Source organism: Primulina eburnea, chromosome 12 (assembly GCF_022965805.1).
Source record: "Primulina eburnea isolate SZY01 chromosome 12, ASM2296580v1, whole genome shotgun sequence".
In the NCBI taxonomy this organism is placed as follows: domain Eukaryota; kingdom Viridiplantae; phylum Streptophyta; class Magnoliopsida; order Lamiales; family Gesneriaceae; genus Primulina; species Primulina eburnea.
In genome coordinates this window covers 2,704,958-2,826,344 of record NC_133112.1, presented here as the reverse complement: position 1 = coordinate 2,826,344, position 121,387 = coordinate 2,704,958, and the positions used below count along the sequence as shown (strand labels likewise).

General features: G+C 34.4%; 14 protein-coding genes, 1 long non-coding RNA gene and 1 pseudogene across 23 annotated transcripts; 6 read left to right on the top strand and 10 right to left on the bottom strand.

Moving 5' to 3' along the window:
- Positions 1-7,498: 7,498 nt before the first annotated feature.
- LOC140807419 (sucrose transport protein-like) lies at positions 7,499-10,037 on the bottom strand. Of its 3 annotated transcripts, XR_012112692.1 has the most exons (6): positions 9,521-10,037; positions 8,464-9,249; positions 8,184-8,376; positions 8,042-8,105; positions 7,923-7,966; positions 7,795-7,824 (listed from the first exon to the last, which is right to left on the bottom strand). XR_012112692.1 is itself a non-coding variant. In XM_073164255.1 (5 exons), the coding sequence occupies exons 1-5, from the start codon at positions 9,986-9,988 to the stop codon at positions 7,645-7,647; spliced, it is 1,542 nt and encodes a 513-aa protein (XP_073020356.1). In that variant the 5' UTR covers positions 9,989-10,034; the 3' UTR covers positions 7,503-7,644. The 3 variants fall into 3 exon arrangements, 2 of the variants coding, with proteins under 2 accessions (XP_073020357.1, XP_073020356.1); XM_073164255.1 differs by lacking the exon at positions 8,184-8,376 and having other exon boundaries at positions 7,503-7,824; positions 9,521-10,034; XM_073164256.1 differs by lacking the exons at positions 8,042-8,105; positions 8,184-8,376 and having other exon boundaries at positions 7,499-7,824.
- A 9,546-nt stretch (positions 10,038-19,583) lies between these two features.
- Positions 19,584-22,225, bottom strand: LOC140808370 (protein DETOXIFICATION 54). 3 transcript variants are annotated; one of them, XM_073165473.1, is made up of 4 exons: positions 22,153-22,225; positions 21,829-21,946; positions 20,856-21,725; positions 19,595-20,216 (listed from the first exon to the last, which is right to left on the bottom strand). In XM_073165473.1, the coding sequence occupies exons 2-4, from the start codon at positions 21,880-21,882 to the stop codon at positions 19,683-19,685; spliced, it is 1,458 nt and encodes a 485-aa protein (XP_073021574.1). In that variant the 5' UTR covers positions 21,883-21,946; positions 22,153-22,225; the 3' UTR covers positions 19,595-19,682. The 3 variants fall into 3 exon arrangements, with proteins under 3 accessions (XP_073021575.1, XP_073021574.1, XP_073021573.1); XM_073165472.1 differs by having other exon boundaries at positions 19,596-20,216; positions 21,829-22,027; positions 22,153-22,222; XM_073165474.1 differs by lacking the exon at positions 22,153-22,225 and having other exon boundaries at positions 19,584-20,216; positions 21,829-21,891.
- Positions 22,226-26,005: 3,780 nt separating this feature from the next.
- On the bottom strand, positions 26,006-27,800 carry LOC140807701 (protein DMP7-like). Of its 2 annotated transcripts, none has more exons than XM_073164660.1 (2): positions 26,817-27,021; positions 26,006-26,724 (listed from the first exon to the last, which is right to left on the bottom strand). In XM_073164660.1, exons 1-2 carry the CDS (start codon positions 26,830-26,832, stop codon positions 26,042-26,044), a joined length of 699 nt encoding a protein of 232 aa, XP_073020761.1. In that variant the 5' UTR covers positions 26,833-27,021; the 3' UTR covers positions 26,006-26,041. The 2 variants fall into 2 exon arrangements, 1 of the variants encoding a protein (XP_073020761.1); XR_012112744.1 differs by lacking the exon at positions 26,817-27,021 and adding an exon at positions 27,567-27,800 and having other exon boundaries at positions 26,489-26,724.
- LOC140807699 (F-box/LRR-repeat protein 25-like) lies at positions 27,320-28,801 on the top strand. The gene is made up of 2 exons (XM_073164658.1): positions 27,320-28,340; positions 28,430-28,801. Exons 1-2 carry the CDS (start codon positions 27,336-27,338, stop codon positions 28,511-28,513), a joined length of 1,089 nt encoding a protein of 362 aa, XP_073020759.1. The 5' UTR covers positions 27,320-27,335; the 3' UTR covers positions 28,514-28,801.
- LOC140807700 (uncharacterized oxidoreductase At4g09670-like) lies at positions 28,639-29,963 on the bottom strand. The gene is made up of 2 exons (XM_073164659.1): positions 29,420-29,963; positions 28,639-29,338 (listed from the first exon to the last, which is right to left on the bottom strand). The coding sequence occupies exons 1-2, from the start codon at positions 29,879-29,881 to the stop codon at positions 28,715-28,717; spliced, it is 1,086 nt and encodes a 361-aa protein (XP_073020760.1). The 5' UTR covers positions 29,882-29,963; the 3' UTR covers positions 28,639-28,714.
- Positions 29,964-31,206: 1,243 nt separating this feature from the next.
- Positions 31,207-34,528, bottom strand: LOC140808044 (uncharacterized). The gene is made up of 3 exons (XM_073165045.1): positions 34,192-34,528; positions 32,746-33,243; positions 31,207-31,606 (listed from the first exon to the last, which is right to left on the bottom strand). The coding sequence occupies exons 1-3, from the start codon at positions 34,465-34,467 to the stop codon at positions 31,397-31,399; spliced, it is 984 nt and encodes a 327-aa protein (XP_073021146.1). The 5' UTR covers positions 34,468-34,528; the 3' UTR covers positions 31,207-31,396.
- A 1,970-nt stretch (positions 34,529-36,498) lies between these two features.
- LOC140808360 (phosphoglucan, water dikinase, chloroplastic-like) lies at positions 36,499-43,129 on the top strand. Its single transcript, XM_073165460.1, has 19 exons — positions 36,499-37,045; positions 37,281-37,899; positions 38,004-38,090; positions 38,171-38,302; positions 38,613-38,738; positions 38,825-39,003; positions 39,241-39,322; positions 39,497-39,664; positions 39,734-39,786; positions 39,955-40,163; positions 40,252-40,370; positions 40,599-40,669; positions 40,758-40,875; positions 40,963-41,049; positions 41,145-41,231; positions 41,303-41,379; positions 41,522-41,651; positions 41,730-41,844; positions 42,057-43,129. Exons 1-19 carry the CDS (start codon positions 36,825-36,827, stop codon positions 42,956-42,958), a joined length of 3,582 nt encoding a protein of 1,193 aa, XP_073021561.1. The 5' UTR covers positions 36,499-36,824; the 3' UTR covers positions 42,959-43,129.
- Positions 43,130-43,168: 39 nt separating this feature from the next.
- LOC140808361 (auxin response factor 17-like) lies at positions 43,169-46,536 on the bottom strand. 3 transcript variants are annotated; one of them, XR_012112867.1, is made up of 3 exons: positions 45,506-46,536; positions 43,714-44,455; positions 43,169-43,420 (listed from the first exon to the last, which is right to left on the bottom strand). XR_012112867.1 is itself a non-coding variant. In XM_073165462.1 (2 exons), exons 1-2 carry the CDS (start codon positions 46,469-46,471, stop codon positions 43,772-43,774), a joined length of 1,650 nt encoding a protein of 549 aa, XP_073021563.1. In that variant the 5' UTR covers positions 46,472-46,536; the 3' UTR covers positions 43,227-43,771. The 3 variants fall into 3 exon arrangements, 1 of the variants encoding a protein (XP_073021563.1); XR_012112868.1 differs by having other exon boundaries at positions 43,227-43,530; XM_073165462.1 differs by having other exon boundaries at positions 43,227-44,455.
- Positions 46,537-52,968: 6,432 nt separating this feature from the next.
- Positions 52,969-54,039, top strand: LOC140808255 (uncharacterized; annotated as a pseudogene).
- Positions 54,040-54,666: 627 nt separating this feature from the next.
- On the bottom strand, positions 54,667-58,926 carry LOC140807141 (uncharacterized). 2 transcript variants are annotated; one of them, XM_073163853.1, is made up of 7 exons: positions 58,606-58,926; positions 58,041-58,530; positions 57,188-57,909; positions 57,014-57,103; positions 56,265-56,300; positions 55,518-56,168; positions 54,667-55,022 (listed from the first exon to the last, which is right to left on the bottom strand). In XM_073163853.1, exons 2-7 carry the CDS (start codon positions 58,126-58,128, stop codon positions 54,900-54,902), a joined length of 1,710 nt encoding a protein of 569 aa, XP_073019954.1. In that variant the 5' UTR covers positions 58,129-58,530; positions 58,606-58,926; the 3' UTR covers positions 54,667-54,899. The 2 variants fall into 2 exon arrangements, with proteins under 2 accessions (XP_073019954.1, XP_073019953.1); XM_073163852.1 differs by having other exon boundaries at positions 58,041-58,926.
- A 2,803-nt stretch (positions 58,927-61,729) lies between these two features.
- On the bottom strand, positions 61,730-64,467 carry LOC140808396 (uncharacterized). The gene is made up of 3 exons (XR_012112873.1): positions 64,217-64,467; positions 61,881-62,120; positions 61,730-61,746 (listed from the first exon to the last, which is right to left on the bottom strand). It is a non-coding gene; the product is annotated as an uncharacterized lncRNA (long non-coding RNA).
- Positions 64,468-77,030: 12,563 nt separating this feature from the next.
- LOC140808033 (nitrate reductase [NADH] 1-like) lies at positions 77,031-81,129 on the top strand. The gene is made up of 4 exons (XM_073165028.1): positions 77,031-78,146; positions 78,327-78,467; positions 79,210-79,442; positions 79,564-81,129. Exons 1-4 carry the CDS (start codon positions 77,120-77,122, stop codon positions 80,896-80,898), a joined length of 2,736 nt encoding a protein of 911 aa, XP_073021129.1. The 5' UTR covers positions 77,031-77,119; the 3' UTR covers positions 80,899-81,129.
- Positions 81,130-90,144: 9,015 nt separating this feature from the next.
- Positions 90,145-94,543, bottom strand: LOC140807160 (phosphatidylinositol 4-phosphate 5-kinase 1-like). The gene is made up of 8 exons (XM_073163881.1): positions 92,946-94,543; positions 92,662-92,826; positions 92,281-92,446; positions 92,055-92,165; positions 91,777-91,970; positions 91,560-91,690; positions 91,362-91,452; positions 90,145-90,842 (listed from the first exon to the last, which is right to left on the bottom strand). The coding sequence occupies exons 1-8, from the start codon at positions 94,202-94,204 to the stop codon at positions 90,533-90,535; spliced, it is 2,427 nt and encodes an 808-aa protein (XP_073019982.1). The 5' UTR covers positions 94,205-94,543; the 3' UTR covers positions 90,145-90,532.
- A 5,465-nt stretch (positions 94,544-100,008) lies between these two features.
- Positions 100,009-102,021, bottom strand: LOC140807235 (ubiquitin-related modifier 1 homolog 1). The gene is made up of 4 exons (XM_073164007.1): positions 101,880-102,021; positions 100,832-100,907; positions 100,640-100,725; positions 100,009-100,294 (listed from the first exon to the last, which is right to left on the bottom strand). Exons 1-4 carry the CDS (start codon positions 101,900-101,902, stop codon positions 100,177-100,179), a joined length of 303 nt encoding a protein of 100 aa, XP_073020108.1. The 5' UTR covers positions 101,903-102,021; the 3' UTR covers positions 100,009-100,176.
- A 158-nt stretch (positions 102,022-102,179) lies between these two features.
- Positions 102,180-103,694, top strand: LOC140807234 (multifunctional methyltransferase subunit TRM112 homolog A-like). Its single transcript, XM_073164006.1, has 2 exons — positions 102,180-102,321; positions 103,155-103,694. The coding sequence occupies exon 2, from the start codon at positions 103,216-103,218 to the stop codon at positions 103,582-103,584; it is 369 nt and encodes a 122-aa protein (XP_073020107.1). The 5' UTR covers positions 102,180-102,321; positions 103,155-103,215; the 3' UTR covers positions 103,585-103,694.
- A 5,220-nt stretch (positions 103,695-108,914) lies between these two features.
- On the top strand, positions 108,915-117,002 carry LOC140808120 (synaptonemal complex protein 1-like). Its single transcript, XM_073165146.1, has 19 exons — positions 108,915-109,425; positions 109,502-109,551; positions 110,013-110,220; positions 110,298-110,423; positions 110,552-110,650; positions 111,571-112,247; positions 112,351-112,599; positions 112,681-112,809; positions 112,901-112,969; positions 113,045-113,155; positions 113,772-113,879; positions 113,959-114,069; positions 114,140-114,226; positions 114,844-114,909; positions 115,001-115,108; positions 115,274-115,360; positions 115,455-115,517; positions 115,943-116,046; positions 116,564-117,002. Exons 1-18 carry the CDS (start codon positions 109,272-109,274, stop codon positions 116,042-116,044), a joined length of 2,604 nt encoding a protein of 867 aa, XP_073021247.1. The 5' UTR covers positions 108,915-109,271; the 3' UTR covers positions 116,045-116,046; positions 116,564-117,002.
- Positions 117,003-121,387: the final 4,385 nt, after the last annotated feature.

The following is a 121,387-nucleotide window of genomic DNA, read 5'->3' as shown; positions in this document are numbered from 1 at the left end:
GATCTCCGTTTCTTGATATTGACATTTGTTGTTGGATAATTATCATGTATCTCAATAGCTTCTGCCACAATCTTTAACACTCCATCACGTTTTTCTACTGAATTATCCAACTTGAACAAGAATGTGTGGAGGTTGGAGCTTGATTGATTTAGAAAATTTTTATATGGGTTATTTGGTAAATTCTGCATTGCAAATTTTTATTGTTAGATGCAAAATCTAAATATTCTATTTATGTAGATATAAAATCATTTGTTTGTTTTATCTTATATCTGGTCATGAATTTGAATGAAATCTTCAACCAAACATCCAACAAAAGATGTTGCAACTTTTCCAAATAATTTTATTCTTGTCGTCGCATTCCCATCTTCAATTGTGATTGTTATTTTGTACATGTAACATAAAAAAGTAAAGTAGTGATCATCTCTTTTTGTTATTGTGATCTAAAACTTGAGTTGAGTATTGGTATTTTTTATTACATTGGAATGAAGGTAATTGGATAGTTTATGCAATTGGCACAACTTGCTTTGTTGTTGATTTTTGTAGCAGCTTGGAAACAATGATCACATGCTTCATACCATGGAGTAGCTTTATTTTTTATTTCATTTATCTTGCTCCGTATCAAATAGTAGTTGTTCTATGTAAAAATAATAAGCATTTCGAATCTTGATTTACTTTGAATGTTAGTATTTAAAATTTTTAATATTTGTCATCGGCAATTTTTTTTGTTTTTGTTTTGTATCATTATAGTAACTAAAACCATTATGATTCTTAAATAGTAAATGCGGTACCTCTCTCAACATAGCTCATTTTTTTGTTATATCATCTAATGTCACTTGTTTGGCGTATGTGAGTGCCTTCGTAACCCAAAGTTCATTTAACTTATCTTGTTTTTGGTCTTCATCCAACTTACAAATTTATCATAAATAATAGTCTTTAGGCATTCATATATTATAAAAAACAAAATGTCCATAATTGCACTCCTTGCAATCAATGGGAATCGAACCCGTGACCTTGGCTCTGATACCAATTGTAGGACCGAGCGCTTGCCGCTTTAACAAAAACTATAGCTAGTAGTAATGGTGCAACTCAAACCTTTTAAACTGCAAAGCAGCTCAAGCACCACGGTTCGACCGCTCTACCGAGCAGGAACAATTATTGCACCCAACATAATAACACACAACATTATTTTTTGTATTTAACATGTTTCTTTTTTTTTTTCATCCACTATGTTTGTCTTAACTTTTTTTTTTTCAAAATTTGACGCATTTCGTAGACTATATGTATGAAAAACAAAGAAATTATATAATTCACAGAAACCATTAATTATTCTCTTCGTAGAACAGAAGACCCAAAATACGTGGGTTTGATTGATATACTCACATACTTATTTTTATATAAACAACAAGAAACATTATATAATATCAGAAAAATCAATTACCGCTAACAATACTAACCAAAACAAATAAAAAAATCATAACACAAACAACCTCGATAAGAAAAAAATGATAACTCAAAGTTTAAAAATAATTTATTTAGTACAATAACAAAAAAATTGAAGTATATACGAGCAATAAAAAACATACATCACTCTCAAATTAAATATTAACTCATATTATTCACAATTTGTATAAAATTTTCAAATAAAGAGAAGACGTCTTATTAATGTCATCATTCTATAGATATTCATTCCACTTCTTTAAAAAAAATACAAATGAAAAATGGTGCCTTGAAATCATAATAAAACCATTTAGAAAAGCAGCCGTAAAAATATAATACAAAGTCACACGATTTTTCTTAAACTTTGAAAAATATTAGACTATTGACAAAATATATCTAGCAACAACAAAGCATGCGTTAACTTGTGATATAATTAAAATTTAGAATCATGCATAATCATTGAATTAGAACAAAATTGCATGCCAAAAATCTACTGGATATTATATATTTTAATAATTTATCCATATTTTTCGTTCACCTGAAGACTCTTAGACCTACCAAATTTTGTAGTTCACCTATTATTTTCTTAATAAATAATATTACAAAAATAATATAAACAAGAACATAAAAACTCAAATTAAAATGTCTCCTATCAATCTAAGTAAAAAAAATTGATTAGAGAATATAATAATGTCGTAAAAAATTTAAATATTGATTTATAGACAGAAGTTTGAAAATACATTTGTCCAATAAATAAAAAATATTATCTCTTGATATTCTGAGACATAAGGTAAAAACGAAGAAATATTTCAATTTTTTAATATTTTCTAAGTCACTTCAAACTAAGTAATCTAAGCAAACAGAAAACATGCATTATGTGTTTAAAAATTAACAAAATATCTCAACAACAAAATTGAAAAATAACCATTTTTGTTGGATATTTGATTTTGTTTTATCTTTTCTTTGTGCAAACAAACAAATCACATAAACAATCCAAATACAATTCCATGATCAATATAAATGACATATAACAATCAAACATGTTAACGTTAAGGTAAAAAAACTCCGCTCATTGCAAGAACACAAAATGATCAAATGGTGCATATTATTTAGTAATATTTATTTAGCAGCATTTATAAAAAAATTGACTAAATAACTTAAAAACAGTGTTTGAAATCACTTACAGACAAACATTTCTCTCAATCACATATCTATATTGACGCATAAAGAGTCTGAAAATATTTTTATTCTAAATAGGAGAAAGAAATTTTGTATGACATTAATATTTATTAATAATTTATTTTTATTCAATCCGACTCATCTCTCTTTGTCTTCCTATTATTATTTGACGGCAATGTATAAATTTAAGTAATTAAATTTAAATTTAAAAGTAAATTAAAATAATAATTAGTTTTATTGAGTTAAATACACTATTAATGATCTTATTAAATTCTAAGATAAAAAAATGACTTAAATAACATCATTAACATGACAAATTGTAAAACAAAAAATAATATAATAGTAAGCTCACAAATTAAAATCATATATTTAATAGATTAATAAATAATATATTATTTAGTAATATGTATTTAGCATCATATATTGAAAATTGATTAAATAACTTAAATGTTTGCAATGAAATCACTTACATACAAACATTTTCTCTCAATCACGTATTTTGTTGATATATAAATCTAAATATATCTACATTCTAAATGGGAAAAAAATGTTTTATATGACCTTAATATTTATTAATTATTTAGTTTTATTCAATCACACTCATCTCTATTCGTCTTCATATTATTACCTTAATGTTCGTAATATTAAAAATTTATTTAAATTTATAACATTATGATAGTGATTTTATGTGAATTTGATGAAAAAGAAAATATGTATTAATGATTATTATTAAATGAAGGTAATGATATTTATGTAAATTCACAATTCACAATAGTAATATGTATTTAGCATCATATATTGAAAATTGATTAAATAACTTAAATGTTAATTTGCAATGAAATCACTCACATGCCAACATTTTTTCTCAATCACGTATTTTTGTTGATATATAAGTAATCTAAATATATCTTCATTCTAAATGTGAAAAAAATATTTTATATGACCTTAATATTTATTAATAATTTAATTTTGTTCAATCACATTCATCTCTATTCGTCTTCCCATTATTACCTTAATGTTCGTAATATTAAAAATTTATTTAAATTTATAACATTATGATAGTGATTTTCTGTGAATTTGATGAGAAAGAAAACATGTATTAATGATTATTATTAAATGAAGATAATGATATTTATGTAAATTCACAATTCACAATAGTAATATGTATTTAGCATCATATATTGAAAATTGATTAAATAACTTAAATGTTAATTTGCAACGAAATCACTTACATGCCAACATTTTCTCTCAATCACGTATTTTTGTTGATATATAAGTAATCTAAATATATCTTCATTCTAAATGTGAAAAAAATATTTTATATGACCTTAATATTTATTAATAATTTAATTTTGTTCAATCACATTCATCTCTATTCGTCTTCCCATTATTACCTTAATGTTCGTAATATTAAAAATTTATTTAAATTTATAACATTATGATAGTAATTTTCTGTGAATTTGATGAGAAAGAAAACATGTATTAATGATTATTATTAAATGAAGATAATGATATTTATGTAAATTCACAATTCACATTCATATATTTATATTAGTATTAGTATTAGTATATAGAAGATTAGTACAGATTAACAATTATTTAATTAAATTTATAACATTATGATAGTGATTTTTTGTGAATTAGTGTAGATTAACAATTTATTTAAATTTATTACATTATGATAGTGATTTTTTTTTGTGAATTTGATGTCAATGTAAATATTAAAGTAAATAATTTTAAATTTAAAAATAAAAATATATTAATGATTATTATTAAATGAATATATGAAAAACAAACAAAAAATAAACATGTATTTATGATAGTGATTTTCTTGAAAAAGTGAGTGAATGAGTGAATGAAAATAAACATGTATTTATAATAGTGATTTTCTTGAAAAAAGTGAGTGAAAGAGTAATAAATAATAATTAATCAATGGATTAATAATAATAATTAACTAATTACATAAAAGGAAGACAAAATGTTATTAGAATACAATTTTAATGGGGACAATTGAGGTTACATAAAAGGAAGACAAAATGTTATTAGAATACAATTTTAATGGGGACAATTGAGGAAATTCACAATTCAATCCATATATTTATATAGATTTATATTATATTATATTATATTTATATTATATTTATATTTATATTTATATTATATAGATATAGATATAGATAGATTAAAAATTAAAAATAAAAATATATTAATGATTATTGTTAAATGAGTAGATGAAAAAATAAATAAATAAATAAACATGTATTTATAATAGTGATTTTTTTGAAAAAGTGAGTGAAAGAGTAATAAATAATAATTAATCAATGGATTAATAATAATAATTAACTAATTACATAAAAGGAAGACAAAGTGTTATTAGAATACAATTTTAATGGGGACAATTGAGGAAATTCACAATTCAATCCATATATTTATATAGATATTAAAAATAAAAATATATTAATGATTATTGTTAAATGAGTAAATGAAAAAATAAATAAATAAATAAATAAACATATATTTATAATAGTGATTTTCTTGAAAAAGTGAGTGAAAGAGTAATAAATAATAATTAATCAATGGATTAATAATAATAATTAACTAATTACATAAAAGGAAGACAAAATGTTATTAGAATACAATTTTAATGGGGACAATTGAGGAAATGCAATGAAATCACTCACATGCCAACATTTTTTCTCAATCACGTATTTTTGTTGATATATAAGTAATCTAAATATATCTTCATTCTAAATGTGAAAAAAATATTTTATATGACCTTAATATTTATTAATAATTTAATTTTGTTCAATCACATTCATCTCTATTCGTCTTCCCATTATTACCTTAATGTTCGTAATATTAAAAATTTATTTAAATTTATAACATTATGATAGTGATTTTCTGTGAATTTGATGAGAAAGAAAACATGTATTAATGATTATTATTAAATGAAGATAATGATATTTATGTAAATTCACAATTCACAATAGTAATATGTATTTAGCATCATATATTGAAAATTGATTAAATAACTTAAATGTTAATTTGCAACGAAATCACTTACATGCCAACATTTTCTCTCAATCACGTATTTTTGTTGATATATAAGTAATCTAAATATATCTTCATTCTAAATGTGAAAAAAATATTTTATATGACCTTAATATTTATTAATAATTTAATTTTGTTCAATCACATTCATCTCTATTCGTCTTCCCATTATTACCTTAATGTTCGTAATATTAAAAATTTATTTAAATTTATAACATTATGATAGTGATTTTCTGTGAATTTGATGAGAAAGAAAACATGTATTAATGATTATTATTAAATGAAGATAATGATATTTATGTAAATTCACAATTCACATTCATATATTTATATTAGTATTAGTATTAGTATATAGAAGATTAGTACAGATTAACAATTATTTAATTAAATTTATAACATTATGATAGTGATTTTTTGTGAATTAGTGTAGATTAACAATTTATTTAAATTTATTACATTATGATAGTGATTTTTTTTTGTGAATTTGATGTCAATGTAAATATTAAAGTAAATAATTTTAAATTTAAAAATAAAAATATATTAATGATTATTATTAAATGAATATATGAAAAACAAACAAAAATAAACATGTATTTATGATAGTGATTTTCTTGAAAAAGTGAGTGAATGAGTGAATGAAAATAAACATGTATTTATAATAGTGATTTTCTTGAAAAAAGTGAGTGAAAGAGTAATAAATAATAATTAATCAATGGATTAATAATAATAATTAACTAATTACATAAAAGGAAGACAAAATGTTATTAGAATACAATTTTAATGGGGACAATTGAGGTTACATAAAAGGAAGACAAAATGTTATTAGAATACAATTTTAATGGGGACAATTGAGGAAATTCACAATTCAATCCATATATTTATATAGATTTATATTATATTATATTTATATTATATTTATATTTATATTTATATTATATAGATATAGATATAGATAGATTAAAAATTAAAAATAAAAATATATTAATGATTATTGTTAAATGAGTAGATGAAAAAATAAATAAATAAATAAACATGTATTTATAATAGTGATTTTTTTGAAAAAGTGAGTGAAAGAGTAATAAATAATAATTAATCAATGGATTAATAATAATAATTAACTAATTACATAAAAGGAAGACAAAGTGTTATTAGAATACAATTTTAATGGGGACAATTGAGGAAATTCACAATTCAATCCATATATTTATATAGATATTAAAAATAAAAATATATTAATGATTATTGTTAAATGAGTAAATGAAAAAATAAATAAATAAATAAATAAACATATATTTATAATAGTGATTTTCTTGAAAAAGTGAGTGAAAGAGTAATAAATAATAATTAATCAATGGATTAATAATAATAATTAACTAATTACATAAAAGGAAGACAAAATGTTATTAGAATACAATTTTAATGGGGACAATTGAGGAAATTCACAATTCAATCCATATATTTATATAGATATAGATAGGAAGATATTATATTATTTAACATAAATTTACTCAAACATCCTTTAAAAACCGAGTTAGAATAATTGAAAAGCCCTCTATTTTCGTTTGATTTGATTATTTGTGAGAAGGAATAGTAGCCATATATATTAATTTTTGATATAGATGCAACATAATTGGAGTGCTGTACTGAAATTTCCATTTTCCTGCTTTCACACACAAACTTGTGCAAATTTCAAATGAATCCCATCATTAATTAGTCAATAGGATATATCTAAAAAAAATCAATAGATTATTATTATATGCTTTTGAATTATGATGAAATTCCTATTCTTAAATATTTTTCAAGTCAAAGAGCTCACTGGATGCGATCACAACTTAATTAGTTAATTCTTTTGTTCAACCAAAGGCCAATTTAACTAACTAGTGATTTCATAGAAGGGATCATCTCCCCAACATTTTTTGACACAAGCCGATTGTTTTTACCCAAAAAAAAGGAGAAGAAACTTGGGACACAAAACATTCAATGAAATCCACCGGTGCACAAAGCATTGGCTGATGAAACATCAGAATATGGAGATGGAAGCATTGTCAATGCAACAATACCGCTGGCAGCGGCTGCCACCGCTCCCGCCACAAATGCCGGCAGGTTACTGCCTCCGAACATGGCATCCCACGGCCCACTTGCCACAGAAACCATCATCTGTTTCAACCAAAAAAATCAAGATTTTCATTCCCATCCACATGAAAAAGTTTAGCGCACAGTCGTTTCTCAAATAAATACTGGAATATTTTACATACCTGTGGTATGACAATTGCAAGATTTAGAACTCCCAGTGAAAGACCTAACCATGTCATTACCATAATCAGATAATGAAAAGATTGAAAAAACTCCAAGGGATAAGGTAAGCAGTGTTTACCTTGCCCTGCACCAGAATTACTGGAAAATATGGATGCCAAAGTAAATGGAATGCTGTAAGTTATCTAACAAAACAGATGATATATGTTAGGCTACAGCCTTTCTTCAAAAATTTTGGAATGTTCAGATTACTGAAACATTACCATTGGAAACACATTTGCATTTTAAGCAGCCAAATCCTATCAGGACAAAACTGATTTATGTGGCTGTTTTAACTGATATCATGTCTGCTTTCGAAAATCAAATAGACTCGCCCTAATGAACTATGGAGGTACAGGACTTTCGAATCAATGCTGAAAGTCCTAACAGACACATGCAATAATCTGCACACTAAGTCTGACATTTTGAAGCAAATTCAGTACCCAAGATTACATATCCAAAGAATACATTATAACCAAGTGACAAAGAATCAACAAAACTCACTGCTTGAGGTATCCCAAGAACAGCAAAGAGGGCCAGAGCTCCAACCCTAACACCAACCTGAGGCGGCTGCGGTGTGGCACCGGCACTCCCATTGGTGGCAACACTGCGCCTACTTGACTCGGCCAATTTAGTGATCCAAAGAGTCATTCCCAAACAGAAAGCCAACAAAAAGTTAACCCCACCCCACACCTTTTTCACCCCACCAAAAGAATGCACCAAAAATTGTACTCCCAAAGAAGTGCAACCCAATACCACAGAATTAAGCATCAGCCCCAGTGCACCAGCACGCACACCAAGATCATACAACTTCCCCTCCCCCACTTGACCACCGTACACCTCCTTCCCCATCCAATCTGTATCAAACAACAAGAAAGGGAACCAAGCAAACCAATTAAGAAACGTTACCAGTAGTAAAATCCACATGGGTCTAGGCAAGTCCTTAAGCGCACCCAATAATTCTCCAAAAACTGGAATCTTTCGTTTTTTGGCTGCCTCCGGTGATGAGATATTTGGTGTTTCCTTTTCTCGTACAATGATTAATGCTAGAGTGGTCAAACTCAACAAAAGAGCAACGGAGATGAATAAACAGCTCTTGAGATTTGCACAGTACGAGTCGCAGGCTTTGGTCTTCGAGAAAGGGAAGATTTTGTAAAGGTGGGTATATGCTCCGGCTGCGTAGCCTAGAACGTTCCCCACTGCCATGAAGAATGAGTACAGAGCATTTGCAGCGCTCATTTTGCTTGCACTTCTTCCTGATAAATCGGCCAAGAATGCCCTACAAGGACCCTGCAGAAGGAAACAAAAGACTCGGAAAAGATTTCGAGAAACAAAAACTCAGAATCATATTATTTACATAATTTTATAAGTAATTTTCTTGCGTTTTCTCATTTTGACATTCTAACCCGGTGCTGATAGAGCAGTATGCTTGAAAGTAAATCCTTATCCGCGATTTACATTACATGAACAACATCAAGAATTAAGGAAAACGATGTTGATGGGGCTTTTTTCAGCAACGACATGGAAAATTTAATTTTCTTATCGAGCATTTTTAGCTTACCTGTAACATGTTATTGGCAACGTCAAGAATCCAAAACCCCACCACAAAAACAGCAATAGCCCGTGGCTTCACAGCCTTCCCGATGTGATCACCCGCTGCATGGCCCAAATCAGCGGCGAAGCCAATGAGAAAAACGGCAACGGCAACCAGGGCTGACCCGACGGCGATGAAAGGACGGCGGCGGCCGAACCGGGAGGTACATTTATCACTGTAGTAGCCAACTATTGGCTGAACCAACATCCCCGAAATGGGTCCGCAAAGCCAAATAAAAGCGGCCCACCTATGTGGTACTCCTAAAAGCTGCACGTATGGAGTTAGAAGAGAGAGCTGCAGAGCCCACGCGAACTGCACCCCCGCCGCTATAGAGGCCACCAGAATAACTTTTTCCAGTGGCTCCGCCACTAACGACGGTTGTTGTACTTCCAACGAAGATACTCGACTGTTCTTTACTTCAGCATCAACCTCCATGTAACTGCCTTTCTCTAGTCTTTTTCCTTTGTGTGTACTTATGTAACTTAGATTTTTTATTTTTGCACGTAAACACGGCTAATCGGTACAGAAAACAAAACCAAATCATCGATTTTCTGGTGAATTGGTAATCTTGGGATAAAAATAACTCAAATCAAACATATTCAAACAAGACTATATTAATATAAATGAATCATTAAATAAATTAAATTTTGTTAGTTTAGGTATTTTTCTTGTAGGGAGTATTTTTTTTTTATTTTGTTTTTAGTTTCTATTATATTATCAGTGGGTTTTGTGACAGTATAAATATATTGAAAATTTATTTGTCGTTTATTTTAGTTCAAATAAATATAATTATAATTCTTGGAGTTTAGGTTTTTTTTTTAATAAATTTCAAAATTATGTAACTTTCTTAAATATTTTAATTTTTTTTAACTTGTAAATATTTAATCAACTATCAAATAAAATATTCACTCAATTTATGTCAAATGTCAATCGTTGTTTTTTTTTTTTCAAATTATAATATATCATTCCATTAAATAATTTACTCTCAAACTCAAAACTTAAAATTAATTGTCAAAATTGGACCAAACCGAAATTCATGGTTTAAATTGGTTTAGGAGTATGTCTCTTGTGAGACGGTCTCACGAATCTTTATCTATGAGACTGATCAATCCTATCGATATTCACAATAAAAAGTAATATTATTAACAAATTAATATTTTTTCATGGATGACTCACATAAAAGATCCGTCTCATAAAATACAACATGTGAGACCGTCTCATACAAGTTTTTACATTGGTTTGGTTATAAAAATATAGACAAAAACTTGAGACGGTTGTATTTTCTGAGACAGATCTCTTATTTGGGTCATCCATGAAAAAATAGTACTTTTTATGCTAAGAGTATTACTTTTTATTGTGAATATCGATATGATTGTTGACCCGTCTCACAGATAAATATTTTTGAAATCGTCTCACAAGATGCCTATTCAAAAATATGTTGTTGTTTTGAAATTATGTAAAACTGAAAACGCAAAACTTAAAATATTGACCATATTGAGTATTGGATTTCGGGGCATCTATTAATTTTGAGAAATATAAAGTTTGTTTTTCGGGTATGATCATATTATATCCTAGTTTTATTTTAAAACTATTAAACTTAGCATATCAGAATATATTCAAAATATTGAATTATATTGAATTTAAAATTAGTTTATTCTAGAAAAAATTCGATAATTAAGAGAAATGATTGAAAGAGCTAATTCCCTAATTTGAGCTGTCAAGTTTAAGCTAAAAAATTATAACGAATTTAGCTTTTATTCGATCTCTGTGTTCGAATAAATTTCACTTTCAAAAAACTCGTGCAAACATGACGCAGCTCACAATTTATATGGCACTTTTACGTATAAAGAACTGAGAAAACAGGACATCAAGAAAAATAAGAATTTGGAAATCCCTCTGAGTAAAATAATCAATACTAACAATGAATACAAATTTGCACTAGATCGAAATGCATAAAACAAGCAATTTAGTTGAAGGATCGAACAATTCAACATATATTTTCCGCCGTAAAAAACGCGTTTCTCGGCGTGAAGGAGTTGGTAACAACAAGGTCCAGACAGCAAAATACTCACTTGATGGCGATAACTTCATTTTCTGGCAATAATCATCAAAATTTCTATGCCATGAAACCAAGAATAACAAATAGTGTTACTAAAGATGGAGTCTGCAGAAACCATACCCAAAAAACGTAATAATATGCTGTCAAGTTCATGCATAACTGCATACACAGCAGAAGAAATATTGTTCCTGCAACATCAGCAGCACAGATATATAATCAACAATTAAATTCAATTACTACCACCTAGAGAATATGGTATATTGGAACATAATCTTATTGGCACTCAGTCATTCAGACATTTAGATCGGAATAATATTTTTGTTATTTCTGACATGCATAATTATTAATCTATGCTGCCTAAATGAAGATTTGAGGAGGTTGTGCATAATTTTAACGGGAAACTTGAGTTGAGGTGGAGCCAATATTATAACATAGGTTCATCGGCAAAACCATTAAATTTCATCCTATATACTACATGCATGAAGTCCTAAAGTTCTGGACTTGTAATACTTCATTTGACAAAGAATCAAGAAAACAAACCTGAGTTTGAACCGTTCCATTTCGCTGAGATCTAAAAGCTGACACGGTCTTGGCAGGATCCAGAGCAGATATGTCTCCAAGAAGAACTCTTTGAATTGTGTTGTGAATCAAACAGTGAGTTCCAGTTCTACCAATACCTGCACTGCTAAAGTAAATAAACGTCAAACATGAAAAAGATTTCCTGGAAAGTCATAATATGTAACCATAGAAGGCAGACCTGCAGTGCACAACAATCGGTCTAAGGACGAGTGGGACAACAGATGTTTTTCTGAAGATTTCACGGAGGGCGACAGTGGAATTTGGTATTCTCAAGATCAGGCCATTCAGGATATTGGATGTGCAGAACACAAAACGATGGCTCCACTGACTGCCAAATAAAACATGGCAATACATAAATCTATTTATAAGCATTTGACATTTGCTAATGTTTGGGTCAAGATCAGGTCCATCATTGACATGGAGATAGGTAAATTTATAATCAATCTAAATTAATAGATCACATTGTTAACAGATGATTTCCTCACCTCTTTGCGTTTCATCTCTAAGACATATTTAGCAATTAAAGACATTATTAACCAGATAGAGAAAAACCAAGGACTCAGATAATGCTTATACAAAAGATATACTTGTAAAAGAAGGCTTAAAACTGGAATGAAAATTCAAAACAAACTAACACATGGACCTCTAGAAAGGGAGCTCGATCAGAATTACCTTTTGGCTTAATTTTAGTGAAGGTGGTGGAAGGGTTATCATGAGGAACCAGATAAAAACAAATATGCAGAAAATACAGCAAAGAGGTTCATCATATCATGATACTGTAAGCCTGCCTATCCACACGCTGTCAAATTCTAATTTTTTTGCAATGAAAATATGAAAGCTTGCATTGATATATTTCCCGGGTGATTCTCCGTTATCTTTAAACTGCTTCAAGATAATCCTGTTATTGTCAACTGCAGCGATGAAGTTTAAAGATCATTACTATTATCGATAAAAACTAGCTGTATATCGTAAGCTGCCGAGAAATTTGCAGATTGGCATACATGGCAAGACATTGGCGTAGCGGTTCTTGCTGAGATTGGTGCTACCAAGAGCCACGGTGCATCCGTTCCTCAAGTCCAAATCATTCATCATATTTGCCTGAAACAAGCAAATTTGGTTTTTACACGTTGTGACAGAGCATAAATAGAAACCAGCCGGGGCGGACCAAGCCGGGATGTGAAGAGACACTCATTCTCTAACACAAAACTTTAACCCATGTCCTCTGAAATTCCATCTTCCTTACAAGTTAAAAAGCTACGTATGTATGAACGACAAGATATTATAAAGAAAAGCTGCTGGTGTGAATTGTGATTGCTAAAACAGAGATTTTGGAATCTCACAAACATGGAAATATATAAATATCAGAATGTGACAAATGAATATTCAGTGTCCTAAGCCAAAGAAATTTGCCTCAATATTGCATGTCACATTATCTATTCCTCGTTTTCTGTATGGAATTTTAACTGATTTTCTAATTTAATATATTTAAAAAAATTACCAGATGAATACAAACTCAATATTTGACAATAAATGTTAATATAATAGAAAATGTTGCATGAAAAGTTAGAAGACATTTTTCTTTTCTGTCATAGGACAATTAATCGATGAAGGGATTTTTCTTATTATTTTTATATAAAATGCTACAATATCTATGCGATCAGTTAAAAGATTAATTTAGGTAAACAAATTGAAAACTCGTGAAACATAAAATTTATAGACTATTGATATCATTCATTTAGATCAAAAGGAGAAGAACGAATTTGAGTGGGATATATAGGCAGTACTTAATAAAAAAAAGTTGTTTGCATCTTGGATTCTGTTAATCATGCACAAATAATCATTTTATTAGAGAATCTCTAACTCGTCTCTATTTTGGAGAAAAGTCTCCAAAATAGAGTATGGGTTGATGCTTCAACCCAACTCCAAATACAATCTTCATTGCTTTGGAGGATCACTATTTATTTAAAAATCAATATGGAGATTTCATCAAATTACTGAAATAATTTTAATGTTAAATAATTTTTTAATTTTAATTAATTTTAATGTTAAATAATGTTAAAATAATTTTAATTAAAATATTAATTAATTTTAATGTTAAATAATTTTTATACTTAGTAAATTTATTTTAATATGTTTTATTATTTTCATGAATTAAATATAAGTCTATTGTTTATAATAATCATGAAATGGAAATAATAAACAAGATAATGATCATAAAAATTAATAACATATTATTTTAAATAAATTGAGTATAATACATGTTTTATTATATTATGTTTATCGAATTAATTAAGTTCGGTTATATAATACGTTATGTAATTATATTTGTGTTTTTGAAAACAAAAAAAACAGAAATGGAATATTTTGTAATATTTTTTAGAGGATATGGGTTGGAGAATGTTTTAAAAATAGAAATCATAGATCTCTATTTTAAAGGATAGAGGATGAAAAATGTGATGAAATATAGAAAAATTGCGCATCCAATGAGTGAGTGACACCTCATCGATGCTCACAAAGATGTGCACAGTAGGTGTGCAGGATATCAAAACTATATATATATATATATATATATATATATATATATATATATATATATATATATATATTATCCACATGATACACTTTTCAATATACTTCTTGGTTGATTTTGATAACTCAACAACTCTTTGTCGTAGTTTGTTATAATATACATATTATAACCATTTTTGTATACGCAGCAAGTATATGATCGTCTTTAACATTTATTATGTTATTTAAAATCCTCATCTGGGATCTGACATGCTAGTAGTTTACTTCCCTATCAGGACGTTTTTTCGGTTTTCTACATTGTTTTTATCCAATAATCTTATTTTCCAAATATTTACTTAATTGTTGAATGATTTTTCAGTTTTTGACAATCATCAACTATAACTCATAAGAATAAATGCTGTTTTTAGTCGTGATTGGTTTTTATTTATAACTAAAAGAATGTATAATCTATATATTCTTCAACAACATAATCAATAAATGGTGCTGTAATTTCTTCAAACATTGTGATATTTGTGATATCATTTTTATATATTTAATATCAATATTATCAACATATGGCTATAAGTTTAATAAATTTTTAACAATTATTTCTTAATCAGTGTGAGAAAAAAACTTGAAAATCTTTTCAAATGATTATATCTTAAAATTGTGTCATCGTTTAATTTCACACAATTCAGAAAAGTCATTTCGTTCGTCATTTTTAGAAGGTTTGGAACAATGATTGTGTGCATCATATCATGGGGATGATATATATAGTTTCAATCTCATAAACAAAACAAATTTTATTCTATCGAGTTTACATTTTGTTTTATAATATTTTATATATTGTGGAACGACATACAAAATTAATTATTGTATTTTAAAAATCTTGAGAAGGACACGGATAATATAATTAAGATATGTATATTAGATATCATTCAAATATATATCAAAGTATTTGTCTTATTCAATATCTCATCTAATAATCAACTATTTAGATTTAATCAGCATCTTATAATAGACAAAATTAATTTGATGAAATATTGTATAATTCAATTTGAATTTCACTATTAGGCTAAGTGAATTTATTTGGCGAGTAGTTCTCTATGTTACCATTATATATCTCATGAATTAGTTTGTTAGCCACTTTAACTAAAAAAATAGACAAAAACAACCTCTTAGCCACCTCGAAATCTATCGAGATCTAATATTGGAAGAAATAAAATACAACCGGCTCAATATCCCAATTTACTAAAAATACACAAAATTGATCTATTGTGTCCCCAAAGCTTTAGAATTGAATTTTTTCTTTTTGTTTATTCTTTGAGAAATATTGATATTTTATATGGCATCAATATGTTGCAAACTATGAAGTAGCAAGATAATCACTATATAACCCTTAAAGGTTTACACATACAATTTTCCAATTTCTTCTTCATTGTGCTGCTTTGAAATTTAAATATGAATCATTCTTGTTCTTAATATTTTGCTTTAAATACACCTTCAAATATATATGTATATGTTTCAGGTCACTTAGTTAGAACTAATTTCAAATATCTAAAAAAAAATATGTTTGAATTATATCATACAGAAATAGGAACATAGTAGTACGCAACATTATTTTTTTTAACATGTTTTTTTTTCATCCACTATGTTTGTCATAAATTTTTTGTTCAAAATTTGATTCATTTCTTAACTACATGTATGAAGAACCAATAAATTATATAATTCACAAAAATCATATATTACCCTCTTCGTAGAACATAAGATCCAAAATATCTGGCTTTGATTGGTGTACTCTCATACATATTTTCAAATAAACAACAGGACAAATAATAGAATATCAGAAAAATCAATTGCCGCCAACAATACTAAACAAAATGAATTTAAAAAATTCATGACACAAACAACCTCCATAAAAATATGATAACTCAAAGTTCAAAAATAATTTATTTAATACAATAACAAAGAAATTGAAGTATATACGAGCAACAAAAAGCATAAATATTTAATAACTCATATTATTCAAAAAAAAAATTGATAAATTTTTCATTTTTTTTTAAAATAAAATGAAGACGTCTTATTAATGTCATGGTTTCATAAATATTTTACTTTTTAAAAAAACACACAATGGAAAAAATGGTGCCTCAAAATCATCATGAAAAATCCTTTATAAAACCTTAAGAATTAAAAATATAATATGAAGTCACACAATTTTCCTTAAATCAAAGAAAATATTAGACCGTTGACAAAATATATTTGCAACAACAAAACATACGTTGACGTGTTATACAATAAAAATTTAGAATCATGCATAATCATTTAATTAGAACTAAATCGTATGCCAAAAATTTACTTGATATTATCTCTTTTAACAATTTATCCATGTTTGTCGTCCACCAGAAAACTCATAGATCAACTAATTTTTTTAGTCCACCTATTAATTTCACAATAAATAATACTAAAAATTAATATAATCAAGCATATAAAAACTGAAATTCAAATATCTTCAATCAATTTAAATAAAAAAAATTTGAATAGAGAATATAATAATATTGTAAAAATTTTGAATACTTATTTATAGACAAAAGTCTGGAAATACATTTGTCTCAATAAATAAAAATATATTATCTCTTTATATTCTAATATATAAGCTAAAAACGAATAAACATTTCATCATTTTTAATATTTTCTAAGCCGCTTCAAACTAAATAATTTAAGCAAACTAAAAACATGCATTATGTGTTTAAGAAGAATTAACAAAATATCTCAAGAAAAAAAAATTAAAATAATCATTTTTGTGGGATATATGATTTTTTTATTTTTTTTTCGGTAATAAACAAATCACATAAGGAATCCAAACACAACATGATCAATACAAACGACATATAACACCAAAACATGTAATGTTATGTTAAAAAACTTATCTCTTGCAAGAACACAAAATGATCAAATGAAACATATTATTTAGTAATATTTATTTAGCAGCATATATAAAAAAAATTGACTAAATAGCTTAAAAACAGTGTTTGAAAGACTTATATACAAACATTTCTCTCAATCATGTATCACTATTGACACATAAAGAGTTTGAAAATATCTTTATTTTAAATAGGAGAAAGAAGTTTTATATACGCTTATATATTATTCAATTCGACTCATCTCCTTTCATCTTCCAATCATTACCTATCATCCATATGGTAGGTATTTTGCGTGAATTTGAAGGAAATGTATACTGATGCCCCGATATGTTCCGGGACATTGATAGGGCCCGGGATCTCTCGGGTCGTGTGGCATGCCCATGAACGGCGCCCGGGTCAGGGCAGAATATTTTCAAAGTTGAATATGGCAGCAAACACTCATATCCTGGGTCATGGGTCGCCTAAGACGTGACGCCCAAGTTCTGACAAGACTACCCGGGAAGTTTTCTCCTCTGTCACCTCGATACGGGGGGAGCATTTAATGGCGTTAACTTAATAGATCACATGTCCAGCCGACCTATCCCTGGTTAATATTAATGGTTGACAGGACAGACGAGATAGGGCTAGCATATGATTTGACATGTCAGAATAATAGGATACAATCAGCCACCCTACTATAATTAATGCACACACACAAAAAACGAGGTCATCATTGCTTCCTCTACTATAAATACCAGGTTTTTATCCGCATTTATGATCTACTCAGACATTCATTGACATTTAATACTCTCATTTATTACACATCAATTATCACATCAATCACTGGGCTACATTGGTTTTCTTGCTTGAGTACTCTGCTGACTTAAGCATCGGAGTGGTCACGCCGGACACCCCTCCGACGCCCATTCACGAGTTCCTTTCCTTGTTTACAGGTTACAGCTGAAGCCATATTGCAGATATATATCTTCATCACAGATATAGTCCTTGCTCAGTTTCCTTCATTATAAATTTTTGATAGTTTACCCGGCAGAGTTCCCGACCCGACTCGACCATTTCGCTCGGGTGGCATCATATACATTTAGTAATTAAAATTAAATTTAAAAGTAAACTAAAATAAATGTTAGTAATATTAGTAATTTTTTCAAATGCATAACATTATGATAAATTTATAAGTAAAATCAAAATAATAATTAATTTGATTGAGTTAAGTACACTATTAATTATGATATTAAATTAACAGGAAAAATGGTTTAAAGAACCTCATGAACATGACAAAATATAAAACAAATAAAAGAGTAAAAAAAACTTACAAATGAAAGTTAAGTACATTATTAATTAACATATTAAACTAACATAAAAAATTAATTAAAAATTATAAAATAGTAAAAAATTAAGCTCACAGTTCAAACTCATATATTTATAAAGTAACCAATAGATATCCAAGATTAAAGATGGAAATAGCCAAGGTAGACCCACACTGATCTTCTGCTACAATATCTTGCTTTTACGCGTCGGCAAACGAGTGTAGTCTGAATAAAAATTGATGGTGGCTGAGAATAATAATGTTTCCTTTTCTTTCTGCAAAAAAATATGCATGGATGACACTAAATATTGCAGTGCATGCAACTGTACTGAACCAAGCACGTATATCTCTTTATAGTTGCAGAATGCAACGTTTCTGTCCTATTTTATTTTTATATATATTCGGACTGACTTGTCACCCCACACCAACTAAAGCCAATTAACAATTCAACCCCATTCACTACCCTTTTCCCTTCGCCACTATAGGCACTTCATTGTGTCGGGTTTTTTTTTATTATTATTTTTCTTCTTTTCTTTATTTTGAATTATATAATAAATTTTCTTTTCAAATGGAAAAGCAATTTGATCCGTCAGAAAATTCCTTCAAACGTCTGCCGTATATTATATCCATTCTTTAAAATAAATAGAAAACCGATGGTATCGATCATCACAATTTGATGCTCAAACACACATGCTCCATAACTTAAAATTCCAAGCATTTTAAATTAGATTCCCGTTTCACTATAGCTACACAATTACATCATGCATCAATCTCCAAAACTAGTAATCCCTTCTCTTCATTAATATTGTTGCCCTCGATCTCTAAGCCGCTAAGTTTTGAGGCATTCAAAGACTCGATTTCCCAATCTGTGCAACTAAACACAACATATAATATCGAAATAGCACATGCGGCTTGCGCAACGAGTAAGCCAGACCACAGCCCGCTGAACCCAATGTCGAGCCAGAAGGCTAACACGACTGCCACAGGTGTGCCGACAAAGTAGAATGAGACGAGATTGATTCGTGCACCCACGGATGGCCTAGCCGCGCCACGCAGGATGCCACAGCCAGTAGTCTGAGGGCAGTTTCCGAGCTCACATAAGCCGATGACAGGCAAAACTGAGGCAACTAGAGCTTTTAGCATTTCATCTTTTGTAAAGAGTCCACCCCATTTCTCCTTAAACATGGTTGTCCATATCACATTGATGAATCCAATAGCAAATGCACAAGCCAATGCAACCACAGCAGCCAACTTGGCCTTGTATGGCCTCCCTGCTCCGAGCTCATTGCCAACCTTAAAATAGGATCATCAGTTGATGAAATAATTTAATTATTGAACAGCTAAGTAACTACCACGCATAGTTTGATGCTCTCAAGGAATTCAAGTCGGTGTTAACTCGTGTCAACAACTAAGAAACACATACACATCAAGTACGAATATGTAACAGGAACAAAAGAGTGGCCAGTGGAGATGAAATGTGCTAAGTTGAGTAGAATTATGGTTGATGAGATACTCAAGTCGGGTATTATCCCCACCGAAATGGCTAATTTTTGGATCATGCTTTCTCCCTGACCTTTTCTTGCAGAGTGAATGGTCCCGCAATGGTTTAAGCTTGCGGTAAGCTTGACCCTCGTGTAAGTTCAGTCATGGTCATTTGATCTAAACTGAAGGCCAATAATGCCCTCAGCAGAGAACGGACTCAACCATATCATGCAGTTTTAGATGCCAATGTGCATGACCAATGGATTACTAAGGTAAGTAAAGGGAACCAAATTAAACTATACAGTCAGAAAAAGTATCAAGAAAGAGCAAAACACCCAAATAATCAGAAAATTTGGTCGCAAAAAACCATAGAATCAACATTTGATTATCGATTTTATAGATTTCGACAATACAAATATATCCTCGTCATATATTTTTTGTAACAAGTACCCTTGCTGAAACGCAGCCCGCCAATGCCATAGGAACGTTGTACATAAGGCTGGTTGTCTGAATAATAATCCCAGTGGCAGCAACCGCAAGCTTAGGATCCGGTAAGTACCCGGCCAACACAGTCACAATCTCGTACCACCACCACTCCAAACAAATCCCAATACAACTAGGCACTGCCAGCTTAAGAAGAGACGCAACACCTCCACAAGCCGCACCAATTCTCTCCCATTTCCACTCCCACCTTGTATAAGCAACAACGTAGCCCATCATCAACACCATCATGTGCAGATTTGTGATCACAGAGGCCATTGCCACACCCGGAACACCGAACCTCAAAACGACAACAAGCACATAATTCAATGGTATATGAAACATCACAGCCAATAAAGTGCACCACATTTGGGGCTTTGTCACCCCCTGTGATCTTAAATATACTCTTAAAGGTTGTAAAAAAGTGTTTGTCAAAAGGTCAGGGAGTGAGTAAACACAGTATGTCGCAGCCATTGAGGTTATATCTTTATCTTGGCCAATAAAAAGCATGATGGATTCAAGATTAATCCAAAGAAGACTAATGGGAATTATTGCCAAGAAAAGTATGAAGATCATGCGGTGGAGAGAGAGTGAAAGAAGGTCCCAGTTTTTGCTGCCGTAGGCTTGGCTACACACAGGCTCGAGCCCAGATGCAAGGCCTACTAAAACTGAGTAGCCAGTTATGTTTGTGAAGCCTATAGAAAGGGCACCACCGGCTAACTCTAGGCTCCCAATTCTGCCCAAAAACAAAACTGAAACCACTGCTCTAACATACACTAAACAGTTCATTGCTGTTATAGGAAGTGCCATCGACCATAGTTCCTTCAACTCCTCCACTACCTTTTCAAGAAAATCACCGAAAAATATGCAACATAACTTAGATTAAGCTTTAAATGCATTTAAACCAATATAAAAAGTGGAGGGATAGTCCTGAAAAGGGTACCTGGGAGGAGGAAGGTAATTTGTGGGAGTAAAAGTCTGAACTTTTTTCAGCCATTCTAGCAAAAGATGAGAATTAATCAAGCTTTTCTTTCAACTATTTAACGACGGCATGTGATAATCTGCAAATAAGGCAGGTCTTGATTACAAGAGCTAAAATAATTCCGGAAGCACAAAAAGTTGCCTTTCGGAGACTCGAGGAACTGCAAAACAAGAAATTTTATCCATTTCGTGATTTTTTCTGTAAGCTTTAGAAAACTGTTGCATAATTAGTAACCATGTAAAGGACAAGAGGAAAAGGAGATAATAGATTTTCTCATCAAACCACCTTTTGTTTCTTCTTAAATTCAAGATTCTTGTTTCTGAAAGGAGAAAATAACACATACGAGCATAAGCGCGCGCGCACATACATATGTATGAAAAAGATACCATACACGAGCATAAGTACACATATATACCATCAAATATTATTTCTTCGTCACTTATACACATATTAAAATATATATTAAAAAATAAAGAGAAATGTATATAAAAAAGCATCTAATGCTTTGAATAATATAAACTCTATTCTTAGTATTTGAACTAAAATATGGGTGATATATGACAAATAATTGATTGAATTATTGGTGTTAGATCAAAAAAATTAAATAATTAAATGGTAATCAAATTTAAAAACTAAAATCCAAAACAAGTACAGTTTCGTTTCGCTAATAATTTCATTTTAATCTCTGGTTTCAGTTTACAAGTGGGATTTGTAAAACCGAAAAAGGACAGCTAATGGCGGCGACTGTGACTGGGCTTTTATGGGGAGCTCTGCAACTGAAGCAGAAAGAAGGGACACGTCAGAGAAAAAAACAAGAGAAAAAAAAGACAGTAAAAAGGTGAAAAACATATAAGGATTTTTACTCTCTTTCTTGAAATGGTGATTGTTTCTTTCATTTTTCTTGTTTTTTTCTGACATCAAATATCTGCAGTTATGATTTTGTTTTATAATCATATCGTATCCATAATTGAAAAACTTTCATAATTTTCTTTTAAAATTTTAAAAAAAATCCATAACCCACGGTTGAAGTTCGTATAGTTTTTAAAATAATATTTTAAAAATGAAAAACTTTTCAAATCGGGCTCAAGTCTATTTTTCAGTTTTCTTGACTTTTGAAAATAACAATTCATGTATATATAATCGATGAAATTTCATTTAAATTGTATATACAGGAAACAAGTAACACAAATATTCAAATTTGTTGCAATAATTTCATAATATACTCACAACTACATAATAAGAGTATATTGAACAAGGAGTGAGTCTCATGTGAGACCGTCTTACGGATCATAATCTGTGAGACGAGTCAACCCTAACCATATTCACAATAAAAAGTAATACTCTTAGCATCAAAAATAATATTTTTTCATGGGTGACCTAAATAAAAGATCCGTCTCATAAGTACGACATGTGAGACCGTGTTTTTGCCTTGAACAAGAATGGTAAAGGCCAATTATGTGGTTGCTTTTTAAACTAATAGATTGGACGTGGATAGCATTTATATCGAATCCATCAATAAATAATTGAATGGGCATATACTTCACATTTGTACTTGGAATCACTTTTACTTTGAAAAGATGGTGACTTGGTTAGTAGGTTAACCGTGCATTTGTTTTGATGTACAAAAATTTGTGTGAGATGATTTCATAAATTATATTTTGTGAGACAGAACTCTTATTTAGGTCATTCATAAAAATATTATTTTTTATGTTAAGAGTATCACTTTTTATTGTGAATATCGATAGAGTTGATATGTCTCACAGATAAAGATTCGTGAGATATTCTCACAAAAGACATATTCGTCTGGACGAAACATATGCTAAATAACGGGGGGCTTACGTTAAATATGCTTACAAATTATTATTAAATTGAAGAAATTGTCAAATCATATGTCTTAAGGCTTCAATAGCTGGAAATAGTGTATTATCTTATTACCACTCAGCTTTTAATCAATCATTTGGTATTTTTTTGTATAGATATCTTTTTGAATATCGATATAAAAGTATTACCTTATAAAAATAAATTATAAATATTTTAATATATAATTGAAAATTTCTTGTATAAACATATATGTATTATCCACATAAACGACAAATATATTTAATAAAAACATACAATTATTTTTTTTAAAAAAAATACACTGAACATATATGAAAATTGAAAGTTATAACAAAATAATTAAAAATATTTTCAAGTAGGAAATCCGTGCATAGGACCACTGCTGTATACTATATTTATTTAATATTATAATTCATTTATATTAATGTAGTTTGTTCATGAAAAAAAATGAACTATTGAAAAGTATATGTCTTTTTTTTTTTTTTTTTTTGAATTCCTAAACTAAGGGGTGGGGATCGAACCCATGTCATTTGCATGGGGATTACAAATGAGAATCATTAGGCCACTGCCCTGTCTCGAAAAGTATATGTCTTTTTCATGCCACTAGCATTATTCCCGCTCATATTAGGTTTACTTTTTATTTTTAACAATTATTTGGTGAACGTGTCAGCTAGGTCATCTCCAAAGCTACACCAAACTGATGCAGCTTAAATATCTCCAATGGATTGCGCTATTTTGACCCTGCGCCGGTTTTCCTTTTTCTTTTTAAATAAAATTTTTAATTTTTTTATTTATATTTATTATAAATATTTGTATTTAAATTATAAATATTATTTAAATAATAGTATAATATTTATTTTATTAGTTTAATAATTAGATATTTAATCATAAAAATTATAAGAATAATAATTGTTGATTGTTAAAATATTTATTTTAATTATTAATATTTAAAAACTAATTTGTTTTTATGATTTTTAATTAACATAATTTATTACAAATAAAAAAAATTAATAAAATAATACAATTGATAATTAAATTGAAAAAGATAATTTAAATACAAATTTTTATTATATTTGAAGTTGTATCTGTATCGTGTTTGAATTGTATTCATATTTTTCAATATAAATAATTTTCGTATATTAATTCATATTATATATGAATTAATTTATGTTATATAATTAAATTATAACTTTAAATATTATTATTTGAATTTATTAATAATAAACATTAGTCATAATTAAAAATATATTAAATAAAATATAATAATTAATATATGTAAAATAAAAGAAATATTTCAAGAATATTCTTTTTGGTGCAAGATTTGAAGTAAATGAATTGAAGATTTTTGTTGTATTTGGTGCAGAAATCGCACTATTTATTGTAAAATTTACACTAAAATAGATTTTATGGTTAGAAATGACCTTATAACTTTATTTATTAAAAAAGAGTTTAAGTTTTGGACAATCACGCTTATCCGTGTAAATATTAGAAAAATAAATTTTTCCCCCATTAATTTTAATTTTTTCACGAGTACGTTTATCGACTCTACCAACTATATATTGTTAATCAACTGAGTAGGTCTCATGTGAGACCGTCTCACGGATCTTATTCTGTGAGACGGGTCAACCCTACTCACGGAAAATTTAGGATCCAATCCCAGCAAGCGTCACTAATTCAGACAAGGGTTTCAAAATTACACTGGGCCTGAAAATCACAAATAAGACAGTTAGAAGGTGGTCAGGAGGTTGTCCTGGCATAGTCCCTCTGACGTTCACGTCAGAGACTGAAGACATATGAGGGGAGCAGCTAAGGGTGCTGCTGAAAACAATATGGTGAATGAATCAACCGAAAACTTAAACTTGATATTTATAGGAGAATACCTGGACCCGTAATGGCCTGTCTTCCACTTGGGCTAGAGATGGGCCAGAGATAATGAGCTCATCCATATGGTATCACTCTTTGCATAAAAAGTAATACTTTTTCATAGATGATCCAAATAAGAGATCCGTTTCACTAATACGATCCGTGAGACCGTCTCACACAATTTTTTCCCTAATCAACTCCATAATGAGTAGCGTTTTATCAACTTCGCTCCTCCAAATAATCTCGATTTTTCCCCCACGAAGATAAAAGGCTAAAATAATTTTTGGATTTTTTTTAAAATTAAAGATGAATGTGATATCAAAAGATTTTGATGTTGTATCGAAAAATTCTTCGACTTACTATATATTATATATCAATAAAATCAAAATAATTGAAAATTAAAAATTAACTTATTAAAATTAAAATTTAATGGATCAACAAAAATATTTTTACATAATTTTACGACAGGTCATCAATTTATTCCATACAAAGCATCACTCTGCAGTAAGAAGGGATACCCGATCCCTCTTCTCCTAGAAGGAAACAACGAAAAAAGCACACTTGTTACGAATCCAACAACCAAGGGGACAATGTTAACAAATTTCCTCGGCAAGGCCAAATGGTAGCAGCTCAGAACATCGCTATGGAACAATGCAAATGCAAGAAAAGCAAACGGAGCAAGCGTGGCATGGAACATATCTCCCCATCTCAGCCTGAAATCTGATGGCACACACGGCCTTATATGCCCACCACCGAACGTTCTTATCCCACCAAATGTTGCCACCCCGTAGTACAACCTCCCTGTGGCCGAACGAAAACTGTCGGTGAAGGAGAAGAAAACACAGGAAGCTGCTGAAAAGGCTAAGAAAAAGCCCATTAACCACCTGTCCAAGGTGGTGCATTTACCATCATTGGTCAGAAGTGGGGCGAAAATGGTGAAGGCGAGGATGGTGGCGGTTGGTAGGAGGACGTTGAGTCGTGCAGTACCACTCAAGATTGTGTTGATAATGCGTATGCATCTGTAATTATCTGCATCAACTTCTTGATCATCTGTTGCTGCTGCGTAACAATCACTCTCGTATTGATTGTCTTGTATGTAGCAATAGTAGTAGTTCTCATCTGCTGACGCGTCGATCGGGTTCTGAATGAAGTTGTCTACCGACATATTGAATTTGATTAATTAGCCTGAAGTTTCTATGAACTTGGAAATTGATGATAATCTTTTTTGAGGATACAGTTGTTATTACAAGATAGAACACACATCTGAGGAGAATCAATTCCTTGCTCTTCATTATGTTCTTGTTCTTTAGTTTAATGTAAGAAAGGTATCTTTGAGGCGGCACCAACCCAGCAAGGAGCGCGGATAACAAAAGGAATAACATTTAAAAACAGTAACGTGAACATGCATTAGAAGCTTATATTTTGTTGAGGATGACTGGTTTATAAAACTTTAACTGAACACTACAGAAATAAAATGTTAAACAATTTTACTTACTGCTCAAATCCAACCGTATCAATAAGTTAAATGACTCATCACCTCTTTCCTTTAAACTCGATCTGATTTTTTACTGATTCAAGTCCGAAGGTTTTATAGCAAGAGATTCTCAAAATCCAATATTTCCTGAACTCTTGCTTCTACATACAGGAAACGTGATTCCCATTCGGGAACACTGGTGAGAAAATAAATATCCAATTGCGAAGCACCATATCGATCAAATCACTAGCTTCATCTTTACAAGTTCATATAAAAAAAACCCAGATCAGAGATGGAGCATCATGTAAAGGGAGTAACAAAAAAGCAAGAAAAATTCGATCTTGATGGATTCAGTTGTCTACCGGACTGCATTTTGAGTCATATATTCTCTTTTCTTGACACAAAATCCGCCATTAGAACATCACTTCTGTCCAAACGCTTTAAACTAGTTTGGACCCTTTCACCATCTCTCAACTTTGAGTTTTCAGGATTTAGCCAAATAAAATATCTGAAATACACTTACCATGTTATGACAGAAGAGGAGCAAGCCAGTGTTGAATCTTTCAAGTCTTGTGTTTATAATGTGTTGAAACAGAGGGAACACACAACTCTCACAAAGTTCCACCTTTCGTTGCCTGAGGATGCCGGGTCCACGTTCATCGAGGACTGTGCTTTTTACGCGGCGCAACATAACGTGCAGGACCTAACAATCTATGGATTTACAGAACTCAAGCCCGCCACGTTGCCAAGATTGTTGCTCACCTCTTCGTCATTGATAAGTTTACACCTGCACAATGCTTATGGACGTGGTATAGAGCTGCCAAAATCTGTTATTTTGCCCAACTTAAAGGTTCTGCACCTCGACAAATTCAAGTTCTCGGTTAAGAAATACGACGGGTGGTTATCCACAGGGTGTCCAAATCTTGAAACTTTGATTCTGAGCAAGTGTTGGATCAACCCTGGAGATAAGTTCGCGGATTTGGATTTGAATTTGCCGAATCTTAAGAACTTGGAGATCGAGTACTGGAGTTGTGTTTGGGATAGCTTGGATGATTGTATGATCAATGTGATGGCTCCTAGGCTTAGTTTGTTTAAGTTTGCGGGTCATCTTGTGAGAGTGAATTTTAAGGAGGGGTTGCCTTGTTTGGATGTATTGTGCATCGACTTGTTCTGCCCTTCTCTAAACCTTTGCACAGTGGTACATAAATGCCGAGAGCTAAACGGGGAATATTTACTTCATCTTTTCCACCAAATATGTGTTGTTAAATTCCTTTCTCTGTCGCCTGACACAATCGAGGTATGTTAATTGACAAATTCGGTCTTGGATGCATATAATACGAAGCTTCAGTATTGTAATTTTTTAACGCGTGTTGCTATTTTGATTAGGTTATATCGAGAATGCCCGAGTTTGGACAAGTCGTGCATCATGCCATGTTTGAGAAGTTGAGGATCACAGAATCCACATCTTGAGAAAGAGAGTTATTTCGAAGCTTGGATGGGTTTGTGGTAGTAGAATGAGTTACTTGGTATCAAATAATTTGTAGCATACAATTATAAAGTCGAAATTACAGTTCGTACAAAAGCAAAACATATGATGAGATAAAATGTCGCTCATTTATTCAGATTCGATTATATATATTTCCACATAATTTTGGAAGTTCTTAGACTTTTTCATGATATTGCAACCTCAACAATCTGGTGACCTCTGTCAATGGAAACCTTAACGGCATCCAGAACAAGCTGTGTCTTCCTACTAAGGATAGGCCATATCTTCTCTGGCTTCGCGCCGTCAAATTTGATACAACTCACCAGCCTAGAGAACTCATTCACCATTAGAGTTTCCTGAGGAAGCTCTGTCATAACTAAATGCTCGTTTGGTTTTGGACCAAATCCTCTCTGGAGCTCAAAAACTTCAGATTTCTCAGCGGTATAAAACGAAGCCCTGTTCTCCTCAAATGGGAGAACAAAGTCGTTAAAGTACAAATTCCCATTTGTGCCGATCGCCGTTAAATCCGTTGTCAAGTTGGCCAAGAAAGAGCAATGAAAGGTGGCTTCTTTCCCATCTTGCCATTGCAGAGAGGCTGTGCACGCTACAATGACGCCTGCGCTGTTGAAAATGGTGGTGGGCATTGCAAGAACGGATTTTGGGAGCTCGAAATCAGCTGCCCACAAGATTGACCTGATGCAGTACCACCCTGTGTCACCAAGAGCACCAAGAGAATCGAGTTCCGGCTTCACACGAATGTTATCCACAAGAAAATCGTCCTTCGCTTTAAATGTAAAGCAGCTATGCACCTGCACAATAGCGAGACAAGAATCAACTCAATCTCGATGAGGAAAAACCAAAGTGACAGTTTTGAATTTGAATGAACATACGAATTTGAGTTGACCAAACAAGGACGGATCCGACAAAAACTCCTTAATCTTAGCTGTTCTGGGATGATGCATCCACATGGTCCCGTCCATGATCTGCACCCCATTGGATTCGCACTCCTCGAGTATCAAGTCAAGTTCTTCAACATTCAGCGCGACTGGCTTCTCCAACAGTAGGTGCTTCTTGGCGCGGGCAGCTCGGACCGCCCACTCGGCATGCATGCTGGTGGGGAGCGGCAGGTACACCACGTCCACTTCTGGGTCATCCAAGACAGCATCGTACGAGCCGTACGCCTTCACTGATTCCGGAAATCCGTTTTCTTTAGCGAATTTAATAGCTTTTTCGATGGAGCGGCTGGCCACTGCGTACAGGGTAGAATTGGGAGAGAGGATAATTGCACGGGAAACTTTTCGGGCTATCTCAGCGCATCCCAGGATTCCGAATTTGATCGGAGGTGGAGCCATTTTGGATTTAGGAGGAAGGTTTCGAGTGCATTATACATATAGAGAGAGAGAGAGCTTTAATTGTTAGAAGACAGCCAAACAAAACTGAATTTGATCTTCTCCCGTCAAAGTCGTTTCGATCATGGTCGTAAGCAAAGGCAGAATGGAATTTTTCTTTTCCCAAAATTACTTCTTTTTTTTTTTTTTTTTGAAATTTCTCATGTAATATGTTCGTGTACTAGAGCACTATTTTCTCCCAATTTTAAGGTCTAGTTACCAATCATCAACATATTAAGCATTTAATTTTCATGGTATCGAATTATGCAGATTGGTAGAAAATTAAGGACACTTGAAGTTCTTATGGATTCAATGCATTGTAATTGCAAAACATCTTCTCCGTCATACTTCAAATTTTAGATCGCTCGAGAAACAAGAATTTGATATTTTTTTATTATGAATGAAAAAATAATTACAAGTGAAATCCTGTTCACGTACGTGGTTAGACATGATGAAATTATAGTTCCCTCCCTCAACATCTATGGTATGTTCTAGTCATGAACTCGAATCGAAACAATAAGAACATGAAAGATTTTATAAGTTCAATCTTGTAAGTATTTCTAAGAAATATTTGATTCATGATAGAGAAATGCAGTGGCCTTCATCATGAATGGTGACCCTAGCTCAGATTACAAGTTCTTGGTTTAAAATCAAGTGGACTAAAGAACAACAAGCCGACCATTATTAAGCCACCTGCTTTGTTCAGATGTTAACTTATGCTGCTTTTGATTGGTATCGACTCTCAACATGGATGGATTAGCTCGAGTCGAACGAGTAGCTATTCGAATCCCGCTTAAATTACTCAACTAACTGATATCTAATTCGTTAACATTTCCATGTGTTTTGAAGGATGGCAATGTTGTCTTGGTCATGACAAGAGACATACCATTTCATGGTGTAATAGCTAACTTGCACGCATGTATGTGTTAGGTGAGAGGGCCCTTCATTAATGTTGACTAGAAAATTGGAAATACATTTTGTCAACAAAATAAAATTGTCAAACTTGGTTTGTGCCGACAGAAAAGAAAATTGTTTACATTATTCTTACGGAAGATTGCACCTATAAACAAGTGCATCTTTTGTATTGTAAAATCATCCCAAAAAGGGACTAAAATAAGAGAAAGCAAAGTGTTGTGTTATCTTGTGTGAGTTAGAAAAAATATTTTCTCGATTATACTTGAGTTTAGAATATGAGATATTTAATGTATTATTGTATATACTTGTTGTAATACTTTTCTCTTGTCATAAATATTTGCAGTAACTCCGTAGACGTAACATATTTAAAGTAAACCACATAAATTTTTGTGTTCTTGCTAATTATTTTACTACTCAATTTTCTGGTACTATATTATCATCATGGTCGTAATCGTTTTGATGTAATTACCCAACAGTATGCCACTAAACCAGGAGCAGGGATCTTTCCCTGGTACCTCTGCAAGCTAGAGGAAAAGAGAATATACTAGCTGTGATTTGAGTAAATTATGGGTTTTCGAGACCAACAACTGAGGGTGGCTGCGCAGATAATCTCTCTTGCACTGCAGGAGGTTTCCTTATACCAGGTCCGGATGAAACCTTAACCATGGCAGGTCTTAGTAGGCGGTCTCCAAGAAGGAACCCGCGACGGAATTCTTGGATTACAATTCCTTCCTTGAATTCGTGTGATTCGTCGCGATCAATAGCCTCATGCATCTATACACAGTTGAAATTTTGATTTAGATAAAGGAAACCAAATGCAAGATACTTCTACACATAAATCTAAAAGCAAATTGAATCAAGAGATATCCAGTGTACTCATGAAACAGAGTCGCGAAGCCTGGAGTTGACCTCGGGGTTTATTGCCACTAATATGCGGCAACAACATCACTAGTTCTGATGTCTCATGAGCTTAGATTAACTGGTGCCAAGTATAGAAAGGCACGTTGGTAGCTGCTAATTGGTAAAAATAACAGTTTCAGGCAATGTGAGCAATAAGACCAATTAGCCTTGGACTTACGAAGAAACAGTGCAGTAATATGCGGCAACAACATGACAAGTTCTGATGTCTCATGAGCTTAGATTAACTGGTGCCAAGTATAGAAAGGCACATTGGTAACTGCTAATTGGTAAAAATAACAGTTTCAGGCCATGTGAGCAATAAGACCAATTAGCCTTTGACAATCCATATTATTCTCTAACTAATTAACTTTATTAGAACCCTAGCATAGTTTTAGTACTTATTGAAAACCTACAAAAAGAAGGCACTACCGTCTTAGCCTTAGTTTTGTTTTCAAAAACCAAAAGACAAATCCTTCTCACTTGGGAAACTCGACTGATGTTTAAGAATGATAGTCATTCTGAAGTGTCAATATAGAAATAAACTTGTCTGGGACAATAGCATTAACTTAAACCAATGAAGAAATGAGTAGACAGTGCTTCCATCAGCAAAATTGTGCCCAACTGGCAAACGAGAAACATAGAAGTGCTTTCAGCAGCAAATTGGATATTCTTAATTTCATCACTGGTTTCAACATGAAGGCCAAGTAATCTAATATATACTAAATAAGTCTTGACAATATCACAGATTGACGACATACACATAATGCGGAAATGTAACCCTGGCAGCCCAAATTTATTTTATATATATTTGGGTTTTTTTAGTTTACTTCTTTTGACAGGTAATTTCTACAGGATTTGCAGACAAATCCTGAAGCCAATTATATACTTTAAAAAAACACCAAACCTTCAAACTTTTTTGCTGTCCATAGACAAACCAACTCATGAATATCACAAAATAAAGTACACAAAACATCGTCAGAAAGAAAAGAAAACGACGGGTACTTTAGTCTTACCGAGGGATCAAATGGCTTCCCCACAGTTGGAACAGCAGTGACACGCAAGCTCCTCATAATTTCCACAAACTGCTTGTATATGCCCTGGTAACTAGTATCAATTTTCTTTTCTCTCTCAGTCTCTAGTTTTATCTGTTGCTTGGCTCTCTCAAAACTATCAACCATGGGCAACAAACTCTCAATCACTTCTCCTTGGGCATTACTCTTAACTGTTAATCTTTCATTTTCTGCCCTTTTTCTATAATTATCAAAATCTGCTTGCAAACGCATGTATTTTTCCTTTCCCGACAATATCTCTGCAGACAAAGCTGAAATTCTCTCCACCAGCTCTTTATTTTCTTTATCCACCTTGAATAACATATCTTCAATTTCGTAAATAGACTTTTCATCACCCACTGAAACGGCTTCCTTGTATGCCTTGATAAGGGACCTCAGAGTGGACAGACCGTTGTTGTCTTCTTGGAAATCATTGGAACTAGACGTATCTTTGCCATTTGTCTGAAAGTTCGAGTTGGATATAATAAAAATAATGAGAGCCCTAAAATCATTCAAAAACTAGTTTCGTAGAAAGTCTCAATATAACAAATACAGTTTCAATAAATACCAAGTAAAAATGCCTTTTGCAACAAGATTTAAAGCTACACGACAACACCTATCAAAATTTCACAAAACATTTTTGATGATAGAAGTTAAAAACACGCTGATTCAGTTTTAAGGCTACTGCATAACTATCTTTTCCAACTACCAGTTGCATCTTAGTTTTTTAAGTTGCCGTGGAATATATGACTAGCAATTCCTGTTTATATAAGTTCATGTAATGCTCTTCCCTTGTAACTGCCCCCACTCTTACAACAAACAGAGTCACACAGGGGCAGACCAGGCAGGGGGGAAGGGATCGATCCCTCCCCTTAGTTTGCCCCTCCTCTGCCCTAATCTTGGGTCCACCCCTGCAGTCACCCGTAGTTTTTTTGGCCAGAGAACCACTAACTAACATAACTTTATCCTCTTATACCCAAGTTCAGTGGTCCCCAATAATTTGGGCCAGAACAGAGCTTTTCCTTCCGGTTAGCTTACAACAGGCCTAAGTGGTAATCAAACAAAGATGCAAGTGACACCCCTGCAGTCACCCGTAGTTTTTTCAATACTCCAACCACCATTTAAAATTTTACATAGGTACTTCCGCAGCTTTATCTAACCAAAAAGCCAAAAATCTTCTGAAACCTCTAACATTTTCCGACAACAAAACGAGGTTCCATTATCCACAAAATCCCTTTTTAACTTTCCTCAATTTACCAAATAACTAAATTCGAAAACTTTTAAAATCCCAAAATTAATAAACAAAAGAAATAACAGAAGCGTATCCAGTTAGACCAACACAATTCGATTGCACAACTCACAAAACCTTCAGAAGTCTGCGTGCGTCAGCTAGAAAGGCAAAGCAAGTACCTGGTAGGGGTGAGACTCTTGCTGGGCTGAAACAGAAGGCTTGAAAAAAGAGCGCCTTCTAGTCTCAAGCTCAATAATCTTTGAATACCCCCTTTTTTCATTCGAATTCAGTGTGGAAAACAATGAAAAACAATTTCTTGAAATGGGATTTCCTGAAAAAATAAGTTGCTGATCCCGTTGAAGACACAAAAACTTTGTGGGTCTGGAAAAATGAAGAGAGAATCGGTGATGCGTGTTCAGGGAGAATGTGGTATGGAGAGAAGCCGAAGTTGCCATTGATTTTCTTGTTTCAATAGAGTTGAGAGACTTTTAAGAGGCAGAGAGCGTAAACGTTTCACCATATGTTCTTATATGAAAAGAAGATATATATTATAAATAATTTCATTATTTTTTTTTTGAGAAATTATTTTCGTTCCTATAAAAAAATAGTCTTCTCTCGGGTCAGATATCAGATCTCGCGCTCGGGCGATAACCTCTCGTTATTTCTTAAAGCTGATGAAGGAAAATGAAAGAAAAGTAATAGTAATCTCGTTCTTATCATATTTCTCGATATTGTCAGTTTCGCGCTCGGGCGATAACATCTCACGCGAGACCTTTTGTCCCTGAATGCAATATGTGCCGCACTCGGACGGTAAAATATCGCACTCGGACGCTAGCGAGGTGTTCTGTCCAACATCCTAGGTTCATCCACATGAGCAAAAGTGATCGACATGAAAGTTGTAGATCTATGTCTTGGCTTTCATTTACTAATTAAATAAACAATTGTTTAAAAAATAAAAAAATGTTCAAATAAATATTAAATTATGAAAATTAATTATAAAATATATTATAAATATTTTTTCGTACATACAATATAAAAAAATGTAGACAATATTTATTAACTATATTTTTTTAAAAAAAATTAAAAATTTTTGAGTCAACTCGGGTCAACCTGGGTTGACCAGAACCCAAGCCAACCCGATCATTTTTCCGGGTTAGATATCGGGTTCAACTGATTTGACCTGAACCCAAAACCCCAAACTCAAATTTGATTTTTTTCGGGTTGAACCATGTCGAATTGATGGGTCGTAATATTGACACCCCTAATTTTGCTAGTAAGTCACTCGTGAGTAGATGTTGCTCAGAATTATTCGATTGTTGAAATCATTATTTAATTGGTCGGATCCGTTATCTTGCCCGAACCATATTTTATGATTAAAAATTAGATTATCACAATTAAAAAAATAGAAGAAAAACAACAAATTTTTATTTTCATAATTGCTGAAATTATTATTTGAATTCCACATCAATCTGAATCTGAAGAGTTAAAAAATGAATTAAACAAAAAACCAAATTCACGGGTCGGATTCGAACCATTTAAATTCATGAAATGGGCTATTTCGTATCGTCCATATAATGATACATGGGCTATTAGGCCCAATAATCAGGAGGTGAGCATTAAATTTAGATAAATACAGAAGTATTGGGCCGGTAATAATTGAGATTTGAGCCCATGAAGACTATTTTAACAATTCATCCATTTAATTTCGAATATTATTATCCCAAATTCTCTCTGCATTTAATGACCGGGGAAATATGTGTGTTAATTCTTAAAGCGGGAAATTTGGGTTCAGTCCCCAGCCGTCATTTTTTTTTGTGTTCAGTCCCTAGGTACTTTTTTAGTACCACATTTCCATATGAAGTGTACCACATTTCCACATGAAGTGTACCACATTTTGTATGACATAGTACCACAATTTTGTGGGTAGGAAGTGAAGCCAAAGAAATTTTTTGATTGGGGATTTTTCAATAACTTCCCCTTCTTAAAGCACATATAGTGAGGAAACCAATTCTTTACAGGAAAAATGCTATAATTTCTTCCTATGCTTCAACATTATAGTTCTTGTTTTAAATACATAGAACATCGAAACCTAAGATCTAACTCGACTCACATGCTTCCATTTTTGTGATTATTATATGGAAAAATTCGATCTTAGCATAACATATGATCACTGAATATGAGCATCACCCTTATGTTATGATGTTATGAACGAAATTTTTCGATAAAATCATCACATAAACTCTCAATTAAAATCTTTATGCTCCTCAATTTTACACTCACTTGAAAATTTAAAATAATCTAATATAAGTGAGCAGATATCAACTAAAATAATCCAAAATATAAAGAAATGAGAGATATTAAAGTGCATTATTTATTTACAAATATCTTGATGGCTCCTGTGGGAAGGCAGGGAGGGATGAGAAAGAAAGGCCAAGAAAACAAGGGAAAAAATCCAATAGGAAAAAAAAGAATAATAAATAAAAAATCACGTTAAGGAAAACTATCTCAAGCTCTAAAAATCTAGTCTTGAACTTTTTTTTATTAAAAAGGAAAAAAATCATAGTCTGATCTTTCAAGCAAAGCCTCGATTCTTGTACAAGTTCCCAGGTTCATTCATGGGAATGGAGGTTCACATGTACTAGTACTACGTTGATTATCAATATCAGCAAAAGTTTTCCTCCCTCCACGTGTTCGCCCATAAATTTTTCCGCTTCCCAATTCAATCAAGATTACAAATTCAGTCATTACTCATATTTATATATACAGCTAAAGGTTGCAGATTTCTTGAAATTTATGTTGTTTAACTGCGGAAATGGAATGTTCTGGTGTGTTGCACAGCAAATTTTGTTCTTTTTCTCGAAATATTGCCTCATTAGATAGATTACCTCAGAATTGTTCTTCCATTAAATTTCTTCGTCAGAAACCTTCAAGTTTCCTGCCGTTTAGAAGAAATTTTCGCTCATTCTCTGTCAGACCCATCAACAGGAATTTTCTTAAACCGTTTGTCTCCGCTGTTTCTTCAGTTGAAACCAGGTAAAGTTTTTTCCCTTTCTTGTCACTAATTGTGTGTACCTATATGCAGTAGGAAATATGTATTGAATCTGAGAACAAGGCGAGCCTTATTTCCGTCATGCCCCTGAAACTCAGACTCGTGATCGAAACTAAAGCAAAAGAAAAGTTGTTAAAAGTGCTATTTTTATAACAATGTATTTTTAGTTCTGTCAAAACTCGAGCTGGTCACATTTTTTTTCATCTTTTGTTGGTTTAGTGATGAAATGAAGAGGGGAAATGAAAAGAAAAAACAGCTTAAAAAGTCTGGTGGTAACAAAGTTAAGCTAAAAGTTAGGCTAGACCATCAAGTTGAATTTGGGGAACATGTTGCGATTTTGGGATCTGCCAAAGAATTAGGATTTTGGACGAAGATGGTGATGATGGACTGGACGGAAAATGGTTGGGTTTGTGATTTGGAACTAAAGATCAATGAAGAGCCCCTTGAATATAAGTTTGTGATAGCAGGAAAGGATAAAGACTTGATTTGGGAAACCGGTAATAACCGTACTCTAAAGCTGCCAGAGAGGGGAAGTTTCAGTATAAATTGTAAGTGGGACTCGACTAACGAGCAAGTAGAAGTGCTACCGTTGGAGGAGGAATATGAAGGAGTTTTGGAGGAGGAAAATGAAAATGGAAATGTTATCCGTGATGCACTAGAAGAGGTGGTTACCCCCAGTTCATTTGTGGAGCAATGGCAAGGTAAGGATGTTTCATTTGTGCGTTCAAAAGATCATTTTGATGCAGAAAGGAAGAGAAACTGGGACATATCGGGGCTACAAGGGGTTCCTTTGAAGTTGTTGGAAGGTGATCAGCATGCTCGGAACTGGTGGCGTAAGGTATTTTGAGCCTCTTAAAGCTTGTGAAACCTCTACTGAAGTCTCATTTGGCCAATTTGTAGTTTCTTGTTACGACTATTATTTTCTGCATTTCTTATTTTCAGCTTGAGGTCATACGGGAGCTCGTGGTTGAGAATATTGAGAATGGAAAGCGCTTGGAGGCTCTCATATATTCAGCAATTTATCTAAAGGTTTTATTAATTTTCGTATTTAGTTTGGTTCTCTGAGACGACTAGCTGTACACTTACTTGATCATATCGTTTTTATGCAGTGGATAAACACTGGTCAAATTGCTTGCTTTGAAGATGGTGGTCATCACCGGCCAAACAGGCATGCTGAGATTTCAAAACTTATTTTTCGCGAATTGGAAAGAATTTCTGCCAGAAAAGATACTTCACCTCAGGTTTCCTCTTTGTAATTTTAGTAGCAATTTAACTTAAACTCCATCAGATTCGTTGAAATAGTTTAATTAGTTTGGAACCACCATGGCTGTGATATTATATAGTTTAAATACAAAAGTAATCCTACTGTCTTAACTAATATAGATTGTTATCATTATCTTTTGTCAGTTTTGCATGATATTTGTTGTTTCATATATGAGGATAACTTAATATTATATAGCTAACTCATTATACACTTTCATTTTTTCTTTGGATTTTATTTTATTTTGTCATTGTTTATCCAGATGGATTTGATGCTTTTATTTTACACAGGAAACACTTGTTATCCGCAAGATTCATCCTTGTCTGCCGTCTTTTAAGGCAGAGTTCACCGCATCAGTTCCCTTGACTAGAATAAGGGATATTGCTCATAGGAATGATATCCCACACGATCTTAAGGTTATTCACTGGAAATGCTCTTTTAATCTTTTTTTTATCATGCGTGGAAAATTTGAGTTGCTGACATAATAAAATAAACATTTCAGCAAGAAATTAAGCACACAATACAAAACAAGCTTCACAGAAATGCTGGTCCCGAAGATTTAGTAGCCACAGAAGCAATGCTTGCAAGAATTACCAAGAGACCTGGAGAATATAGTGAATCATTCATTGAGCAATTCAAGATATTTCATCGAGAACTTAAAGATTTTTTCAATGCTGGAAAGTAAGACCCGTTTCATTTTATAAATCACAGCCTATATCAGTAAAGAAGTGCCATATCTGACATTGTTCGTTCTGAGTTTTGCATTGAATTATTCAGATTCAAAATTAATTTTTTTTTAAAGCTGGTCTTTATTTTTTTGAATAAATGTTATCATGTGTATATACAATATAATATCCGTGTTTCTTGGATAGTAGACTTTTAGGTTAACCATCTTTTGATGTTTTCACGTTAATGAAGTCTTGAGGAACAGCTGGAATCAATAAGAGATTCATTGGATCAGAGCTCGGAAACTTTACCTTTGTTTCTAGAGTCAAAAAAGGTATTTCTTTTCAGCGGTGGATTATAATATTGTAGTTTGATAGTTCCCTGGAACTAAAGATGTGTTAAATGTGTTAGACGAAACTTATTTAAGCGTCTCAATATTAACATCTTTCGATACATTGCTTTGGGTATGTGTTCATTCACACCTCAAATATTAGATATTATTTTTCAGGTTTTGGATAATATGGATGGAAGTGATAATATGGCAGAAAATGGATGGATAAGTGTGTTGATGAAAATGATTCAAGCTGTGAATAATCTTCGCAAAGAAATTATAAAGGGTCTTGAAAGTGGTCTTCGAAACGATGCTCCTGATGCTGCAATAGCAATGCGCCAAAAGGCAAATTTTACTTAGCTATTTCTCCATAATATCCAAATGTGTGTTAATATATGTGTTCGCACATTGCAGTGGCGTCTTTGTGAGATTGGACTCGAAGACTATGCCTTTATTCTTGTTAGCAGGTAGACCACTGCATTTTTACAAAAATATCAAGAATATTAGTTTAGAATAATTATTACTGTCCATCTGATATTATGTATACATATTTTGTTTTGCAAGATGTGATTAAAATATGGTCTTTTGGTGGTCTATGACAATCAAATTCTTTCTATTTCGAATGGACTGTATAGATTTCTAAATGCACTTGAAGCTAGGGGAGGAGCCATTTGGCTTGCGGATAACATAGAGCAGAATAAAGCTGATTCTTGGACCGATCCAATTGATGCTCTAGTCATCAGTATCCATCAGGTTGGCTTATCTGGCTGGAAGCCTGAAGAATGCATTGCCATCGGAAATGAACTTCAGGCATGGCAAAAGAAACTCCTTTTGGAAAACGAAGGTATCTTGTTTCTTCATAAAACTCGTAAAATTTGTTGTTTTTGACCATACCCATTTTTTCTACCATCTATTTTGTTAACCGTAAAAAGGCATTGAGGATGGGAAGAGAATATGGGGATTGAGGCTTAAAGCTACACTAGATAGAGCTAAAAGATTAACAGAAGAATATTCCGAGGAACTTCTTAATTTATTCCCTCGAAATGTGCAGGTAGATGAACATTTTAGCATCTCGTGAGCAATAATAATTCATGTTTGTTCTTATTTAATAATTAATAATTCTTCATAATTCATGTGAATATATATGTATGTTTTGATGCGGTGAACGTGAATCTAATATCAAATATATTCCTGGTTTCAAATCTTCAACCATTGCCTGCCTTCTTAATTTCGGGTTCGCGATAGAAGAACCTGAATCTATGACTCTTGGTTCTTGCAGATACTTGGAAAAGCTTTAGGGATTCCTGAATATACAGTGAGGACATATGCGGAAGCTGAAATTCGTGCAGGGTACAATTATCAAACTGAGTGCAGTTTAACATAAACCCATCCTCTAAAAGGAACCCTACTCAGGTGTCTAATTTTCAATGTAAAACAGCGTGATATTTCAGGTTTCGAAATTCTGCACTCTTCTTTTGAAGGCTGTAAGAAAGGTTCTTGGTTCTGAGGGCTGGGATATTCTTGTTCCTGGATATGCTTTCGGAACTCTCGTCCAGGTACTATCTCGTGCCTGAAAAGTCACTTGAGAGTATACGTGCACATGTGATTGTTAGGACCTTACATGTCACTAAACTGCATCTCAGTTGGAGAACATTGAACCAGGATCAGTTCCTTCGACTATAACAGGACCGGTTATTCTTATGGTTAACAAAGCTGATGGAGATGAAGAGGTATATTAATTGTTAAGAAAACAAATATCAAGATGATATTCGGATAGATTTCAGTCACATTTAAGATTAAGTTTTGCTGGCGACCAACTTGATAGGTAACATCTGCTGGGGTAAATGTTACTGGAGTCATACTGATGCAGGAGCTGCCTCATCTCTCTCATCTTGGTGTTCGGGCTCGACAGGTAAGTGGACCATAGGAATTTTGAATTTTTTCCATGAAAAATGGCACCCAAAGTTGGTTCTTTAACTGCAGGAAAAGGTTGTATTTGTGACCTGTGAGGATGATGAGAAAGTTGCATATATCAAAACACTGGATGGAAAATTTGTCGAGTAATATTTTTTGTTATATTCCAAGAGAATTTTAATCTTTGCGGGACAACTTAATATATTTTGGGTCGGCCCACGGCCTTAGACTATCTTTTTCTGTTGTGTTTTGTTTTTTCTCCAAAGCTTTATGCGCTTTGTATTTCAGGTTAGAGGCATCAACAACTGGTGTCACTTTGACCCCATCTTTATCAGATAGCAGAAATGGCAACATCACATTGGAAAAACAAACATCCACTGCTGATAATAGTCACTCATCGCGAGTAATCAAGTTCTATGTAAGCCATTACGTCTAATTTGCTGCAACAGTTGTCTGGATGTTTTAACCAACTTTGAGAAAACTTTTTGTCTTTCAGGGTCGACCAGCTGAAGCAGGCGTTATGCTGCTTGAAGATGCTGATCTAGAAAGCGCAGGTGGAAAAGCTACAGCTTGCAGAAGCCTAGCTTCATTAGCAGTTAGTTCAAATAAAGGTAATATAATTTGTACTTAAGAGTTGTCTGGTAGCATCTTTCGTGGTAACTATATCCGGAAGGAGCTGCATGTATCCAGTAAACAAATATTGAAATTTCATATGTAATAAGTTTCACCGCTCCAGCAGCTAAATTTCTGGGTTTGCCACCTGAACCTTGGACAACCCATTGCATCTGATAAACTAACGATGAAGTTTCCCTTTAAATTGCAGTGTACAATGAACAAGGAGTTCCGGCGTCATTTAAAGTCCCTTCTGGAGCAGTGATACCATTCGGTTCGATGGAAATGGCTCTGGAAAACAGTGGATCTATAGAGACCTACAGATCCCTTCTTGAAAGCATTGAAACTGCTAAAGTGGACAAAGAACTCGATAAACTCTGCGACGAATTACAGGAGCTTGTATCTTCTTTAAACCCTTCGAAAGCTGTCATCGACAGGTTATCACAAATATTCCGCACAACAGCACGATTAATAGTCCGTTCCAGTGCAAATGTGGAGGACTTGGCCGGAATGTCAGCTGCAGGGCTTTATGAATCCATTCCCAACGTCAGCCCTTTGAATCCAATCATATTTGGACGTGCTGTCACCCGTGTTTGGGCGTCATTGTACACACGCAGGGCAGTTCTAAGCCGCAGGGCTGCTGGTGTGCGCCAGGCTGAGGCCGTGATGGCTGTTCTGGTGCAAGAAATGTTGTCTCCGGACCTGTCTTTTGTGCTACATACTCTTAGCCCTACAGACAATGATCCTAGTCTGGTGGAGGCTGAGATTGCTCCAGGTCTCGGGGAAACTCTGGCTTCAGGTACGAGAGGAACTCCTTGGCGTCTCTCGTGCGGGAAGTTTGAAGGCGCAGTGAAGACATTGGCATTTGCCAATTTCAGCACTGAGTTGGTGGTGGGAGGCAGCGGCCCTGCTGACGGAGAAGTGATGCAGTTAACCGCAGATTACACAAAGAAACCCTTGACGGTGGACAGAGTTTATAGACAACAGCTCGGGCAGCGACTCGGTGCCATTGGTTTCTTCCTGGAGCAGAAGTTTGGTTGTCCGCAGGATGTAGAAGGTTGTTTGGTCGGAAAAGACATCTATATCGTGCAGACAAGGCCTCAACCGCGATAAAGATGATTGCATTTGGAAAGAGAAATACAAGGGCCAAGTCATACCAACATGCCACGAAGTTCGTGACCATCCATCGTTCATTATATTTTAGAATGACGGATATATAATTATATATGACAGTTGATACATGATATTAACAAATTTTACCCTCTGAAGGAGTGGTTACGAAAATTATCGATTAAAGATCACTTCACAATAAGCACTGCGATAATTTAAAGACCATCATTTCAAAATAAGCACTGCGATATAGAGATGTCTATGTTCAAATCAAGTTCGAACAAAAATGTTGGATTAAATTGCACAACTCCTTAAAATGGTAACTAAACAAAGCAATCTTTAAGGGGCAAGTCTGAAATCACGATGTTGGTAACCAAGCCTAAACATTTACAAAAGAACATAGAGAAGAATTTGCTTGTGCTGTTGAAGGGGTTAGATTTCCGGTCAAATTCCTGTTGAAAGTAACTGCAGAAATTGAAAACAAAGAACCATCAAATAAAAAACTGCGGTAATGCCAAGAACAGTTCATACGAACTGATAAGAAGCTCTTTCTTGTGAAGCGGGTAGAAAATCACCTTCAGAAAAGGAAAACAGAGATCAAGATAGCTTAGCAAGAACAAAGATCAAAGTCTGCTACGTAAGAATGCAAACCAAAAAACAAATAGATGTTTTTTATAGGTTTTCTCCACTTAACCATTACCAAGAAAATTATATTTGGAACTCTTCTAGTAGTAAAGATAAGGAATCCTTGGAGTTACCTGTACAGCTTCGAATTGCCAAAAGAGAGTTTCTAGTTGATTTAGAACGTGCTTCTTTTTAAAGCTGAGGCTTTTCAGAATTGATAATAAGGCCTACAAACACTCCGTTGCTATTCCGACTAGGAGAAGAATTTGGTTGGTTGCTGATAATACTATTTTCTTTGTATTCACCATCTGTGCGACAATCCTCATTGCTCAAACCATGTTCCGCAGGCTTGGATATCTCGATGATCTTTCCAAACAATTGAAATGAATGACCACCAATTGGACTTGAAGAAGAATTTCCCTGCTGTCCAGATGACCCAATGCCACAGAATTGATCGCTGTTCTGACTACTTGATGATAAGTTGTGTAGAGGTGAGTTTTTAATGTTCAGAGCTGCAGAGACTGGTTTCGAATTTGAATCTGCACCATTTGTAAGTAGGTTGGCGAAAGTCTGGAGGGAGTTGTCACTCTCGGAGTTGGACAAACTGGATATACTACAGTGATCTCGCCTGGCTCCCTGCATGCTAGCAGGAAAAGAAGAATGATTGAACACGGACGAGTTCGGATTCTCTGCCATTGCATTAGTTATCTCTTTCATAGGGACATAACAATTTGCCTCTCCATGATGCTGGAGGACTTTTAATTTCTTATGATAAGGAAATGGAGAATGAAGCTGTGGCAGAGGCAGAACATATTCAATTTGCCAAGGGTTCAACTTGTTCATGTTCTGCAGGGGTTGAGCATCATCCCATGTTACCTACATGAGAAAATTAAAGAACTTCAGAACAAGAGGGTGGTAGAAAGCTATTGAATGTCACGTTTTCTTGCAGTATTCACTTAAAGTACTGGGATGACTTGATGAAAACAGAATAAGAAAGAAAAAGAAAATCACCAGCAAGAAGAAACAAACGCAGACATCATCCTATGCAAGTTCGAAGTTTGAAATTCTTGGGGTTTCCAATACACTGCCAATTTATCCATTTCCCATAATGATAACTGCTAGACACATGCATTTGAGTCATCTGACAATTTCAGAACATTTTCTTGTAGTTCGAACATAAAGTCAAACTGTACGCATGACCTAAACACGTTGATTTCCGTATCCAACAAATCTTACAAAGCAAGTTTGTTGACTTTACACCTAAAATCCCTAATACAAGAGCTTGAAATTAAGCATGATTATATAGCATCTAACCAAATCAAGCACACGGCATCATTGACTCAAATATAACATAACAAATCAAACCATGTTTCAGGGCAATGCTCTAAATATCCAATCACCACCTGTCCGCCTCCATCTTCTGAACAATGAAACAAATCCAATTTATTGCAACATATATCATGCAGCAGTCCTGAATTGCATAACGTCGGCAACAGAAACACAGCCTATAAACCTTTCTTACAACCCGTTCAATACATTAAACAGTAAACTAGAGAATTTTTTTAAAGTTTTTACTTCATTAATTATAGAAGATAAGGCCTACACCAATTTTTCTTTTTACGAAAAAAAAAAACAAAACATAGAGAACATTATATCGACTGGACAGCCCATAATCAACTCGAGCCAGTACCGGACACATAAATACAACCTCCGAAATCCAACATGCATGATGTGGAACTGTCCTAAACATCAAAACAATGCTCGCTGTAGCTAACATTAAAACTTACTCAACGCACAAATAATAGAAAAAGAATCCAGAAAGGAAAAATAATAATCTACTGTTATACAATCTCATAATCAAGATAAATATCCACCCAAGAGTATCATATAAAATCAACATACATGTACAGTTGAATTGTATCATACCTGGAGCATGCGCCAGGGAGAACCACGCCACGGCCCGGCCTCCGGTGACCCGGCAGCCGTTATGGTTCCGTGATACCATGTCATCCTCGACGTATCCTCCGTCTCTACTGCCATTTTCACCTGCATTCCAGGGCTCCAGCAAATCCGCAATGCATCTTCCACCCTCTCAGCGCTCACCACAAAATCCGGCAATCCAGCCTTAGGATAATACACCACCTCGAATGCCATTCCTTTCGCCGCCTTCTCCATCGCCTCCATCACCTCATCCTTGCTACCATTGGAAGTGCTTTCGGCAGAGGTCCATGCGTTTTTGGTGCCAAATCGAACGGCTCTCCTTACTCCAATGAAGAGCTCGGCAGTGGATTCTTTCCGCATAAACACAGTGGAATCTCCCGCAACGAGGCGTTTGGCATTGACAAACTTGCTCCAACCAGTGGTTAACAAGTGGCGGCGTGGTGTGCCCCGATAGATGTGTCGAAACTCCCATGCATTGTTATTGGTGTCTTTCATCGTCAAATTTTGGACAGGGGGGTCGGCCTCGAAGTCGAGTGGTGGAAAAATCGATTCCGCGCAGTATCTCGGGACAGAAAACCCTCCGCCATTATTAGCATCCGATGGTGTCAAAATCTTCGCAAACGAGACCACGCCGTTTTGAATGTCATCGCCATGGCAATGGCGATTCGCCGCGCGTTGCACGTGGGGGTGAAGTGGCTGCAGAAGAATTTTGGCGAAGACCAGGTCGGAGATATGACTCGACAGTAAACGAGCAGATAGAACTTGGCAGAAAATCAATGGCCTTTTAAGGGGAATACCGGAATTCACGATGGCGGGAGAAGGGGAATGTTCGATATGACCTTCCGGGAAGTAGTAGACGTAGGAGTGAGGGGAGGGGATTTGTACGGATGCACCGGCAATTGCGAGCCAAACTCCGGCGTCAACCTCGGAGGCGGTGGCGTGGTTAGACATCGGCGGCGGTGGGAGGCGTGTACGTATTTGTGTATGTATAGATTACGTATGGAAAGTGGGGAGTGAAGAGGCAGAGCCAAGGGGAGAGGGGGGCAAGGGTTTGATATTTATATTGTTGCAAAAATACCCTCGTCTTTGTCTGGGAATTACGGGAATGTGTGCAAGCCCACGTCATAACTGTCTTCCAGCAAACTATATCGTCCACGCGCTTCTTCGCACTTGGGGATACACACTACCTTATTATTATTTAGCGAACAAATATATATTAAAGAATTAATGGAAATCTAAATACAATTATAGTTCAACGGAACCAAAGTTAACAAATTATATATCGATATGTTTTTTTAAAAAAAAAATTGATTTATAGTGATTTTTATATGAAGATGTGTGGAATATCTTATGGTATTGTTTATTTTTTTAAGTTTTAATAATAAGATTTTAAATTTGAGACGAATTTCTAATTTCAACTTTTTTAAAAAAAAAAAAAGGAACTCGTTGGTTAGAACAAATATTTTAACAAAAAGCGCTTGCAATGAAATTGCGATCACCCTCAAATGTTATACTAAACAGCAATAATTAACACTGTGAGAACAAAACATGTCAGTCGAATTGACAAGTAAGCCCCCACCTGCCCAGAAACATGTTTCATGTCACGTTTTTTGTCATTTTCTATTATAATATTATATATATATATATATTCACTTTTTCAAAAAAAAAAAGGTAATAAATCCGCGCAAACATATATTGTAAAGTTAATTCAATATGTTAAATTTCAATTTAAGTTGATATAAAAATTATTGCAAAAAAGGTAGACAGAGAAAAAATATTAAGATTGCGGATCAATGATTCAAATAAATAACTCTTGATATTTGAAATAATAAATAAATTGAAGAACAATACAGATTGTTTCAGCCTCTGAAGTAAAGTTCCAAATTTTGATTTACTATATTTAAAAAGTATATAAATGAATCCCATAAAAAATTATCATATACGTATTAATCAATGAGACGACACTCATCTCATCATATATGATATATGAGTGTTAAATACTTATTAACTCACTAAATCAGTAATTAAAATTAATATAATTAAAATTAATTCAAACTTTAGAAATTAGGATGCATATAAATATGTATAAACATGTAAGGCAGGCACTAAATAATTCGAAGTTTAGTTAGTATGGTCAAGATTCATGAAACTTGCGACTGGAGAATGAATGAAAAAAAGGCGGCACTTGATTTTTCTTAGTTTTGTACAAAGCAATACACAGGTAAAAGCCACTGTAACAGACTCTCACGTCTGCTTTCCTACACTTTTCTTCCGGTTTTTCCTCGTTTGTTTTTGCTTTCTCTCAATATATAATTACATGATATTTTTTATTCAATCTTTTCAGTTCGATAAAATTCGAATTAATTTCTCTTTCACCCTAATTGATAATCGAGAAATAATGATATTCATCACGTAGCTCTTTCGAATTATTTTATCTATTTTAAATAAGTAAAAACTCTTTTTTTTCCTAACATGACCAACCCAAAACCCATTCGCATAATCCCAAAGATAGTCTATTAATATTCACTCAAAATGGAAAATACCAGGAGAGAAATATAAATGACATATATATAGAAAAGAAAAAAGAAGTGCTGGATAATAATATATCTTAATAGGTAAACAAGTGGGGCACAATCCTATGATTTGAAACCGAGAAATGGTTAGGTCCTGACAAATTTTCCTCTATTTCGGGCTTCTTTCATGAGTTTTGACTCTTCTCCCTTCCCCTTCCTCTGCCTATAAAATGGAAAACTTGTGTATTTTCTCCTCATTTCGCTTCTCCATGCCCCACGTTTCACGCGTATTACACGCACTGAAACCGAAAAATCACACACAGAAAGTGTCGGAGAAGATCCAAATGGGCAGCAGATATGATCATCAAAGGGTTCAGCTCCAAAAACCCATTTTCTTGCCCATCATTTGCCGCTTATCCATCAAAGACGTCGAACCAAACAACCACCACAGGCGTCGAATTCAAAAACTTGACGTACCCTCTTCCCCCAGAGTCAGTTGCATAGGCCAAGTCAAAAGCGGCAACAGGATTACCGTCCTCCCTTTCAACGTAGCAGCCCCGGCGCCCAACGCCAACCACCACAAACAGAAGTTGAAAAAACCGCGTTCCAGCGGAACCCTTCTGCTCTCAACCACCAACGGCGGCGGCGGTGCCAGAGGGGGGCTTAGCAGAAGCTGCAGAACCAGTAAAGAAGAGATGATTGTTAATAATTCAAGAAGGATAAAGTTGACTAATAGTGGATATCAAGATCGTGTGGAGGAGTTGAATATATGTGAACTTGATCCGCCGTTGCCTGTTGTGAAGAGGGTGGTGCCGCCACCAGGGGTTGGCCGCGATGAGGTGAATCTTTGGAGGAGGAGGTGTTTAAGAGGGGCGGAGCTGAAAAGCTTGCAGATTAAACAAAAACATCTGCCAAACAACAATTTTGAACCACCGCCAACGGTTTGAATTACTGAATCCATCGATTCATATCCCCGTCTCGTGTGTTATACACTTGTAACTGATCGTAAATGAATTCGAATTGTTGATTCTTTTTTCTCCATTTTGGTGGCTTTTCACACGACAATTTGAGAACGATATATGATCATGCTTCACACTTCAATGTAAAAAGAATTGAGTAGGTTGAGCTTTTTTTCTTCATTACTTATATGAAAAATTTTACTTCCAATTTTTAAAGTCGTGTCAGTTTTTAAATATTCCCACTTTTTAAAAATATATATACATAAATTATAAATCGAAGTGAATACAAACAAAGAAACACCTTTTGTTATAGTCTTACACAGAAGACAAAGCTTATGTGTCTCACGAGTCGTATTTGTTGGACATGTTTTTTATTTAGGTCATCTATGAAAAAATATTATTTTTTATGCTAAGAATATTATTTTTTATTGTGAATACTGATAGGGTTGACTCGTCTCACAGATAAAGATCCGTGAGACCGTCTCTCAAGAGACCTACTCTTTACAGAATTCAAATATTGTAAAAGCTTGGGGAGACGCAATTTATGTGTCAAGATTAACGTACAATACGAACTTCGAAAAGGGTTCAAACAATACTGATTGAAAATAACAACATAATATAAAGCATGATAGTCAAATTTATAATCGACGACTTACAACTCGTCTAACATCAAGAACTCAAGTTAGAAACGAGATATCAAGTAGTTCATGAATTGTAATAAACTTTTCCCCACCAAGAAGAAAACTCAAATCTATAAATGGTTTCCAAAAAAGTTGATCTTTTTAGTGTATCTTGAATGGGAATATAAGCGAAGACTTTAAGCAAATGCCGTGTATGGTACGAGGGATCAAACCCAACTTTTATCGACAGCCTTACACATAATTATCAGAGTGCACACGCGTCCAAGCACATGATTAAATCGTGTTTAATTTATATATTGAACTAATGGCGGGGCAGACATCTTCCTTCAAGCAGATAAAAACTCATCTTTAGACTTATATAATATAATTAAGTATTAAATCACACCCTCTAATCTTTAGTGGACATTTAACTAATTTTTTGGTAGGTCATATTCTTGACTAATAAACTAGCTAGCTAGCTATATCAAGTTAATGGTTTCGATAGTTTTATATTGTTGTAATGAAACGTTACATGAAATCTTAAATTCATATCAAATTTTTTTACACATTACTTATATAAAATAGAATGAATTTCAAAGGCTTAAATTATTAGATGAACGTCGTAATTAACATAGAACACTGTATTAACATGGAAGATGTGAAATTAAAATTTATGATTGCCTTTTAAATACATTTGAAATACATCGATTCAAATGCGCGCAATCTTAGAATAAACTAACTCTAATCCAAGTATAACATTAAATGTTCAATAATACATATTTTCATACCTACACATATATGCTTATTATTGTTTTCTTGAAAGTAAATATGTTCCAACATTTCATAATAGGAACTCCAATAAATTATAATTCACCAACATATCATGGAACATTTTTTACTTTACAAACTAAGTAAAAATGTTGTGTTTTGGATAGATCTTCCTATTAGATTTCGACTTGAATTTTTTTTACAAATTAATTTTAATCCATGATATATTTTTTAATAAAAATATATCCCTGAAACTTTAAATAAAATGGGATCAATAATTTATTAAATGACTAGAGTATTTTGGAGTTTTTTTTTAAAAAAAAAATCTCGCAATTAAACTTTTTTCATGAAAAGGGCTAGAATTGTTATTTTTTTTCAACAAAAAAAATGTTATTTGGATACGAAAATCTTTCAAAAGGATTTTGAGGTAATTTTCCCGAAGCTTTCTGATTCTGAGCAATGAAAATACAGATGTAATATGTACTACGCAGTTTTCTTTTCAAAAAACAGCTCTCAGTGCCGGGTTGGTTACATATAAAGATTCGAAAAACAGGCTAAGGGGTCCAAATCAATTTGCGTACCTGCATCAACGTCCAGGCACGGCGCGGCCGGATCTAAACATTGAGTATTACTTTTTATACCAAACAGAAACATAGACAAGTGGTGATTATGCTCCAACAGTTAAAATATGCACGTTTGTGTATGTTTAATAACGTAATTATAAAATTTTAACAATATCAGTAATTTAATTATAAAATATTAAGAAAAAAACTAAAAACTGATCAATAACAAAATTGTAATTGATTCAATTAAAGACATATAACTAAAAAAAAGCAGTACATCAATACATACCGGACAAAAAATGACATTTCACTTTTTTATATTTATATTTTTTTCAAATACTTTCTATTTAGGCTACAAATATATATTATAAAACATTCAACAATATTTTTACCTAGATTGTATCATACACATGTATCAATAAATGATATTTGAATAGATTGCCCGCATGGGCTTAGCTCAGTTGGTCAGCAGTAGTGAATCTTGGAGCAATGACCAGGGATCGAGTCTCGCAAGCGGCAGTGTGAGAGTTAAATTCCCTCCAATGAGGGGGAGCTCCTTGTGCGCGGCGTATCATAAGGTCTTGCTGCTGCTGGTTGGCTGAGTCACTATGATTTACCTCCTCTAACATTCTTGTCGGGCCGGGGGCCGGTGAAGGGCGTCTAAGGTGAGCGATTTCACCTTTGGAGCAATATTTGAATAGATTAAAAAAAATTTATTATCGATGACACATTGAAAAAGATTTGAACTGCTAAATCTAACCGACCTATAATATAGGACTTAACGAGGGAAAAGATGAGATTGATCACAACCGGAAGTTCCAAATAAATAAGTCAAATGGTTCAAGGCGTAGCATTGAAACTGCTATGATGTAAATCGCGCGTTAAACATTGCATTTATAATTTTAAGAATATTCTCGTGCTACTTTATGGATGACAAAAACTTGTGTGAGACGATCTCACAGGTCCTATTTTATGAGACAGGTCTTTTATTTGGGTAATCTATGAAAAAATATTACTTTTTAGTGTGAATATTGGTATGGTTGATTTGTCTCACAGATAAAAATTCGTGAGACCGTCTCACAAAAGACCTACTCTCCGTGGATTTAATCAACACAACATGTGATCAAACACGTCGAAAATTAGTGACATACAGTTTGATCGGGTTCATCTACAGTATGTCATCCATCATATAGTAGAGAACTGGAAAATTATATATCAAGCTTAGTTGGAATTCCAATCAGCACCATATCATGCTTAAAGTGATTAAAAGAGAGGAATCGAGAGGGAAAACATTTCCCAAATAAATGGAAAATTTAAAGTACGTACCATTTCAATATTATCAAAACATCATATTTTTCCTATTAAGTCAGAGTTTGAAATTAATATATTTTTTATTAAATTATTAAAACAGCGTAAAATTTTGATCTAAACAAAATTTGATAGCATTGTTTAAAAATTTCTCATCCTTTTCAACATTGTATAATAGATGCATTATACATATGTGCCATGCACAGTGCTACCCATTTCTTATAAATTATGCGTCCACTCAGAGTAAGAGAAGCAATAAAGCTTTCATTTTTATATATAAAGATGGAGATAATAATATTTTTAATCTTGTAACTTTATGTTTTTGACCGATTTTAGTGCGCTAACTTTCAGGTTGTTTTCATTTTAGTTTTTTTCCAACGAAATGATGACGTGATATTGAAAAATAACGATATGTTGCCAGAAATTGTTAATGTGTCCGATGTCATTTCGCCGTTCCGATGAAAAATTATCGAAAAAAATATGTAACTCGGACTTAAAATTTAAATTAAACGATGAAAAAGAAATGTAGAAGTGACAGAGTCAACGAGGAATGTTGTTTTCACACAAAAATAGAAAATAAAAAATGTCGCAGGCTATGTATTATCGATCCCCGTGAAATGACGGCTCGATGCACATGGAGCACTATATAGCATCATCCAGAAATTGGAAATATTGGTTTGAAATAATTTGATCATCAGAGGTGGGAGACAGCAGAAGCACACTAGTTCATCATTTTTGTGGTGTGCTTGTGCACTGGACCATTTGTGGGACAAAAACGCTAAATGGATTTCTCTTTACTTGTTCTTCAATCTTCGAAATGGTGCAAAGACGCGTTTTGCAAGCTCCTATAAATACCCTGTTGCTCCATGCATGTGATACAAACCATTGAAAAATTCATTCGCATGGCTAACAACCGACTTTTTAGTGTGTGTTTCTTTGTTTTATTGTGTTTAGCTATATGTTCTGCTGGTAGGATGCTCCTAGAGCCTTACGGCTATGGAGGCAATGTAGGTGGTGGAGGATATGGTGGCGGCGGAGGTTCCGGTGGAGGGTATGGTGGAGGTGGGGTTGAGCATGGTTATGAAAGTGGTGCTGGTAGTGGTGCGGGAAAAGGCTATGGGTACGGCGGTGTTGGAGAGTATGGAGGTGGTGGTGGAGGTGGCAGTGGTGGTGGCTCTGGTTATGCTACTGGGGGAGACCATGGCTCCGGGTATGGAAGTGGAGGTGGTGAAGGAGGAGGTGGAGGGTATGGAGCTGGAGGAGCACATGGCGGCGGAGGAGGTGGTGGTGGTGGGGGAGGAGGCGGAGGCGGGTGGTGGTGCTGGCGGGGCACATGGTGGTGGGTATGGTGGAGGTGAAGGAGGGGGCAGTGGAGGTGGTTATGCTGCTGGTGGAGGGTATGGCCCATATGGGGGTGGGGGAGGTCATGGTGGTGGTGGTGGGGCTGGCTATGCTGGTGGTGCCACAGGCAATGGATATGGCAGTGGTAGTGGTGCTGGAGGTGGTGCTGGAGGGTACGTTGGTGGTGGCGCGGAGAGAGCCCATGGCGGAGGATATGGAGGCAGCGAAGGCGGCGGCCATGGTGGCTATGTCCCTTGAACTTATGCTGTTTCATGGTCATTTCAAGATCCATATTAATATGAAATATAATTATGTATCAAAAAAATAATATGTGGGAATGTGATTACTACTGCTGGTTCTGTGATGGATGTTTGACTTGTATGCAATCATAAAAGTTTGTATGTTCTGTTTAATTGTTCATTAATGACACCAATATTTACTTTATAATCTCTCCTTTTGATGTGATCTGAATTGTTCTAATATGATTTTGGAAAGAATAGCTGAAAAATTATTACTTATTAGTTATGGTTAGATGTGGGCATTGATGTTGGCTTTTTCAGGTCCTTTCCGGCCCCATCTGATTGGTTTTTTGTTTCTTCTTTTTTTTTTTTGTTGATAATTAATTCAAAACTTGCACTGGAAGTAACAAATATTTGTAACTACAAAATATAAATTTACAAAAATAGCACAGAATTATTATAATTAACTAAAATAAATAGAAATGATGGCAGTGAATGAAGGTTTATGTGCTTGCTTTACAATTTACAAAATACGATGCCATCATATCAATCTATCTATGCTCTGATGAAGCTTCCATCATCACTTGATTAGTTGATTTCCATTAGGCAAATACACAATAATTTAAATTCTTTAAAATTAAAATATTGTTGAAATGTCTTCTTTTGTTCGTCATAAATAAATTAAGAATATTTTCATTTGTAAATAAATACACACATCTGAAACCCCGGAGATAGCATGAAAGTAAAATAATTAACCTTTTTTTGCCTTCACGCAAAAATTGATCGGAACGTTGTAAACCATATTTCACCTTCTTCAGCTTTCTCATGCTGCAAATATATCAAATATATGTGATAGATACCACAAGTGTAAAGTTAAAAATGGAAGCCTAGCATGGTAACCTAACTTTAAAGCACAATCCCACAAACAACTGCCTTTTTCGAGCAGCATCAATGCTAATTTATACCACTCCATTATCAGACATCCCTAAGTTAAATCATCCTACCGTGAAAAAAACAGAACCTTCAACCGGAATTGATTGGTCAGCTGCCTTGAGATGAAGTCAGGATTCAAGCTTCAGACTCAGATATGGAGGAGTTTGAGTCAGAAACAGCTATGCCAGCCGTTGCTGTGTGAAATTCTGTCAGTGTAGAACTCACGCACACTTTGGAAGATGGCCTTCTATTCATGTACTGTGAAAAAATAGAGGAAATAAGATTGCTGCGGAACAAACATAAATTGAAACAAGGCATTTTATCCATATAAACTTGAAACAGAGAACTTAATCAGATATATGGATAAAATGGTTAAATAAGACACACGGATCACATGCAGGACCACCAAAAATGTAATGAAAACCTCGGACCATTCAATCCCTTGTGGAGTACAATCTATGCTTTTACATGTATAAACTGATAAACAAGTAAAAAATGAGTAATTGCAATATCTATATCTCTTACTATAGTATTAAAGGAGCAAATAGAGCTATTAACTTGGTATCTTGGTTTTAAAACAGTTGAAAACACTCATTTCCTCTTATTAATTTGATCACAATTGAATTCAACAATCTAAAATTACTACAACACAGCATACATGTAATGTATTTAGCAAGTATATAGGTGCTCAATTGCTAGCATCTAATAGATAATAATGCAGTTACAAAACAAACTGCAAAATTAAGCACTCACCTCTTGATAAAAAGCATTGATCTCTTCCTCTGTGAGGCCTTCATCTTCTCCACCATTTTCGTCCCAACCAAGCGAACGAAGGAAAGCTGCTTCTTCTTCATCTGGACAAATTGCCCCATCACCTAACATTTTCTTCTCTCCAACATCAGAAAAATTGAAAATCTTCTCAGGAACTTCACGCCCATCACCATTGCAAATTACAGAATCATCATTCTCATACACACGAGGACTCATTGAAGTATGAACACCTTGAAATATTTCACCAGATGTCTCTGCACTCGAAGGTGAAACGGCCGTACTTGAATCTGATAGAATGGCTGGAGCTGTAATTGAGGTTTTTCTTCTCATGAGATTAAAAAATTCACTTCTGCTTTTGGCCATAGATTGGGACAGTCTCTTGTCCACAGTAGATCTAGAACCAAGTGATAATGTGGCGGTCTTGTTTTCAAGCACCGAAACCGTAGAACTGTTTCGACTCAGTGATGCAGTTGGGGTTGACGGAGATATAGCAAGCTGCCCATTAGCTGTCCTGAAATTTGAATCACAAGGACTAGATGCATCTTTTGTCCCAGTGGTGACACCACTCTCGCGTCCTGATTTAAGAACCATATACTTTCCAACATGAGATGTACTCGAAGAATCAGATTTGACCTGTCCAACATGAGGTTGAATAGAAATATGAGAAAAATAGAGCTGCAATTGGACAGCCTTTGAGGCCACATTCAACTCATGAGTTCTGATGCAAACCTTTGGTTGTTTCAATTTATCTGCGGAACTAGGAACCTGAATAATAACATTTGAAACCATCATTACTATAATGTTATCCAAACACACTGTCACATATGTGCAAGGAAGAATAAGAGACAACATCTAGAGAAAAAGGTTAATTCAGAAATTCAATGCATTGTTTATAATTCGGGTCATCTACATTTATGATGGCTGGGCCCATTCATGTCAGAAGTATGCTTAGGAGTCTCTTAAAAACTACAATTTGGTCTGCCAACTCTAAAGGACGCAACATATCGACTGATTCCATATGACCATGTTGCAATTTCTGGCTTCATTGAGGGCCCTAAGACATGGGCTAAATGATACCTAAAAAAACCATAATAAAAGAAGGTTTGAAGAGGAATTTCTATAATTATTTGGTATTTTTCCAAAAAGAACAGACAGGTACAGTAAACGCTCATTTCCAAGAAAAATCACAGATGAATGCATAGAAATGAGAAAATATGAAACTATATGATCCTCTTTTCGCAGACTGAATATGACTCTTGGGTAAAACACAGTTCCACTATCAACCCAAAAAAACAGAAAAGAAATAATAGCATAAGATAGATGCTTAATGATTCAGTCTTATAGCGATATATTACTTTATTGCAAAGGTTGGCCTGCATAGTGAATTCTAGTAACAGTGTAATACATCTTAGTTCTGTGACGTGCATAATCTCATTATTTACAAGGGCACCCCATATAATAAAATCAGTTAAATTTACCAACAGTTTAGGCATTGACGGAGTCATAGGAATCAATTGTCTAGACTGCTTGATGGCCAATTCCTCAAGCCTTTGGCTCTTATCAGGTAGCTGCAAATGTGGAATAGAATGTACACTTTACCCCCCTGGTTCCAGCCAAAACATAAAGGGATGAATAGAAAAAATTTGTAAAACCTGAGAGACATGAACTCGTGCAGGAGACTGGGACAATGCCTCAGCCATGTTAAGAGAAGCAGTGCTAGAAGCTCCTGATGCTGAAGACATAAGTGTTCCCAAGCTCTGTTGAGGAGTTGAGTGTTCCGTGCCATTATTGGTAAGACTGACTGGCACCTCCGCTAAAGCAGAAGTCCATTTCTCACCACCAAGAAACCCTGGATTGCCAATGGGTAAATTTTGAACAGCAGAACCTAATCCAGGAGACAAAATTTTCCTAACTCCAGTCACGTCATGCTTCTCCTCAATTCCAAGAGATGGAAAGTCCTTTTCAAATGTATTCTTCTGAATTCCACGAGAATTACTGCCCGCGTGATGCACGCCATAATGGTTAATACCGTTTCTTGAATCATCTGCTCTGTGAGCTAATACTTCACCAGGTTTTCTAGAAACCAATGAATGTGATTGCTTCAAGGCACTATTCTCGACTCTACTAGTTAATATACTTGCTAAGGAGTCATGATCCCAGATGTCCATGGAAAGAGATTTCTCTTTTTCTCTGTCAAAGTTCTTATCTCGGCGGCTCCTTGTGAAACTACTATATGGATGTTTACCAGAACCATTGCTACTTGAACTAAGTCTAGAATTGAATGAAGCGTTTCTATCCACAAAATCAGGCCTACCTTTCTCACTGTTGCTTCTAGAAGGCTTACCTCGTATGGAGTTCAGAGAAGAAAAAACATCTACAACAAAATTAAATAAAAAAAAAAAAAGAAGGTAAGGTCATAATTGTGCTGAGTGCTGACCATATGCAAAGAAAATGTGACTTTAATGCTTATGCACACACAGAGAGAGAATGGGATAATGAACAAACCTGAGTGGTGGGCGGAGACACCACCTCCAGCAACATTTCCAGTACTTCTCAACCATTCAGGAACTAATGTAGGTTCAGTTCTTTCCATCAGTGCCGAACATGATCTTATAACTAAAGAGAATCGAGAAGTCTCAACTAATTAAACCTCCTTTATCAACCCAAATGGTCCCTTTCCTCGATGGATACTAAAAACTAATAGAAAGACAGACTTTCACTCCTGACAAGCCAAATTAGCACGTCAAGTTTCCTAACTCATAAATGAGGATTCCCTTCCCTTAATAGCATTTTAACAACCCCTCCATGTAAAAGTTGATTAACTATCCAACAACAAAACAACAATTGAAACTCAAGAACCAAGCAGTCTTCCCTCTCTTTAAATATCACACCATCACAAACAAATGAAACACAGTAAAATGCAACCCTCTAAGTAAAATTCCCCACACCAACTAGGGTCTGCCAATTAACAACGACAAGCAAAATGCCAAGTTCCCTGTTCATAAATCATAAATGCATTAACAAACTCTTACACAATCAAAGATACGAAGGAGAAACTGAGCATCCCTACCTGAACAAAAGTAACCGAAAAGGGGGATCGAAGAGAACCCTAACCGCAACCAAAAAAAAAACCGCCAAACTGTATGTATATGAAAATTAATCAACGGTGTACACACAACTTCGATGATTTTTTATATTTTTCCAAAGAAAATGTGAAAATTAATATATTTCCTGGATGCGTAATTCGCGGTACCGGAACAAGAAAATGCAGGCGGCGAATTTGAAGAGGATCTGTGTGACAATTAGGGTAAATACGTAGAGCGAAACGTCAACAGTCTGCGTTTTCTGTGTGAAAGTGATAATAATAACAATAATTCTAACGAAACTGCAAATCTTCTGAAATAAATCTTATAACTAATTTTTATATTATGTTCTGTTTTCTTAATATCAAAAATACATTTATTTTTTTAATAAAAATTTCATTAAACTCATTTTAATAAATTTAAATCTTATTGGTCTATCACGAAAAAATTTAATATACATACACATATCAAATGTAATGAAACACTAATTTTAATTAAACAAACAAAAAAAAGCATATACCGAATTAATTTTATATTTATTATAAGAACCAACATTATTAAGATGCATCAATAAAATTTAATAAAGATATCATTAAACTCATTTTAGTAAATTTACATCTTATTTGTCTATTATATCTTAATAAATGCAAAAACTTGTGTGAGACGGTCTCACGGATCGTATTTTGTGAGAGACATATCTCTTATTTGGGTTATCAATGAAAAAATATTACTTTTTATTTTGAATATTGGTAGGATTGATCTGTCTCACAATAAAGATTCGTGAGACCGTTTCACAAGAGATTTAACCTTTAATGAAATATCTTTCAAATTCTAAAAAAAATATTTAACACAAAAAAAAAAAATTAACATGCATACACATATCGCGTGTAAAAAAACATTAATTTAAATTAAACAAAAAAAATGTAAATCAAATTAATTTTAGATTTATTATATGAACCAACATTATTAAGATGCATCAATAAAATTTTAAAAAAATTATTTTGACCAAAACTATGAAGTTATTAAATTGTTTTTAAGTCATGATTATCATTATATCATTATCATAGAAATTTTAGCTTTCAATCTCATTAGAATTTCTAAAAAACAAAAAGCAAAATTTTATTTTATATTTTAAAACAGTTAGCATTTAGAAATGATATGCTCCCAGTTCCAAGCAAGTTTAATTAATTATTGCCCGCATGGGTTTAGCTCAGTTGGTCAGCAGCAGTAAATCTTGAAGCAATGACCAAGGATCGAGTCTCGCAAGCGGCAGTGTGGGAGTTAAATTCCCTCCAATGAGGGGGAGCTCCTTGTGTGCGGCGTGACATAAGGTCTAGTTGCTGCTGGTTGGTTGAGTCACCATGATTTATCTCCTCTCACATTCCTGTCGGGCCGGAGGTGAGGGACGCCTAAGGTGAGCGATTTCACTTTTTGGAGCAAGTTTAATTAATTATTTGGGCCCTTATGGGGGTAGACTGTATAAAGCCCAGTATTAGGAAGCCCGCTTCAAAGCCTTTTTATTCTGAAGCCCAAACTAATTGGGCTTTGGTCCATATAAAACTAGATGCCAAACTTGATAATCTATATCGGTCTTCGAATCACATTACTTGCCATCTCGAACAATTGAAGAATCCAACTATAAAATGTACTTCACTTTACTTTTTAATTTAATACTAGCCACCGAAGCACACGCGTTGCGTGTGTAATGAATATATGAGGCTAATATATTTAACATTTATGATATTACAACACTATGACACTAAAACATTTTGTACTTCAATATTGAGAGTTAATAGATTTCAAAGCTTAAATAAATCTGTCAAACTTTATTTGTTACCTTAAATGATATAGGTTTTGATCATAAAGAATAATATTTTTTTGAAACCATGATATCATCTCACCTAACAAATTGTTAAAAAAAACAATTAAAGATTTATTTATATTTAAGTATTTTTTATGCATAAGTTAAACCATCTTTATTTTAGGGTTAATAAAAAAATATTCAATTTTATATAATCATACTCAAGTGCAACATAAAAATAAAAAATAAATAAAACAATCTAGTAAAGCGTTCTATAAACAAATTGATATGAAATCACAAAATGTAAACTAATGCAAAAATTTTGTTAAATGCATTGCAATTAAAATAGGAAGTGACAAACTCTTTTTATATGACAGAAAAAGAAAAATATTTTAAGTAACTGACTTTACAAAAATGAAGAATAGTAATTCTAGCAATAATAGCAGAATTAAATCATTTATGGAATACACAAACTATGTTTTGTTTTAGTTGAAATAGAAATAAAAAAATTAAATAGATAGAACAATGGAAATAATAAATTTGTAAATCCTTGCTTAGATCAAGTTTATTATTGTAATTCAAAAATCCGATTCAAAATCAGATTCTGGTGAAATATGCTACTGAGCATTTAAACAAAAAAGGATTCTTCGGTGTCGCCTATGAAACTATCCATGTTTCTCGAGTTTTACCCATGAAATACTGAAATCCCACCTGAAAAAGTCAAAACCTTAAGCTCCAAACAATGGGTTGATGCCTTTTCAATGTAAGCTTTAATCAGAAAAAAAAAAAAACAATCAAGGTACAGGACTAATAATCGATCAGCAAACATGAATACTATAGACAATGTTTCAGTAACATAATCTACGATGATAAACAAATAAACTGATCAGTTCAGGAAGACCCATAAAATAATCATTGATTACAGTTCACAACTTTAAAATAGAACATCAAATCTAGAATGGATACTAATCCACACGCACTAAACCTAGCATCCCACTAACTAAACTTCCCGCCATTAAAAGAACACATTCTTTTCCCCTTGCCCCAAGAAAATATAAACCAAGTTTCCCACATCAAAACCCAGTTAATTCAACATTCATCTTTCCATTTGATGTTGATATGGAGCATGAATTTGATCTCATGTTTCTTTCATATCAATTAGAGTACATAATCATAACAACATAACAACAATTATGTAGATCATGTAAATAACTATTTATAGTTATCAAAGCTACAATTGCATCAAGGTAAAGAAACCAAATAATAATAATGCTGAAAAAATGATACACATCCTCCAATATAAAAAATTTATTGTTGTTGACGGGAACTGAAAAATAGGTAAGAGCAGTATATGCGTGTAGTAGAATACGTAATTAAAATTCAGAAATAATAAAATAAATTTACAAAAAATGAATATAATGATCGATAAAAAGGAAACAATTCATATCTTTCATAACGTACCATTCAAATGTGCAGTAACATCTGAATTTTGAAAGTTGGATTCATCAGAGTATGTAGCATGTTCACTTCTATTTATATGTCTTTGGTAGTTTGACTGACGTCGGGCTAGATTTGTTTGTCGTTGATCTTGTGTCATTAATTGCCTTTGTGCTCGTCGTCGCGCTGTGTTTAGTTGTCGCCTTTCATTGTCATTACGATTGGTATGAGCAGTAGCCCGTGTAGAAGGAGAAGACATTGAAGCTAAATAGTATTTAAACATTTGACAATATTTAAAAGGAAAATCTTAGATATTGGTGGAGACATGTATAAGTTAATATGACTCATGATATAAAATAGCAGAATCACCAAATACATGTATGAATCATCGTTACATAGTAAATGAAAACCAAGAAAAACCAGTGAGATTAAGAGGTAGGAAACTTACATTATTTTAAAGTGGATCGAAATTAGTGAAGCCGAATAAAATAAATTCAGAGGGAAGAAAGTCTTGTGTGAAAGATCTTCACAGACAAATTGAAAGGAAAGAAAGTCTTATGTGAAACATTTTTTAGATATAAGATTTGAAAGAGGGAAGCGAATTTCATGAAAATAAATAAAAAATAAGAATGATAAAGAAACATAAATTGCAAAATATTGTTGACATCAATTGTATCAAAATGGTGAAGGAAGTAAAAATAATCATCAAGAAAAGCATTAATAAGTAAGGCAATCGACAATTAATTTGAAGTTTCATAAGTTCATTTTTTGTTTGTGTTTTTAAAAAACAATGAACAGTACAACCAAGATTGCCCTCGAAATTAGGACATTTAAGTAAAAACAGTCGCAGTTACCAAGTATATGTCATCAAATTAACCAAAAACATATATTTAATTTAAATTTATGAAACCATAATAAGCAGACTTTCTGAAGAGATGCAAGGTAATCCTCAAACTCGAGTGTTTACTTTGTCATTTCAGATAATACTATTTTGGAAACTGATTCTGCAATAAGTAAAACATGCGAAATAGGGGATATAATATAAATGGGGAAATAGATTTGTTTTGTGCTGTTGTGGTTCGAACATTTCAAAATAAAAGCACATTAATTTTATTTTTAAAATATCAGAAATGCCAATAAAGCAAAAAAGAAAATTCATAGGAAAATAATTTGAAAATTACTTGCATGCTGAAACAGAGATGATTGTTTTTGGCTTAACGTAGAAACTCACAAGAAAAAGAGTTTTATACGGGATTATTACAGTACCTAATAGCAAAAAGTTACATAACAAAATTTGCCAAATGAAATTCCTTGCATACCATAGGACCACTTATCTTATGAGGTAAAATAACTTGTAGAATTATGGGATCAAATACCAAATAATTTCATAATAAAAGAATTGATTGAAGAGGTCAATCTATCCTGGCGATGACTTAGACTTTTTTTGGGATAGACACTGCTCCTTCCTCATGTGTAGCCTAAAAAAATCCCCTTTTTTGATTACTAATTCTTTACCACCTTATTGTTTTGATTCGTGTATTGCTTAGTCCGCTGCTTAATCTTTTGGCAAACATGTTCATGTCACTTTCTCACAAACTCAGCTTTCTATTCCCATCATGGATGCAAGTAGTGATGTTGATATGCAAGTTTACTCCTAGGTTAATAAACTATCGGTATGGCTATATGAAAATGTAAAATAGTCAAAGGTTTTATAGAGATTTATACTGTTTTTCATTGTTTGCATTAGCATTGAAGAGGTTGTCTTTAAAACATCCTATTGAAGTTGAAAAGAGATGGGTGAATAAAAAGTATTGCTTAAGAATTAGATTTATTTTTCAGAGTTCAGTTTTTTGATCCCATGGTTGTTCCTGCTGGTTCTTTCTTTTTACGTTTTTTGTTTTAAGTCTGTTGAAAATGGATTCTAGTTGTGGTATTGTTTTGGAAAATTCAAATTTAGATCTTCTGGATGATAAGGAATTTGATACTCAAGAGGTGGCTGATGAATACTACAAAGAATATGTAAAATATTTATCCACCATTAAACAGATTAGGATGATCAAATATTAACCTATTAGTTGTAGAAACAACAAATCCCAACTTCCCAAATCAACTCTTGCATGTGGCAAGAGTTGAAACATGCATATATCTATCCACTATTAAATCTAATTCAGAGTGTGAATTGTGCATCGATCATCCTAATATAATTGGTTTTTGGCACCCATAGTTGTCTCATGATTTTTGTGTTTTCATAAAACCCAAGAGTGAATCTCAATAACTGATCTGAACTCAATCAAGAAATTACAAATCACGCACAGAGAAGCTATCACAAACAAAATCAAACATGTGTAGCCGAGTTTTACCTGGATTATTTCCCTACCGAATGAGCGATTCGATCGACGGTGAGTTCGATTGGTCCTTATATTCTTTTGCTGAAGGAATCAAAAACAAAATAAAAAATGTATAGCCGATTCTTACCTGGATTGTTGTCCTTGCGGATGATCGATTCGATCGAGATGGTGCGTCCGATTGTGCTTCTATTCTATCGCCAGAGAAGTTTAGAGTGAATTTTCGTAGATTTGAGGTGATCGTGATTACAGATAATGGGCTGAAAGGCGTGGGCTCGTATTTTGAATTGTATAATGAGGGCAAAAGAGGAAATAAATAATTTGGTGTCTTATTGGCAGTTTCTATAAGCCCCTCAGCCTTAATAAAATAGTAGAGATTTGACAAAATTGATTCATTCGTTCCTTTCCTTTTTTTTATCCATACATTTATTGCTTTTCCCATTTTTCAAATTCATCCATCCATTATTTTCCGTTATTATAAACTATTTTTTAAAAATCAAACTCGTAAATTTATTGATTAAATCATCCATTACAATCATGATCAATCAAAATGGAAACTCATCATTCGCCCAAACAAATGGTGAAGGGGAGCGATATTATGAGCAATTTTATTCAACGAGCGACAAATATGAAGCACTCGGAGGTCACAGGTTTCATCAAACGCTTTTTAATATTAGTTGCACAAAGTCCAATATACCTAAGATCATCCTGATTGTTAGTGACTGTTTGCACAACCAGTACGGATTCAGATATTATTTGGACATCAGTAAAGCCTTTTTCATAAAGTAACAGAATTCCTTACGGGATCGTCAGCAATTCTCCATTATTATAAATTATTGTTTTAACTAAAAAAAACTTAAAAGTAATATTTTCCTATGTTAATAAAGAAAATTTTCATATTTAAAATTTTAATCAGAACTTTCTATCATATATAATTATATATTTACTAAGATAGGTTATGAATTTTTAGATGATTATATTATTTCTGATATAAAAACAGATCTTAAGAAATCATTAAATTTAAAATTTTATAAAGTTAACACAACAAATATCACACACATAACACGTGCAAATGATCGCTAGTTTTAAAATTTCGCTGGAAATTGTGACATTTCTACTGTATAAAATATGCCAACGAGAAGAAAAATCAAAGGGGAAAAGAAAAAAACATAAGTGAAAGTTGAGTCCATCGCATTTTATAACAAAAATTTTGAATTTTATCTATGAATTATTAAGAAGTATTAATAAATGAGTGGGTCTCGTGTAAGATCGTTTCGCGGATTTTAATATGTGAGACGGGTCAACCTACCCATATTTACAATAAAAAGTAATAATTTTAACATAAAAAGTAATATTTTTTCATGGATAACTCAAATAAGATATCTGTCTCACGAATACGACCGGTGAGACTGTCCTACACAAGTTTTTACCATAATAAATTAATATCGGTTCAACTCTGACTCGATGGGCCTCATTTGCTTGGGATTATGTACCATTTCTTTGACTATTGAATTTGATAATTTTGTTTGAACTTCAAAAGCAGAAGCATAAATCCAAGGCGACATTTAATATTCCAGCCTGTAAATTATAAGTTTATTTTCCCCTTTTAATCGTGCTCGTTCATTAATTAATTGTCCAATACCCAGAACGTAATTTCTTGAGCTGATAGAGAATATATCAATTAGAAGAGATTGATTGAAAAATTAAGTTGAAATTTAGACGTATGTTAAAGTGTTTTGAAAAGAAATAGAATTTGTTGATAATTGGATGAGTTTATTTAACTTAGTTCATGTTGGTCCCACGTACGGAATTTGAGATAATAAAAGCCGAAAATAAAGAATAACTGGACACCGAGATTTACGTGGAAAATCCCTAAAAATTATTAGGGTAAAAACCACGGGCAAGATGAAAAGAATTTTCACTATAATATTTTGTGGTGTACAACTCACTCACTGTGTTTCCAAAGAGAACACACATTCTCTTAATACAGGAGAACAAACACCTCACAAATATTATAGAACTAAGCACGCAAATGCTTATAAGATGAGAGAAAACTCGAAGAAGGGATGATTTCAGAATGAAGAGGGGAGCTCTATTTATAGAGCCTCCTGTCAATGTGAACACGCTTTAAAAACGCGTAAAACAATTCTGTTTCAAATTTTCCTTCGCATTTGAGCAGCCCACGTTTATTATTTTTTTTATAAACATTTCTTGGCCCCATCTCATTAAAACTCTTGTCTCTTTGTCGACATTTCTCCCACTTGGAGATTTGATTGAGAATCAAACACATCTCCACACATCCTTTCAATCTTACCATTCCATGCTGCTTACGTTTCTGCTAGACCACTTGAGGATCTACACCACTTAAACTTATCAGTGTTCACTGGCTTTGTCAGAAAATCAGCTATGTTATCCTTTGTATAGATCTTCTGCATATCCACACTTCCTTCCTCTACTACTTCCCGCACAAAGTGAAATTGGACTCCAATGTGTTTCGTCCTGGAATGAAAAGCTGGATTCCTTGCGATGTGCAAGGCACTCTGACTGTCACAAAACAAAGGAACATTCTCTTGTTTGTGCCCGATCTCCTCCAACAACATTTTAATCCATATTGCCTCCTTCAAGCCTGAGTAGCTGTCATGTATTCTGCCTCTGTTGTAGATAACGCCACAACTGTCTGTAGTTTTGAAACCCAGCTTACTGCTCCTCCTGCAAGTGTAAACACATAACCAGTAGTAGATTTTCTCTTATCAGGATCACCTGCATAATCTGAATCGACATAGCCCCTGAGTGTAAAATCCGATCCTCCATAACATAATGCAGCATTCGAGGTACCCTTAATGTATCTAAGGATCCTCTTAACAGTGCTCCAATGCTCTCGTCCAGGATTCGCCATATACCGACTAATTGCTCCCACTGCTTGAGCAATGTCCGGTCTTGTACATATCATGGCGAACATCAAACTCCCCACTGCTGATGCATACGGTACTCGAGACATCTCCATCCTCTCTGCTTCACTGCTAGGACACATCTCGGAGGATAACTTGAAGTTAACAAGAAGAGGGGTCGAGATTGGCTTACTATCTTGCATGTTGAAGCGTTGCAAGATTTTCTTCAAATAATTTTTCTGGGAAAGCCAAATCTTTCTGTTACTTCTATCTCGGTGAACTTGCATCCCTAGAATCTTGTTTGCTGGTCCCAAGTCCTTCATATCAAATTCCCTAGCCAACTGTGCCTTCAATCCTTGGACCTGATCTTTGTTGGGGCCTGCTACCAACATGTCGTCCACATACAACAGCAAAATAATATAATCATCACCAGACCTCTTGAAATACGTACAAGGGTCTGCACTCAGTCTGTTGTATCCAAGACTCATGATATAGGAATCAAATCTCTTGTACCAACACCTCGGCGCTTGTTTGAGACCGTACAGAGATTTGTTCAACCTGCAAACCAAGTTCTCTTTGCCTTTTTCCGCAAAACCTTCTGGCTGGAGCATATAGATTTCTTCTTCAAGATCTCCATGAAGAAACGCCGTTTTTACATCTAGCTGTTCTAGATGTAGGTCAAACACCGCACACAATGCCAACACTATTCTGACTGTTGTAAGCCGAACCACAGGAGAAAATATCTCATTGAAGTCAATGCCTTCTTTCTGAGCATACCCTTTTACCATCAATCTAGCACGATACCGCTCCACTTGGTTATTGCCATCACGTTTGATCTTATAGACCCATCTGTTTCCAATGGCTTTTCTTCCTCGTGGTAGTGTAACAAGATCCCAAGTTTTATTCATGTCTAATGCCTCTAATTCTTCTTGCATTGCTATCATCCACAAAGATACATCCGAGCTTTGAGTAGCCTCGTGGAAACTCGATGGCTCACCATCCTCTGATAATAGACAATATACAATGTTGCTTTCAGTGACATAATCTGAAAGCCAACCTGGTGGTCTTCTGTCTCGAGTTGACTGCCTCACATTGGAAACTTTAGACTCAACATGTTCTTGTTCTTCGTGCTCTGGTACTGCTTCACAAGAAACTTGACATTCGTCTGTCTTATTCTCCACCTGAAATGTAGTAGTTTCTGAATTCTGTGTGCCTTTGTCTCCCTTTACTTTATCTTCCTCGAAGATAACATCCCTGCTGATGACAAGCTTGTGAACAGTAGGATCCCACAAGCGAAACCCCTTTACTCCATCAGCATAACCCAAGAAGATACATTTTCTGGATTTCGAATCCAACTTTGATCTTTCTTGCTCATTGTACAGAACGTACACCGGACTTCCAAATGTATGCAAATGAGAATAATCTGTCGGCTTCCCGATCCACATCTCCATCGGAGTTTTAAGATCAATCGCCACTGAAGGAGAACGATTGATAATATAACAAGCGGTTTTGACTGCTTCTGCCCAAAATGACTTTTCCAGACCTGCAGTCCGCAACATAGCTCTTGCTCTGTCCAACAAGATCCTATTCATTCGCTCCGCCACTCCATTCTGTTGAGGTGTGTAAGCCGCCGTAAACTGTCTCTTGATGCCCTCATGTTGACAATATGCATCAAACTCGTCACTGGTATATTCTCCTCCATTGTCAGTCCTCAGACACTTGATTTTCTTTTCAGAATCAAGTTCAACCCGCGCTTTGAAATCTTTGAAGATCTGGAAAACATCTGATTTCTTCTTGATTGGATACACCCAACATCTCCTAGAGAAATCATCAATGAACGAGACAAAGTATCTCGCTCCTCCTAGGGATACAACCGGTGCTTGCCAAACATTCGAATGAATCAGCTCCAATGTGCTTTTGCTCCTGGCAGTAGAAGTGTCAAACTTTAATCTGTGTTGTTTACTGGTAACACAGTGCTCACAAAAGGGTAGTGATACTTTTGTAAGTCCCGGCAGTAGCTTCCGTTCTGAGAGAATTTTCAAACCACGTTCTGACATATGCCCGAGCTTTCTATGCCATAACACTGTTAATTCTTCTCCTGAACCAATTGATGCAACAGCTAGTTCTGCCTCTTTGTGTGTTTCTCCCAAAAGTACATACAGATTTGCAGCAATTTTTTCCGCCTTCATTACCACAAGCGCGCCTTTCACAATTTTCATGATCCCGTTCTCGATCCGAGTTTTGCACCCGATGTCATCCAATTGCCCCAAGACAAAAGATTTTTCGTCAGTCCTTTAACATGTCGTATCTCCTGTATGGTGCGAATGGTGCGATCAAACATTTTAATTTTGATAGTACCGACCCCAGCGATTTCCAAGGCATGATCATTTCCCATGAATACAGATCCTCCTGAGATTGGTTCATAATGATCAAACCATTCTCTGTGAGACGTCATGTGCCACGTCGCTCCTGAATCCATAATCCACGCGTCACAAAATTTGTGCCTGCCTTCCGCAACAGTTGCCGCTTCGCTGAATAATATTTCACCACCACCTGAAGTACTGGCCACATTTCCTTGAGAACTCTTCTCGATACTCGTACACTCTTTTTGAAGTGCCCTTTACCGCCACATTTGAAGCAGTAAATATTTTTCTTCTTACTTCTGGACTTTGATCTACCTCGTCTTTGGCTCCCACTGGAGTCACGGTCCATAAATCTTCCTTTTATCATCGGTAACGCCTCTGCCTGCTTTGATGTTACCAACCTGTCTTCCTTATTCTTGCGCCGGCTTTCTTCTCCGAGAACCGCAGTTAAGACATCGTCGAATCTTAGAAAGCTCATAAGAATATTGTTGGTACTGTTGATGATAAGTTGATCGTATGAATCTGGTAGACTTTGAAGTTGAAGCTCCGCACGTTCATTTTCCCCTATTTTATGCTCCATGGAAGTAAGTTGGGCAAATAGAGTATTTAGTGTGTTGATATGGTCGGTCATCGATGAAGATTCCGCCATCCGAAGAGTATAAAGCTTTCTCTTTAGGAAAATCATGTTGTGTAGCGACTTGACCTCGTACATCTTTGTCAGAGTATCCCAGATAACTTTGGCTGTTTTTATCTCAGAGATACTTGACAAAACTTCGTCAGTTATAGCCAAGTGTAAATTGGCAACATCATTATCATTCATCTCATTCCACTTTCCATCATCCGTAATCTCCACCGGTCTATCTCCAATAGCCGCCAAGCAATTCTCCTTTCTTAAAATTGCTTGTATCTTTATTTTCCACAGCATAAAATTGCTTCCGTTGAACTTTGCTATCTCTTACCTTCCCGCCATTATGTCTACGACAATTTTAGTAGACCGGACAAAATAATCCCGCCTTAAATAAAAAATCTCGAAAAATCTTTTCTGATGTGGAAGATCAGTCTAGGCTGCAACCACAGAGCATACTAAGAATTTTAAGAAATTTTAAACCAAGGCTCTGATACCACTTGTTGGTCCCACGTGCGGAATTTGAGATAATAAAAGCCGAAAATAAAGAATAACTGGACACCAAGATTTACGTGGAAAACCCCTAAAATTATTAGGATAAAAACCACGGGCAAGATGAAAGAATTTTCACTATAATATTTTGTGGTGTACAACTCACTCACTGTGTTTCCAAAGAGAACACACACTCTCTTAATACAGGAGAACAAACACCTCACAAATATTATAGAACTAAGCACGCAAATGCTTATAAGATGAGAGAAAACTCGAAGAAGGGATGATTTCAGAATGAAGGGGAGAGCTCTATTTATAGAGCCTCTGTCAATGTGAACACGCGTTAAAAACGCGTAAAACAATTCAGTTTCAAATTTTCCTTCGCATTTGAGCAGCCCACGTTTATTATTTTGTTTTATAAACATTTCTTGGCCCCATCTCATTAAAACTCTTGTCTCTTTGTCGACAGTTCAAATATATATTCGCAAAAAAAAAAAGCCTATGAGATTGTCTCTTTATCAATTTTGTGAAACAAATCTCATAACAGATCCGATTCATAAAAAATATCTTTTGTTGTTGAAAGTATTAAGTTTTTTTTTTCAAGTATGAACCAAGTCAATATATCTCACAAATATAGATCTGTTATCGTCTACATGTGAGACGATCTCACGAATCTTTATTAGTGAAACGATCAACCCTACCGATTTTTATGGATGATCAAATAAGAAATCTGTCTCATAAAATACAACATATGACTATGAGACTATCTCACACAAATTTTTGTCTTTCAAAAGAGTAATCAAGACTTGTAAATAATTGGATAAGTTTTTTTTTTTTGGAAACTCAATGTTCCCCACATTTTTCTCGTTGTACGTTGAAAACAACTTTACATGTATGTGAATTGATTACTAAGTACGTAGCAAACAAGAGCATTCATTTGGCTTGTGGAATAAATTCTCTCTTTGAATATTCTTGATCAATAAAAAAAATTGATTTACTGTATCATTAATCTCAAATTTGCTGTAATATGCACCTTACCTGCCTATAATTTGCTGCCAAGGAATACGAACCGAATTGTCGCTTGTGCAAAGGGTCAAAAGCCAGATAAAAAAGTGAAAAAAATCTTCAATAGATTGATAAATAACCATAGAAATTTCCAAACCATAGAAATATATAATATAGTTTAATTTACATTTATTTTGAATATTCGTGTGGAATATGAATAAGAAAATGTCACATCCCAAAACTATGAGGAGGCAATGGCAGACCACATGGTTCCAATCTTGTTGATACGGACTGTGAAGTTCCACCCCACAATCCGTGCATGGATGTCATTCACTTTCAAGATTTGACAAGTCGTCGGCAAAAATTTCATGGTTTTTCATCTAACTGCCTAGCTCTTTCATGCACATTATATTAAATCAACCAAGATTTGTGACAAATAATCATTCAGTCGTTGTTTTAGATTAAGTCGATACTACATGTGAGACACTGTCATCACATGATTTGGATGGACAAGATTCACACACATATGTGATTTTAAAAAAATTAGTGGACAACATGTATGTGTGGCTAAATTTGAACATTTGATTCAATCATGGGGTAGTGCCCCTACATATAAGATGGAATCAACCGTTATTTTTACGTGAATGATTGACATTAATTGATTACGTGTCTTTATTGCATCAAACATTCATTTTCATAAACCAAAAGAATTCCAAGTTATCGGGTAAAAACCAAAATTTGATAAATTATTAGACTAAAATCTAAAACATGTCAACTCATGTTGCTAAAGTTATGTCTAACATAACATACCATAAATTAAAATCATTAAACCCACCAACCACAAGCAAACAAATATAGCAACACAATATTTCTTTAAGAAACTAAAATTTATACACACATAAATAAATAAAAAAGAATAAGATGAAAGATTCTTGGCCAGATCCTATCAGTGACTCCATGATTCCCCAAAGGGCCAAATACGTTCTCCACCCCTTCGGCCCCGTCCGTGCCGAGTTGGAATTCTGCCCTTTCTAATTTCGTCACACACACCAAAAACCACATCTTACCCTTACTTTTGTGTCCGCTTCCGCTAGGCTGAAAATTAACCCCGCCCCATGTTTTTGAAATTATACTGGCGATTGGGTTTCCCATGCGCCACTTCTCATTCACAATAATTAATTTGACCCTAACTAGCTTTTTTTGTTTTTAATATAATATAATATAATAATGGACACGAATCTTTTACACCAAAATCCCAGCTTTAAATTTGTATATTCTTAATATGCATTTTATTTTTACCCATTATTTTTTGTTCCTCTCTGAAACAGGTAAAATATCTGTTTGCCAGATATTTCCAACTTTTTGCAATATAAAATTGACGATGGTCTAATGATTCTATTCAATATACATTTATTTTATTTGTTGAGAAAAAAGGATATAATTTTTGGACGAAATTAGTAATTTCTATTTCATGTGAAAGACAATTGGGTTTTCGCCTTTCTCGGGTTAGCTTTCTGTCCCATATATAAATATAAATTATGTAAACAAATTGTTGAAAAAGTTTATATCTGCCAAATATTAGAAATCAGTCGATCAAATCATCTTTCGAAGTAATTTTCCCACTTTCTTTTATGCTTTGATTATTTATTTTATCATTATTTCTTCATACTTATTTTTCTTTAAATATTTCCTCTTTTTTTATATAATAATTATTATTATGCTCCCTAAGTTCCAAAATATAATTTTTTCAAACTATTTTAGTTTTATACCTTTAAATTTCAGGTTTTGAGAATGTCGCACGCTCATTTACTTTTTTTTCTCGGTTCCAAGATAAATGTGTGCTTGTTATTATTATTTATATAAATACATTTTTATCTTTAGATCTGAATTTTGGAATTACTCGAATCCTGATTTATTCGAGGTCGAATCGAGTAAAATTTATTATAAGAAAATTTTCCCCGTAATTGCATTTATTAAAAATATGAATAACAGAGACAATTTTGGTGTCTTGGTCTTTTTTTAAAAAATTTATTATTTCAAATCCGTTATAACTTATTAATTTTTACCATTATGATTTTATATATATATTTAAATAAATATTAAATTAATGAAAAAATTATATAATCAAGCAACATCTGCGCCAATATACTAATTATACAACACAACACAAGTTAATTTAATTGCTGGACTGACTTATTTCGTATCTACAATTGCATCCAGGGAAGTTTCTATCTAGGCTAGAGTTCACCATCTGCGGCGGCGCCACGAAGTTTCTGTAAAAATAATTGAGAGGAAAAAACAAGTTACTCACCAAATAGTAAAAAATCATAAATAAATAATAATAATAATAATAATAATAATAATAATAATAATAATAATATTTTATTTCCTATCCTCAAAATTTATCGTGTACGCGTGTTAATAGCAGAATGGGGTTTCCCGATTTCGATTCGTGTAGGCTGAGAAATTATAGTCATCTTTCTGTGTAACCAAGTAATGCCACGAGATCTCTCTTCCTTTCTCATTACATCAAACCTCATGTCAAATAAAACGATTGGATATATAAATTGATGATACCTCATGATATCTCGGGTCATAAAGGATACCTGGATCAGGATGGAATGTTTCCAGACCGATATAGTGACAAGATGGATTAACTTCCGAGTCATAGAACTACCGAGAATAAGGAGAGTACAACTTAAGAGATTCGTGGAGTGAGCAGTCAGTCAATAGGTTGGGTCATTGGATCACCCGGAACATGACTTCCCCGAGACGTGAAATGCCCGGGCTCCTATATAATTCCCCGATGAGCATTTTACCCTGGTCATCTCGATATGAGTGAAGCATTTAATGGCGTCGACTTGATAGAGTATGCACAGCCGACCAATATCTGACAGTAACATAAATGGTTGACAAAATCAGGTGGGCTGGATGTGACTAGTATAAGATTTGACATGTCGGAACAATAGGGTATAATTAACCACTCTACTACAATTAATGCTCAAACACAAAAAACGAGGTCATCATTGCATCCTCTACTATAAATATCAGGTTCTTTACTTGCATTTAATCTCTATTCAGACATAATTCACACATTGAATGCTCTCATTTATTGTTTATTTAATATTCCTCTCCCACACCAATCTCGCATCCATCACTTGGCTACATTGGTTTTCTTGCTTGAGTACCCTGCTGACTGAAGCATCGGAGTGGTCACGCAGGACACCTCTCCGACGCCCATTCACGTAGTTACTTTCTTGTTCGCAGATCTCTCAAATCGCTCAAGGAGTCACGAAGTTCAATCCAAGCATTCAACTCATATTTCCTTCAACATTTTGATAGTAAACCCGGCAGAGTTCCCGACCCGACTCGTCCGTTTCGCGCGGATTGCACCATCAATTTTGTGAGATAAATTTTTAATATGATCCAGTTTATAAAAGAACGTATATTGGTCGAGTGAACATGTTTCATATATATAAAAATTTGTGATATTATCTCATATATATATATATATATAATTTTATTGTTTTTGGTTATTTTTAAATAGTGAAACTTATTATTTTGTCAAAAACTTTTTGTAAACTTTGTTAGAATAATATATGAGAATTTCAAGATTTTCGTGACGTGCCACCTGTACTATGGGTGGATGGGGATGTGAGTGAGGGAAGCAATAATATCTCATGAGAGGCTCGGTTAAAATGTGATTTCGGCTTAATTCCATTAGCTCGACTAGTGGAAATCGAATTTTAATTATTGTAGCTTTCTGAATCATAAATGTTTAAAAAATAAAGCTATATATATATCTATTATTAATTTTTTTGTTATAAATTATGATATTAAATAATGGATTTATCGGGTACTTGACATTATTATGGCACATGATATTATTCAGGATTATAGTCCGGTATATTTTTTTCCCTGCCGATATGTTGACTACCTAATTATAAATTTCCGAGCCCGAATAAATTCCGACCTGAGCCATCTGTATCTATAATTTTGAAATTCAAAAGTTAAACATATATGGTTAGAGAAAATTTTGGAATAATATATGATTGATATATAGGGTCTAATTTAACAAACTTCTTCTCAACTTAACTAATTTGCTATCCCTGATCCCACCTAAGCTAAACAAATATAGTGTATAGACATTGTTTCCTTCGTTATAAAATAATATATTCAGATAAGATAATGATATGGTTTGTTACAAAAATTATGGGACGTGTCAGGAACGTAATCGTGTCAAATATGAAAGGATCCGACTTATTTAACCAAACGTTGTAGGTCTCGATTCGGTCGTAAGTTCTAACTCCTTCGAAATGACTCAAAAACGCAAACACAAAATGAGGAATATGACAAAATTACAAGAAGAATCCATTAATAACATTAAATATAATTATGTTGCTATGAACTTGATCAACATTTTTACAAATAATATTGATGAACATGTGGAATATTTAAAATACTTTGCTACAAGAACTTGAAATTGACATAAACAAACATAAAATTGACAAGAAATTCTTCAGAGCTTTGATGTAGCTTTTGTTGGATGTGTTTGTTGTTTTTCTTTCTGATTACTCCTTCTACTTTTGTACTCAACAGGGTAGTTTCAACCACATTTCACGATCACTCACGTTGAGTCATGACTCAACTCTTCGAATCGTGTTTTTCTTGGATTAACTGCCTGCAACTTTTGTAGGCTTGACATCTGTTGGGCTATGACTTGAAATTCTATTAGTTTTGGTAACTTTTGTGGGCTTAGCTTATTCTAAGTATAACAGATACATTATATTATTTTTTAAAAAAATTCGATTCAAATATTAAATAAAATAAATATAAATAATGGATTATTGTTTCATAATTTGTATGAAATGATATCTGGCAAATATACATGTTAAATCACCATTTTACACACTATGACTGAGCTATAAGTAGAGCCACGTGCTACGGGTACGTTTTTTGTTTGTATATTTGTGATATATATTGATATTTGATTGGGTTTATAAAATTTTTAAGAATTACTTAAAAATATAAATCAATTTTTTTTTTAAATGAAAATATATGTTAAGACTTCTGTCTCAACTTCCAACCTGCTTTCACAATATCTAAATGTTTTTTACGAAAATATAGATAAATGAAAATAATGAATGATATAAAATAAGTTAGGCAAAAACTTGTGAGACGGTCTCACGGATTGTATTTGTGAGACGGATTTTTTATTTGGGTCACCCATGAAAAAATATTACTTTTTATGCTAAGAGTATTACTTTTTATTGTGAATATGGGTAGTGTTGAACCGTCTCACAGATTATGATCTGTAAAACGATCTCACATGAAGTCCACTCAAATAATGAGGCCAGGAAGTGGGGTCCTTACCTTAAATCTTGGGCATTATTTATTTTTTTTCTCGAGAAATAGTTCCCATATGCTCTCTATATAAACTACCAATCCAAGTCTAAATCTTTCAATAGAAAATAAACCAAAAAGAAGGGTAAAAAGTTGTGAAGAGGAGTAGAACAAATCTATCTTCTCCCTTTCTGTTCCCCATATGGCGGCCTCCGTCGAGAACCGGCAGTTCAGAAATCTTGAACCGGGCCTGCCGCGTCCCTACAAGCATGTTCCGACCACCCACCGCCGGTCCGACTCCCCGGTCCGTGGATTCAACTTTCCCCCGTCGCCTGACCCCGCTTTCTCCAACATAACATTGAATAATGGCAATTTTATAGCCGATTATTCGTCCAGCGACGAAGATGATGACGAAAATGAATGGGCTGTTCATATCAAAAAGGTTAACGCCGAGGTTGAGCCGTCGGTTCTCGACTCACGGGACGAGCTCACTGCGGATAATTGGGTGGAGCGCAACCCATCTATGGTTAGACTCACCGGAAAACACCCCTTCAACGCGGAGGCTCCGCTGCCACGGCTAATGCACCACGGCTTCATCACCCCGGTTCCTCTCCACTACGTCCGTAACCACGGCCCGGTCCCGAAAGGAACCTGGGACGAATGGACAGTCGAAGTCACCGGTCTGGTTAAAAAACCGATGCGTCTGACCATGCACCAGCTGGAAACTGAGTTCCGCAGCAAGGAATTCCCAGTCTCACTCGTCTGCGCCGGGAACCGCCGCAAAGAACAAAACATGGTCAAACAGACCATAGGTTTCAACTGGGGCGCCGCCGGAGTCTCCACCTCTGTGTGGCGGGGCGTGCCTCTACGCGCCATCCTGAAACGTTGTGGGATTTACAGCAAGAAAAAAGGTGCACTCAACGTCTGTTTTGAAGGGGCGGAGGATTTACCCGGCGGCGGGGGATCCAAATATGGGACTAGTTTAATGAAGGAAATCGCCATGGATCCGGCGAGAGATATTATATTGGCTTACATGCAGAACGGCGAAAGATTAGCTCCGGATCACGGGTTTCCCGTGAGGATGATAATTCCCGGATTTATTGGTGGAAGAATGGTGAAATGGTTGAAACGTATAATTGTGACGACAAAAGAATCCGATAATTATTATCATTATCGGGATAACAGAGTTCTTCCTTCTCATGTTGATGCTGAACTCGCTAATGCCGAAGGTAATTTTTTAAATTATTATTTTATTTTATCGTGAAGATTATTTATTTGCACTTTACGTTAAAAAAAATAAGTAATTATATATATATATATATATATATATATATATATATATATATATATATATATATCGTTGCATGAATAAATATATCATATAATAATTATTTATACTATGTTTTCAGCTTGGTGGTACAAGCCCGAATACATAATAAACGATCTGAACATCAACTCAGTGATTACAACACCCTGTCACGAGGAAATCCTGCCCATTAACTCGTGGACGACTCAGAGGCCTTACACGTTAAGGGGTTACTCTTATTCTGGTAAGAGCTCCGACTCCAATTCTTTACATGCTTACAATTTAATTTCATGTATAAATGTTTTTGGGTAATCCCAAAGTTTATCCAATGGTATATATATGTGTAGTGTCTAAGGTAGAGTGAATAAATTAAAATAAATCCTGCCTACGTAGATAGCGATGATTCGACTAAACTCTGGTTTTTGTTTTCGCCTGTAAACTAACTGCAAACCGACTGGAAAACCATGAGCATGCACACAGACACATAATCCAACGTATTGTCATCTATAATTGCAAGAGAACTTTTTTATTACTTTTTTAAATATTTTATTTTCTACAAATATTTGTTTGACTTTTCAAATATGAAATCCTGGGTGGGTGGGTGCGTGCGTTGCAACTAGTTCCCATTGGGAGCGTTGCACACATATTTTCCAAGTGGATTATAAAAATGGGACACTTGATATTTGTTTAAATGTGTGGAATCCACTCTTTCGGCAGAAGAATTGATTAAGCAAACTATGTAGGGAGTGTACGAGAATATTCATAGATAGTGACCATCAGATTTGACTAATATATGTATATATAATAACATTTAATTTCCAGCATCTTAGGGTCATACGTACTTTACAGCTGCATGTGATGGAACAAAGCACCTAAAAATTACGTCCGTTCTGATTATATTTTAATTACTTTCGCATCAAATAATTAATGTCATTTTTCTTGATGAGATGTATCAAGTGGGATTAATTTGAAATCAAATGAAATAGGTGGTGGGAAGAAAGTGACAAGAGTGGAGGTGACTTTGGATGGGGGTGAAACATGGCAAGTTTGCGTGTTGGACCACCCTGAGAAGCCTAACAAGTACGGTAAATACTGGTGTTGGTGCTTCTGGTCACTCGAGGTCGAGGTGCTCGACCTTCTTGGAGCCAAGGAAATCGCGGTTCGGGCTTGGGACGAGACTCTCAACACACAGCCTGAGAAACTGATTTGGAATGTCATGGTATGTCTATACTTAAACAGTTAGTGTACATGTACAATTATTTGTTGTTAGGGCTAAAAATCACTGCTTTCTTTTTTTTTTTTTCAAAATTTCCAATTATTATGTATATTTCTTGGTTCAGGGTATGATGAACAACTGTTGGTTCCGAATAAAAACCAACATGTGCAAGCCACACAGGGGAGAGATTGGAATCTTATTCGAGCACCCAACTCAACCGGGGAACCAAACTGGCGGATGGATGGCGAAGGAGCGCTACCTAGAAAAATCGTTAAACGAAAATCCAATCTTAAAGAAGAGTGTGTCCTCCCCATTCATGAACACCACCTCAACTATGTTATCCATGTCGGAGGTTAAGAAACACAACTCCGCTGATTCAGCCTGGATCATTGTCCATGGCCATGTCTATGACTGCACCCCTTTCCTCAAAGATCATCCTGGTGGCACAGACAGCATTCTCATCAATGCCGGAATGGACTGCACAGAAGAATTTGACGCCATACATTCCAGTAAGGCGAAGAAAATGCTTGAAGAATATAGGATCGGGGAGTTGATCAAAACCGGCTACGCCTCTGCTGATTCGTCGCCGAATAACTCAGTCCACGGCCCCACCGGCAATGGTATCTTCCCCCTCACGCCAATCAAAGAATTGTCGCCACTACTTAGAGGTGTCGCTCTTGTGCCACGTGAAAAAATTCCATGCAAACTCGTGGCCAAAACTTCCATCTCACACGACGTGCGATTGTTCCGATTTGCACTGCCGAATGAAGAGCATGTGCTTGGTTTACCAGTTGGAAAACACATCTTTGTCTGTGCCACCGTTAATGAAAAGCTTTGCATGCGTGCATACACCCCATCTAGCGGCGTCGAAGCAGTCGGATATTTCGAGCTCGTGATCAAGGTATACTTCAAAGGGATGCATCCGAAATTCCCTAATGGCGGGTTAATGTCGCAGCATCTTGATTCCCTGACTCTGGGTTCATTTATCGACGTGAAAGGGCCGTTAGGGCACATTGAATACCTCGGAAAAGGTATTTTCACAGTGCATGGCAAGCAAAAGTCGGCTAAGAAACTCGCAATGATCGCCGGTGGAACTGGAATCACCCCAATCTATCAAGTCATGCAGGCGATTCTGAAAGATTCCGAGGATGAAACCGAGATGTATGTCGTGTACGCGAATCGAACGGAGGACGACATTTTGCTGAGAGACGAGCTTGACGAGTGGGCGGAGAAATATCCAAACAGGGTTAAAGTGTGGTACGTGGTGCAGGAGAGTGTACAAGAAGGGTGGAAATATAGTTTAGGATTTGTAACAGAGAGCATATTGAGAGAGCATATTCCGGGGCCCGAAAAAACTCTGGCATTGGCCTGCGGGCCGCCGCCGATGCTACAGTTTGCTGTGAATCCGAATTTGGAGAAGATGGGGTATGATATCAAGGAAAATTTATTGGTGTTTTGATTAAAAGAAATTAGAAATAATAAACGGACTTTGTAAATAATCAAGTATTATGTACCTTCGTATTTTCTTGAAAATTTGATGCTAGTTGTAATATTATTCTTTGGACAAGGTTTAAGATAGGTATTTTATTTTTATTTTTATTTTTATTTTTGTTTTGTCATCGTTGGATGATCCAATTTGTACGGTGTAAACGTAATAATAGTGATGTAATTTGTACCCATTTTTCTTCTATGTTCTTGTTTCCCATCAAACTTCTCTCTCTTTGAGAATTGGCTTGTCCAGTCCTTTTCTCAAAAAAATGGGTGACTTTAGTTGATTGGAAACAACAAAATAAATAAATATTGCTCAATTAATTGATTGATAAAAATAAAATACAAGTCCCCATCTTAAGTTATTAAAATATAATATTGTAATTTTGATCTTTTCTACGATAATAAAAAGGAAAATGTGTATTTTTAGTTTTGTTTATTTGTAATTATGATTTTCTAAGTTTTCTGAATTTTAGTAATGGTAATGTACATTTCAATTTTTTGTAACTTTAGTACTTTTTAATTTAGAGTATTGATGTGTCATTATATATGTAAACGTGACGTCTGAAAAGAACTTAAATTTAACAAGATAAATATCAAATCACAAAAAAAAAAAAAAAAAAACATATCGATGTCGTCGTGAAATTGTAAAAGTAAACTAGTGCCACTTGAAAATGCAATATTAATATTCTCCCATGTGATGTTAGTATCCCTTCTCTCATATTGCATACATTTGGTATAGAATATATGTGATAACTTGATTTATTAATGATTTGATCAAATGCTTGCAAAAATTAAACATGATATTGTTGAATTAGAGACCAGTAATGCTCCAAAATATCTGACAATACAATGTACGTTTAGTCAAAGTATATTTTAATTGGTAAAAGGTGGAAAGGGAAGCAAACAAATCCGGAGGGAATCTATTGGTCGTTGGCTGCTGTGGCCTCCGAAAGTCGCATAAAAACGTTGCGTTTAGCTTTGAGCCAAATACCAATTTTAAGATTTTCATCAAGCAAAGGCCATCAACCTATTCTCCGCAGCGCACTCTCTGCCTTCACCCCTTGTCCCTTTTTTTTTTCAACACTAATTTTTTCCAAAAAAACTCTCATAAAAGGCGATTTATTAGTCAAGTTTGTGAAATGAATATTCAATCCCGTCCATGAAAAAATATTATTTTATTACTTTTATTTATAAATATGAACCGAATCGACTCATCATACAGATATAAATCTATTTGTAGGTCTCTTGTGAGACAGTCTTAGGAATCTTTATCTTTGAGAATGGTCAACCCTATCGATATTCACAATAAAAAGTAATACTCTTAACATAAAAAATAATATTTTTTCATGGATGACCCAAATAAGATATATGTCTCACAAATTACGACCTGTGAGATCGTTTCACACAAATTTTTGCCTAAATCCATAAGATAGTCTCAGAAAAAAATAATTTTTAATAATAAATTTTTTTTTCTTTTAATTAAAATCTATGATATCATTCTGTTGGAAAAATCTGTCTTTGACAAATTGGATGATCAAAACAAAAAACACGATGAAGTTGAATTTTATCAAGTGTTTACTTTATTTTTGTGGTTAATATTACATACATCGAATTTTGAATTCCCATATAAAACAGTGATTTTTTTAAAAAAAAAACAAAAACAAAACAAAAGCTTATGCGAGACGGTCTCACGGATCGTATTTTGTGATACGGATCTCTTATTTAGATCATCAATGAAAAAAGTATTACTTTTTATGCTAAAAGTGTTACTTTTTATTGTAGATATCGGTAGGGTTGACCCGTCTCATAGATAAATATTCGTGAGACCGTCTCACAAGAGACCTACTGTTTAAAAAAAATAATATTTGTATATATTGTGTTTACTTTGAATTATTATGGTCGATCAAGTAGTTTTAATTCATATCAAACTTTGATCAATTCATTTGTCATTGTGTCAAGTTGGAAACACTCACACGAATTAACAATCATCTTTGGCATTGTTTGTTACATGTGATAATGGTGGGATTGATAAATAATCTCTTTTATCCCATGTTTGGTACTTTTTTAAAAGAGTGGGTCTCATGTGAGACCGTTTCACGGATCTTGATCTGTGAGACGGATCAATCATACCCATATTCACAATCAAAAGTAGTATTCTTAGCATAAAAAATAGTATTTTTTCATGGATGAATCAAATAAGAGATCCGTCTCACAAATACGATCCGTGAGACCGTCTCACACAAGTATTTGCCTTTTAAAAAGCCCATGATATTATCATGGGCCCTTGATAAATAAATTTTAAGAAGGATAAAACATCGTTTGTAAGAGGTGTGATAATTTTAATGTAATGATAAAATATATTACAAATAACTTAATTACTCTCAATTTAAATGTATTTAAGTTAATGTTAAATGTTTATTATACATACACACACACACACACACACACACATATATATATATATATATATATATATATATATATATATATTTGTATACACACACACATGTATATGTGTGTGTGTATGCGTGTGTGTATATATATTATATAACGTAATTTAATAATTGAGATATGCAATTACAAGATCTTGATAACAATGAAATATAAGTTTTTGTGATATGGTTAATTTTGTCATTACAATTCAATATATAAAATTTAATCACTTTTGTTAAAATCATACCAAACATTCAACATATTATCATATAATTATATTTATCCTTGATTTATCCTTATACTATATATCCCTTACTTATCATATACTATGTATCAAACTTTACTTTTATGTTTAAATAATCCATACCACTAATTTTTGCGTGTCTGTTTCTTAATAAAGACTTCAAGCTTGAAACCGTATATTTCGTTTATCTGTATTTTCTACACCATTTTACAGCTCAAATTTTTTTAAAAAATATATACATTAGTCATAATGGAAGACACTATCAAATTATATATATCTTATTACAAATGATAATTTAAAAGATATCAACCTATCTACATCATTAGTATTTTCTATTTCAAATGGATTAATATTTTAGAGTATGCTCTGATCTTAAATTAAAGCCACCACGAATCTTTGAAATTTTTGTAATACCACTAAAAATAGTTTTCATATGTTCCACACATCTATTGTGCACACTTATGTGAACTCCGATGAAATGACACTTATCTATTAGGTGTTTCATCACATTCAATATATGATTGATACATAATCGATACTCACATAAGTGTGCAATTATGAATGTAAAAATAGAGTGGAGAGGCGTGAAATAAATTATATAGGGTATTTTAATAATGATAAACACGTTATTTATTATTAGATTGCATCTCGATTGAATACGAGCTATCACTTTTCTAATGAGAATTTAAATGATACTAATTATATGGATCGTGAGTCATAAAACCCGATGCAAAATAAATAGTTATTTATTAAAGGAAAAAATAATAACATGTTGGTTGGTAGGTTTATCCATTGAATCTGTATTAAAGAGTGTATAATTATTTTATAAACCACTTGGAATATTCTTCCAAAGTCATTGGATTTTGCAAAAGTGATTTGTTTATTGTTTTTACTCTTTTGTCTTAACCTAGGGAAGAGGAGTACAAGTTGGTCTTGGCTGCCGACTTACTTTATATTTTTAACCAACAAGGGACTTTGGGAAATTGGTGTGATTAATATTAATCACAAACTTCATTTTATCATAATTTTTCGATATTGCCATCAAACTTGTTTGACTTTTGCAGTTTAAAAAACTATACAAAAAATCACGCGAGACGAGATCATAGGTTAATTTTACGAAACGAATACCCAACTCACCAAATTCATGGAAAATATTATTATTTATACTAAAAATATTAATTTTCACTTAAATTACGACCATGTTGACTGATATGATGAAAATAGATCAAAAGATTGGTTTAATTCGAAAAAATAAATAAATTTTTTCGCCTTTGGTCTCAATACATCAATCCAAACGTTTTGTCCATCCTAAACATTGGCTATTTCATGTTTATTAGTTACTTGAAATCGAAATCAAAAGTCGATGATGTTGAAAACAATTAGTTTTAGATGGAATAAAATAATTAATTAGATGTAAAGTATGATGTCTATTGTTAGATGATCTCGTATATTTTTATCAGTGAGACGAATTGATATGGTCCATATTCAGAGTAAAAAAATAATTATTTGACATAAATAACGATATTTTTTCACGGGTCAGGTTTGGTAAGAGATTCTTATCATGAAATTCTTTCGTGTGACAGTTTGTGTTAGATATAAGTCAACCTCAATATAAATGTAATATTTATTGTGGTAATTATAATAACTACATAAAAGCGTTGTGTATTGGACCGGGTTCAGCGTATTCTCAAATGGAATGTTCGTTAAATTAATTGGGCCTTTGGGAGGCCCCATTAAGTATAAACAAACCCAATTGGGAAGCTTGTATATATGGACTAGTAGTCTATCACCTAGATGATTTTCCATTTACTCTTGAAAAAACGGCCCAGTTCTCCAAGAACTTTATATGTAGATAAATAACTTTTCCACTAAATAATCTATGTGAAACGATGTATTATAATTTTTAAATGCTAGAAACAATTTTTTTATGAAAAATTATTGTTGGAGTTAAGTTAATATTTAAATCACAAAACATTTGTACTGAAAATATTTTGTAATTATTTTGTTATAATTTGTAAAAAATACTATAGGGATAATGAGCTATTATTTAAAAAAAATAAAAATGATGATGCAGTTTGTTCATGGGATGAGGATAATATTGTCATTTGAATATTAATCTGTTAAGTGAGATGATGATAGTATTTATATTTAGAAAATGAGTAGGTTTTTTGTGAGACTGGTCTCACGAATCTCTATCTGTGAAACGGGTCAACCCTACCGATATTCATAATAAAAAGTAATACTCTTAGCATAAAAAGTGATACCAATAATTGTCGAATATCAATCGAAATTTTTCCTTGATCGATCCGACATTCGACGCACCCAGATCGCACTCGTACACGCTTGCACACAAGTCAACTCTTTTCCAGTGCAAATCATGGGCATGTGCCGGCGTGTGTGAAAGAAAACATCTTAACCAATCATTCTCACACCTTCAAAAAGTGTAACTTAATATAAGTTCAGTAATACATTGTTAATTTTCCTACGTGAGACATTTCCACTCACCATCTACTTATCAAATTCTTACTTGTCCAATATTTCATTCAAATGAACAAACCCGATACACCAAAATGCTCTAAGTCCAACAAAGTGAAAGATTTCCAATCCTGTGAAGCAAAAAAATGATAGAATTTCAATCAACAGTATCATATAATTTTATGGAAAATGTATGTATATAAATATCTATCTATGTGTCCAGTGTGTGTACAATTTTTACCATTATCGAATACCTTACCGACCTTTAAATCTGGAAAAATCAATGACATGACACTCAATGCATGCTTCGTAAATAGCAAATTGCTTAATTCTGACTAGAAGTACATCATTTTAATGGACAAGAAAATAACAATAAAAAATTAAAAAAATGAGAGCGTTAAATTATTGCAATTAAAATCGTTGTATCTTGCAATTTGAGTTCATTTTCTCCAAGAGTCCTGGACTGATGCTCGATATTAGTAACATGGTATGTATCAATATCAACATCGAAAAATTAAATTTTTACGAACATCATACATGGGCACAATTTTGAATAAAATGGTATGTAGTAATCTGAACCAACCCTTGGGTCCAGTGGGCTTACAGATATGAGTTGCCACTAAACAATAATACCATTTCACGAAGAAAAACCCTATTATTTTAAGTTACAAAATAATTTTATAAAAATGCCAAATTCTTCAAAAAATCTATGGTTTAGGATGATACACTCCATCTGTGATGCCATAAAACCAAGAAAACTCTTGAGTAGATTAACATGTACACGAACCAAGCGTTAGTCTATGCTACATTGGAAGTGTTTCTCTTTCTATTCTAAAATCATCAGATGACGCGATTCATTCACATTTTTATGAAAGTTGACATATATGTTGATGATTAAAGAGCTAACGTTTGACTATATTATAGGAGAAAAAATAATCCAAATGTAATATAGACGAGAGAGATATTACTATTATCATTTCATTATATAGTTATTTCATGATGTGAAAATATAGTAAAATTATATTAAAAAAAAATCAAGAAAATATGATCAAATTATAGATATGTGGAATAGGAGTGGACACCAAAAATTTACAAGATGTCTCAATCAGCATCTTAATGAAAAAGTCAAAAGCAATGCATTTCCACAAGACACAAATGCGATATATGGCACCCCATAATTCTCATTCTAAACCTCAATTCTAAGTCACTTAAGCGTAGATAAGTCTCTTTCACCATTTATACGAAGGATTTAGTGGTCCAATATCAAACTATTCAATTCCATTTATAATAACAAAACTGTTTCGAGCCACATAATATTTTTCTTCTTCCAAAAATAAACGTGCATATTTTTAAGGGGTACATCCCTAAAGCATAATATCAAATTGTTAATTTTTAAAACTATGTGATCAAAATATCTTCATTAAAAAAAACGTTGACATGTTTAAAACATCCTGCGTCTTAATATTAAAACTTTGTTTTTTGTTGATTTTTAGTCATATCTATCACAGTTCTGACATGAGAACAACATAAAGCTAGCAATTTTTCGGTTTCATGTCAGTTTTTTTCAACATAACATTAGCGCTTCGACTGAATAAGATTAAAAACTAAAAAAAATCATACAAGTTTTCGTTTCAAATGTTGATGGTGGCTTTGTCCACCCTTGGATAAGCCTTATGTTGGACATTTTAATAAATTCTCCCAGCACTTGGCCACACATCATTCAACTCTGTAGGGTTTAGCCTGGCTCCATTGAAAAAGAATCTTGAATAGTGTTTTTGTATATTTTCTGGATCATAATTTAAAAATCAAGCAAGTTGCACATAGAAGTAGCCAAATTCCAAGTTGAAAGAGTTCGTTCGATTCATGAATTGGCTCTTTCAAAATATTACAAATTGGATCCAAATTAATGAATCTATTTTCATCGTTAATTAATATAATGCGATAGTTAAATATATTATTGAATTGTGAATTGTCTTAGTCCGATGGAATTGGTCCTAGAAAATCCAAGCCCGTATCGTACGTTTTCATCAGAATAAAACAATTTCGAGTAATTTTACAGGTAGATATTACAATACTTGAAAATAAAATATAAAAAAGGATTAGTTTTTTTTTTTATTAAAAAACGATAGTTACAGTTGGTGTAAAATAAGTGGTCCAAAGTATTAGAGCTTAGGGTATTTGCTATATAATATTAATTTCCCTTTCAGAAATGAAGAAAGTGTACTCTTACAAAAAAATATACTGGTTTTTCCCCTTTCACAAGGAGATTTTATATTTTGATTGCTTGTGGGAAATGAATATATATATGATGCACAGAAAATTTCATTTCCATATAATGCCGAAAATTTCATTCCCACAAGCAATCAAAATAATTTTGACCGAGGCGAGGCCAAAATCTGCTATATTAGTACAATGTCAGAAGTCCAACGAGCCCACATTTCCAAAAGGAAAAGAAAGTAAATGAGTCAGGGTATGGTTAAAACTTATGGTGAAATTTTAATCCCGAAATTTCGAAAAAGTATATATATATATATATATATATATATATATATATATATATATATATATACACATAAATAAAAGGAATTGATAGCTTCTAAACAAGTGAGGACGGATAATGAAATGTCGAGACTTGCATCTTTTAAAGTATAAGTCAAGGACCAGAGATTCAGCACCATGCATTGGTAAATTATAAAAATAACATTTATTACAATAAAATAGTACGATGTGGTTGCTAATATTTTATCGGTACAAACAAATAAATATATATTTAGATGAAAACTTGTTGGCCTGAGTAAAAGAAAGTGCGTGTCACGTTACACTAATTGTTTGTTTCCACTTTATTATTTTTTAAGTAAATCTATTTTAATAATTAAAAAAATGGCTTTTCAGTACAAATTTACAAATATATATTATATTATATAGACAAAAATTTGTGTGAAACGATATCACGAATCATATTTTGTGAGACAGATATGTTAAATATGATAAAACTATATATTCAATATATATGTGTTATCTCATCGATTTTACGTGTAGAAGATACTAAAATTGTAAATATATACATGCTCGGATATGCATATTATATATATTATTAAAATGAAATGTATCTATGATGGAATGAATGATGTTGCATCAGTTAGTTCTCTGGGGGGTAATAATGATCCCAAAAGGCAATCATGAATATGATGAAGATTTAAAGTGCGCAGCATAATGTTTATAATATAATTATTAACAAATTATTTTTTTATTACAGTGCTTGGGAGTTGTGCCAGAAAAAAAAAAGGCAGTGGGTGGTGAGGGTAAAGTCGATCCTGGGTGTGGGGGCACAATCAAGGGTCAAGATTCAATTCATGGGGGTGGAATTTTTTTTAAAAAATAAAATAAAATGGGCCAGAAATTTTCTGGCCCTTGGATCTGCCCGTGCAGGCACTGCCTGCACGGGCAGCATCGAATTTTCCGGTGGTGAGTGAGACAGAAGGATCTGAGGTAACGGACGAAAGCAGATCCCCTGAAAAAAGAGCACCAAAGGTCAAAAACACAATTTGGGTAGCCCTCACCCAACCTTGACCACTGCAAGAACTTTGACCTCGAATCAAACACTAATCAATATATATATATAATTAAATTAAAAAAATGAAGTACGGTAAAAGGAAGAGGGGGGGGGGGGGGGGGGCTGGCTGCTATCAATGCGTTTCTTTAACATTTGCTTTCTCTTCTTTTAATGCGTTTACAACTCTTCCTCTGTCCTATTAAAAAAGAAAAGCAAAGGCGCAACAAAAGCTTAGTAGTTAGGACACAAACTTGAATTTCTATACAATTTAGATTGCCTCGGTAATTAGTGTATTATAAAATGTCAAATTTCTCAATTAACCAATTTCTTGTCGGAACAAAGCATTTTCACAATTCAAGTGAAACACTCGAATGTATTTGTACAATTTAACAAAGAAATGGCAAGTTCAATCATATATAAAATTTTTCAAAAGGAAAAAGAAAGACGAAAACAAAAAGACCAGAGAGGGTGGGGGTGGGGACTCTCATAACAAGAGGAGCTTGGAAATCTCACCAAAATATCTAATAATTTCCACCACTTTTTTTTTTCCTCTGTTTATAAACTGTACACTTTAATTTATTCAAATCCCCCTCTTCAGTTCCGATGATTTGAATCTTTTTCTTTGGGGGCAAGAACTTGCTCTGTTCACTATACCTTATCTTTGATGACAACACCAACAAAAATAGGGAAAAAGACCAATTCCCTGAATTCTGAAAACAGGCCTACTTCCAATAACGGCTGATCCACAAAATTCAGCCAAATTTGAACCTTAATTCTTCTCCCTCCGATCCCGGAATCGATTGGCGAAAAAACTTGATAAGTGGGTACTCTTTTTCCAGGAGATTCAACCAAGAATCTTTAGATACCCCTCTTGGTATTGTGTTGCCTCAAATAGTGTCACCTATCTTTAATGAATATTCTCCCAATAAAATCTCGAAATCTCTTGGAATATAGTTTTGGGTCAACTGCTGAAATTGAAGTAGAGTTGACTTGTAAGGATTTGTACATGTGCTCGAGTTTCTTGGTGATATCGTAGTCTTGCAAAATGTCAATGATTCCAAAATAGAGGACCACTTCGTAGATTTCACCGCTCCGGGAAGGTCTCAAATCGTTGAATCCACCCGGTGTATACTGATCAAAATCACTCCTCCGAGCCACTCGTTCTGCCCTTGCTGGCATGTTGGCTCCAAGTCTGATCAATGGCTTCCTGATCAAGAACAAAATCAACCATAACCTCAGAATTCGGTCATGATAAACAGAATGCAGAAACAAGAAAATAGGTAAATTTGCCCCAAGAAGATGCAGAATAGCCCACCCCCAACCAATATCGTGGGTCATTTCCATCAATATTTGCTATAAATGGAGTAAAACGAAATCAAAAGGACTGGACTGAGATCTCTGCTCTTATCACAAAAGGCAATAATAAGGTGCCCCCACAAACAACTGTCTACTAATAAAATGCCTAAACAATATTGCCACCACAGCAACATGACCTTCCAATTATTCCAACTACCATGCTAAAATAATTGGAAGAAAATTAAATGACTAGCAATATTGCTAATTAAAGCATTCATATCTACAGTTTTCTCGATTATATTAGAAGAAAATAATTTGGGAGGTCACACTAGAGAGACATATTCTTGATAAAAAATATCCAAGTCCTCGCGACAAATTTAAACACACAATTAAGACCTCAATATGTATTTAAATATGTTGAACTGCAGACCTGCCGGCTAAAACCCGATCCATGTCTTGAAGTTCTGCTTCAAGGAATCGACAGCCACGAATGAATTTCTCATTTTGATAAGAACCATTACCTGAGGAGCACGGAAACTGATATAAGCAATCTTTAAATCCCAGAAATGGTGAATAATAACTACCAAAACATTAACTAGGTATAGCCAAAAAAATTATGAAAATATACCTGTTCTCAACAAAAAAGGTGACAAACCAATTTTTTCTGCAGTATTATTGTCACGGAAATGAAGACCAACTAAAAGACTGTAATCCATGATCCCCTCAGCCTCCAAGAATTCACAATCACATTCGATTTGTCTGGAGCAATCGTTTATATTATTAGAAAAATGCCAACATTGTGAGATAGAGAATAATATTGGTAACAAGAGATGCACCATACTCACTTGATAACTTCTTGATACCAGTTGGTCTGAAGCCTAAATACGAAGTTCAGGTCAAGATCTTTGAGAGTTGTAGTTTCATCTCTCTCACCCTCAGGCTTCTCGGTTGAGCGTCCATGTGATGATCCTTTCAAGTCAAACCTTCTATGTATTCGATACTCAGAACAGAACAAGTTTCCCATCACAATGAACCGAGTCTGAATCACCAATATTTGAGATAAGCTGTTTGGCAAAACACTAGTAAAAAAAACAGAAAGTCTTTTTCATAAAAGTAAATGTACCTTGACGCCACCAACTGGCTTTACGCAATGGACACCAAAGAACTTTGTGACCAAGGAATTTTCATAGCGACATACATGCTGATAATAATTAGGAAGCATCTTAACAAGCACCTAAATAAAAAATAACCCAACATCAAATTTGCAGTGATGATTAACTAAGACATGGTGTAATAAAAAACAATTTTAATGCTGAAAAAATAACAAGCCGAGGGGATAGGAAACTAACCTTGACTTCTGATTTTTTCACTGTTTTGATCATAAACCTATCATCTTGTGTCAGGTAAAAGAAACTTCCACTTTTCCCTGGAGAAGAAAGCTCCCTTAGAGCATCATTCCCACAAATGGCTAACATGTAATCGGCGGGATCTACTTGGAATAATCCTCTTAAATGTCTGATAATTCAAAAAAAAGAATTCACAATCTTAGGATGTTGGAAACAGCAAAATGTTGCAGAAACACCATAATCAGATAGAGCAACATTATTATGCAAATGGAATGAGAGCATAAAGAACATGCAAATGAGGGATATACTGAACATCTGATGGAAATAGCAAGAACTGCAATTTAAGCACGAATCCAACAACTAAATTTAAAGAGGAGCGAATACCTAAACACCACAGGACAATAATCTTTCCATCGGAACTCTACAGACTGATGGGGCGGAGTCACTTTGGACCCTTCGGAAGGGAACCTAGTCCAAAATTTCTCCTTAGGATCAAAATCACTCAGCTTAAGATCACGCACAGAGGAAGCATGCTTTCCCACAGAATATCTACCAAGATAATAATGATAAATCATCAAAAAGTCGAATAAACTCAAGCAATTGCCTCAATATTGATAGACCAGCAGCCAAACAAAAAGACTTTCATTAATTATTAGCCTAATTCTTACCTTATGCCCACCTGGAGATTGAGCATCAAGTCATAATTCTTATGCCCTTTGGAAATTGTATGTCCGGGCTTCTTCACTTCCCCACCCCCAAAACATGGATTCTTGCGAAACTGTTTTATCAAATCTCGATCCAACGCAAACCCTTCCCTATACAACATCGATGCCTCCACGTCATCCATGATATCACAAGTTATATCCCCAGCTTCGCCATCCGATTCCCAGATACAAATCCTCGGAAAAGCTCTCTCCGCCATAACACCACCGTCCACAGACGACCTCTTCTTCCCACATCGGCCCCCAATCACCACATTTACACTCTCATCCCCCACCACCAGCAAAGGAGTGGATAGCTTACTGCCAAAATACCCCTGTAAACCTTCTTCGCTCCAATTCCTGTTCTTGGAATTGTGAGCTGGGTAAAAAGTACCGTTCAAAATCTGGGCTCTGTTACTATTTTTACTATAATCAGCAGACCAGCATCCAATGTAACAACTTCCATCAGGCCAAGTGAAAACTCCATGCCCTTTTGGAATCCCATTTTCCCAATTTCCGTCATACCTATTCCCATTGTTCCATACTAAAACGCCTCTCCCATTAATCATCCCATTCTTCCATTCCCCAATATACTCATTCCCGTTCCTCCAAACATACCTCCCTTGGCCGTCTTGCAGATTCTTCTTCCACTGCCCTTCGTAATAATCTCCATTACTGTAATGCTTCACCCCGAAGCCATGCTTCCGATCCCCGGACCACGAGCCTTTATACATATCTCCGTCGCATCCGATAAAAGTGCCAGTACCCTCCATCCGACCCGACTTGAATTCACCTTCAAAGGTCGCTCCAGAAGGCCAGGAAAACTTCCCCTTCCCACTCGCTTTTCCCTTCTTCCACTCGCCTTCATACATACACCCATCTTTCCACAAGTACTTCCCGGATCCATGTGGCGTATTGTTCGAGAATGTTCCAATATACAGATCTCCATTTGGGAGATGTTTTTCGACGATATTAGCCGCGTTATTCTCTGAAATGGAGGTGGGTGTTACCCTACGGCAGGTGCCTTGTGACTTGCTTCGAGGAATAATGACAGCTGATCTCGGCGTAAAAGTTATGCTAGTATTATCAAGGAATTTCTCCGAGTCCGTATCTAAAGTCTCTCCATTCGTCTTCTTCTGGTCATTCTCTATAAGCTTTATGCATAACAGTGAGTCTGGCATTCTTTTCTTCTCTTCTGGAAAGCAAAATAAGAAGCTTTCCTGCATGATAGTAAGAAACTCTATGTTGGGTCGTTGCACTCAGCTTCGCGAACGAGAAATTTGACAAATAGCTAGGAAAGCCAGCTCCAGTAGCATTTTCCGGCCTATATCACACTTTTTTCCTCAACTCCGGAAAGAATCCAAGAGATGAACAAGAATAGTGCAGTAGTAACTTGTGATGGCAGAAAATTTAGTAAACAGTAGTGTAGAGGAGAGGTTTGGAGAGAGAAGCAGAAGCAGAAGCAATGAATAACAGGAATCTGAAAAGGCCGACGGAGGGAAGAAAAAGATTGGTGAGAAATAGAAATGTGTGAATAAATGACAGCGTGTGAATGCAGAGAGACACGACAGCGTTCGAGAGTTGGTGTTTTTTTTTTTTGGTAAAAAAGTAACTTGAATGAATATGAATATTGTTATTTTTGATACGCAGGATCAAACTCGTTAGAAGTCTTCAGAAACCAATCAAAACCTTAAAATAAAACCAAATTGCATGATTTAGATTGGTTTCCAAATAATCATGGCTTTAATTTATTTTAAAATCCATCAAATCTTATGGATTAGTTTTAAAATGAACTCAAACTCACTACATTAATATAGAAAATCATGTAATAAATTTTGTTGATTTAACGTGATTTTCTTAGATATATGTATTTTAACTTTCGATCAATGGTACAATTACATTGATACTTTATTTATTGTAGATTTTAGTCGAAATAAGAATAATTATAACCTTGGCATGTTTGGTACAAATGACTAGACTGGATTATTTTTTTTGTCGATGTTTGGTATTATTTTAAATAAAGTGACTCAATCAAGTGTAAGAGGGATAAGCGTTTGCTAACTAAAATAAAATAATATCTTCTATCATATTGTATTATCTATAATTTTCTAATCACTTTCTTGTTTTCAACTTTGTCATTTGTCTTACGCCCAAAAATACCCAATGATACCTTATCTCACTTGGTTAGGGTTATGATTTTATTATGAATGAAGGGTAATTTGACACTCACACACAAAAATTATATCAAGCACAATATTTTTTTTTTTTTATCATCCAACCTTATATTTCAACATCAATACTTATTTTATCATTTATGTATTAATCATTCAATAATATTATCATCGGAACCAAACATAGCCTAAAAGTCTAGATTTTTTATAAGGAGTAGGTCTCTTGTGAGACGGTCTCACAAATATTTATCTGTGAGATTGGTCAACCCTACCGATATTCACAATAAAAAAGTAATACTATTAGCATAAAAATTAATATTTTTCATGGATGACTCAAATAAGAGACTCGTCTCACAAAATACGACCCGAGAGACCGTTTTACACAAGTTTATGTCTTTTATAAGTTATAAAATTTTGTAATCTTCGTTAGTATTTTAATACATGTTTTTAATTATAATCAATTTAATCAACAAGCAAATAAAATGTTCTCAAATTCTGTCAAATGTATCAGTCGGTATTTTTTTTTTAAAAAAATTACAATATTTCATAAATTATTTCACTATAAAACTAAAACTTAAAATTAATCTTCCAAACCAGACAAGACAAAACAAAACAGACATTCATGGTTTGGGTTATTTTGGTTATAAAAATTGCATGGCCTGTTGAAATTTTGTAAAACTGATAAAATATGATTTGTTTCAGATTTTTATATAAAACCCATCCCTAAGATTCGTAACCGTTATTTTTTATTACATATCGAATAATCTCTCGAACTAATGTAAACTTACTTATTTCATCAACTCAAATATCTGTTATTACTTTTATAGATATTGAATAAGTGTGAATTTTTTGGAGACATTAACATATTTAAATTGTTATTGCAATTATTTTAAAAAAATTATACGATTTATCAGTCACCAAATTATCGAGTTTCAGACATGTCTAGTCTTTTTAAGTTATACAAGCTCAAATTAGTGGCATCTGAATATTTCAAGGTAAAATTCGTGGCTAACATGCTCAAATCTTACGTATACGCTGGATCAATTAACGTATACAATTTGGCACACATACCCCTAAGCCCTGAGATGAGCTATAATCAGTCAGCTAACAAGATTTGGTAATTTTTCAGACAATGAAAGGGGCAGGACAGTCTTGAGTTAAACATGCATGAGTGAGAGTAGTATTGAGATAGGTGACTTCTTAGGAAATTCTCATTCGTCAAGCTGCTGACATTGCGCCGCTTGATATGGTTGGTTAAGTGAGCCGTAAAAGAGTGACACCAGATCTTAACTGGTAATACTGTCTCTGCTGAGGAAATGACTGACAACAAGGAATGGTAAGATGGATCTATAAGGGATAAGAGACAACACAACATATAGACACGTATCTCCTCGGATCCAATGAACCTAACCCAACTCGCCGTAGCACATAATCTAAATGAGCCAACTCATTTTTCTACTTCCAAATGGGTATCTAAAATCTTAACTCAACCCACATTTTTATCATGGTGCGTTGGGTTGGCCCGACGAGTAAAATCCAAATTGACTTGTTTATATGCGATTATATTTATACCTTTATTTGTTTTTTTTTTATTTCTTTGATAACATCGTCAGGGGTGAGAATTTGCCATAATTTTGTCTGAAACTTGAATTTGTTCGAAATCAAGTACTCCAGTGAAAGATAAACCATAGACTCTTTGATATATTTTTATATTCCAAAACATTAGCATTGCCAAAACGAGCCAATTGGACATGCCGACTCATAGCCCGTCATTCAATGGACCAGGTTTGGTCAATCTCGTCATTTTAACGTGTCCCAAAAATATCTTCTCAATCCGTCTATTTTGTGTGACGAGTCAAATCGATCCAACGAACCAAACCGATTTTGTATAGAATTTGGTGGGGTATGACGTGCTAACCCCGCAACCCCATCACGACCCTTCATTAGGCGAGACGAGATGGACTGTCCCGCATTTTGACAGATTCAAATATTTTCAATCTAACCACATATTATATGCGATGGAGCTAATCAATCTATTCGACAGGAAATAACTAAGTCAACAACAACGTCGACCCTTAACATGCGTTACGCTTGTTGGTGAGCAAGTGTGGGCCTGGTGGGCCCAATTACGTAATGGGTTGCGTCGTTGAAGGCCCATTATATTAAAGCTCATAATCAGAACTGGGACAACTCACTGTAACATCAGTATTCGTCATTTTCCATCTCTAATATCATTTATTAAACTGTGTAATAATTAATTAAAAAAGTCAATATTACTCGGTAAAACATAAATATATATAAAAAAAAAAATAGAATTTTGGAACCTAATTAGCAATTAACACCACATCGATCTAATGTTTTGGGACGAATAATAGGATAAAATATATTATATCGTGAATATAATATAATAATTACAAAATTTGAGATAAATTGGTCGTGGTTAGCAAATCATAGTAGTTGATAAAATGTCTTCTTCTTGATTATATTATAGAAACATGAATGATATAACAAGACTATTATATCTAATATTTTACAATCGATTTTAAGATTTTCTTGTAGCACAATGATTTTATCTAATAAATGTAATTTTTTCACATAATATAACTTTGTTATATGCTCAAAACTAGCATCTAAAGTAATATATTATATTATATTATATTAATGAGATTATTATATTAATGAGATTTATTGTAATTGAATTGGATGAGTAGTATTACTGTGACACAATTCCAGATATGAACCATCAGCCTTCTATAGAGCAGTCTATTTTCCTGATAGATATATACTGCAGGTGGTGGATAATAGATACAAATTAAAATTTCTCCCTTTATATTTCATTAATTGCGAACGACCCCTTGCGATTTATTAATCGGGCCAGCATTTTTAATGACTGCAACCAGGGACGGATCCATGAATAAAAGTTGGGGGGCTTGAACTCAATATGATAAGTTATATATTATTAAAAAAAATTACATTATATCGTTCAACGAAGTTGTGCCCTACGAGATTTTAAAATATAAAATTCATCAGTAATAGATTTTACATCAATATGTTTAGCTAAATCTCGTTCAATATAGAGTGTCAAACAATCGGCAAGAAAGTCATCCTCCATTTTATTGCGAAGTGCCGTCTTCACATACTTCATTGCAGAAAAAGACCGCTCAATAGTGGCAGTAGACACAGGTAATGTCAAAACAAGATGAATCAATCTAGTCAACATAACATAAACACTTGACCGTCCACTCTCGGTCAATTGCTGACACAACTCAACAAATGTAGATACCTTTAAATTCTGCATCACATCAAGTTTATATTGTATCAATTCATACTCCAAAGCAACAATTTCTTGAGCTGTGAAAAATCTTCAGGATAAAACTTCTTCGCAAGCTTGCAAATATCATCACTGTTAAATGAGTCAAATGAATTTTTAGGATCTAAAGCTGTACTAAGAGAAAGAAGTTTCACCGATGACTCATTGAACCGAGTATTTAACTCCCATCAAAATGAAATCTATTGCTGCATTAAAAACATCAAAGTGGTAATGATGTTCTATTGATGTTCTATTTTGAAATAGTTCAAGTTATAATCCTAAACAAGAATAAAATAATTATTAAACAAGTAATAGTCAATCAACAACTCAACAACAAACAATCAAGAAACCACAAATCACGCACAGAGAAGCTATAAAAAACAAAATAAAAAATGTATAGCCGATTCTTACATGGATTGTTGTCTTGCCGATGAGCAATTCGATTTCTTCGGGAGTCCGCAATTCTATTATGTCGCTAAAGGGCTTGGGACTTGGGAGAAAAATTTTGTAGAATTGAGGTGGCGTGGATCAGAGGATATGGGATGAATTTGGTCTCATCCTCGTAAATGGACGGGACTTGATTGGACTAAGACATTGATGTACGACGATTTTTAAAACAACCGTCGCTATTAGCAACGGTTTTTCAAAAAACAGTCGCTAATAGCGACTGTTTGAATTAAAACCGTCGCCGATCCACATCGGCGACGGTTTTACTAAAACCGTCGCAAATATTAGCGACGGTTTCTAAAAAAACCGTCGCTAAAAAAAAGTGGGCTGGGCTACAGCCTAGTACAGCCCTTGAATAAATCCGTCTCTGACTGCAACGCAAGCCACGAGTAGTAATTATATAGTTTCCAACCACCCATCACCTTCCGGGCGAATGTGTGTGTGTCTATATATATATATAAAAGTAATATAACTATTTAGTCCACATTATTTATATATATATAACTATTTAGTCCACATTAAATGAACAAACTAACAAATCCATCGATCCAAACAAAGGAAATGCGATGCAACGGGCACACGGAGACGAACTCAGTGGGCGAAAAAAATGACCCACCATACATGTGAGCGATGGCACCAAGGCCATCACAAGAAATATCCATTTCATGGGAACAAAAAACTTTAGGGTTCTATACTCTCCATACATAGTACCTTGTTTCGTATTTGATTGAAGCAAGCAAGAGATAATCCTCATGCAGTCACGTGTTGGTGGCCCTCGTGGATATTACATTGTCGTTTCAATTTCTATTTTAATTTGTCACCTTTCTATAGATTTTTAATTTCTGTCAATAAGAAATATTGAATTATACAACATACAAAAATAAATATATAAACTCAAACACTAAGAATTCTCGATACTGAATGCATTTCATCAAGAGTCCTTATTTGAAAGTACTTTTTTTCTTTTAATCTCCGTCATCTGGACGCAGAAATCCTTGTGAAGAAATGTTAAAAACCCATTTATTCAAAAGATAATAACATTGTTTCTAGCTGTCAATAAAATTTTAAATTGTAGCACCTGAATAGTAAAGTCGATTAAAGAAAACAAGAAAATTAACACCAAAGTCGTGCATAATATTCATGTAGGATACACCATACATCAGTGTTTGTGCCACACAAGTCATCAGCGAAGATGAGTGATTAGACAATCCAAAATTTTTGTATCACCTTCCCATAATAAATCACTATATTTGTAGTTGCACATAAAAAATTATCCTCCGTGCAATGTTGAGATGAAAACAACGACGTCTTTCTCCTCCAGCGTTGTATCCAGCTGTCCGCTGAGTTCCCAATCACAGTCATTCACGAGGACCAAAACTCCAGGTCTTCTGCATGTGCATCAGATATGAAACCAACGCATCAAATCCCAGTTATGCTAAAAAGTCATTCTAGGGAAGGTTACAAGCAATGAATCATTTTTTTCTTTGGATGAAAATGTTGAAGACATATAATTAATATTAATTTCAGGCATATTTCCTACATCCCTAACTCACAAGTGATGGGCATATTCAAACGTAAAATTATTGTTGGGCCACACGGATGAGCTCAAAATTTTGGGAAAATTTTTTTCTAACCGAACATTGGTTGAAAATTGAATCATAACATATAACAACTCTAAGAGAGGACTCCTTTTTACTTTTTAGATAAACGGTTATAATGAATGAGTTACTTACACAGTATCCCCTTTCATAAACATTTCGGGCCTTTCCTTGATCAAATTGGTGCGGACCCAAGAAAGCAAGTGTTTCATAGTTAGTTGCTGAAAATCGAACAAAATACACCATAACTTCATATGGTCAATAAGCGAGAGAAAAAATTACAGATTACTGGTGAGGAAAAAGAACTGTAATTTAGAAGAGATTCACCTGTTTTTCTTCAGCCTGTAGGTCGACATTTACTTCATGAATCTTCACAGAATTGCAGAGAAGTTCCAGTCCACCACTGTTTTTCCGAGGAACGGGCTTCAAAATATCAGCAAACGAGGAAGAAGAAAGAAAACTGTGGCGGTAAATTATAAAGTTTATATACACTGACAAGCAGTCAAAAGATCAAGCCCATTATATATTCCATATAGCATGAATCATTATCAGTCAAATAGGCCTGAAGTGAAAATGAATTAGCCAAACTTCACGTCTTCAAGCAGCTGAACAATGCCATGACCAAATTCCAACAATAACCAAAACACGGTAATTAGAGCGTTCATGTGGTCACGTATAACTAAGAGCATTACCATAAGCAAACATGGTATAGTTAAAAGAATTTCTATGAACATACACACATAAAAAAAGTGTGGTTTAACTACATTCCTGGACGTATATCTATAATTTCCAACTTCCCTTTTCAAGAAGGCACCAAGGGTTAGTGTGGTTTAACTACATTCCTGGACATAAATCTATATTTTCCAACTTCCCTTTTCATGAAGGCCCTAAGGGTGGCAAGGGCGAAAGAAACTTAAAAGAATGATATAGTACGTGAGCAGCAAACATGAACTACCAGATTGAAATACTCCCATTATAGCATCATCTTTAGTGCTCAAAACGCAGTAAAATAAGGATCCAATTATTATGTCGCTCCTCAAATCAAGGTTTGTTTTCAAAATCCCATTTTTAGAACAAAAGGGTTGCGAACCTGCTTTCTTCAGCTGATTTGATTTATAATCTTATTTTAAATCAGAATTAGCAAACGAAAATGAAAAAAAGCAAAGTTAAAACTCCAGTAAAGAGAACATAAGCTAGATCAAGTTCAAAGCTAATTAAAGGGTCCAAATTCGTGCCCTGCTGGTAAATTACATGCGCTCGCCGCTTGCAAATTTCTTCAACTGGGTTCGCAATTCGTACTCAATTTTCCAGTAACACCACACTAACATGCAAAAAGAAATAATATAAATTGATTTTTTTTAAAGAGAGATATTACCCGAATTCGAGCGTCAGCTGCATAGCTTAGGAAACCCGGGAACTTGATTTGCAGAAATCCCGATCGAGGGTTTCGACTTCAGAAAACGTCCAAGCGATTCAAACAAAATTCTTGGTTAAGTGCGATTTTAAATGATAAACGTTTTGGTGAACGATTTTCAGGTCGGCAGTGCACGGAGATTTGGGCTTGCTCTTGGGCTTGGTCTTGGCTTGTGTTTGGTCTTGGACGTGGGCAGTGTCCTGGGCTTTGACATGTTATTTGGCTTGGGCTTTGCAACAAAATATAAAATAAAAACGTTATCCAAATCCAATTATTCGTACCCATAAAAGAAACCCTCCAAACCAAAGCTCTGCGCCAATCAAGAAACAAACGAGGAGAGGAGAACTCGACCCTGCTGCTCTACATTCTGTCTTCAGCACCTTTCCTATTACAATAAACTGAGGTTAGTTTATCTTTCCGTCAATAACGGTGGAACGAACTTTTTTCCGTCAAGGAATGGCCGATTTACCCTCAATTCTAATTTTTCCGACGACGCCGAGCTGTGTGTGGATGCAGAAGAAGCATGTCTTAGTAGATAGAGAATGAAATCAGCAATGGTTATGAAATTATAGAAAACTGTGTACAAAAGTCAGGATAGATTCATCTGATAAAAACACCATATCTTTGTGTGAACAGTTTGATAAATTCTTACTTTACATATGTGATTCGTGTGAGGTAATTGGGGCGCTACATTTTGTATCAGAGCTAGGCTTCATAATCTCTCATGGATTTTAGAACTAAATTATGAGTGTCCAGCATCTGTGCTGTCGGGGTGTGACAATATGCATTGTTAGAGGTGGTACCCTAAGGGATAATATGGTAGCAGACCTAAGGGATAACCTTGTAGAAACTAATTATCCAATGAGATGTCATCATATGTAACTATACGCGTTTTAGAAACTTTTGAACAACAATAAAACAAATGTTCATCAGTTGTCTGGCCAAATGAATGAATGTCATCTTGTATTTTCGCATGACATTTATCATTCTTACAGTAAGGTGCTTTTAAAAGGTGGCGTCTCGAGCCATTTAAATGACACCTGAGTAGGGGTTTCACTCATGAAGGCATTTGCTTCATGGAAGAGCTAAGACTCGATCTTACTTGAGTGCACGCCGTAATAACTATTATAGTATCTTTATGATGTCTTGTTTTAATTGAGTTGGTTTAGTGGAGAACTTGTACCAAGTTGCAATTTTTTCCTGCATTAATGATGCTGGTGATTTCTTTTCTCACAGAATTTTCCATAGCAAGATTTATCCGCGTGGTTGCGTTGTGGAAGTAGTAGGAAATCTAATCATGAGGCTCTTAACCCATAATATGCTATCATCAAATATCAAAGGTGTGACTAATGGCTTCCCGTTACGGATTGAAGCAGAGAAAGTAGTAGAAAAGACGGTGGATTTCAATGCTGACTTCTTAAAGAACATGTTTGCAAAGGTTGAATGGAATGCTTTGGTGGAGGCCTCGAAAACCATGGGTTACTTTGAGCTACCCGACAATGTGGAATCCTCCATGCTCGAATCTGATGATTTCCTTCAGAAGTTCCATCACGCCCTCCTCGAGCTTCACCTTGAAGAGGGTGCATTAATTTGCCCTGAGACGGGTCGTAAGTTTCCTGTCAGCAAGGGGATTCCCAATATGCTTCTCCATGAAGACGAGGTTTGAACGTCTCTTGAATGTGGGATCTTTGTGCTTGTCAAGAACTGAAGTTGATGTTTGTGGGATTTCAGTGTTGTTGCTTGTTGGATATGGGAAAATCTTTTATCCCTTGCGTATTTATAGCCACATGCATGTTGAGAAAATTTAATCTATTTGTTTTTATATGTTTAGGTTGTCCTAGTCTTTAGGAGTACCAGTGAGTTTGTTTTCATTTACCTAGTCAATAGGATTTTGTTTTGAACGTTAGTTTCAGTTATGTATTAGTCTATATATATAGGTTGTTTGTTTATCAATGAAGCAGCAATAAAGCATAATTATTCTCTGCTCCTTCAATTGGTTTTATTACGTCTCCTTCAGTTTCCTTTCTTGCATCAGTGGTATCAGAGCTTGGTCGATTTCCAAGGAAGAAAAAAATTGATGGCTTCCGAAAGTTTTGTACAGGCAGCCATTCCACGCTTTGATGGTCACTATGATCATTGGAGCATGCTCATGGAGAATTTCTTGAGGTCCAAAGAATATTGGACGGTTGTTGTTTCTGGAGTAGCAGAACCAGCAACAAACGTTGTGTTGACAGACGCACAAAAGGCAGAGCTTGAAGGGCAGAAACTGAAGGATCTTAAAGCAAAGAATTATCTCTTCCAAGCTATTGATCGCTCAATCTTGGAAACCATTCTTTGCAAAGACACGGCCAAACATATTTGGGATTCCATGAAGAAGAAGTACCAAGGTACAGCAAGAGCTAAGAGGCAGCAGCTTCAAGCACTTCGTTCGGAGTTCGAAATACTTCGAATGAAGTCGGGAGAATCAGTTACAGATTATTTTTCAAGAACGATGGCAATCGTTAACAAGATGCGGATCCATGGCGACAAGACAGAGGATGTTCTCATTGTAGAGAAGATTCTTCGATCCTTGACACCGAAATTTAATTTTGTTGTCTGTGCCATAGAAGAAGCAAATGATGTTGATATACTTTCAATTGACGAATTACAAAGTTCTTTGTTAGTTCATGAGCAAAAAATTAACCAGCAAGATAAAGAAGAACAAGCATTGAAAGCTCTATCAGAATATCACTCCACACCTAGTAAAGCTGATAGAGGACGAGGAAGAGGTAGAGGTCGAGGTAGAGGAGGAAGAAATAACAATGATCGTGGGAACCAACAACAAAATCATTATCATCAAGATAGTCAATTTCAAGGAAGAGGCAGAGGACGTGGAGGCCACCATCCAACAACTTACAGATCAAAGTCAATAGACAAGTCCAATGTTGAATGTTTCAGATGTCATAGGTATGGCCATTATAAATCAGAATGTCAAACTGATTTGAACAAACAAAGTGTAGGTCAAACTAACTTTGCAGAAAAGGAAGAAGAGGTGTCTCTTTTGATGGTATGTCATGTGAAGGAAGAAACTCAACAAAACATGTGGTATTTAGACACTGGTTGCAGCAACCACATGTGTGGAGAAAAGGAGGCATTTTCTGACTTGGATGAATCATTTCGCAGCTCTGTTAAGTTTGGTGACAACTCTAAAATTTCTGTTATGGGAAAAGGAAAGGTAACAATTCAAACCAAAGGGAATTCAACCCACACTATCGCCAATGTTCTTTTTGTGCCAGATTTAAAGACCAACTTGCTAAGTGTGGGTCAGTTACAAGAAAAAGGATACGAGATTTTTATCAAAGATGGAGTATGTCAAATTCAAGATGCAAAGTTGGGCTTAATTGCTCAAGTTAACATGACTGCAAATCGTATGTTCCCACTTTATCTCCACAATGCTACTCTTTCATGTTTTTCAGCAAAATTAGAAGATGAGGCATGGCTATGGCACTTTCGCTACGGGCATCTGAATTTTGGCGGATTGAAAACGCTACAACAAAAGAACATGGTGACAGGGCTTCCTCAAATTTCAACTTCGTCTCAAGTTTGTGAAGAATGTGTTGTTAGCAAACAACATCGTAATCAATTCCCACAAGGAAAATCCTGGAGGGCAAAGAAGGCATTGGAGCTTGTTCATTCTGACATTTGCGGGCCAATAACACCACATTCTAATGGAGGTAAAAGATATTTAATCACCTTCATTGATGATTATAGTCGCAAGACATGGGTTTATTTTTTGCAAGACAAATCTGAAGCTTTTGTGGCTTTTAAAAGTTATAAAGCACTTGTTGAAAAAGAAGTTGGCAACCCAATAAAAGTTTTTCGCACGGATCGTGGCGGGGAATATAACTCACATGAATTTGCAATTTTTTGTGAGAACCATGGAATAAAGAGACAACTCACAGCAGCTTATACACCACAACAAAATGGTGTATGCGAGAGGAAGAACCGCACTATTATGAATATGGTGCGAAGCCTTTTGGCAACAAGTGGCATTCAAAAAAACTTTTGGCCCGAAGCAGTAAATTGGAGCATCCATATATTAAACAGAAGTCCCACTCTTGCTGTTCAAAATATGACACCAGAGGAAGCATGGAGTGGAAGGAAACCTGCTGTAGATCATTTTCGGATTTTTGGATGTATTGCCTATGTCCATATTCCGGATGAAAAAAGGAGGAAACTAGATAATAAAGGAGAAAAATGCATTTTTCTTGGTGTTAGTGATACGTCAAAAGCTTATAAACTATACAATCCTAGCACCATGAAAATTGTCATCAGCCGTGATGTGATATTTGATGAAAAAGCCACTTGGTCATGGAGTCAAAATGACCTTAAAGAAAACATTCTAGCAGATTTTGATGATGAAGAGAAATGGCAGCAACCTATGGAGAATGAGCAAGAAGATGAAGTCACACAAAATGTTCCAGTAACTGATCAAAGCCCACTTGCAGCTGAATCACAAAGGCCTCAACGTGTTCGAAGAAGGCCAGCATGGATGACTAATTATGAGGTAACTGGATTTGATCAAGATGAAGATTCACTTACACACTTTGCTCTATTTTCAGATTGTGATCCTACAATCTTTGAAGTGGCTGTCAAAGAATCAAAATGGAGAAAGGCCATGGATGATGAAATTACAGCTATTGAAAGAAATGATACATGGGAGTTATGTGATCTTCCAAAAGGGCATAAGACAATTGGTGTAAAGTGGGTTTACAAGACAAAGTTAAAGGAGAATGGTGAAGTCAACAAGCACAAAGCACGTTTGGTAGCCAAAGGCTATAAGCAAGTGTTTGGTGTTGATTATAAAGAAGTCTTTGCTCCAGTTGCAAGGCATGATACAATTAGGCTAGTGATTGCTATGGCAGCTCAAAACTCATGGCCTATCTTCCAGTTGGACGTAAAATCAGCCTTCCTCCATGGAGATTTGAAAGAAGAGGTATTCATCGATCAACCTCCTGGTTATGTAAAACTTGGCAATGAGCATAAAGTGTATAAATTAAAGAAAGCTCTATATGGATTAAAACAAGCTCCAAGGGCTTGGTATAATCGTATAGAAACTTATTTTTTGAAAGAAGGATTTAAAAAATGTCCTTATGAACATACACTGTTCATAAAGATTGAAGATGGAAGAAAAATGCTCATTGCTTGCCTATATGTAGATGATTTAATCTACACTGGAAATAATACAACCATGTTTGGAAAGTTTAAGAAATCAATGATGGATGAATTTGAGATGTCTGATCTTGGTATGATGCATTACTTTCTTGGCATTGAAGTAGTACAGTCCTCTGTTGGAATTTTTATTTCTCAAAAGAAATATGTTCGAGAAATCTTGGACAAGTTTCAGATGAAGGATTGTAATCCTGTAAATACTCCATCTGAGTTTGGAGTAAAGCTAAAAAGGGAAAATGAAGGGAAAAAGGTTGATGACACTCTTTACAAACAAATAGTGGGGAGTTTGATGTATTTGACAGCAACAAGACCCGATATAATGCATGCTGTAAGTATGATTAGCAGGTACATGGCACGTCCTACAGAAATTCATCTCTCGGCTGCAAAAAGAATTTTCCGTTACTTGCAAGGTACTAAGGAGTTTGGGTTGTTCTACAAGAAGGGTGAAAAGGCAAATCTGTTTGGCTTCACAGATAGTGATTATGCAGGCGATTCAGATGATCGAAAAAGCACATCCGGTTATGTTTTCATGATGGGGACAGGAGCTGTTTCATGGTCATCAAAGAAGCAACCTATTGTCACATTATCATCCACTGAAGCTGAATTTGTTGCTGCAACAGCTTGTGCTTGTCAAGCTATTTGGCTAAAGAAAATTCTTAAAGAGCTGCATTTCAAAGAAGATGGACCAACTCAGATTTATTGTGACAACAGTTCAGCAATAAAGCTTTCAAAAAATCCAGTTTTACATGGTCGAAGCAAGCATATAGATGTGAAGTATCATTTTTTGAGGGATCTCACAAATGATGAAGTCATTAGCCTTGTTTACTGTAGAAGTGAAGACCAGATTGCAGATATTCTAACCAAGCCTCTCAAATTTCCTTCATTTCAGAAGCTCAGAAATTTGCTTGGTGTTTGTGCTTCAATTGTTTCCACTTGAGGAATGGAGCTTCAAATTTCAACTCTTATTAAACTGCATGTGTAGGAACATCAGTTTAAGGGAGGGAATGTTGAGAAAATTTAATCTATTTGTTTTTATATGTTTAGGTTGTCCTAGTCTTTAGGAGTACCAGTGAGTTTGTTTTCATTTACCTAGTCAATAGGATTTTGTTTTGAACGTTAGTTTCAGTTATGTATTAGTCTATATATATAGGTTGTTTGTTTATCAATGAAGCAGCAATAAAGCATAATTATTCTCTGCTCCTTCAATTGGTTTTATTACGTCTCCTTCAGTTTCCTTTCTTGCATCAATGCATGCATAATATCTCGTCTTTGTTCGTTTCCCCTCTACTTTTTGAACCTTTTGGAGTCATGGCAATATCGAGACCCCTACGTGATTCGAATATACCTAAATAAATATATAGTACCCACTACCCAGTGTATTATAATCGTCATAGTTTTATTATTTTTGCGTATTGTACATTCTTAGTATAATCTTGCCCAGAGAACAATACAAGTAAACATAAATCATGTGACGGGATGATGGAGAAGATTATTTATGATTTATTATAAAATTAATATTATAAAACATTTAATGACAAAGTGTTAGAAGTTCTAAATACATATAATAAAATGACATTTTTTATAATCAAAACATTATATCCTATGTTACAATGAAAGAACTATATTTTAATAAAGAATTCTGTTATCGAACAGCAACAAAAATCATAATAAAAAACCACAAGAGGCGAGTTTAATCTTTTCAGTCATCAAATGTAAATTCCTTTCCTCTCCAAAAAAGTTACAAAGAAAGAATTAATTTTTAGGAATTCTTCAAACAGACCACCACCCGCAAAATCTATAAATAGCCATCATTTGGCGCTAACTGTATATTTGATGCCGCCTCTCAGTTCTCACAGGCCACAACACTCTACAGGAGAGAGATTTCGATTCGTGGAGGTTTTCTGTTTCAGTTTTCTACTCATTCAGAAAATTATGATTTCTTTTCAAGATGAAGAGATAATCAATCAATTTCCTTGCATTTAACGGGTTATAATTTTCACGAACTTCAATCCCGAGGTTTTCGAATAAAATTACGAAGTGCATTTCGCTTGGCTCGATAAACTGAAGCTCGAATTTGAAATTGCAAGTCTTCAGATTGAAATCTAGGGATATTCAGTTCCAGATTTAATCGCGATTTACAGAATGAGTCGGATATTAGGACTGTCAGGCTTGAAAAGCTTCGAACAGTTCAAGTATCAGCCAGGTTCTAAGTCTGGAGGCGTGAAAGCGAAGACACTTCCGATCTCCTTGGACTCGGTTTCCTCTGGAAGCTTCTCCAATCTGAAGAGTACTGCAGGTTGTACAATTTTTGAATTATGTATTGCCAAAATAAATGCGTATCTAACAAATTACGTTGTTTTTTCTTCGTACAGAAAAGTTGGTCAAAGAACAAGCTTCTGCGAAAACTGACCTCGAACATGCAGTAAGACTAAAAATAATTCTCACATTCTTTACGCATAATTTTCTGCATGTTATAAAGTCTTTGGAGCATGCATATATGCAGCTGTCCGTATACTTATTGCTGTTTGCGTGTTAATTTCTTCCATTCAAGATTGCATAGCTGTTTGAGACTGGTTTTATATGTCTGAAAGGAAGTAAATATGTGTTATGGATATGTTTCCATTATGCTTATATTAACAGGCATTGGTCCCCCCCTTCCATAAGCCTAAGCTTTTTGGGAAAGAGGCTAACTACCGGTAGATGTAAATTTGTTCATATGTTAGGTACATCTAAGCAGGGATATGTATCATAGTTTTCCATTTTTTTTAAATGCAAAACCTGAAACTGCAGTCAGGTTACATCATCTTTTGTGTTTTCTGGAAATTCCATTTGATTTCCTCATTTAATGGACTAAACTGTGGTGTGACCTTTGATGACATGAAGAATTCTAAGCTCAAGAAACAGACGGAGCAAATTCAAGTACTGGAAGAGAAATTGCGAACTGCACTCAATGAAAACGCAAAGCTAAAAGTGAAGCAGAAAGAAGATGAGAAGCTCTGGAAAGGACTTGACTCTAAGTTCTATTTGACAAAGACGTTGTGCGATCAACTCGATGAAACATTGCAGCAATTAACTGTTCAGGTTCACGATGGTATGTGTCCTGTACAGCAAGGGATGCTCATTTCAGTTTTAAAGATATTTTATCGCCCTGAATCTAAACTCTTGCAGCTGAGAAAGATAAGGCATATTTTGAAGATAAACTGTCTGAAACATCAGTTTCCCTTGATAAATTACATGAGCAGATGAAGTCTATGTCCTTGAGGTTGGACTCTTCGGAAGAAACAGTTAAAATTCGTGAGTATCTAACTCCAGTAGTTCATCATTCAGAGTAGAAGTGATATGAAATAATTGAACTTGATTCTTTTTGTTTTTATTTCTGTGGTACTTCTATGACAACGACATGCTTTTTACAATAAATCTAGGGGGGCAAGAACTTGTGCAACTTGGTCTTGCTAAGGAACAAATGGAGAAATCTTTCCTGGATGACAAGAATAAGACAACCATCCAGCTTGAGGAGAAAGGTAACGCTGATCAAGTAAAATTTGAATAATTAAATTAATTCACAATTCATTTTTCTGGGATGCTGCATATTAGTTTTCCCAGCTCTTGTAAGTTCAATGAAGAAAAGATTCATAAGAACATCCAAAAATATTTGTTTTACCTTTTATTCATCAAGTGTACTGTTAACACCACTAGTCAAATTATTTTGTATTTTAATTAATATAACTCAACAAAGTCATTCACACACCTTTTTTCATTGAAAATGACTACAGTTATCATTATTCGTTATTAGGACGATAATCAACAGTCTATTTTCCGGCAGCTGTAATTTCGTTTCAGTTTTAGGGCCAGCATACTTTATCAGCTCATAGCCATTCATGGTAAGTAGTAATCCCATCACATTGTTTGGTTTAGTGAGAGGATTTGTGGTTTTGTTAAATAAGTGGAGCTAAATAACCCTCAAGATTTCAATTGGTTCTGATTGAAAAGAAACCAATTAATTTGCACATTGAGTTTTATTTACATTATTTGATATTTTTGCCCACTTCAGTTTGCATTTAGCTATGATGCTAGGAGCTGGATGGTTACATTAAAATCTGAAGAAGATACAGATTATATTTTTTTCATTTTACTAGAAGACAAGTCAAACAACTGAAATATATAGGTAACTGGTCGTTAATAGACATCAATGATTCTTGACATGCACTTTGCACCTTTGCTCGTGCCACTACCTCGTGTAATGAGAACTAAGGTGCAATCCCAGGATTTTGGTATTTCCACTTCTATAAGATACTTTTGCTCCAACTGATGTTCCATCATTTTCTCTTTTGAACCGGACAACAAGATTAAACTAAGGTGCAATACCAGGATGTTGGTATTTCCACCTCTATAAGATACTTCTGCTCCAACTGATGTTCCATCATTTTCTCTTTTGAACCAGATAACAAGATTAAACAATTGGAAGAAGCTGATGACTGTAATCAGCTGGATTTGAAAAGTTTGACCTCTAAGTTGGAAGAGTTGCAAGTTGAATTGAGAGTAAAAGAAGAAGACCTGCTACATTTGAGAAACTCCCAAGAAAAATTGGTGAAAGATAACATGGATATACTGTCTAGCAAAAAAGACTTTGCTAACAGGCTAGAACCGGCACTCATGGAGCTCAAGAATCTTGAAGATTTTGTCAATTTGCTTGTTGAGAGGGTTACAGAATTGGAGAGTCAAAGCCTAACCTTTTACGAAAAAGTCATCCAGCTTAATGTTTTATATGATTCGTGTCTTGAGCTAGCTAAGAAAGAGAAAGAACTTGCTGCTCTGAGTGCTCAACAAAAGTTTGATCAGATCCTCTACCAATCTATATGCGTCACATCAGAGAAAAATACTTTACAATTGGTTAATCAGGAATTGAATGGTAAAGTCCTTGAGTTTCAGAAAGATCAGGAATTCGCAATGGTGCAGCATGCAGAATATTGCCGGTTGGCAGAAGAGAAAATCCGGAAATTGGAATCCGAAGCAGAAGTACTTTTATCTAAGCAGACTGAAATGCAAGCCTTCATAGACCAATTAGAGGATACTGTGAAGATTTCATTAGAAAACTCAAGATTGTCTGAGAAAGAAATGGTGAAAGCTAATTTTAATTAACCACGTGCCTTTGCAACATAATATATGATGATGTTCAAGCTTTTATTTGTTTACCTATTTGTTTTAATCCTGTGCTACGCAGAAAGATTTGTCGCTGAAACTTTCCAAGGTAGAGAATGATAGCAATAATCTTATCAAAGGGTTAAAAGCAGATATCCTAGAAAAGCAAGAAGAAATCGATCTTTCGAAGAAGGATATCGAGAAAAATGAAGAAAATTTAGTATCACTTGAAAAAAGAGTCAGTGAGCTTGATATTGCTTTGGAGGAGAAGGACCACCTAATTTTGGAACTCAAAACGAGAGAAAAACAGTTGGAAGATCAGAAAGAAGAGGTTATTCCACAAGTTTTTTAGTTTATTACGTGTAGAATAGCCTCTTGAAGGGGTCAGATATGATTTGACTGTCTGTTTTAGATCAAGGAATCACTGACTGATGCTGTAAATAACCTAGAAGAAGCGAAGAATCAATACAAACAGTTGTTCGAAAGTAAACAAATAGAGTTGTCAAAGCATTTGAAAGAAATATCTCTGAGAAATGACCAGGTACTCTCTTTCACCATCAACTACAGCAGCTCCTAACAGCACATCTCTTCTTTTTGTGATGTGTGCAATTGACTGGTTGGAGTTTGATCAGGCAATTAATGATATACGAAGGAAGTATGAGGTGGAGAAGCAGGAGAGTGTTAATCATGAAAAAGAAAAGGTTTTGATACTCACTTTTCATTTTGAGTTTCTGTTTCACTTTGATTAAGTACTATTACCTATGTCAATTTTTTAGGCCGAGAAAGCTATCGCGGATATGGAAAAGCAACTGGATGAAAAGATAGCGGAAAATAAAAAAGAATCTCGAGAATACTTGGTTTGTGTACAAGAAGAACATGCTGCATTGGTATGATACTGTACATAGGCCATCTTAACCTAATAATATTTTAGTCAAACTTTACAGTAAAATTAATTTCATCGAGTTTTATTCTTCTGGTTGTATTTGATTTGAGTAAAAAAGAACATTTGTGAAACTGCCACAGGAAGAATTTTGGAGTTGCCTTCTAATTCTATTTGCTCAGTATGAGTGAAGTTTGTTATTGTTCTTTAGCATAAAACAAACAAGAACAGAGAATTTCACCTAATTTTTGGCTTTTGTCCCTAATCCAAGTTTGGGTGAATTTTTTCCTTTATTCGAGGTCACAAAGATTTTCTCCTGCAATAATACTCTCAATTTCTCTACCGGAGATAACTCAGGAATTGAAGTGAGAACATTGCAGTTGGCAGTTGCCACTTGATAAGCTGCCATATGTGGTCATATGATTTGATGCATTTGGAAATTTGGGAATTTATGGGCTAATATGAATGAGCTGTTGGTCGTAGATTGTTTGAGAATGAACATAAGGATATTACCAGGGAACTTTTTTATTCTATTATTTTGTTGCTGGCTTTATTTTTGTGAGAATCTAGAAAAAAATTCTGAACAGCGATTAGATGGTGAGATTAATATGTTGTCGATGTAGATTGGCCGCATTCAGCAGGAATACAGTAGCAAAGAAATGACCCTCATATCTAAGCACTGTGAAGAACTAAGACGCTCCCAGATTCAAGCTGAAACTGAGCTCAGAGAGGTTTGTCACTGTAACTCTTGATTCGAAAACAAGTGTAACAAATGATCATACATTAAAATGATAATTATATTTTCTGTAGAAAACAGCATCACTTAGGTCTGACCATGAGGCTCAGCTACGAGCTTTGAGGTGTGAGCACCAAGACGAGTCCAGAAGACTCGAGGAGGAGTTGGATATTCTGAAAACCAAGGTAATTCACATAATTGCATCATAATCATGCTACCACTACCTTAATGTGGTCATGGGTTGTTATATCTTAGGAAGAGCGGCAGAGGGCATTACTGCAACTGCAATGGAAAGTAATGGGTGACAACCCACAAGGCGACCAGGAAGTGAACTCTAAAAAGGTCTGCCTGTAGCACCTTGATACTCCCCTCCATTATCCCCACACTGACGGAAATCAAGAAGTATTTGTGTTATAATTGCCGTCATGAATTGATGCTAAACTAATTATCCCTAGCTTACCTCTTTTCATTTATCATTTGGAAGCTGCATAGGAATATGAATAGTTGTCAGATGGGTGCAAATATTCATGTTCTGGCCCATTTGTCCAATTTAAGAGAGAACAACTGTGTCATCTTTATTTGCCGAGGAGTTCACATTGTTGAACTTACCAAGTGGCAAGAATTGGTGATAATATCACCGTACTTGATAACGACAAACACTCATGAGGTTTCCGAAAACTTATCTAATATAGCTCATGACTCAATTATTATTTTTCTTTATCTGCATGCATTACATTACCATTACATAAAGCTTCTGCTTAATTCACAAGCTGGTAGGGGAAGAAAAAGTTTTGACTTTGAAATATTGTCATAAAAAATACATAAGTACCAAATCTTGTCAGTTGGAAGCATATTATTGATTAGTTTGTTTGAGTTGAACAGAGTCCTTTGCCTTTTCTGTTCTTCACCACTTTTCATAGTCGAGTTCATATTTACATATTCAATTTTTGTCAACCAAGACGAGAAAATCTGGCAGTGGCAAGAGAATTAAGCATGATCTGGACAGAACAAAAGGCGATGAAAAGGTGAAAGCCAGAGGAAAATTGTTATTTTCTTTCACGGTAGATTCACAAACTGGTGTTATGATTGGCCTGAATTTCAATGGTTTTTTCGCAGGATTCCCCCTACCAGAAAGAATCTCAAACACCAGTGTCAAATTTGTTGAAAAGGGTGGAAAAAGTAAACCAGGGAAGCGTAATGAGTCTTCCTAAGCATAGTAGGAAGGTAAGATCACTTCACTTGCTGTTGTGCGTGTTATCTCATGTATAAGGACCTGACCACTGTGTGTGTTTCTTGTGGTATGTGCTTATTTTAGTCTTGTACACGTTAAACCAAGATCCTGATATTAGTATCACCTGTCTTTTGATGATTACTTATTGTCAATGGCAGGTCACTCACCATGAATATGAAATTGAAACATCAAATGGAAGAACAATCACAAAGCGTAGAAAAACCAAGAGCACAGTAATGTTTGGGGTTTGTATTTACATAACAGTTATCATTATAGCTTTTGCTTAATGTTTTTGTAGGTTTATGGTTGAACACTTGATTCACATTCTTTAACTTTCAGGACCCAAGAAAGCATGGGAATAGAGCTACGCCAAAAGCTAAGACACCCAATCAAGCAACTACGGTAAGTAGACATTAACAAATCCTTAAACGTCTTTCTGTCTTTGTGGTAATTGCACCTGTCATTTATAACCCCTTTATATTGTCTGAGCTTAAGCAGTAGACCCACAGCTACTATTTTTGTGAGTTAACCAAGTTCTTACAAGAAGTAATCTGACAATAACCACCGCATCCGTGCTCGGTTAAAATAGACCCAAGTTTATTAGTTATAAACTAGTAATTTTAGAGAACAGGGTAAGAAGTGTATGTTCTGATTGCTCTTGTTTCATATACCTGTCAAATGGCTGATGTGATGCAAAAGAAAGCTTCTTCTTGTAAACTAGCGGCTGTCTGCTGATTATTCCCACAACACACATATATAAACAGATTCAGAGACTGCGAGAACTGCAATATCTGTAGTTCATCATGATATTCATTCATTTATTGCAGAGAACTAAAGGTGAAGGCCAACAAAATCCTTCCAAGTTAGGCGATTTGTTCTCTGAAGGATCTCTTAATCCTTATGCTGATGATCCCTATGCATTTGATTAGAGGTATTCCCATTTCATTGTACATCTTTTTGTAAAAAATTCTGAAAGAACTTTTAGGCATCCATTGATGGTTATAATTTATTAATATTTTTAATCAAAATAGTTTGGAGCTGCTTAGCATTTATTCAGATGAACTTGATCTTCATGCGGCTGGCCATTAAACCCAAAAAAATAAAGACGGAAAACTGAACGATTTTGTTGACAGTATGTTTCCTTCTTAGAAAGGTTTGATAATCAGGCCGTGTTAAACGAATGCAGTAGCGTCAATCTGATGTTAAAAGAATCCGTTTTTTATGTTACTCATATGTTTATTTTCTTCATTTTTAGTCATTGCTTTTAAAATTCACACCGACCACTAAAATAGTTGTTGCTCAATAGATAAGCAAGTCTTAATCTCATCTTAGGTGCCTGAGTTTGGTCTAAATTTACTTATTTCTATCATAAATAATTCATGGGAACAGCCAAATTAGCTACAAGGATAGCAAGTTGAATTCTCTAATACGTTCTGTTTTCATTGTAGGCTTCCAAAGACATTTCTGCTACAAAACTATCAGGAAAACGAATTTTGGCTGTGGTTCCATACAGATTGTTGTTGCCTGGATGCTTCAGCCCTTTGTGACATCTGAAAAAAAATTCGCATGCGCAATTTTACCTCTAGCAAGTGGAAAGAAAGGTTTGCTTTATCATATGCTTTTCGAATTGCTATGAATGCTTGAATGTTTGTTTTGCGAAAGCACCTGCAGTTGAGGTGCAATGTGAAGACTTTGATATGCTTGGAACACCATTTGAATTCTGGAAGACTCCTTGATTTTTGTCTCGTAGAATCATATCCATGACACACTTTTATATGGTATACATATCATACTGATACATATGTTCTCATTTATGGAAAAGATTTAGTGGAACTGAAACAGTGTTTGGGTGTGTTTCTTTGGTGTCCTTTGCTGCGGACTTGAAAACACACACACACACACACACACACACAGAGATTTTGGTCTTTTTAGGATGGAGGTTCTCATATGATCATAAATTCATAATATTATGGTGGTTCTATTACAGGTCTTCTTGCAACGGCTCTCATGATTCTATATATTTTCCAAAAGTAAAAAATTTGAACTGTTAAAGTTCCTACTTACAAGATTGAACCAAATGATACTAAAAGAAATTTGCTAGAAATTGAGTGGAACAATATGAATTTTAAGTTAATGAAATTACCAAACTTTATGACCCATCACGTGTCTCAAATGATTTGAGGCAAATGGAATCAAACCAGCTGACTGAAGCAGCAGCACCATGATGTAATTACTGTTATCCTTGTTCCTACCAATACTCTTATTTCTATGTACCATAAACGGCGTGCCCACTAAATTACTTTTGAGCAAAACCATGAAAGTTTCTTTTTTTAGTCAGTTTTTTTTTTCGAAAAACATAAATTTATTCTTAAAAAGATGATGAAATTTCAGTTTACCGGAAGCAGGGGGGAATACATGAAAGAGAATGGTTCACCACATTTGTAAACCAGTACTCGAAAGTAGCATTTCCTCATTATCCGGATGTCCTATCTAAAACATTGAAAACATTGCAATTTATGAGTTCATTATTTAATAATTTAGCTTTTTGGCCTTGAAGTTAATATCAAGTACTTGAATTATATGTATTTAAGATCGGAATCTTTTTGCACCCTTATATATAGAGTTTTTAATGATTTACACATGTGGATTGTCAGTGAGTAAATGACGTCTCCCTTCTCCATCCTTCCTTGTTTTTGTTAGGAGATGCATTTATTGTCTATTTTATAGTAAAAAAAATAATAATATCATATAATATATATGACCATCCCACTCTTTTCTATCAACTTTATTATCGCCCCTTATTCGAATATAAAACACGTAATACAAATTATGTCATTATATGATATACATATAAAAATACAACAAATGTATTTTTTAATACAAATTCGAAATTTTAATAAATTTCATATTCAAATAACTATCTAACATTTTTTAATCGAAAAAGCTGTTAAACAACGAAAAGAAATGATCTTATTGATAAACCTCTTCACAAAGGAAGCAAAAGCTTTACAGAGTGGTTTTGTATTTTTAACCAACTAACTAATGATCTGTAAAGCAAAAAGCTTATATAGTTGCTGCTAAGTCTAAAAGCGTGAAGGAAAAGGAAAACGTGTTTGCACTTAGTACATATATCACCAACACTCCCCCTCAAGATTGATGTAGATTTAAGACACCAATCTTGGAGAGCAAAAACGCATGTTGGTCACGGCCGAGACTCTTGGTGAAGATGTCGGCAAGTTGAGCAGCAGTAGGAACATGGGCTGTAGTAATGATCCCGGCTCTAATCTTTTCGCGAATCAAATGACAATCTATCTCGATGTGCTTGGTACGCTCGTGATAGAGAGGATTGGCAGCAATGTGCAATGCCGCTTTGTTATCACAATATAAGATTGGGGTAGTAATTAACTTGATACCCATGTCTTGGAGAAGACCAACAATCCAAGTGATTTCACATGTAGTGGCAGCCATGGCGCGATACTCTGCTTCAGCAGATGATCGGGACACCACACTTTGTTTCTTGGATTTCCAAGAGATTAAAGAGTCTCCCAGCTTAATACAGAAACCAGTAAGAGATCTCCTGGTCATGGGGCAAGCCGCCCAGTCAGAATCGCAGTAGGCCTTGAGGACAAAGGAACTGTCAGCTGAGAGAAGAATACCCAGACTAGGTGCAGATTTCAAGTAATGCAAGACGCGCAAGGCTGCGGCCAAATGAGATTTCTTGGGAGCATGCATGAATTGGCTCAGATTTTGAACTGCATAGCAAATATCTGGTCTTGTAATTGTAAGATAAATCAAACGACCAACCAAGCGTCTGTAAGTATCAGGATTGGGTAGTAGAGGATCCTCAATATTGTGAGAGGAACTGTGCTGTGTCACTTGATCTAAAGCAGCAGTGGTAAGTTTAAGATGCTGAGACATAGGGGTGTCAAAAGGTTTGGCGCCTGTCAGCCCTGAATCCGACAACAATTCTAAAACATACTTTCGCTGATTGAGATAAATGCCAGACTTGGAACGAGCAACTTCAATACCAAGAAAGTATCTTAATGGACCAAGGTCCTTAAGATGAATCTGTGAATGTAAAAAATTCTTCAAGGAAGAAATAGAAGCTCCATCACCACCTGTGATAATAATGTCATCCACGTAGACTAAGAGTAAAGTTATATGAGTGGCATCTTGCTTAACAAAAAGGGAATGATCATGGAGAGATTGAATGAAACCAGCCTGCTTCACAACCCCAGCAAATTTGACATTCCATTGTCGCGAAGCCTATTTAAGGCCATACAAGGATCTGAACAACTTGCATACTTTCTGCTCCCCCTGGACAGAATATCCTTGTGGAAGTTTCATGTAGACCTCCTCATCCAGATCACCTTGAAGGAAAGCATTCGTAACATCCATTTGATAAAGAGGCCAACGCATAACAGCTGCGACACTCATCAAACACCGAATGGTGACGATCTTGGCAGTAGGGGAAAAGGTATCGTGGTAATCGATGCCTTCTTGTTGGGTATAACCCTTGGCTACAAGCCGAGCTTTAAACTTATCCACAGTTCCATCTGGATTTCTTTTGATTTTATACACCCAACGGCAGCCAATGGCTTTCTTACCCGGTGGCAACGCAACCAATTTCCAGGTGTGATTGGCTTCTAAAGCAGCCAGCTCTAAGTCCATAGCAGCTTTCCATCTAGGATCCGAGATTGCTTCATGATAGAATGTTGGTTCTTTATCATAAGAGATTGAGGTTAAAAAGGCCTGATAAGTTTCAGAAAAGTTTGAATAAGTGAGGCATTGTGACAAAGGATACACACAATCAGCTGAATTTGTGTGAGATAAAGTGGGACATGAATAATCTTTTGTCCAGATTGGAGGAGTGGTAGCACAGAGAGATTTGCGTGGGGGTTGATGAACATGCTGAGCATGATCAAGTTGAAGGTTGGAAACATGATCATCTGCAAGAAAGGAATCATGATCAAGAGGGAAAGGTAAAGTGCTGGCAGGAAAAATAGGTTGAGGAGCAGTGACTGAGGCAAATGGAAAAGAATCTTCATGGAAAACCACATCTCTTGATACAAAAATTTTCTTAGTCTGAAAATCCAACAATTTGTAACCCTTCTGAGTACTAGAGTAGCCCAAGAAGACACAACTATTGGCTCGGGCAGAGAATTTGTCTTTGGAGTGTAAGATAGTAGCATAGCACAAACACCCAAAAGTTCGAAGATGTGAAAATGAGGGTGGTTTCTGAAATAAGGCCTCAAATGGTGTCTTGTTTCCCAGCAAAGGACTGGGTGTACGATTAATTAGATAACAAGACGTGAGAACACAATCTCCCCAAAACTTTAATGGGACAAAGGATTGAAATCTCAAGGCTCTAGCCACATCTAGAATATGTCTATGCTTCCTCTCAACCACCCCATTTTGTTGCGGGGTATAAGGACATGAGCTTTGATGTAAGATGCCAAGGGAATTAAACAATTGAGTACAATCCGTCTTAAAGAAATCAAGAGCATTGTCAGTGCGAATGGTCTTGATGACTCTAGAGAATTGTGTTTGAACAAAAGTGCAAAATTGTTTAAGGAGATGTAAAATATCCAACTTGGACTGCATTAGATACACCCATGTGGCTTTAGAAAAGTCATCAACAATGGTTAAAAAATACTTCTCCCCATTGTATGTAGGAGTGTGAAAGGGTCCCCATATATCCATATGCACAAGTTCAAAAGGACAAGTCGATTTAGATAAACTCAACAAAGGAAATTGAAGTCTAGTTTGTTTAGCTTTCGGGCAAATAGAACAATGCTGAATATTAACTTTCTTATTGATGAAAGGAAGTAATTGCATTCTAGACAAAGACATATGCCCTAAACGCTGATGCCACAAAGAATGATCAGCAGCTATAACAGAACTACCAACATATGTATTACAGCATTTGCTAAGCAAAGGAAACTCAGTATTTGGGATAGAAGTTGTACTCAGAAAAGCTCTTGTATCAAGGTGATATAGTCCATTGATTTCCTTACCAATCCCCATTATTCTCCCACTCATGCGGTCCTGAAACAAACAAAAATGAGGAAAGAATGTAACAAAACAATTATGGTCTTTAGTGAATTTGGATATTGAAAGGAGATTGACTTTGAAATCGGTCATATATAAGACATTATCAAGTGTGATGGAATTGGTGAATGGTATTGATCCTATGTTGGCAACAGAAGCCCGACTACCATTAGGCAATCTCACAAACTTAGTGGAAGCTGCTGTAAACTTAGCACCAGAGA

Excerpts from the sequence above, each read along its gene's own strand:
- LOC140807419 (XM_073164255.1), bottom strand. The coding sequence starts at position 9,988 with ATGGAGGTTGATGCTGAAGTAAAGAACAGTCGAGTATCTTCGTTGGAA. Across the intron at positions 8,106-8,463 it reads TTCTTGGGATACCTCAAGCA|ATAACTTACAGCATTCCATT; the intron begins GTGAGTTTTGTT and ends CTGTTTTGTTAG. Across the intron at positions 7,825-7,922 it reads TTGCAATTGTCATACCACAG|ATGATGGTTTCTGTGGCAAG; the intron begins GTATGTAAAATA and ends TGGTTGAAACAG.
- LOC140808370 (XM_073165473.1), bottom strand. The coding sequence starts at position 21,882 with ATGGCTGAAAAAAGTTCAGACTTTTACTCCCACAAATTACCTTCCTCC. Across the intron at positions 21,726-21,828 it reads AATTACCTTCCTCCTCCCAG|GTAGTGGAGGAGTTGAAGGA; the intron begins GTACCCTTTTCA and ends TTTCTTGAAAAG. Across the intron at positions 20,217-20,855 it reads CGGGCTGCGTTTCAGCAAGG|GTTGGCAATGAGCTCGGAGC; the intron begins GTACTTGTTACA and ends TCCTATTTTAAG.
- LOC140807699 (XM_073164658.1), top strand. The coding sequence starts at position 27,336 with ATGGAGCATCATGTAAAGGGAGTAACAAAAAAGCAAGAAAAATTCGAT. Across the intron at positions 28,341-28,429 it reads TGTCGCCTGACACAATCGAG|GTTATATCGAGAATGCCCGA; the intron begins GTATGTTAATTG and ends TATTTTGATTAG.
- LOC140807700 (XM_073164659.1), bottom strand. The coding sequence starts at position 29,881 with ATGGCTCCACCTCCGATCAAATTCGGAATCCTGGGATGCGCTGAGATA. Across the intron at positions 29,339-29,419 it reads TGTTTGGTCAACTCAAATTC|GTGCATAGCTGCTTTACATT; the intron begins GTATGTTCATTC and ends GCTATTGTGCAG.
- LOC140808044 (XM_073165045.1), bottom strand. The coding sequence starts at position 34,467 with ATGGCAACTTCGGCTTCTCTCCATACCACATTCTCCCTGAACACGCAT. Across the intron at positions 33,244-34,191 it reads AAGAGTCTCACCCCTACCAG|ACAAATGGCAAAGATACGTC; the intron begins GTACTTGCTTTG and ends TCGAACTTTCAG. Across the intron at positions 31,607-32,745 it reads GGAAGCCATTTGATCCCTCG|ATGCATGAGGCTATTGATCG; the intron begins GTAAGACTAAAG and ends AACTGTGTATAG.
- LOC140808360 (XM_073165460.1), top strand. The coding sequence starts at position 36,825 with ATGGAATGTTCTGGTGTGTTGCACAGCAAATTTTGTTCTTTTTCTCGA. Across the intron at positions 39,665-39,733 it reads CAATAGCAATGCGCCAAAAG|TGGCGTCTTTGTGAGATTGG; the intron begins GCAAATTTTACT and ends CGCACATTGCAG. Across the intron at positions 41,232-41,302 it reads TTGGTGTTCGGGCTCGACAG|GAAAAGGTTGTATTTGTGAC; the intron begins GTAAGTGGACCA and ends CTTTAACTGCAG.
- LOC140808361 (XM_073165462.1), bottom strand. The coding sequence starts at position 46,471 with ATGTCTAACCACGCCACCGCCTCCGAGGTTGACGCCGGAGTTTGGCTC. Across the intron at positions 44,456-45,505 it reads CTCCCTGGCGCATGCTCCAG|GTAACATGGGATGATGCTCA; the intron begins GTATGATACAAT and ends TTTCTCATGTAG.
- LOC140807141 (XM_073163852.1), bottom strand. The coding sequence starts at position 58,128 with ATGGAAAGAACTGAACCTACATTAGTTCCTGAATGGTTGAGAAGTACT. Across the intron at positions 57,910-58,040 it reads TGTCTCCGCCCACCACTCAG|ATGTTTTTTCTTCTCTGAAC; the intron begins GTTTGTTCATTA and ends ATTTTGTTGTAG. Across the intron at positions 57,104-57,187 it reads CACGAGTTCATGTCTCTCAG|CTACCTGATAAGAGCCAAAG; the intron begins GTTTTACAAATT and ends CCACATTTGCAG.
- LOC140808033 (XM_073165028.1), top strand. The coding sequence starts at position 77,120 with ATGGCGGCCTCCGTCGAGAACCGGCAGTTCAGAAATCTTGAACCGGGC. Across the intron at positions 78,147-78,326 it reads TGAACTCGCTAATGCCGAAG|CTTGGTGGTACAAGCCCGAA; the intron begins GTAATTTTTTAA and ends CTATGTTTTCAG. Across the intron at positions 79,443-79,563 it reads AACTGATTTGGAATGTCATG|GGTATGATGAACAACTGTTG; the intron begins GTATGTCTATAC and ends TTCTTGGTTCAG.
- LOC140807160 (XM_073163881.1), bottom strand. The coding sequence starts at position 94,204 with ATGCAGGAAAGCTTCTTATTTTGCTTTCCAGAAGAGAAGAAAAGAATG. Across the intron at positions 91,691-91,776 it reads TGGTATCAAGAAGTTATCAA|ACAAATCGAATGTGATTGTG; the intron begins GTGAGTATGGTG and ends CGATTGCTCCAG. Across the intron at positions 91,453-91,559 it reads ACCTTTTTTGTTGAGAACAG|GTAATGGTTCTTATCAAAAT; the intron begins GTATATTTTCAT and ends CGTGCTCCTCAG.
- LOC140807235 (XM_073164007.1), bottom strand. The coding sequence starts at position 101,902 with ATGCAGCTGACGCTCGAATTCGG. Across the intron at positions 100,726-100,831 it reads TACAGGCTGAAGAAAAACAG|CAACTAACTATGAAACACTT; the intron begins GTGAATCTCTTC and ends TTCGATTTTCAG. Across the intron at positions 100,295-100,639 it reads TTTATGAAAGGGGATACTGT|AAGACCTGGAGTTTTGGTCC; the intron begins GTAAGTAACTCA and ends ATGCACATGCAG.
- LOC140807234 (XM_073164006.1), top strand. The coding sequence starts at position 103,216 with ATGAGGCTCTTAACCCATAATATGCTATCATCAAATATCAAAGGTGTG.
- LOC140808120 (XM_073165146.1), top strand. The coding sequence starts at position 109,272 with ATGAGTCGGATATTAGGACTGTCAGGCTTGAAAAGCTTCGAACAGTTC. Across the intron at positions 114,910-115,000 it reads GAACAAAAGGCGATGAAAAG|GATTCCCCCTACCAGAAAGA; the intron begins GTGAAAGCCAGA and ends GTTTTTTCGCAG. Across the intron at positions 115,518-115,942 it reads CACCCAATCAAGCAACTACG|AGAACTAAAGGTGAAGGCCA; the intron begins GTAAGTAGACAT and ends CATTTATTGCAG.